The sequence below is a fragment of the Pempheris klunzingeri genome, chromosome 9, assembly GCF_042242105.1.
Source record: "Pempheris klunzingeri isolate RE-2024b chromosome 9, fPemKlu1.hap1, whole genome shotgun sequence".
Lineage (NCBI taxonomy): Eukaryota > Metazoa > Chordata > Actinopteri > Acropomatiformes > Pempheridae > Pempheris > Pempheris klunzingeri.
Window position 1 is genome coordinate 8,457,084 of NC_092020.1, and position 139,623 is coordinate 8,596,706.

At 44.2% G+C, this 139,623-nt stretch overlaps 11 protein-coding genes across 13 annotated transcripts in view; 3 read left to right on the forward strand and 8 right to left on the reverse strand.

Moving 5' to 3' along the window:
- Positions 1–5,352: 5,352 nt before the first annotated feature.
- Positions 5,353–11,580, reverse strand: LOC139207376 (fibroblast growth factor 4-like). Its single transcript, XM_070837078.1, has 3 exons — positions 11,289–11,580; positions 6,315–6,418; positions 5,353–5,529 (listed from the first exon to the last, which is right to left on the reverse strand). The coding sequence occupies exons 1-3, from the start codon at positions 11,578–11,580 to the stop codon at positions 5,353–5,355; spliced, it is 573 nt and encodes a 190-aa protein (XP_070693179.1).
- A 5,909-nt stretch (positions 11,581–17,489) lies between these two features.
- immt (inner membrane protein, mitochondrial (mitofilin)) lies at positions 17,490–29,544 on the reverse strand. Its single transcript, XM_070836618.1, has 14 exons — positions 29,387–29,544; positions 27,842–27,909; positions 27,510–27,699; positions 26,709–26,853; positions 24,275–24,367; positions 23,792–23,956; positions 23,439–23,572; positions 23,117–23,220; positions 21,559–21,694; positions 21,198–21,327; positions 20,233–20,456; positions 19,945–20,076; positions 19,496–19,625; positions 17,490–18,590 (listed from the first exon to the last, which is right to left on the reverse strand). The coding sequence occupies exons 1-14, from the start codon at positions 29,426–29,428 to the stop codon at positions 17,983–17,985; spliced, it is 2,301 nt and encodes a 766-aa protein (XP_070692719.1). The 5' UTR covers positions 29,429–29,544; the 3' UTR covers positions 17,490–17,982.
- Positions 29,545–29,967: 423 nt separating this feature from the next.
- Positions 29,968–34,943, reverse strand: slbp (stem-loop histone mRNA binding protein). Of its 2 annotated transcripts, none has more exons than XM_070836801.1 (8): positions 34,765–34,943; positions 33,585–33,716; positions 32,818–32,931; positions 32,648–32,713; positions 32,305–32,427; positions 31,951–32,106; positions 31,747–31,858; positions 29,968–30,740 (listed from the first exon to the last, which is right to left on the reverse strand). In XM_070836801.1, the coding sequence occupies exons 1-8, from the start codon at positions 34,821–34,823 to the stop codon at positions 30,669–30,671; spliced, it is 834 nt and encodes a 277-aa protein (XP_070692902.1). In that variant the 5' UTR covers positions 34,824–34,943; the 3' UTR covers positions 29,968–30,668. The 2 variants fall into 2 exon arrangements, with proteins under 2 accessions (XP_070692902.1, XP_070692901.1); XM_070836800.1 differs by having other exon boundaries at positions 32,648–32,719.
- A 955-nt stretch (positions 34,944–35,898) lies between these two features.
- Positions 35,899–51,640, forward strand: ccdc142 (coiled-coil domain containing 142). Its single transcript, XM_070837334.1, has 18 exons — positions 35,899–35,970; positions 37,512–37,591; positions 38,246–38,286; positions 39,065–39,110; positions 39,402–39,655; positions 41,043–41,267; positions 43,213–44,504; positions 44,759–45,060; positions 45,693–45,779; positions 46,567–46,758; positions 47,218–47,384; positions 47,789–47,941; positions 48,238–48,352; positions 48,850–49,027; positions 49,211–49,321; positions 49,596–49,696; positions 50,720–50,882; positions 51,393–51,640. The coding sequence occupies exons 2-18, from the start codon at positions 37,531–37,533 to the stop codon at positions 51,499–51,501; spliced, it is 3,597 nt and encodes a 1,198-aa protein (XP_070693435.1). The 5' UTR covers positions 35,899–35,970; positions 37,512–37,530; the 3' UTR covers positions 51,502–51,640.
- A 3,851-nt stretch (positions 51,641–55,491) lies between these two features.
- Positions 55,492–59,358, forward strand: tmem129 (transmembrane protein 129, E3 ubiquitin protein ligase). Of its 2 annotated transcripts, XM_070837034.1 has the most exons (7): positions 55,492–55,708; positions 56,048–56,106; positions 56,753–57,010; positions 58,264–58,424; positions 58,599–58,758; positions 58,851–58,923; positions 58,995–59,358. In XM_070837034.1, the coding sequence occupies exons 1-7, from the start codon at positions 55,504–55,506 to the stop codon at positions 59,177–59,179; spliced, it is 1,101 nt and encodes a 366-aa protein (XP_070693135.1). In that variant the 5' UTR covers positions 55,492–55,503; the 3' UTR covers positions 59,180–59,358. The 2 variants fall into 2 exon arrangements, with proteins under 2 accessions (XP_070693135.1, XP_070693136.1); XM_070837035.1 differs by lacking the exon at positions 56,753–57,010.
- Positions 59,359–63,099: 3,741 nt separating this feature from the next.
- Positions 63,100–71,269, reverse strand: atoh8 (atonal bHLH transcription factor 8). The gene is made up of 4 exons (XM_070836981.1): positions 70,172–71,269; positions 69,672–69,824; positions 68,747–68,938; positions 63,100–63,703 (listed from the first exon to the last, which is right to left on the reverse strand). Exons 1-4 carry the CDS (start codon positions 70,823–70,825, stop codon positions 63,698–63,700), a joined length of 1,005 nt encoding a protein of 334 aa, XP_070693082.1. The 5' UTR covers positions 70,826–71,269; the 3' UTR covers positions 63,100–63,697.
- A 7,518-nt stretch (positions 71,270–78,787) lies between these two features.
- Positions 78,788–86,867, reverse strand: rnf103 (ring finger protein 103). Its single transcript, XM_070836636.1, has 7 exons — positions 86,466–86,867; positions 84,057–84,205; positions 83,459–83,574; positions 82,622–83,044; positions 82,313–82,445; positions 80,828–80,914; positions 78,788–80,306 (listed from the first exon to the last, which is right to left on the reverse strand). Exons 1-7 carry the CDS (start codon positions 86,689–86,691, stop codon positions 79,329–79,331), a joined length of 2,112 nt encoding a protein of 703 aa, XP_070692737.1. The 5' UTR covers positions 86,692–86,867; the 3' UTR covers positions 78,788–79,328.
- Positions 86,868–89,875: 3,008 nt separating this feature from the next.
- On the reverse strand, positions 89,876–103,222 carry LOC139207475 (protein ABHD18-like). The gene is made up of 14 exons (XM_070837201.1): positions 103,085–103,222; positions 100,266–100,374; positions 99,105–99,189; positions 98,899–98,999; positions 98,492–98,567; positions 98,288–98,374; positions 97,782–97,807; positions 97,426–97,564; positions 97,202–97,291; positions 96,371–96,472; positions 95,249–95,490; positions 93,461–93,597; positions 92,203–92,365; positions 89,876–91,833 (listed from the first exon to the last, which is right to left on the reverse strand). The coding sequence occupies exons 2-14, from the start codon at positions 100,355–100,357 to the stop codon at positions 91,776–91,778; spliced, it is 1,398 nt and encodes a 465-aa protein (XP_070693302.1). The 5' UTR covers positions 100,358–100,374; positions 103,085–103,222; the 3' UTR covers positions 89,876–91,775.
- Positions 103,223–104,214: 992 nt separating this feature from the next.
- On the reverse strand, positions 104,215–107,600 carry LOC139207244 (immunoglobulin-binding protein 1-like). The gene is made up of 3 exons (XM_070836906.1): positions 107,113–107,600; positions 105,675–106,007; positions 104,215–104,843 (listed from the first exon to the last, which is right to left on the reverse strand). Exons 1-3 carry the CDS (start codon positions 107,587–107,589, stop codon positions 104,571–104,573), a joined length of 1,083 nt encoding a protein of 360 aa, XP_070693007.1. The 5' UTR covers positions 107,590–107,600; the 3' UTR covers positions 104,215–104,570.
- Positions 107,601–111,448: 3,848 nt separating this feature from the next.
- LOC139207007 (dolichyl-diphosphooligosaccharide--protein glycosyltransferase subunit MAGT1-like) lies at positions 111,449–118,067 on the reverse strand. The gene is made up of 10 exons (XM_070836630.1): positions 117,949–118,067; positions 116,347–116,516; positions 116,153–116,270; positions 115,455–115,595; positions 115,230–115,370; positions 114,702–114,791; positions 114,529–114,592; positions 113,365–113,439; positions 111,745–111,835; positions 111,449–111,641 (listed from the first exon to the last, which is right to left on the reverse strand). The coding sequence occupies exons 1-10, from the start codon at positions 118,027–118,029 to the stop codon at positions 111,626–111,628; spliced, it is 987 nt and encodes a 328-aa protein (XP_070692731.1). The 5' UTR covers positions 118,030–118,067; the 3' UTR covers positions 111,449–111,625.
- A 2,077-nt stretch (positions 118,068–120,144) lies between these two features.
- fbxo38 (F-box protein 38) overlaps positions 120,145–139,623 on the forward strand; it is a 19,797-nt gene continuing 318 nt past the window's right edge. The window contains exons 1-22 of the mRNA XM_070837081.1: positions 120,145–120,234; positions 122,848–123,070; positions 123,524–123,657; positions 124,590–124,753; positions 125,171–125,336; positions 125,595–125,870; positions 126,057–126,150; positions 126,601–126,731; positions 127,199–127,369; positions 127,583–127,725; positions 128,012–128,197; positions 128,270–128,318; positions 128,765–128,965; positions 129,081–129,236; positions 129,566–130,285; positions 131,676–131,776; positions 132,161–132,263; positions 132,764–132,930; positions 133,766–133,911; positions 134,211–134,314; positions 139,136–139,249; positions 139,380–139,623. The exon at positions 139,380–139,623 is cut by the window's right edge and continues 318 nt beyond it. Coding sequence (XP_070693182.1) covers positions 122,937–123,070; positions 123,524–123,657; positions 124,590–124,753; positions 125,171–125,336; positions 125,595–125,870; positions 126,057–126,150; positions 126,601–126,731; positions 127,199–127,369; positions 127,583–127,725; positions 128,012–128,197; positions 128,270–128,318; positions 128,765–128,965; positions 129,081–129,236; positions 129,566–130,285; positions 131,676–131,776; positions 132,161–132,263; positions 132,764–132,930; positions 133,766–133,911; positions 134,211–134,314; positions 139,136–139,249; positions 139,380–139,558 — 3,639 coding nt within the window. The 5' untranslated portion in view covers positions 120,145–120,234; positions 122,848–122,936 and the 3' untranslated portion in view covers positions 139,559–139,623. The remainder of the gene's footprint in view (positions 120,235–122,847; positions 123,071–123,523; positions 123,658–124,589; positions 124,754–125,170; positions 125,337–125,594; positions 125,871–126,056; positions 126,151–126,600; positions 126,732–127,198; positions 127,370–127,582; positions 127,726–128,011; positions 128,198–128,269; positions 128,319–128,764; positions 128,966–129,080; positions 129,237–129,565; positions 130,286–131,675; positions 131,777–132,160; positions 132,264–132,763; positions 132,931–133,765; positions 133,912–134,210; positions 134,315–139,135; positions 139,250–139,379) is intronic.

Consider the following 139,623-nt stretch of genomic DNA (forward strand, 5'->3'; position numbering starts at 1 on the left):
TATAAATTTATGTTGACTTATATGTACAGTACCGTGCAAACATCGTAGGCAGGTGCGAAGAAATACTGTAAAGTAAAACTGCTTTCAAAAATAGGAAATTGAATTGTTTGCATTTTGTCGAATCGATACAAATAAAGTGGGCGAACAGAAGAAAAATCTAAATCACATCAAAACAGCACCAATTCTTCTAGGTACACACAGTCAAAGGTTCTGTAGGATCAGGTCATGTGTATGATTAAAACACAGTGATTAACTGAAACAGAAACTGTAGGAGGCTTCAAACTGGGTGAGGAACAGTCAAACTCTGCTACCAAGGAGAGGATAGAAGACAGTTTCATGTCTCAGGTCATCATGATCAGACTGAGCACAGCAACAAGACACCAGGTGGTTCTACTGCATCAGCAAGGTCTCCCCCAGGCAGAGACTTCAAAGCAGGCTGGAGTTTCAAGAGGTGCTGTACACAGCGGTCTCCCCAGGACACTTAGTGCAGCAGATGAAAGACACACTATGTTTACTTCCCTTCAAAATCGGAGAATGTCCAGCAGAGCCAGTAGAAGCCACTGAGAGCCAGTTACACCATCTACTGTCTGGAGAAGTCTGGCCAGAAATGGTCTTCATGGAAGAACTGTGGCCAAAAAGCCAAACCTCTGAGGTGGAAACATGACCAAGAGACTCAACTCTGTATGAAAACATAGGAACTGGGGTGCAGCAGATGCAGGTGGTGAAATATTTGCCTGCAGCAGAACAGTTTGTTCACTGAAGGGCTGGAGAGCGGCACAATAATGAGTGTCTGCAGGCAACTGGAGTTGAAATGGAGTTTGCAATAATTAGGATTTGGTCAGGATTAATGGTCCTCAATGCTGAGAGATACAGGTGGATACTTACCCATCATGCAATATCATCAGGGAGGCGTCTGACTGGCCCCAAATGTATTCTGCAGCAGGACAACGACCTCAAACATACAGCCAATGTCATTAGGATCTATCTTTAGCGTAAAGAAGAACAAGGAGTCCTGGAAGTGATGGTGCGGCCCCCCCAGAGCCCTGATCTCACCATGATTGAGTCTGTCTGAGATCACATACAATCAATACGGAACATTTTAAAAGTTCTAAATGAAATGGCAGCTATGTCATTTACAGTATGCTTTTTAAAAGACAGAATTCCTTATTGTTTGTGTTCCATTGGTTGGTTTGTTTGCTAGTTTAAATGGTATGTAGTGTTTGTTATAGTGTTCTTCACTTCTCTGTAATACTTCCCAATGGTGGACCCCAAAAGTTATTAGCAGTTTTACAGTTATTAACATAGGATAGGTTTAATGATAGAATTTATTTACATTAACAAATAACGATCTGTGAATTTGGAGAAGAGTGGATGAGGATGTACTACATTTGAAGTCCACAGAGTGGCATGAAAGAGCCACATCAAATCCAGCTTTAAATGGTCTGCAATAGAAACATAACGATTCAGAAGGGTAATGGGTAGGTGATGGATAGTGTGCTGAAGAGATGACTGCTAAAGCCTAATGTCGTTTACAGCCAGAGAAGAGAAACTGGTATGGAGGAGCCCCACCAAGAATGGGGACAGTATTTATTAATGTGATAATGGTGATAATGTAACATCATTCCCAGTGATGACCACTGCGTCCTCAGGAGGAACTGCAGTCAGCAAGCCCCAGAAAGGAGCAGTAAGGTTGGCCTCTGTGGTCGTTTCCATGACTTACCCAGACAGGCGAGGACATTTGCCCTCCTGGGATGCTGCACGGGAGCTGGCAGAGTACTGAGCACTGAGTACAGTACAAAATGCTTAAAATCCTGTGTAAAAACAATGAGTTATCCTAACTGTCAAGCTAAAAACAAAAGTATTATAAGACGAGTATCAGTAGTTGAGTCTTACAGTTACAAGATCAAAAATCTCTGCTGAAATATTGGACTATTTTATCTGTTTGTGTATGACATAGTTATTGAAATGAAACAATGTGAGAAGTTTAATGAGGAAATATCTCTTTGGTGGAGTTGTTAACAGTTCCTAGACTGTAATTTAACAGGGGAACCAAGTAAGCATTGCTTTTTTGTACGGGTCGGACGAATGTGGGGAGCCATTGTGTTGTTTTATTTTTAAAGTAAAATATAAATCTGTAAAGTATATAATAACTTCAAATGTATAAGAAAAGTATAAAGTAGTAGTACAGTGAAGTACAGTACTGGGAACTGTACTTAGTTCCACCACTGATCGTCTATCACCTTATTTGACCACAGAGTGGCAGTAAAGTTTTATTGGTGTCTTCTGAGCAGCAGGTACACACATAATTCCACAATATTCCATAATAACCTATCAGCATGTTGTAATTCAAGTGGACAGACTTCTGCACCTCCTGTTTTGGCTGGTGTTTTGGCTCTTTTTTCAGGCTTTAAAAAATCTAGCCTTCGGTTAATCACAAGTCTTCTCAGAGAGAGAGAGCACTCCTATTGGCTCCTCTTCTAATGCAGATACACGTACATGTCCGAGTGCACGTACAGTCTGCATGAAGGCAAAGATGACTATTGCATTCGTCTTGGAACCAGTTGCTTGTGAAATTTGAAAGAATATTTTGTTCTTTATTGGCAAGGACACACTTGCTATTATAACTGCAAGTGGCCACAAAATTGGGCCAAAATACGTTTCTTGAACAGTGAGCCATTTACACTGGAGTGGAACTGAGTAATACTATGTTACAAGTGGACGGGTGATTGATCGGACAAGATCATAGCACGTTTTATGAATTTCCCTGAACAGCAGGCTACGGTCTCCTCGTTGGGTTCTCATGCGCATGTGCACCTTGAACATAGAGGAATATTGTGGGTTAGCAATGTATAGATAGAATAGGCCCAGGCCTAAGACAATGTTTAAAGAGTACAATTTGTTATTTCCTATTACATTGTTTCTGCAAGGTGGCGCAGGTTACCAGGCTGCATTCTCCTCGACTCATGCATCATCTTTCAATGCAGCAGGGAGCATTTGTTTCTCATGGCAGCTATTTCAGACGATATGAGAGTTCTGTAGAATCGGAATACTCTGCATGTTGACAAATGATGCTCAAGGGGTTACCCCATGTGTCAAAAAGTGACGCCAAGGGGTCCTGACCATGCATCTATACGTGACGAGTTGGGAGCGAGAATGTGTTATTGCCTGCAGGTATTCTGGGAACTCTCTGCATGTTTTTGTTTTTACAACTTCCCTAACTTGCAGATAGTGGGAAAAAATTGAGATGAAGGTATCTTAAAATGTGCAATTAATGGTGCAACATGGAAACTATTCCCAGGTGTCATGGTGGTCCTGTCACTTTTCTCCTGTTCTGTGTTTCATATTAATCATCTTTATGCTATTTCGGGTAGTTCACAGTCTGATGGTAGGGGTGAACATGAGGAGAGCAAGGATCAAGATAGCCTTTGGGCCTACAGCTCTGCTCTCAGCTATTTTGAGTAATTACAACAATGTTGGTGACTATCTGTAACATGCCTCTGGGAAATCTGGTGGTGCTGGATAAAATAAGAGGAGTGTAGCCAACATTGCAGATTACGATGCCCCATTCCCATGAACCCCCAACACCTGCAGATATGCAATGTCATCTTGACCTGGGATTGGTTCTAGCCCCTGTGTGACCCCTGAAGATATGCAGTGTAAATAATGGATGAATGGAAATTTGCTCATTCAGATGTGTGAGATGGAAATGCAAGTAACATGTAAGCGTTTCTTAAGGTGTTGCTAAATATATAAAAGTGTATCGAGTCTCATCAAGTGTCTCATTATTAGCTCTGAAAGACTTGAATACGATTATTCTAGGCTACCTGAGACAGGTCATTTTGGTCTTAAAAGCAAGGCAAGTTTATTTATACAGCACATTTTATTCACAAAGGCATTTCAAAGTGTTTTACATTTAAGCAGAAACAAAAGAAAGTGAAAAAAGACAAATTTACAAAGGAAAGAATAAATAAGATAAAGCAGAAAATACAGTAGATTTAAAATATTTAAGAAGTGCAAAAGTATAAAAATGCAACATATTTAAATGACCTCAGGAAAGGCAATGAAAAACTAAATTTTGTAAAGTTTTAAACCTTGACTTAAAAGAGGACAGGGTTGGGGCAGACCGTAAGTGTTCAGGAAGTTTGTTCCAGATCTGTGGTGCATAGAAACTGAAAGCTCCCATTACATGTTGGGTTCTGACCAGTGTTGCCAGGTGTGCGATAATTATCGTATTTGTACGATAATTTTGCCCTCTGTACGATGTACGATCAATAATCCAAAAAAAGGCCAAAAGTACGATAATTTGACAGTTTTCGTGAACGTGTGGTTCCAATCAGCCTTGCTCAAATCTGCCATACAGTTTTTGTGAACTCTGAAGGCATCTCTTATCATGTGACATTTCCAACCAATCGTAATTGGTTTAGTGTGAGATACGAGTACCTGGATAAAAGTGACATTGGTCTCGGAATAACGAGCATGACTGGCTCAAAAAAGTTAACCTGCTGTGTCAATTCCTTAACAGTGGGTGGCCTCATGGTTTAGCTCATTAATCCCCACCTGTCATTTGTTCATGGGGGATACATTAGTGTAACACAACTAAGTTGGAGCTGCTGCGGTGCCATGAATGATCCATTCCGTACTGAAGTCACACAGCAGTGGATGAGGACGCTTTTAAACACATATAGAACGACTATATTTGACTATCGCGCAACAGTAAGCTTGTTATTTTGGTTATGACGGGTGTACGATAATTTACCTCAAAATACGATAATTTCGAGTCTGTGGTACGATAATTCTACATTTCCCACCTGGCAACACTGGTTCTGACCTGGGGCAGTTAGCAGACCTCTATCAGATACTCTAAGAGGTCTGAGTAGCTCATAGCAATATGTCAGATGTCAGGTCAGGAACTGTGTTTTCAAATCAATTCTTTAGTACATGGGAAGTCTTACTAAAAACAGTTTTAAAGCGTTTCTCTAGTTGAAAAATCAGTCCCGTAAGTCTTGCTGCATTTTAAGGTAGAAGGTTCATTTTGTTAATCTGTTGATGTGGGTTTTAAAATTTAGGTCTAAGTCCAGAATTACAAGATCTCTGAAACGGTTTGAGGTCTTAAACATTGGGGCTTCAAGATGAGCGCTGATGTTTGATCATTCTTTAGCGGCACCAAACAGAATTGTTTCAGTTTTATCCTGTTTCAGTTTAATTGGAGAAAATTCTGGCTGGATTGTACTGGTCCATAATCATCTGGATGTATTACCACATAATTGTGGTAGGATATTTTGTTGTTTTCCAAAGTGCAAGCCAGAGGGAGAAGATGTTAAATGGAACTGACCCAGAATGTATCTTAAATCTTCATATCCTAGGAAGGAAGTGTGTCATGGTCATCGTGGGCGTGACCCGGTTGCCTCTCTTGGTTTTGCCAGTCTTACTGAGCCCAATGTACATGCCAGAGTAGGCAGCTGATTCATAGGCATTATAGTTGTTGGGCAGGAGGTTCTCTTTGAACTTGCATTCATCGTTGTAGTTACCCTGAGAAAGGAAATAAAGAGAGGGCAACAGAACAGTCATTTCTTAAGTCATTACTAATCATCGTAAAGGATGGCATCCCATGACAGTGCCATATTTTAAGTCAGTGACCTTGTGCGACCCACTCTAAATTCTAAATGTTTGTGTATGGACATTTCATGTTGATGTAATGGACTGTACCTGTGAGCAGTGGGTGTGGCCTGAAACACCTAAACTCAGTTACTAGTAAGGGCATCCACTGACTTTTAGCCGCATAGTGTATATTCTGTGTAAGTATTTATTTAAACATTTAACCCAATTATGACATTTTGCCTAAATTCTCATAACATGCAAATGGCTTCAAATTCTTAATATTACATGTTTTCTATCATGATAATACTTGAGTTACAAAATGTAATGCCACAGACAGCATAGTTAAGATGAACATTGAAATATTTTATCTTGTAAAACAGTAGACATGTATTTACTTTAAACAAATCGAGAAATACATTCCTATTACGTAGTATGTAAGTGTGGTTGATTATGGCCTCTTTACACGCATTTACGTGTATGAGATGAAGTGGGATCAGGAGGAAGTCTGTGTTGAGTTAGTGTACATCATAATCTATAATCTGTATCCTCACCCGGGATGTTCCAGCATGAGGACGATGCAGTACATCTCTTACACTCTTACAATAGCATCATTATTATAAATAGTAAATGCTATAAAATGCAAAAATGCTTGTTTTAAACGTTAGCTCAGCTCACACGACTTGTCATCAAATTAGAAAGCTGTGGTCAGTTCTTACCGAACCATAGAGTTTCCCCTTGTCGCTCATGGCGATGAAGAGACCGCTTTTCACCCCAAACAGAGTCACCACTCCTCTCTCCACTGGGGAAATTTCTAGAAGGCCTAGAATGAAACATGAAAATGATCAGGAGCATAAAGAATACAACGAAAAGAGAAAGCTAAACAAAAGGGGACACTTATTCCCAGTAACAGAGAAAGCGGGGCTGTTTGACTCAGTCACAGTTGGCGGATGACCCTCCGAACAGACGAGGGTAGTCCGTGTGAATGCATAAGTTATCCAGTCTTAAAACACTAGTCTGAAATGACACTGGCTTTGTGGAAAAAAATAACAAACCTATTCTTTTCTGTTCTCCTTACGCAGTCTGGATTGTAGTTTTGTGTAGTGTCGCTAATCGTAGCTTCTTTACATCAAATGTCACCAACGTCAGTGTGCTTTTCCAGATAGAGGGCAGGCAACTGGAGGCAGGTTCTGAGGCAAGTTGGCAACAACCACCGACGCTGCAGCAACGTCTATGGGTTTGTGCTTTTTACAGCTTTTCCAATTGATCACAGACAATAGTAGTCAAGACCAGAAGTTAAATAAACTCAGACAAACGGCGGCAGACGTGTAAGGAAAAACCTCCATCTGTCTGGAGGAGTGTGGCAAAGCTCTTGAATGTGTGTAGGAAATAGTAGCTAAATAAACAGTAGCGAGAGGAATTATTTGCCTCAACGAGGTGGAAAGTTCCTAAACACCAGCCACATGATCAGATGTCCCTTCTGAATGCAGTGAATGAATGCAGTTAGAATAGAATAGAGTTTATTGCCATTTGTACAAGCTTAAAACCAGGTTAAAAACAGGGACATTGAAATTCTTGTGCATGTCCCAGAGTCAGAAATAATAAATAAGCAATGCTGGATGTCTGGATCTCAGAGCGTGAGAATTTCCGCTCCTCACACAATCAATATTTCACCCCGCTCGAGAAAAAAAAAATCAGCTTTGTATTGTTTTTATTGTAGCTTAATCAGTTGCCTGACATCTCCAGACTAATTCACAATTCCCTAGCAAGGACCACACCACAACATCATGTCATCTGAATTTAATGAAGTTCAGAATATTCAAAATAATATATGTTCAGGACAGATGAACGGATATGGATGAAAGGGGTGAATGTGGAGGGGAGATATCATCTGGTAGGTGGTCCAGGATGTATTGGAGACCGAGCAGAGGGATACTCAGTTTGAGGGTTCTGTCACTGATGTGTTCTCCATCTAAACTCGTTTCAGGCCCCCAAAAAGATTTAAAAGCCAAAAAGTAGAACAATAATTCTCTGCTCGAAATTACATTTTATTCATTAAATACCAACTCTACATTTCAAAATGCAAAACATCACACACTAACACAGCAAACACAGCTCAATATCAAATAATTCTTTCAAAAACACAAGCACAAGGATGAAAGCCACTCAGGGTCGAACCTGTACATTTTTAGCAGCATACTATCTAAAAGTGAATGAGTCATCTTGACTTCAACAAATGCACAATAGAAAATAGTAAAAGAAAAAAAAACAGCAAACGGTAATTAAGTAGCAGGATCGCTAAAGAAGTAAAAGCTTTATTTGCAACATGAAATTGCTGCCGGCGATTTGGCCACATGTTCTCATCCACATCACATCGGCTCTCTCCTCTCCTGTTGTTCTGTATCCCCACTGAACAAAACCAAAGCAAATGTTCCCCTTATTACAGGATACGTCCACGTAATTGAAAGAACTTGTAACATGTCTGATTGAGACAGCTGTGGTTGGTCGATTTTACACAACGAGAAAGATGCAACGTTTTTGTATTGGATGGGCCTCTATGTGAAGAAAAAGGAAGCATTTTAAAAACATGTTAATTGTCTGTATATTGTGTTAAAAAATGACTTTTTAACTGTATGGGCCACAGCAGGTGGATGCTGTGCTAATAGTGTTTAGTGTTTTGAAAATGTGACTAGAGATTGGACAAAAGTGTGTCACTCTCTTGTCTCGTAGGTCATTTCAGACTCCTTTCGGTCTCAGACCCGAGCAATCAGTCAATCATTAAAATAACACCCTACTCGGGCATGCTTCCGACTCGAGGTGTGTGTCGAGTGAGTGGTGCCAGAGCCAAATTGGAGTGGCATAGATCAAGAGATAAGGTTTTTTTAAAAAACCACTCTTCACTCCATCCAAAGTCCTCACACTTTATGCTCTGCTCACATGCTCTGCTGGACATGTCTGCAGAAGACTGCCTGAGATGGATCCAGCATCACAAAGTTTCTTCCCCAGGTGTATTATAGAGGACAGAAGGTGTGATGTGGATGAGAGCTTGTAGCCAAAGGCAGTGGACAGGGATGACTCGCACTGTATTTCTATATTTGTAGCTCTCCAAACACGTATTTATAGCAAATATGTGGAGTTTTGTATTGCAATACTTGAATTACCTTTACTTTCTACTAATAAAGGAATATTTTAGGAATATGTTATCTTCGTGATTCATTTTGTTCACTTGGAATTACTCTATGCAATGGCAAAAAGGGCTATTGAAGCATATTGCAAACATTTCTGATTAATCTCTATGACATAAAGTGTAAGGAAACACAACCCATGCAGAAAGGGGTGACCTTATTTTTGTTGTTTTGGGATCTTGGTCTAGCTGTAACGCTAACCTGTTGTTATATAATGAATTCTAATAATGAATGACAAAGTGTTACTATTGGCAGACAGTGTTCAGATGCACAAGTCGATCCTGAGACGTGCACGGAGTGTTTGGGTTGCATTGCTTGCACGTCGGATGTGAGATTAACTGATGTGCTGAGCCCCATGTCGGTAGAGAACTGTCCGACGAGTTAAGACAAAGTAAACTGTAAAAAAAAAAAAAAAAAAAGTTATCAAGTATTCTTGCTGGGTTTAAGCTGCTTGCTTCACAGCACTTTCACACCCAGACTGTGGCGGTCAAACAGAAGCAGTACGTGCATGTTCATTTTCCCAGACCGTGTGTCATTTTAATTCCCCACTGACATTTGCCTTCATCTGTTGCGAGGAGCAACTGCTAGCTGTGAACAACCCAAGCATCTCTACTTTCACTGCAGGTGAAATTATTTCAGTTTAACTTGATCTGCTACCTCGGCCAGGTCTCCCTTGTGAAAGAGATTTCTGATCTCAATGGGACTTCCCGGTTAAATAAAGGTAAAATAAAATAAAAATCAAACTCCAAGACCACCTACAGTTGTAGGTCATCAAAATATTGTATTACGTGTCATTGAGTGTAATATTATAGTGGATAAGAACAATGAAGCATAAGTCATCAACATTTCTACTACTCTCGACCTACTAGGCAAATATGAGACAACTACATAGTATAGTAAGTAAAACAGACAACAGATGAAAACTATGTTAAACTGTCAATGGGGGAGGGGGGGGGGGGGTAAATCTCTGCTTATCGTGACAGTATCTACATGTTATCCTTCATCTTACCAAAATATCTTAAAAAGTGAGGCGGAGGCAGTCACAGGTGTTTGTCGACAGCAGAATTGACCGATGGAATTGCTTGCTAGGCCTGTCCACCTCAATCACATTCACATCACAAGATACTGGAAACATCAGGCAATAATCAAAATATCATTAGAATAAGGCTTCATACACGGTGAGAGGAAAAGCAGCTCAAAGTCGCATCCTTCATTTCCTTTGAACGGCCCGTCAGCTGCAGTAACTGGAGTGACGTGGACCTAACGTTACACAGTGTGATTTTAAGAATCCTCGTGTTACCCTACGTCATCGTCAGTTAACTCTCCGAGTTCATAAAAGTGGTCATCAAGCATGGAATATACATTGTGTTGACACAGTAAAGCTTCGCCGTACAAAACAGGACTTTTCAAATCAAAATCTTTACAAGCTTTTCTATTAAACGTCCCCGAGCTAACGAGCTATCGGCTGGACTTTTCCCATCATGCTCAGGTCAGGCTGCAGTCCGGGAGAGCCATTGTGGGACCTGGCTCTAATAACTGCATCAACATGCACTGTGCAGTGATCACTGTTTAATTACAGTGTGTGGCACTGTGTGTGTGTGTGTGTGTGTGTGTGTATATATAAGTATTTATTATATTCATATATATATTTACACTACTCACAAAAAGTTAGGGATATTCTGCTTTCAGGTGAAATTTCAGGATGAACCTAAAATGCATTCTAACCTTTCCAGGTGAACTTAATGTGACCTTCTCTAAACTTTTGAATGCACATGTCCAACTGTTCAGTGTTTCAGTACTTTTTGCACAAGTTGCTGTTCTCTAACAAGAAGCTTAACAGCAACATTCACAACAGGTTTGATCCATGAATCCACCAATACATTTCGTGCTTCAGTTAGAATTGGTATTTAAACAGTCCTCCTCATCATGCTGTTCACATTCTGACATCATGAGACCAAGACGACACCTAACAATCGATCAGCAGCACCTCAACACTGGAGGCTTCAAACAGGAAGTCCTCAGACGGAGGTGTTCACTGAGCTTAGAGGGTCACAGAGTGTCATCAGGAGGTTGGAACAGTGATACAGAGACTGGAAGAGTCACAGAAAGGAGAGGAGTGGACGTCCTTTGGCCACATCCCAATTTATTGAGACACTGAAAATGTTTTGTTGTGGTATACCTACCACTGTTGTTAGATTTTCTTTCAATAAATTGTTTAAGATGAATAAAATTACCATTGCATGCTTCTACTTAAATGCCCTACTTTCATGATATAATATCACTGTAGCATTCACTTTTTACATTTTCCATAAATTTCACCTGAAAGTCGAATATCCCTAACTTTTTGTAAGTAGTGTATATATACATATATATATATATATATATATACACATTCAAGTCTTGAACAACATAATTTGGCATGGCTACACTTGCACACTAGCTGATCATAACCATTGCCACAGTCATTGGCTTGCTATGGATTTTAACAAGGACTGGTAGAATACTTACTGTATCTGTTTTCATTATGCACGCCTGTGATCTTTCCATTTGGTAAGACCTGTATGTGGAAGCCGATGCCCACATTACAGTAAAGCCTTCTTAGTCTTTTTATCCCCAGCAGGTATTCACCATCTTTAGCTGTCACCTCCCTCTTGTCCCAGGAGCTGCCGCTGGCCCAAAGCAATGACCCGGCACTGCGCATGGTCTGTCTCTTACTGTTGATGACTGGCAGACGAGCAAAGGAGCTGCACAGGAAAATCCCATACAGGAGAAGAGGGAGCTTGGACCTCGACGATGACATCCTCTACTCACCAGTCCTGGGAATTATCTAGGTGTACAACTATTGTGTTCCTTTACACCCGATTAAATGTGAACAAAAATTGTCATAAAATCTTTATAGCTTCAGTCTCTCAGAGAAACACCATGAAGGAAATGCCTCAACTTCTGCACTCTTTAAAGCCCAGAGAAAACATTCAGTACACATATTTGGACATCTCTAAACCCATTAGGGGTCCCATTTGCCAGTGATTTGTCTGTTGTTTCCCAGTTGTGCTTCGTCCTCAGGTAGATCCAGCAGACAGCAGACTTATATGCGCCCCATATTACATCACACACCACCTGCTGTCTTGTTTGTCTGTGAGTCACAGATGCTGTAAAAGCACTCAAACTGAGAAATGCATAAAACGCATAGTGACAGAAAACAAAGAGGAACACGCAAGTACACAGAACCATAGAGTAGTAAAGAAATGAATAAACTCATTTGAGGGGTTGATGGATAAAAATCTATCCGTCAGTTATTTAATTGCTCTTGTTTTGAGTTGTGCATTGAACGCAGCTAAAAGTTTGGACATTTTGCCGATACACCTAATTTGCAACGGGGTTGAATGAATAATTTTGAGTGCAACTGCATGTATCTTTCCAAATTTGCTTCCCCTCTGTATCCCGCGGTCGCGTGGATACAGAGGCTTCCTCATCTGCCTTCAGGGTCGTGGCTTGATTGAGGCATGAGCTATTGAGACAGGTCGCTACGGCTCTACGGTACGAGCAAAGTGGTTGCTGGGTGCTAATCGAAGTTGCGCCACATTGCCGAGCAAATTATTTCTGCACTTTGACCGATTCTCTCTACTTTCTCGGCATGTTTATCACTTACATAATAGATTCTGAATCAACGAAGAGTCAGCTGTCAAGTCTGCCCCACCTCCAGGGGACCAGCCACTGTTGGTATCCACAGCAGATGTAAGAAAATCGCTGTTGACAGTATATATGAGTAAAGCTGCTGGGCCCGGTTACATCCCTGAACAGAACATGTGCCAAACAGCTAGTAAAAGTCATCACTGACATCTTTAACATATCACCGTCACAGGAGAGCATTCCCACCTGTTTCAACATAGCCTCCACCGTCCCTGCACCTAAAAGGTTCTGCATTTTCTAATCTAAAGTGACACTCACAGCTATTCTGGTGAAGTGCTTTTAGAAACTGGTTCATCAGAATGCTAAGAACAACATCCCAGCTGGCTGGATCCTCACTAGTTTGCATTGAGAGCCAACAGACTAGCAGACGATGCCATTTCCACTTCCCTCCACACAGTCTTCACCCACTGTGAAAATACCAACACCTACATCAGAATGCCGATGGTTGATATCAGTTCAGCATTCAGTACGATCTTCCCCATGGAACTGACTTCTCAGGGGTCTGTTTATGGCAAAGTGCAGTAATACTAAAGCCCAGACAGTCCGGATGGGCTGTCTCACCTCTACCTCTCTGGCGTTGAACACTGGAGCCCTTCAGGGTTGTGTGCTCAGCCCCCTCTCATTCCCGCTGTACTCCCACAACTGCAAACCCAAAGATAGAGAGAACTTTGTTGTGAGGTTTGCTGACAACATCACCATCATCAGTCAGATTACAGTCAACAATGAAAATTAGGGGGTGCACAGAGAACCAGCAAAACCGCTGGGCTCTGGTCTCTCATCTGGACTGGGGAGAGTCCAGCTCTCCTCCCAGAGCTCTCTCAATCCTCCTCTGGACCTCTGAGGGTCCAGCTCTGTTTCACCTTGGGCTTTGCTGGAGACCAGTTAAGCGCTGCACCTCATCTCACCGGGACTCCTGAGAGTCCAGTTACAGGCCTGCAGCTTTCTCCTCCAGCTCCAGCCTCGGGGTGGCCTGACCACCTTTTTCATGGCAGCGACACGAAGCCCTGCCTGAACCAAGTTTCTCAGCACCAGCAGATATGAGCTGAAGTCTGCCAGCTGATCTTCAGAGCAACAGGAGCACATCAGCAAGCTAGAACCAAGCTGCTAACCAGCAAGGAACAAAGGAGCGACCGGATTCCTGCAGCCTGCAACCAGGACAGGTTGTTTTAATAAATGCTTTAATCCACATGCTGTCTTCTTTAATATTGTACAAGAGTGAATACTGCCAACCTCTACTCTGTCAAGAACTCTGAAATCCTTCAACTAGCTGTCAATGTGGTAACTTTGGTTTTAGTTATTAAGTTCATTATTAATCATTGTACCAAATTGATAGTTTAGCATTTTAAGAGACTGTATCATCTAAATTGGTTATCTTTTTCCTCGTCTATCGAGGTGGTGCACAAATCGAGGTGGTCCCACTTATCAATATAATTATTGATTATCTTCAATAGCCAAATTACCACAGTAACGGTGCAAACCCCAACATTTACTGGTGCCCCAGAGTACTGAGCAGACATGTTAGATAAAGAGGTATTTCACTGGGGCACAGTGTTTGTCACTTCTATTATATATTTGATACAGTTTACTTGCTACTTTTACTACTTTACTCGACTTAACCATTGGAAGGCTTTCACTCCTCTGCGGTAGTCCTGCTGCTGCCTGGCAGCAAACAAATAGCTCAAGCATAAAGACACATTGTAAACAACAATGTGATTCATACCAACAAATGCTGGCCTACCTAGTCCGAACATAATAAAGCAGCAGTGGAAGGTTGATATCATGTGGCATGTGGTGCGTCAGAGCACCGCTCATGTAGTGCTCCTTGCAGGGCTCAGAAAGAGAGAGAGCAACAGAGGCAATGATAGATCATGTGTGCACACATGTGAAAGAAGAGTCCCCCCCCCCCACTGGGAGAAAACCCCAAAGTCATGGTGACGTGGGTAACCATTTATCAACACTTGCTCTGACATCAAACCTTGTCAACAGAGTTTCCCCCAAGCCATGTGGGGGAAATTGTGACAATGGCATGCCTAGAAAATCCTGATAATCCGGGTTCACAGATTAATAGATTCTCACATACTCTCCCTCTGTGTTTTCTCCTCAAAACAAATCTGCACCTCAGTAGCCCTAATCACATTAGACAGGTGGGCCCCTATGGCTCACCACTACTCCAGCAAGGCAGCCACCCACACATATAGCTCAGATGGTAGCACATACATTTAAATTTCATTCATGTTTACCACAATTGAGACTGATTTAGACAAGACAACTGCTCCGCCTTCTCTGTTTTAGCCAGGCTGCAATGTCATCAAATATCATAATATAAAAAAAAATAGCAACAGAAATGGTAAAATGTTCATGTTTCTTGTTTTTTTTTTTATCTTAAAAAAAATCCTGCAGCAAGTGAGATAAGTTGTCAGCGCCTCCAGCCCAGCATCCCTCCGAGAGCAGAGAGGGCAAAGTGGTACCCTTTACTGAAGAGTAAACCAACAGGAGGCCATCTTAAGCCATCTTTTAATCTGTTTTTCAATGAGTATACATGCTCCTCTTTACCGAGAGACACGCTAGACTAGTCAATCTTTGCATCACATGTGGGGCCCTACTTTTCCGTATCTTCCTAACCTTGAAATTGACTTTGCTCGTCCGTGTGCAGTTTTAGTGCCAAAGGCAAACGTGCGATGCGCAGGTAGGAAGGAGAGGAACAAACAGAGGGGTTCATAACTGCTGTGCTGGGCTGTGTGGTTGATATCTTTTCCGGAAAGTGTGTCTTTACTGTGTTAAATTCACATTTATTTAATTACCCCTTTTCAATGGATAGGGAATATTATTCTGTGGCAATTATTCACTTACAACCAAAACTGTTACTCAGTCACTTGAGGCAAGTACGGCGGTCCTCTCCGTCGGCTCATCTGCTTATGGGTCTTCCGTTATCTGCAGTGTTTGGTGCAGTGTGGGCAGGAGGGAGTGGCGCTGGCCGGTGGTGTCCGAGCCTTTGTCTCTCCTTGCGGCGCCGTCACTTTGTCTCTGCAGCACAGCAGAGTTTCATTTTACAGATGTGCAGTTCCATCCAGGAGCACCTATCCAGTGCAATGTGCTCCCAGTTGCTCGATGTGACGTGACATTTCATCAGGCTGGTCTTCATATTGTCCTTGAGATGTTTCGTTTGTCCGCCTAAGAGCTAAACCGGTCGACACAACCCTGTCCGTCGGACTTGGTGCTGCATTATTGTGGTCATGATGCTGCTCATGGTGACTGATACTGGTGCATCCATCCTCTGATCCTCAGCTGATTCTCAGAATCTTTCACAAGTATCTTTGGAGGTGTTGTTCCAGGGCTCTTAGGTGCCTGCTGTAGGCGGTCCATGACTCGGCTCCACACACAGCAGGGTGCGGAGGATAAGATCCTTGTAGACCAGGAGTTCTGTTTGGGCCTTTAGGTCTCAGTCTCTTTTCTTGAGTCTGGCAATAAGCTCCACTGGCACAACTAGTGATGGTTGACTTCAGTCAGTGTCGGCTGTACAGGGAAAAAAAAAGCTGGGGAAGTGGTTGTAGTCTTAGAGTTTTTTGGGGGAAGACGATGGGAACCATTCACAATCACAAAAATCGGTTTAGAGTTTCTCCCCCCACAACTGTCCAGGCGAGTAACAGCTTTCCTGCGCTCAGCTTACATCCAAAAGAAAACCACGTGCTACCTTTTTATTTTTGAGTTCATTAGTCTGTATTTGTATCATTAAATAGATTTGAAGTGCTGCTATCGTTTATAACTAAATGCCAGAAGCTGTCTGAGTCTGTATGTTATGCCAATAGCCACGAACATGTGATATTTGATCACTTTCTAGTCGTTTGGACAGTAGGAATGGATGTGAATCTGTGCTGTGGTTACTTTGTACTGAGATACAGTTATCACGGAAGTTTTCTGAAGTTTAAAATCCCCAAAATCGGTAGCCTCTCACCAATATGAGAGTGAACAGTGGCGCCAATGCAAGGGACGAGCACATTCCCTAATTGTTGCTTCTCTGAACTTCACTCCAATGTCACATTAGACTTCTTCAATTCACGCATTTGAAATCCTTTTCTGGGTTTTTGTCTGAGTTGTCCCATGCTGTTTTTCAGCTGATCACCAAGAGAAAGTGGTATAAAGATTACTGAGAATATATCGGTGGATAAATAGTTGAGGCAGGTTTACAGAAGTTTGACTAATGCTGTACTTTTGTCAAATGTGAGGCCATTTTCTCTACAACATACTGAGTAGTTGCAAGTAATCCCTCATAACTTATCTGACGTACGTTAAGTCGGACTTGCCTTAAGGGGGCACAAAAAGTAATGTAAGGTAATGAAGGATGACTTAGTAACTGCTCAGTACAATGTGCCACTTCACTTGTGGGAGCACAAAATAGTTTAAGTAATTAATGAGTCGTTACTACTTTATGCCATTCAGTGGACGATTCATAATGAATCATTAGGTAATGAAGTATTAGTGAGCTGGAATAAAACCTGATTAACTAATATAGTATCTCCCAGTCTACTCACTAGGATCTCATCATCACTGTCCAGTCCTCCATTCAGACTCATCTAGGAACTACCCACTAATGATCAGGTCTTTTTGTGTACCTGTACCTGCTGTAATGTTATGAAAGTTTCTACACTTGCTGCAACATTGAGCAAAACCTTAAATAATAAATAAAAATCAAGCACAGAATCGGAAGCCTGTTTCACCTGATCACATCCAGCAGTAACGTCTTGGGGTCCTCGAGTTCTGAACTGTACATCACTTCAACAAGGGGAGAAGTCAAACATTGTCAGAGGGTGTTCCACCACGTTTTAATAAAATGTGATGCAGAGTGATGTCAGAATTGAAGCAGTTCTCCAAACCACGTATTCTAAATATCCAGTAGTCTGTGGAGTATTAACTAACTGCACAGTGATGAGGGACAGTACTGTAGGGGGGAGCTCACACTGATGCCTTTTAACCAAAACAGCGGTGAGTGAATGAACGAACATTTCATAGACGGCTTTTTTGTTCATGATTTATTGGAACAAGTGCAGTATTGACAAAAATAAAATACAGCATGACAAATTGTTTAATCAATGTTAGGATTCATTTTCTGTAATACCTGGGCTAAACAAAGAAATTAGCCTGAAATAAATATCTGAACCAAACCTGTGGATCTGAATTAACAAGTCTAGACCGAGAGGGTGCATCAGTTATATTTTACAAATAATAGTCCACAGTGACTTAGTGCTTTTAAAAGAAATGAACTTACGTTGCAGCTTAACATCCATCACTTCTTAAACTCAAAGAAATACATCACTGAAACTCTCTTATGGGTATCAAACACTTCTCCTTTGCTGTCGCCAATCAAAGCCAACTACAGCTGCCTCCTCCACAAATTAGTAAGCAACGCCCTCTACCGAGCTGCCTTTCAAGTGTACAGAGGGGGACTACTTGATTCTCAAGAGATTTTCAGTGAAGCGTTCCTTTAACGTCTGCCTAGTTAAATGCGAGTAGCGGTCTATGGAGCCTGGGTGGTTCCTAACCCCACAGCATTTGCATAAGCAGACAACAAACTGACAACCTGCTTGGTTTCCAGTGTGAGTCTGGCTTCAGTCAGCCAGTCCTCCACCACTCTCCTGGACTCTCCTCTTAACTGGTTCACCAGTTTGGCTGCCAACTCCAGATCCCCGTGCTCTAAGCAGTAGCTAGCGTATGACAGGAGCCTGAAGGGGTCTAAATCCTCACTGCACAGCTGGGCGGGTGGGGCCTGCTGTTTATCCTCAAACAGCAGCACCGCTTGAATGTAGGACAAGAAATACTGGTACAAGGAGTTGTGAGATTCATCGATGAGGGCGACTCGGCGCGCCAGCGATCGCAGGGAGTTGAAGCGGGCGCGGAGGGAGGCCTCGCTGTAGACGCCGCGGTGCAGGGATTCCTCTGGAAGAGCCGACGACAGTGCCAGGGCAAAGTCGTTGTCGCGGCAGCTGTCTCGCACCGCCTGCGCGGCGCTCTCTAGAGGCTTGGTTGGGACGTCAACATCTGCAGCCTTTAAAGTGTAGTTGAGAGCCTCCACAGAGAGCCAGAGTTGGTGAGCTTTACGGGCCTCTTCCTCTGCTACCACATGGCCTGCGATGGAAAGACAGGGAGGGGTATAAAAGAGTAAGAGTTGTCATCCCTGAGGACACATAACGTTAAGGTGTACTTTCCAAAGGCCCTTTTCTGCTCCTACGCCATACCTTCACATTCTTAAAGCAGATCCAAGCGACTCATTAAACCTCTTAACACAGTGTACATGCTGTCTATAGCTGCGTTTTGCTCTGATCTCTGCTGAGCCTCTCACCACGCCACATTTAAGTGTAGTGCCTTTTTATTTGTGACAAGCGTTACTTCCATGTTTAACTAGACGACCAGACAAAACAGGGCTTGGCTGTTAACTAGCAAGGATCCACTATACTCGGCCCAAGACTGTGAGGGAAGAGTTGTTTTAATCTTTGAGCATCTCACGACTTTTCAGTGCCGTTTCTTAGGTGTCCGATTCAAATCTGGTTCTTGACTGAATAACATAACTTGAGGTGTGTGTCCTAATGGTTCTGCATCAGGACCCCGCAATAGCATAACTTTTTTTTTTTTTATTTAAAAAAATTTAACTCCACCTTTTAGGTACTTCTTCTTGATCTGAGTATTTATGACTCCATACTTCCACTCCACAACATCTCAGAGGAAAACATTGTACTTTTTACTGTGCTACATTTATCTGACAGCTGGAATTAGCCGTTACATTACAGGTTACGATTTTCTATACAAAACATGTGATGCTTATACAAGTATGATGAACGTTACAGATGAAACTACATATATATATAAAATAGTTTAGAGACAGGGAGAGCATGTTGTCACAGATGACACACTGGCTTGCTGCAGTGACGCTTTTTCCACACAGTATGGGTCTGACAGCATCACATGGTCCCAGACTATGTTGTTCAGTCCAATGGTATGTGGTAGGTGTGTGTGTGTGTGTGTGCGTATCTCACTGTCTATGGCCTCCTCCATTCCCTTCAGTCTTGAGTAGGCAGTGTTCATATCCAGAGTGAAGTTATCCAGCTGTTCCTGGCTCAGCTGACGGTAGCGGGTCTCCTGCTCCAGCATCGTACTGTTCAGGACCTGAACACAACCCACAGCAGAGCTTTGAGGAAATGCTTGCAGCTGGACGGACGTGTACCACTGTGGAGTGGGCGACAGCTGACTGAATGTGGATCTCTTCACTCGTCCTGGCCATGCAGCTCACACGATCCTGACTTGGAGTGTTGTTGATTTAATGAGGTAGTAGGTGATCAGAGATATGGTGGAGCATTTCCTATCACCCTCCAGTACACATCAAAGTCTGTGATACTTACAAATCAGCCATACACACAATTCACTCAACTGTATGCTCTGATACTGGAAGTGAATGTGTGTGTAGAATCTAGGCCTGTGTGTATACCTGCTCAGCATCGGCTTTCAGCTCCTGCTCCTGGACTTTGAGGACTTCTTGGACGTGATCTGTGTGAGCAGCAGCCTGACGCCGGAGCTGAGTCCTCATCTCTGCCTCCATCACTTCTCTTAGCTCAGCCAGCTAGAAAGACAGACAGACACACATCCACAGTGCTGTACAGATACAGTTCCATCGGTGAGAATTTGGTGACCGATTCCAGCCCTCGCCATCTCCTGGCCTCGGTGGCCAATGAAGATCTCAGCAAACCCCCGAAGCCCCTTCCCGTCCCCTCTGTACCTTCCTCTCCTGCTCCAGCCGGGCGTCCTCCTTGATGTGCTGCAGGGCAGTGTTAACAGCTTTCTCCTGGGCTTTCTGGTCCTCCAGCTTCTGCTGTTCCAGCGCTGTGTCGATGTGGATCTGCTCTCTGACTCTCTGCTCTGCCAGCTCTCGATTCAACTGGTCAATGCGACGGTGTGCGTGGGCGATCAGGGCGTTCAGGTCATCTGCTGACAGCTCACCAGCTGTTGCACACAGAAAATTATTTTGCAAATAGGTCTCAATTGCAGGCGACGTCATGATCAGGGTGATCTGTGTGAACTCATTCCGTCCCATACACTAACAGTACATGGGATGCTCAGCTGTATGTACTGATATTAATATACAGGACACGATGGTCTGCCAAGGGCGGGGTGGCTGGAAGGCCGAAACTCCTTTCTTTGTAATTACATGTAAATAAATGAAACATTTTATGCTTTTAGTAGATCGTGTAGACGTGGGAGGAGAAGGACGTGAGGACAGAGATGGAGGGACGACAAGCAACACTGTGTGACAAGTCCCCAGCCAGATATGAACCACGATATCATAGTTCATAGTTGTCACCTCTACCCCAGGGCCCCCCCAGACGGCCCCCGCCATGTTTCTTTTTACACGATATTTCATTCCATTCGACATGATAGCTTCATGTGTATTCATGTTGAATACAGACATGATAAAAAGTTCATTCTGGATTGTTCTTAGTCCCTTATACTTGCTAAAATATGAATGAAATCAAGCGCCCAGGGTCCAGGACACGTACTGTATGATATAACTCCACCGTCCCCTTAACATGTTGGACTGGAACATTTTGCCAAATGAGTCTTTTATTTTATCAAATATTGCCAACTATCTAATAAAAAGGTATAAAGTGTTACATAGAATCACTGTACTCCCAGTGTGTGTGTGTGTGTGTGTGTGTGTGTGTGTGTGTGTGTGTGTGGTCTTACTGAGCCCCTTCCAGTTGGCCTGGATCTCCGGAGTAAGGCTGCTTACTTCCCTCTGGAACTGTTGTTTGGCTTCATTAACCAGTTCACTGTACTGGGAGATAATCCTGGATTCGGACTCTGCAGACTGCACCTACACCCACAACATCCACAGAGTTTAGGAACTTTAAGTGGCGACTAGCCATACAGCCAAACTCCTTACGAATAATAAAGGATTTCTGTTGAGTAATGAAGAAGCCAAGGTGATTGGTTTGAAATATATACACTTGTATGTTATGTAGAGCATGTGTGGTACGTAACGGAGAGTCAAATCCGTCAAATACCTGGCCAATAATTGATTCGCCTAATCATGCCATGTCCTCACCTTAGTAACCACTTTGTCCAAGTCCACTACCATGTTATGGAGATTCTCCTCTGCTGCTAAAACCAACGGGCGAATAGCAGCGACCTTCAGCCCTTTAGACTTGTCTATCAGTGACTTGAGACTGTCCAAGGCTTCGCTACAAAGAGAGACACGGGGGAGATTTTGAGGTGAGAAAGCGTGAGAAAGAAAAGAAGTGGTGCAATTACAGTGAATCAGGATAATGTTGGTAACAGGAAGATGGGCTTATTAACCCTTCTCTGGATGTGTACATGTTCACATGAAATCAGACTTATCAGTCAGCAATATACTTCACTGGAGTTGCAGTGAACATGGTGGAAGTTAAGATTTAACACACTGATGATGCTGCATGTGTGTCTGTCTTAAGATTGGGCCACAGAACTATATAAAACCCTCTATTAATAAACCAATATTATTATATATGGTGACAGAATTTCTGATTTAACCCTTCAGAGTCTGGGGTAAAACGGCGTTTTTTTACTACTTTTCATTTTACCTTTGTGTTTCCCATTAAAACTGCTTAGCTTGCCTTTCTTTGTGTCTTTGTTTTCAGCACAACCTCACCTATGTGATTCTACAAGTATTTATTTATTTTGACATAATATATGGACACACTGCATGTAAAAGTGCGAAAGAAACACAAAATCCGAGTAGGAACTAGTTGGATCTTTGGAGGAGCGGGGGTCTACGTGGACACCTCCTCTCGTTCGTCTTCACGCGCAGCATCCACTTCATCCTCTGAAAGGAGTCTTCCTCAGAATCAGAACGTTCTTCCCCAGATTCAGCATCTTCTAACTCGTAGAAGAGCTGTAGTGCGCGACTTCGGCTCTTCATAACTTTAGTCTTAATAGGCCGATCGACAAAATTCAAACACTTGTAAAAAGTGTCCGCTTTCCAACAGTCTTTGAATTGAGCACCTGCGTGCTTGTGTCACAGCTTTACGTTTTCAAACGTGCGACATGTGACTTTGACGCCGTGTGGCGGTCCTAGACTCCGAAGGGTTAAAAAAAAAAAAAAAACTATTGACAAAGTGCTTATGGGTTACATAAGAAGACAAAATGTCTGTACTTGGCCAATCTGCAAATTAAAAAAAAAAAAAAAAAAAACACATGACAAATGGAAGCACTTCATCACATTGATGGACAGAAATCCAACAGTGCTTCAAAGCAGTCCTGCTCACCGATTTGAGACATTGCCATGTTGGTTTAATAACGATAGAGCAACCCCGTGCAGAAAAATTTATGTAATGCACGGTAAAAATTGTAATATCTTCAAACCCTTCATGTGAATCTCGCATCTTTAAAACTGACCTCATGGTGTGTGTGTGTGTGTGTTCGCAATAACACACTGAAAATGTGTTACGGTGAACGTGTCCTGAATTGTCTGAAATAATGGTCACCTCCACTAACACCAAAAGAAATTATCATCATTATTATTATGAAAGATCTGCCGAATTCAGGTCAGCAAGTGACCAGAAACAACCAAAGAACCCTTTTGACATTGTGTGTGTGCATGTGTGTTTGTGTTTAGTACGTCTTACTTGGCTTTCGAGAGGGCAGCTCCAGCATCATTCACAGAGCAAGTTCTGTCAGCAAGAGCAGTTTCTAGATCCTTCCACTGGGCTGACTTCTCCTGTGACGAAACCTGGATTTATGAGGACAGTTATCACTCTACTGCAGAAGAATTATTTTTTTAGAGAAACGTGTCATGGCAAAGGAAGCGCTGGTTTGGAGTCCCCGCTCACAGTACAGTGGCCACCCACTGGCTCTGGCACAAACACCCCAATTAACCTACATCTAAATCCCATTTTCACACCTGTGATCACAACACACCCTTATGGTCTATGGCACTGGTGTCTGTACCTCTGCCTCCATAGCTTCCTTCAGTTTGTGCGTGTGCTGTGCGATAGCCTGCAGGGCCGCCTCCTGAGCTCCAATGGCCTGCAGGGTAGCTTTAGCCGAGCTGCCCAGCGCCTCTTCAAGACCGGCCGATACGGCTGCAAAACAGCACACACACACACACACACACACGAAGCATGAGAGATGGACAAAGAGTGGAGAGCGGGGTGAAGAGCAGAAGAGGTGTTCAAGGAGAATTCAAAGCAAAGTACAATCACATCAGCCAAAACAGATGAGGGTGTAAACAGAGGTGCTTGACGTGTGACTGATGTGTGACTGATGTGTGTGTGTGTGTGTGTGTGTTGTTCCCAGCCTACATGCCAGGACGTCCTGTTCCTCCTGGTCTTGCTGAGCGAGTCTAGCTGTCACTTCTTCGACTGGACGTTCTTTCAGTGGTTCTGTTGCCGCAGGGGACTCTGTGTCGGGGTGAACTACTGCAGTCACCGGGGCATCCTCATGGCCGTGGCAGTCTTTGCACTCCACTAGAGAAATAATGCACATATATACACACACACACTTAATTTAACCTTACTTATACTAATTAAGTTCTATCACTTTTTGACATTTGACACAGTTACACAGTATAATCGCAGAGGTTTGGCACCAGGTTAGATTTTGCTGGAATTACAGCATTTTCAGATTTACATCAAGAGCAGCCACATTATCCATCCGAACGGAATATTTAAAGCTCACAGAGACCGCCACGATCTCAGTGTCATTCCATTCAAATGTCCAAAGAGTGAACTGGGACCACTGCTTTAAAAGGGATCAGAGTGTTCAGTGGTGGACAGCTGGCTTACCTTTGACTGTTGCTACCTCTGTGTCACACGGAGCAGGGACTGACGGGACCTCACTGATGGCGGAGATGATATGAGTTGCCTCTGCTGAAGCCTCTGGATGGGACACAAATACAGAGAGACGGGCAGTTAGTGCGGTTGCGTATACCGTATGTGAGCATGTGTGACACACACTTGAACAAAATGGGAGGAACAAAATGCTTGATGTTATGCTGCAATGCCCCTACGAGCTGTAAAGAACGTACTCTAGGCCTCGAACTACATTCTAACACTAAGGAAGTCTAACAGGACTGCAGCTAATGATAATGATTTCATTATCCATTGATCTGCTGATTCTTTGTTGATTTTATTGTTTGAAAAAAAAAATAAAAAAATCAATGAGCAGCGAATATTCACATTTGAGAAGCCAGTTTTACTTCCTGTTAATTGACTTGTCAATTCCGAAGGACTACAGGGCAACACATCTGTGGTGGACAACATGTTTCATGCCACAACCCAAAGCGTCAATCCAGCACATCAGAAGGAATTGCTGTCCTATTTCCCCTGATATACAACAACACTACTTTCCTCACATGCTCTCTCTGGATTGACACGTCCCAGCTACTGCCCCCGCCGACTGCCTGGGCACCCGTGTTGGCAGCAGTGATTTGGATGGCAATGCTTTCTTACAATAGAACTTTGTACTTTTTGTTATGCATGTTTGACGGACTGATAGCAGTCTAATCTTGTCCGTTCAAATTAAAAATTAATAAATACCTAAATATCACCTTAATAAATACTGGAATCACAGTTGCCACAATGATGCCACCAGTGTGTGTTGCCCTTAATTGCTTCAGCTCTAATCTAATGAAAGGCACAGGAGCACGAAACTCTACAGCAAAGCTGAAGTACGACAGAAGACAGCTTACCCTCAGAGATCTCTGTGGGGGCAGAAAAACAGCAGAGTGCACATCAAGCTAAACTGAAATAAATCACTTAAATCCTACATATCAAAATTGAACCTGAAGTGAATAAAACTACTGTTAGCAGTTTACAAAGCACACTTGTGTCCAATGAATGAAGACATTAGCTTCAAGTAGATGAGCAACATGAAAAGACCCGATGTGGGAAATGGACTACATCTATACTGCAATTTAATACTTTAAAAGTGCTTTACAATTGTTGCCTCTAGTTCATCCCCCCACACACACACACTCTGATGGCAGCAAGCTACCATGCAAGGTGCTGGTCAACAGGAGCAATTTGGGGTTCAGCTCCGGGGATCAAACTGTCAACCCTGTGATCTGTGGATGACCTGCTCAACCCAAGTACCCCTCACTGTGTGTGCGGGGGCAGTTTTCACCCAAGCGTTTACCCACCATTTTTTAAATTATTTCTCAAACCTTTTTAATGTTTTTTTTTTTAAATTTGATTGAATCTACACTAAAGTTCACACATCAAAAGTCTGGACGGAGTGGTTAGCTACATTGAAGTTAGAGCGGCCACCTGCAGGTCGGCAGTTCAGTCATTCAGTCAGGTTCAAGTCTAACCATTAAAGTGTCCTGAACCCCAACTTGATCCTGGAGCATAGCTTCACTTTGAGGAAACTCCAATTTAGATTCCTCCTGTATGAATGGCATGTGAATGGATGAGGATGCGATGTAAAAGCACACGGAGTGGTCAAAACGACTAGCGAGGCGCTGTACGAATACAGACCATTTACATTATATCACATTAAATGATACCCTCGAATCTGCACTTATCGGATTGGCTACCGATTCTCTGTTGAAATTGAGTTTGTGAATTGAGCCACAGCAGGGGAGTCTCAAACACACACACAAATGCAGTGAAGTTCACACATGACAAGCGGTCTTGCTCAAAGGCTTGAATGTAACGACGTCCAAACATGATGAAAATATCCAAACATGTTGATGAAAATTGTAAAAATAAATTGTAAATACTTGTAAATTGTAAATCCCATGTGAATCCATGTTCACTCATAAATGTGGACACTGGTGCTGTTTCATAGACTCTTCAGCCCTGGCAATTTTGATCGTGACACTGGAAAGCACACACAGTTACTTCTCTTTATTTCTGTATAAAACGTATTCCTTCTTTTGCCTTGGTGTGGTACACATTTTAAGATCGTTACTAGAGAGTCAAGAAGTAGAGTCTAAATGACTGATTGTATTAAATCCTCAAAGCAGAAGGTACAATCATTTGTCGTTTGACCACTTGGTTAAGGTTGAAACGTTGTCAAAACAGCAAACATACTGTAAACCAGTGACATGGGATGTGATATACGTGTACTGGAAATAAGGCCACACAGTGCACAATGACACGCTGCTGCCCACTAGTGTCCCCCATGGTACAAGGTGCCTCACGGCAGCAATGTGGCAAACTGAAATGAGTAGCTACTAAAAAAAAAAAATAAGTGTGAACCAGATCAGAGACTTACCCTCTAAGCTCTGTCCAGGCTGCGTTGGGGGGGGACTCGTCTCTTTGGCTGGGCTCTCCGGTGCTTCCTTCACCTTTTTCTCTGACTTGGCTTTGGGCATCTTAACCTGTTTTTCCATCATAGAGGCAGGCTGAGCCACCTCCAACTAAACAGCAGAAACAACAGCCATTTTAAGTGAGTCTCAAAATCTTAGGTGCTCTAGGAGTAGAACAGAGAACCGAACAAACATTTTAAGGAATCGCATTTCTTCGGCCCTGATGCCCATCAGCATCCTTTAATGTTGTGTCTGTCTGATACAGAGTTTGAGCTCATGCTTGTATTTGCCTAGATGTTGATTAAATATGTATCCGACACACTGAAATAGCAGCTGAAGCGATCTAAGAGATAAAAAATGTAGTACACCTTATTTTTCACAAGCTACTTGGTCCAAATGCTGACGGCCCCGCTTCAAAACTATGAAGCTGATTAACTTAAATTACTCATTTGATGTTAAGGAAGTTTGATTGGAAGAATGTGACTCCTGTAATCGACATGAGGCAATCACCTGGAAAAGAGGCATCAGTGTGCTGGAGTTGGCACTACAATAGATACTTGATCCATGAAAATATGATTCGATCAGCTAATTGAAGCGGATACTTAGGATCACCTAGGACATGTCTAATTCAAAGCAACTGGATTATTTCCCAACTCTGCTACAGAGTGGATCTTCTTTCGCACGCTGTTGTATTGTCAAACCAATCTAATCTAACTAGCTAGCTAGCCTTTGCACGTTGTCCGACTGTGCTGTGAATCCACGCTGACCTGTGTCTTCAAGGCAGGGCTGACATCTTGAAGAGACGGTCCCAAAGCCAAACCCAGCAGCCTGTCTGAGTAGGGAATATTCTTCTCCACAGACGCTCTGAACTTTTGGTCCCATTTGGCGTAGAGTATCGTACCACCAAGGCCACTGCCAAGTGTCACCAAGCCAGCAGCAACCACTTTTGTAGCACCACTGTGTTGGAAGAGGATGGCAAAGGATAGACAATCTGATGTCAATATGTGGTGTCACAACATACTGTACTGTTATCACCAAGTGGGCTGAAAGCACACGTTTTGCACAGCTCTTCTTTCTATTGTGTGTGGCGGCGTATTACCTGGTCTCTCCTGCTGTGTAGCGCCGGCAATGTTGCAGATTGGTTAGACGGGTTCTCCCAAAGTTCTTCTAAAGGGAGGACAGGAGGAAAAGACAGAGACAAGTGAGGTTGACACAAAGTCAATGTCGGACTGGTCTCTCTGCCACTCCTTACATCTGTGTTTAATGGCAGGATGAAAGGGGACTCTTTGGGAAGGTTCACATATTGTCCAGCTTTTAAAAATGACATGAAATCAAAAATTAACAAGTCTAAAATTCCAATCTTCCAAAAGAAGCCAATATCTTAAGAAACCAAATATCAATTCAAATTGTGTGTTCACTTGTCTAGAACACACCCTGTATTATGATCTCATGGGATAACTATGGTCTGGCAGTGAATGCACTGTATAAAAGGGCATGCAGACCATTTTATGTCATTTTAATGTCCCTTACATTCAATCGAATATAGTTGAAAAATCAAATAAAAAATACAGTGGTAAAATGAGTGCATCAGCTGGTATTGTGCAAGTGACTGAAATGAGGAGGGAGTTTAACAGAGCACCCGGCAGGTGGGGGTATACACTCCAGAAGGAAATCAAAGAGCCTTTACTGCATAACCTGGAGCTTTTGAAGCATGTTATCTTATTTTGAAGGACGGATGTAGGGTCCCGGATGTGTAGGCAACATTGATGTTATTTTGGTCCAATACCTCCGCAAACACTCACTCTTATCTCCTGGCTGTTAACAGATTTCACCTGTACACCATTAAATTAACTGAAAACATTATAGGATGACTTATAGCTGCAGTTAGGGTGACGTTTTAAACAGGAGTTTGGCTGCACATTAACACTGAGCGGGTTTGAGGGCGTGGCCAGACGTTAGTGACGCTGTGTGCGTTCTGACGCGTCGGGTCCTCCTGGAAAACGTCGCCGGTCACTTTTAAGAAATTTGACTCTGGATCTTGTTCAAACATGAAGCCGATATGCAAAACCACGTTAGTGAGAGTGAGGGGCAGGACTGCAGTGTATTTTTATCTGACATTAGGTTAAGAGTCACCGTCTCGAACTTACATAATATTAACCATTTTATTTAAAAAAAAAAAAGAAAAAAGCTTGCAATCAGCGGACATTTTGTCAGCGTCTGACGTATTTAAATGTTATCTAGGGAACATTTTTTATCTTCTACTGATAAGAACTAAAATTAAATATAAAAAAAATTGACAGGCTGACGTTAGCGAATTTTGAGCGCTCTAGATGGACGTTTGACCTCCGCAGCGAAACTTAGCGTTAGCTCAACTCGTTAGCCGCTATGGTTGACATGGCAGTAAGTTAGCCATCTGTCGCGAGAGGCTAAGCAGCTAGCAATGACATCATGCAGTGTTTGCGACGACTACTTCATTAAAACGGTCTAGTTAATTGTGCAATGTAATTTGGGGTCGCATTTGCGGGTTAATAACCCAACAATGACCAGAGTAAAATCCACTGTAGCACCTTGGGACAGGCTGTGGGTCACTGAATGACAGCACGCTACCGCCAACAAGCTGCCAGCAGTAAAGCAGCGGTCTTACCTGGGCTGTGGCATTAGCTCCTCTCAGACAAGCCCTCAGCATGGTCCACTATCAATTCTCTAATAACTCCTGATTAATTTAACCTTCAAGGTAACACTAACTCTTTTCCTCTCTACAGCTTTCTCTCGTTTTCTTTTCCTCCCCCCTCTTCTTCTCTGTATTGTGGGTAGCGATGTTTTAAACGCTGTGCTGCGCAATGCTGCCCCCTACAGTCAGAACTAGACATGAACGCAGGTCGCTCCCACTCGGGTTTTATCATTGGCAGCTTTTTTGGGGGACTCAGAAGCGATGATGGCCATCCCACCACACATGATCAGACAAAGCCACCCGCAACACTACAACAAATATTGCTCAAGTTAAACTCCATTAGAAGTGGAATTGCAGTTAAATTTACAGGGCTAGTTACATGAACACATGAACAAAGCTGAAGCGCTGATTTCAATGGAGCTGCTGCTTCTATTTCCAAAAACCTTAAATAGTTTTTCACTAATCACTCAATAGAATGAGTAAGAATCCAAAGTTTATAAAAGACATGTCATAAAAGACAATAGGGGAAAGTTTGTTTTTTTATTCTTCTTTTATTTCAAAGTCTTCACCGTGAAGGAAACAGTAATAAGAAACACAGAAACATTTGTATTTAAAAAAAACAACAAATCACAGCCCAATGTAAGTGAAGCGATGCTCTTCACTACTTAAAGTTGTACATACATGGAGGGAAAAAAAAAGTCAATTAGAATCATTAAAAGGAAAATACTTTGCCTTTGGTTTGCCCTTCTCTTTTAAACTACTATGGCTTCTTGCATTCTACTAAGTAATTTCAAAAAGGATGTGACTGAACATTTGCACATGATGGACATGTCCAAACCTCTACATCTGCTCTACCGGGCCATGGATGGGTGCTACACGTTCCTGTCATCACCAAAGCCCAAACCATTTAAACTGACTGAAGTTTGATTGAACGTGTAACTGTAACATTTTGCCATGAAAGAAGACTTCCCTGAGTAGATTAGTAATTTGTAAAATGGTCCAAACCTATGGATTAAGAAGCACTAGTATAGATGGAGAAAGAGCACTAACTATATGTTACAGTGTTGAACTAATAACCACCAGCTGAGACGCACACACACACACAGTGTTGTGAGGCTGTGCAGTGACCACATCTGAGCTTTGAGCAGATCGAGGCGCTGGTACCCGGAGCAGAGTCATTCTGTGGGGTGGAGGGCAGAACCATTTGAGATGTGTGTGAACGTGTTGTATGTTGCTGTAGAAGGCCAACGATGAGCTACGCCATGTCAGGCTCCGTTGTGGCTTCCGTCTTCTGTACTTTAACTGGAGTACCTGAGCAGTCTTCTCCCTGAGAAAGAGCAGAAGCGATCCAGTTCAAGAAAAGATTAAATAAAATTCTGATTTATCGAAATGACTTTATATTGTAATACTATTATGACTTTGTTGGTATTACATTTGGACTTTATTCCCAAAATAGTACAACTTTATTCTAGAAATCTCAAAAAGGTTCTCATAAATTACATGTTCATCTAAAGAAACAAATGAAACAAACATGAAAATGACAAAATGTTATATTACATGTCTGTAATCTCCTACTAACTCACAGATGACCTGGGAGGTTTCTTGGCTAGATCTATATAATCTAGACAAACTGGAGACAAAGCTCTGACACAACTAAGTAAGCTGTTGAATCTACAAGCAGTTGTTGTGTGGGTGTCCTGCCATAAGAGCGTAGCACAGATGCTGCGAAAGCATCTTTATATATGAAGTGGAGAAGAATCTTTTATTGAAAGAAGAGCTGGAGCCGAACTTCTCCTGGCTGGCTACAACTACATTATACAGTTTGTTAAGCTGGCTGGTTGCAGTTTGCCAGTGTTACATATTGATAGACAGGTGTTTCATCCAAGTATTCCTCTGCCAAGCATTCTTTTGAACATGCCTGCCCCTTTGCAAACAGTTTCTACAGGCAACTCCCAGACGGTTTCGTGTAAAAAACCATCTCCCAAGTTAGGTCAGCTGACCTGCTGTGCTGTGACGAAAAGACACTCGCTCTCTTTGAACTAATCAATTGTCGGCTGACCACTTTAACAGATAGTCGTTTTCCAGGAAACTCCCTAGGAGATTATTTTCATCACCAGGAAATCATGGACACATCAAATAAACCATAGCTACAGTTTTCTTTACACCGTTTAGCTGCTTATCATTTCTGCGACAAGAAAATGTGAAAAACCTAAATGTATTTCTAAGAGTTTTTAATGCTGTGAAACTCAAACGCTGTGTCCGATTCCCCCCTGAAGTCACAACCATGTCTGTTTGTTGTTGTTTGAGCTAAGCAGAAGTGACTCAAAACTCACCTCCAGGCTGGAGGGGTTGTGCGTGGGGAGAGACGCCGGGGCGGCCTGGGAGTCGGACAAAGTTGGGAAGTCCAGCTCGATGTCCATAACATCGTCGAGGCCCAGCTCTTCACTGGATGGAACACATGACAAACACAGCGCGTGAACATTAGCGCGGTTCGTGCGCCTCAGGTGACTTGTGTCTTGTCAAAAGGCTTTTCTTACATGTTATGGAGAACTTTGTCTTGGCCATCCTCTGTAGGGGGGTCCCAGGCGTGCAGTTTGACCTTCCACAGCTTGATCTGCTGGTCCCAGGAGCGACGGCTGTACTTCCTGAACTTATTGGGGGTCTTTGGATGAACGCCCGGTTGACGCATGTGTCTGGAAACACAAGGGGAAAGAAAAATTAAGATATTAAATGAGAGATGAATGTGTAACTGACTTACTATACGTCAATATTTTATCTGTTATTAATTACTATGCTACGACATGACTCTTTGGGGCATGTGATTTCTCCCACTGTAATCCTCTCTTCCTCTGCTGTATGGATTGAGGGTGTGCGCGTTTGTGTCGACTTACTTCGGGACCTCTTTGATGTATCGGTCATAGGCCAACGTGTTCTTTCCATAGTTGATCTGTTTTTGTCGTCGTAGCAACACAGCCTCGTCAGTCTCAATGTTTTCCCCCTCTCTGGAGTCACAGCTGTGGCAGATGGACACACTTATCACCCATTCAAACATATAGACAATATAGGCACGACAGGCTGCGACAGATTGTGAATGGAACCTCAAAACAGCAGCTGTAATGCAATCTACAGCATAGTAACCTGTGTTCAGAAGCCAGTGTCATCAACAAAATGGACGAAAATTAATAGTTTCAGTTTAATGGTCATAAAGGTAAGTTATGATGAAAGATGAAATACCTCCCAGAAGAGCCAGAGGAGGTCTTTCTCTCTCTCTGGGTGACCTCTGCACCCAGTATCCTCCTCCTGTAACTGAACACACAACGAAGATTGGCACTCAATCGACAACGCGCTTCGAAATGAATCAGAGAGGGGAAGAGAACACTGCAATCGAAGTAGAGTTTGGTTACCGCTGCATGTCTCTGTGTACATCCCTCCTCATCTCATCATCCTCCACCTGGCTGCCCCAGTCGGCCCGTCGACCGCAGCGGGACACTGGGCCGGCGCTCTCTGGAGTGGTGAAACTGCAGAAGAAACATACAAGGGGTGCGTTCCTGCATAAATACACTGTGGGAAATATAAGTGTCGGCAGATGTGGTTACACCCGTGCATTGTTCTCTGTTCACCAACTTATTAATAACCCAGGGATTCACACGGAGTGAGAATGCTGTCATGCAACCACATGACAGCATCTAATTCACAAGGACACACTCCTTTCTGTTGGGGATGATACATATTAGAGATTAAGGATTCATAAGGCGATCTATATCAGTAGAGACGGGCAGGAATCGCTTGTTCCTCTCCTGTTAAGTGCACCGTGTCATTTCATTGTGCTTGTATCAAATTTGGAGAAAAACCATGCCACGGGTGAACGTCACTGGTGCTTCAGAAGGCACGTCATTCAGTTTGACAGTTAACAGTCACATTAGTGGATAAGATCACAAGTAACAGTCTGATTGAATGAATGTCACTCTCCAATCAAACCGCACTGTGACTGATACAAAATGTTAATTAGATGCTTTGGGGACTTTTAAATGTTTCACTCTCATTTGTGCATTAAAATGGTTTCATGACATGGCTTTATCCCTGCAACACTCAATGTTAGAGCACTGCGAATAAGATTTATTTAGAAAGACTTTCTCCTCCACGTTGATCTACAGTAGGTGTACAACCTTACCTGGCATGTCTCTTTTCTGCTTGGGTGTTGCCGTCTTTTTCCCTGTCCCTGCCACCTGCGTCTTTGCCGGGCCGCAGGCTTCCATCGATCCCTCTCTTCCTGCAGTGGGACCACTGGGACGAGCCGTAGCTCCTGCGCAAACACCATCGTGTTACAACACACAAGCATATGTTCAACTGGCGTTTCTCGTGAGAACGTTTCTACCTGAGTGGAACAAACCACTTAAACAATACCAAACAATCTACCTAACCTGGCGCATCAGGCGCGGAGCTGGCTTGCGGACTGCATAGTTTGGAAACAGATAAAATAGCAACAGGAACTCACTAATGCTAATCACAACAAAGATGGCAGCCCGCTGCAACATGGGTACATAACAGCGTTGCAACTTGGGAAACCGGTTAAAATCTTGTTGTCGTGCAGCGGACAGAATGTTTTTTTTTCATCCAGACTGTTTCGAGTCTTTGATTATAGTGATATTACGGTCAATGTTAACATTAAATGTTGTTAAACGCGTTAAGACTGTGGACTTTCTTTCGTTTAATAGAATAGAAATCATTTTAAAACTATTTTCTCCCGCCATGCATCTCTTCCTTCCGATCGTTCGGTCCCGTCTGTTCATCTATCCGCTCCTGTTCAGGGCTTGTATGATTTCAGTCGATATTTCGATATCATTTCAGTTGTTTGCCGACTAACTGCAGTGGCCATAAGGCCTGTCACTTCATTTGCCACAGACTTTGCCGCTTCTTCCTCTGCTTCTCTTCCGCGCCACTAACAACTGAACTGGGAACACCACAGCGCTAACGTCAACAGTCTGTCCCAGTGTTGGAAGCAGAGCCCGAACAGGGGAAATTAGCCACCCGGTAACGTTACAGGGTAAAAACCAAAGCTAGTCATACAAGCTAGCACATGGAAGAAGATGTAAAGCAAACATTTAACGTTGATTGGAAGGTGAACAGTCGCAGTGTTCATTAAAGTTACAGAAACAGCCTCTCTCACACGTTACCACCAAACGAGTTAGGCGGCTAGCATCACATCCACAAACATATCTTTAGAAACAAGGATTTCAGCTAACCTTAACCGAACAGACCGCCTCCAGACGGGGCACAAAGACACAATGGGCACTCATACAGCCGGCATTTTCAGTAACGTTAGATCAAACTAGAAAAAAAGTTAGCGTTACCTGTTTTCATGTTCGCTGCTGTGAGCATCGCGCCGTCTGCCTCTGGTCCAGTCAGACATTTTCCTAATAAAGATTGTGCAGTGAGGTAAGGGAGGTTATTTCTCCGGTCAAACTAGAGGCTTCAACGTTACAGCGAGCTTGCAGCCCTCAGATACCCGCCAACACTGAAAGAGCGCGGCCCCAAACAATCCAGCAGGTCACATGACCGGAAAGGGCGGCTTTAACCTTAGGGTATTGGGCACGGGTGGCTGGCTGTGACACCGGGTGCTCTGGGATACCGACATGGACTGTATGGACACTGAGGACACGCTCTGCTCCGCTTCTTCCGCTGGTGGACGAGAGCAGGCGGCAAGGAAAGAACCACAGGCTGCATATAAAGATGGAGGACAAGACAGCTCCCCTAAAAGTAATAAAACATCTCGATCTCGTTCGGGCTGCAGTACGGATCATAAACTCCGCCCCTCCCTGTTAGCGGGTGGGACAGTGGAAATAAATCAGATGACACGAGATATTTTTTCCCAAAGATTTTTTTTTTTTTTTTAATGTCATTTAGGCAGTTCCTAGTTCACATTAATGTATGTTCAAGTATTAACTTTCTATTTTTCCGATAAGTTTGATTTAAAAGAAAGTTAAACAGATGTAGTCATTTGAAAATATATTTCATTATTGATTATAAATCTAATATGAGCATGGAAGGGCCCATATTAGATTAATTAACCTCCATCGCACACTTGCAGGTCCTAATCAGAAAAGTGACACGCGCTTGCGCGGGAGGCGCCGTTTCTCAGACGAGACTCCTCTGTTCTCCATAGCAACCGAGGGGACGCTTTCTCCTGATTGGCTGCCGGCGCTACATCCTGTGTTTTCAGGCCTCGCTAGCAGATGCTATTTTAAACCGCACTTCTTTCCTGAGCAATGGATTAACGAGTACATCTGAGAAAGGGCGTAAGTCGGTAACGGGAGACTCGGCTCGGGGCGGCCGTTTCACCTGAGGGAATGTGACGAAGATGAAGAGCAGACACGGCTAATAAAAGAAATAAGTGGACAGCTAACTCGAGTCTGCTGGTAGAGAGGACCATGTTAATACGTGGGCTCGTTGGAGGCGAAGCTACCGACGGGGACGACGAGTCGGCGGTGAAAACAGGTCCCGTGCCGTCCCGTCAGGATGGACTTGCAGGGATGGACGTCTGAGCGCCATTTCTAATGGTGAGTGAGAATATCGATAACGCTGAGTTAGCCCCACACTCGGTGTCTCTTCCTGTCGCCTGGTTTATGTTACAGAAAACTGGAGTCCGTCATGAGCGCCTGGTTCTTCATCACTGGGTGTCACAAGTGAAATCAGTGCTACAGAACAACACGTTATCTGCTAACCTGTCACTGAAGAAGTAGTCACATCCTTTACTTCTATAAAAAAAAAAAAAAATAGCGTTGCAAACATGTGAAAACAGACTGTAACTACATTCAGGCACGACAAAGTACTTGGCATCAAAGGAAAACCTTCAGGTCAAATGTTGGACCTGTGTTATGCACTTCTACCTCAATGTATAAGAAGCATTCAACTGTTGGTGAAGTTACTTTAAAGTGCTTTAATCTGCAACAATGCATCAGACTTTATAAATCCATTATATCCTGTGAAACAGAAATCTGTAAACTGTACCTGTCAATAAATGCAGTCAAATAAAAAGTACACAATTTTCCTCAGAAAGAAATCCACCAAACAAGGATCACTGTTGACTCTCATAACTGTTAAGGAGATACACTACTCACAAAAAGTTAGGGATATTCAACTGTCAGGTGAAATTTATGGAAAATGTAAAAAGTGAATGCTACAGTGATATTATATCATGAAAGTAGGGCATTTAAGTAGAAGCATGCAATGGTAGTTTCCTCATCTTAAACAATTTATTGAAAGAAAAGCTAACAACAGTAGTAGGTATACCACAACAAAACATTTTCAGTGTCTCAATAAATTGGGATGTGGCCAAAGGACGTCCACTCCTCTCCTTTCTGTGACTCTTCCAGTCACTCTGTATCACTGTTACAACCTCCTGATGACACTCTGTGACCCTCTAAGCTCAGTGAACACCTCCGTCTGAGGACTTCCTGTTTGAAGCCTCCAGTGTTGAGGTGCTGCTGATCAACTGTTAGGTGTCGTCTTGGTCTCATGGTGTCAGAATGTGAACAGCATGATGAGGAGGACTGTTTAAATACCAATTCTAACTGAAGCAGGAAATGTATTGGTGGATTCATGGATCAAACCTGTTGTGAATGTTGCTGTTAAGCTTCTTGTTAGAGAACAGCAACTTGTGCAAAAAGTACTGAAACACTGAACAGTTGGACATGTGCATTCAAAAGTTTAGAGAAGGTCACATTAAGTTCACCTGGAAAGGTTAGAATGCATTTTAGGTTCATCCTGAAATTTCACCTGAAAGCCAAATATCCCTAACTTTTTGTGAGTAGTGTATGATGGTATCAGCTGTCATTTGTTTGTCATGGAATTGAAGAAATTGATTAGAAACTCACATGTTTCACGTGGTCTGGCTGATATCTTAATTATGAAAATCCCTTTTGTAAAGCCGTTTCATCAAGACTGAAAATATTCAAAAAATACTTTAGTCAGAATATGCAGAGTTAGAAAATGAGACGACACTGTCGCAGACAACACGTCGCCCTTACAAACATCCTGGATGTCTCCTTTTTTAAGAAGCATGGAACACCTCAAATGTACGTATGCTGTCTGCTCATAGCTTTGCTGCATTGTCCGGGATGGATCATAACAACCCAGAGATACTAAAAGATCCTGGTGGAGAGCCTGGTCTGACTGCAGGTGATGTGTACACACACACACACACACACACACACACACACGATTCAGTTTGATGACCTAGAAACTGATTAGAGGAGCTTGTTGGGTGGGATTTGTATTTCACTTTGGCCCAAAGTCTTAATTGCTTAGATTTGTCTGGTAATTGGGAAAACATTCCAGTTTGCAGTGCACTCTTAAAATCCAGTTATTGTTGTATGTATCAAGACGCAGCAAATATCTTTATTGGGTGCCGTCCGAATGCTCCACAAGACATAAATTACATAGAAATACTCACCTTTACACACTGTATGCCACGCTCACCCATTTCACCTTGTATAACCTATAATATCATATATATAACTACATGTAATCTACAGACTAATTCATGAACTTCCATTTACTAGAATTCAGCGTCATCATCTTCGTTGTAGTAGTAGTAGATAAATATGCTACACTTTCAGAACAAAGATTACTGGACTGCGGATGAACATTTAATGTCCAGGAATTCACATAATAGAAAGCAAAGGCCATACATCATTTTGAGCATCAAGAACACCTCATAGGACAAGTAATGCCAATGCACAAACTGCTAATCCAGAGGTGGTAATGTGCTTTTTTTCTTTAGTTGTACATGCCAACTGATGATTGTGGCTTTTTTGTGTCTCTCTCTTTCAGACTGGGAAAATACTGAGTCATTCTGTCCAGAAAAGGAGCAGGTTAGCTGTTTTACATATTCAAACAAATACAAATGAATATTTTAATCTTTATTACCTCGACCAGTCAATTAGTTGCTCTGTCGGTCTAATATTGGTAATTATTGAAGTATGTGTAATCTAAAGGCATTCCATTTAGTGGGAACTCTGATCTCTGCAGAGCAGATTTGGTTGCAGGGTTGCACAGATCAGCTGGCTAGCAGCAAACAGAAGCCACAGAGACTAGCTGGTGTGGAAAATCTCCTTTTTCTCTATGCGACCAAACGTTTCCTTGTTATTTACAGACTACAGTGCTAGGCTCCATTTCTTCGCAAGTTACAAAATGCTCCACAATTTAAAAAAATAAATAAATAAGGCAACAGACATAAAATACAGCTTTAAAAATAGTAAAACGCTAAATAAAAATACATGAAAAAAACACTAGAAGTAGAAAGAAAACTGAAACCTTCCCTAGCGTTAGGGACAAGGGTGGCTGGAGCAAAAATAACAACTTCTATTCAGTAAAAATAAAGATTTTGTATACATATGGCTTAAACAAGATGTATAATTGAATATCATCTGCATGGTGGTGATATTTTTTTAATACATTTAAGAGCGTTCATAGACGTGCTTCTACAAAACACTCTTGGATCCTACAATTTATTGTTAAATGAAAACAGTGGCAATGATCATATTCATGCATGTTGTGCTTTTTGGAATAAGGAAACAGATAATTCACAAATGTCTCAACTCAACCACTGGTCCATAATACATCTTTGATTGTCCCCCTTTTGTCCTCCAGAGGAGATGCACTTCCTGCGTGGTGACAGAGGACCTGACCACTGATGGTACTGTATGTTCTGCCCTGCAGCGTGCTGCTGGAGCAGCTGTGTTCAAAAACTCTTATCAGCCGGCAGCACCGAGCACATATGTTCTGTCCCAAATCCAACGACGAGCTAGTTCTAATTCTATAGAGTATGTACTACATAGTAACTGTGATAGTAGTGATACCAAACATAACATAGCATAACATATCATGGTATTACCTTGTAAAGAATGTCACCCACATGTCCTGCAGGTTGCTTTTGTTTTAAGATACTGAAGATGCTTTCGATGAGCTCATGTTGTGACGTTTCCAGCTTCCTGGTCGCAGAGGTCCATCTCCCGTTCCTTGCAGCGAGCTGAGACTTTACTCAGAAGCACCTTTAATCCCAGCCTGAAGTGGCTGTTCCACAGCCGCAGTCACGATGAGGAAGAGGAGGAGGGAAATTTTGTTGTCGCTCACAACCTGGTGTCCCGGTCCTCTGCGCGTCTCCTGCGTGTGCAACAGGCTCTTCTCACTGTGGCCCCCCAGTGGCAGCCGGTCGGTGGGTCTCAGATGGGATCTCCCCAGGTGAGCTTGCAGGGCCTGCAGGGAAGCTGAGTTTCAGTCAGTGTAAGGTAAAACAACACTGAAGAACATTGTGCTTTGGTGGCACTGATGGGCAGTCTTCTCAAATGATTCCCTTTTAGCCTCAAGTACTCACTTTACAGGGATTTCTGTTAAAACAGTGTTCTGATAAAACAGATGCAAACGTTCTTTCTGTGACACTTACACTACTCACAAAAAGTTAGGGATATTCGACTTTCAGGTGAAATATATGGAAAATGGAAAATGTGAATGCTACAGCGATATTATATCATGAAAGTAGGGCATTTAAGTAGAAGCATGCAATGGTAGTTTTATTCATCTTAAACAATTTATAGAAAGAAAATCTAACAACAGTGGTAGGTATACCACAACAAAACATTTTCAGTGTCTCAATAAATTGGGATGTGGCCAAAGGACGTCCACTCCTCTCCTTTCTGTGACTCTTCCAGTCTCTCTGTATCACTGTTACAACCTCCTGATGACACTCTGTGACTCTCTAAGCTCAGTGAACACCTCCGTCTGAGGACTTCCTGTTTGAAGCCTCCAGTGTTGAGGTGCTGCTGATCAACTGTTAGGTGTCGTCTTGGTCTCATGATGTCAGAATGTGAACAGCATGATGAGGAGGACTGTTTAAATACCAATTCTAACTGAAGCAGGAAATGTATTGGTGGATTCATGGATCAAACCTGTTGTGAATGTTGCTGTTAAGCTTCTTGTTAGAGAACAGCAACTGGTGCAAAAAGTACTGAAACACTGAACAGTTGGACATGTGCATTCAAAGGTTTAGAGAAGGTCACATTAAGTTCACCTGGAAAGGTTAGAATGCATTTTAGGTTCATCCTGAAATTTCACCTGAAAGCCGAATATCCCTAACTTTTTGTGAGTAGTGTATGTATTTAATGTTGAATATATATATATTATAATATAATATATAAAGTGATAATCAGTGTTTGTTCTTTTTTAGCATTTCTGCCGTATCTCTTAGCATATGCAGTTATAATTAGTACAACGTGACATGAATGGGTGAAAGAGACAAGCACAGACTTTCCTGTGTGACTCCGTGTGTGGGGGCGTGAACGTGTATGTATATGTAGAGGATGTTTTCAGTAGTGGAGTCGTTAGCAGAACACATTTTAGAAGTAATTGTTAGAAACGGGGAGATGAAAAAATATGGGGAAAAGAAGAAAATCTAATGATCCTAAGAATAGTGTAGTTCTATGAGGAAGTAAAAACTGTTAATGGTTAATCTTTAGAAAAAACCAATTAGGAGTAAAAGCAGTGTGAGCTATCAAGACCGCTGGAACATGATTTTTTTAATTGTACATAGTTGTTTCACAGAGTTGACTGAGTCTCTCTCCCTCCCCATCAGGTCTGTGTTAAAGGCCTCCCGGCACAGGGCGGTGTCCTCCTCCTGCCCTCCTCCTCCTTCCTGCAGGGGAACTACAGAACTTTGTGGAGGCTCCTGGAGCAGCGATCCCTGCTGCTCTTCACACACGAGTACACCAGGAGGGCTCGTCTGTCAGCGGCATACATATCCAGAGTGAGCCAGCTGCTGGAGGATCAGCTGAAGAAATCCAACCAGACCCTTGACCAGGTCGGGCTACACCGCAGGAATGTCTCAAACTATTCCCACGTTTCTGTGAGCTACCGTTGTGAGATGAACATTACAGTATACAGTATAATATAATATAGGATATAAAATACAGTATGGGGTGAAAATATTTACTATAACTTAATATAATGTATATAATGAGTCCCGCAGAGAGACAGGGGGCCTCCTGTTCTTCTAGTAGCCCACCAGCAGCTCTTTGGTCTTGCTGATATTGGGCTTTAGGAGATTGTTATCGCACCATGTGATGAAGCTCTTTGTCAGTCTTTTGGTTGCATCCAACACTGGATGGTGTTACAATGGTCGGTGTAAAGAGTGAAGAGGAATGGCACCAGCACAGTTCCTCGAGGGCCAGTATAGGAGCCTTTTATGTTTACTGTTGGCATGGTACAGTATTTTCCTTTCCATACGTGTTGCATTATTATTATTTTGGACACCGGGCGGTGGTAATTAGATGCACTTGGCTGTATATGTAGGGGCAAGGGTTACAGGAGGGGGAGGGCACAGGTGGACAGGACACACAGTTCTCACCTGGCTGACTGACAGGAACAAAGAATCACTGAAACAACAGAATTGGAAACCTGGTATGTTTATCATTGTTCAATCTATTCAATAAACCACAAACTAGCCCTAACCCTCAGGTGTGAGAGGGTCCTGTGTGTGAGGAAGGTGATGGCATCCTAAGATTTCTGATGATTTGATAGATGGTCAGTGACCAATTTCATGCTAAGACCAGTCAGTCCTTTGCAAAGTTTTTTGATTAATGGCAACATATTTTTGGACCAATCTTGCCCCGTTATGTGAGTTATGTATTTGTGTATCTCAGTCCCACGAGGTGTGTGACAAATGGATACCAAATTTGATGTTGATACAATCAAAATCCAAAAAGCAGATGTCATATTATTGTTTTCTAGACTATGCAAGTGAACTAAAAACATCATAGTGGTCCAAGAGGCGTTTTTTGTAGGGCGGAATGGGATATGTATTTCCAATTTTAAGTCAGTTGGGCTCATGGTATGGCTGCTGCTATTTTGGCGCCAAACGCATAGTGTGCGGTGCACAAGCGGGGGGAGAGGCCAACCAGATGAGAAGCTATGTCAAATGACATAGTGTAAAGCGAAATGTCCGAATTTTGGTGGAAAATCGGTTAAAAAATCATCCATCCATTGTCTGTACTGCTGATCCAACCAATCCCAGCTGACTTTGAACAAGAGGCGGGGTTCACCCTGGACTGTTTGCCAGTCAATCACAGGGCCAACACATAGAAACAGACAGCCATTCACATCTACGGGCAATATAGAGTAACCTCACCTGCATGTCTTTAGACTGCTCCATACTCCACCCCCTCTCTCTGTCCCCCATTCCCTGTCTGCCTCATCACTGTCACTGTCTAATAAAGCTATAAAATGACCAAAAAAGCATAATCTTTAAAAAAAAAAAAAAGTGGATTTCATGGCAGCGCTAGAGGAAAAGTCAGTAGAATACATACTTTAGGACCATGGAGGTCTGGAGAACACTTCAATTTGCCATCCATCCAGTGGTTGTTGAGCTATTTCAGCCTTGTTGTGACAGACAGACAGACACTGCCAATCGCAGGGCCATGCTCAAAGAATGGCAAAACATTTTATCAACCATAAACAGCAGCATTATATTCTTTTTAACCTTCTAATCAAATAGTTCTTGATAGTTCGTAAACCATAATTTTGACAGTTTTAGGCTGCTTTTTATTTTACACAAGTTGTTGCATGAATGCTTTTGTTTAGACGGCATTTAGCATCTGACACTTGGTTTTAGAAAGAGACATGCTTGTATTTCTCAAAGTAACATTCATAAGAATCATTTTGGTATTAGCACTGAAACTCCGGTACTGTATCTGCACTTAAAGGATACCTCTGGTGCTTATTCACAAGCCTTCTCCTCTCTCCTCCAGACCCCGTCCAGCTGGTCTTCATTCAGGGTTGATCTTAGCTCACTGAGCCAGGAGCTCCGGGTCCATCTCAACCACTGGTCTTGTCTGTTCTCCAAAGTCCAGTCTGACCACTATCTGAGACCTGCACTGTTCCAGCAGACCAGGCTATTGGTGGAAATCAAACACACTCTGGACTCACTTGGTCTGCAGGCCATGGTTTTGATGGAACAGTACGTGTATGTCATCCTGTCTGCTATAGCCCAGACTGAGTTAGACTCTATTCCAAGAGAAGTCCTGGAGGATATTTTAGCTGGAACAGAACTGTATAACCAGGCTGTTGGGGAGCAGAGAGTGCAGCACAGCACCACTCAGCTGAGGACTGCAGTGTTACAACAAGCACATTTTCCCACACTGGATTTTAGTCTTCCTAACTGCAAAGGGCATCACCCTGATGCCTTCTCAGTCAAAGAACTGATAAGGATTTTAGCAGTGCATCATGCAGACATGGCGGCCAAGCAGCTGCAGCATTGGGCGTCTGAGCAGAGCCATCACGTCTGTCAGGTTCACAGCAACCATGAGGCCAGTGCATGTTCTACACTGAGACCTGAGTGGACCTGGGAGCAGCTGCAGCACACCTACCTTATTTCCTCTCCTCCCTTCCCTATCAATCATTGCGCCTCTCTGCCGTCATCTTCTCATCACACCTGCCATAAGTCTTCTCCTGTTTACACCCCTGACCTTCATCTGGACTGTCCTATCTTGGAAACCCACCATCCTGTATTAGCCAAACCCATCGTTGTCCAAAACAGAACAAAAGGTTTAACTAAAGACCAAAGCAGCCAGTGCCAAACATACATGTCCCAGAGTGGTTTAGCCCGGACCAGTGTGGAAGCTTTGGACTCAGTCCAACCAAAACTAATCCAAAATGGTAAACTGGTGCAGACCATTTTATGTCCTTCAACCCCCTTCCACAGTTTCTCTGCCCTGCCAGGGGTTTGCCAACAGAGCCAGTCCTCAGTAGAGCTGCTTTTTCAGCTTCTAGTTTCCTCCAATGACCTCCTGGCTCCGCTGGTATCACATACGCCTACTCCAGAGGCACCAACCGAACAACCGCCCTCAGATACAATAACAGACGTGGCATCCCCAAATGGAAAGACCGGCCAGATGATTTTAAGTGATCCAATCATTTGTACAGCTCATTCAGTGGATCTGAATAGACTGAGCACAAGACTTACCAAGGACCAAAATGTGGAAGAAGCTCAACGAGAATTGGCTGGATTGGACATAACATCCAGGCCAGACGTCACTGCCAGGTAATGTTGAGACTAACTAGCCACTGTCTGCCATGGTGATAGTTGAGCTACTGTTGTTAGACATCCAAGGCTCCAGTGTGCTTTCAACAAATTGCTTGTTGGATGGATCTGAAGTCGGATGTCTGTCACAAACTACTGTTCAGATTTACTGCACATCTGCCTGAACGCCCAGCTTGTGTTTTGTCGCTCTTTAGGTGACGACACTGACAGTTGCAGGTACCCAGTCCTTGTGTGACACTGTTTTTGTCATTCAGCTCAGGTTTTCGGAGGGATGGAGATCCAGAGAAGGAGGACGGCGTGGGAGCAGAGGGGACAACAGCTAAGCCAGACTTTCTTCGGTGGCCTCATTCGGTACAGTGGCTGGACCTCGGTCAGTCGCTGGTGTTCACTGATCTCTTCGAACAGTACCACACCTTGCTGTGGACTCTCTGCGGCAAAGCCCTGTGGCTGCAGCTGCAGACGCCACAGGCAGGACACAGCGTAGAGAGCATCAACCTCCTAGACAACCGCAAGAGGTTCCAAATCCTGCACAGGATCAGTCAAGCTTCAAAGATGGGTAAGACGATAATGTCCAGTCAGGTTACTAGTGTGTGTCTCAGAACGCTTTGCATCTTTCCTGTATTTGAAGTACGTTTGCTGTACATATTTTCTTTGGTTGTCTGCAGCACATTTTTTCATTTCTAATCTGTTCTATTCTATTTTTGTACAGGGTTTTGAACTGACATTGTTTCTGTGTCTGAAGCTGCAGCATATTTCTCCTAATAGAAAAGTGTCGGGCCACTGTAGAGCATTTGCCCTTGCCCTTCCATCCTCTCAGTGTTCTATTATATTTTTACGTTACGTTACATTTCTATATTTTAGCTGCCGTGCTAGCTCGTGTCTCAGGTTCTAAGCAGATTCTGCTCCACTTACGTGACAGGTGGGTTATCTGTGAGAGCACTGTAGGAGAGAGTCTGAGCTCTAAGAATGTCGCTAACAGCGACTACTTCAGCGTTGCTGCTATGTAAATGACAATAATGAACTTGAAGGTGAAAAAGAATGTCGGTAACCGTTTTGCATGTTGTTACCAATTATTACGGCTTTGTATCTGTTTCAGATCTTTAAGCTTAAAATACGTTGTCTCTCATTAAGAGGAGAAATCAAGCTGACATGATACGACATCTCCGGGTCTTGTGCCGTTTGTTGTAGATCTGGTTCCAGTGGAGTGCAGAACTATGCTGGAGGACCTCAGTATGTATCTGTTAGCCCTTACAGCACATGCTCAGTGGGACTATGGTGAGTACACACACGCACACACTCTTGGCAGAGCTATTGTTGAAATGATTGCAGAAATAATCTTAGTGGTTGATTTAAACGGCACCGGGCAGAACTACCAATCAGTTGGACTGGATTTACTTATTTAAATGTTTGCCTATTTTCAGTCTTTGTTGTGTAGCAATTTTGTATGTTGATGTCATGTTGGATAAGTAGTACATACTCAGCACTGAAATATTATATGGTGACGTAGTCAGGAAATAGAGTGAGTGTGCACTCTTCGGGCTGTCAGAACTGCTCAGTAACACAGTTGACTTGGTTACTCATAATTCACCTCAGGACAGCACCCTTAGAAAAGGGATCACGATAGCCAATTCATGAAGTGGCAGATCAGTGCCACCTCTTGGTCTGAGCCTCTCTCTCTCTCTCTCTCTCTCTCTCTCTCTCTAGTCCTAGCTGTGGAGAGCACAGCAACGGCCTAGCAAGTTTTGTTAGAAGCCATCCTTCAGCATGTTCAGGTCAGGCAGGAGTAGATGAAGAAGAAGAAGAAGAAGAAGAAGTAGCAGCAAGTGGAGTCAGAGGGAAAGGTTGTCAGAAGTGTCAGCTGCAGAAAAACAACAAGTGAAGATTAGAGTGGTCTGTGGAGACCTTAGTGGTCCTCTGTGAGTCCTGCAGGGCCGCTAGGTTAGGGGGAGTTCTTACCCAGGCTATTATATTTCTATTCACTCAATCACACTATTAACTTTAGTCTTTCTGTTGCATTACTTTGTCGTGCTGTCTCTCTCTCTCTCTGTCTGTCTTTTTCCAGAGCTGTGCAGGAGCTTAGGTTCGGCTCTGAAAGATAAGTGTCTCGCGGATTTAAAACAACACAGCAGCTCTATGATGTCGTCTGAGCAAGATGGAGGTGCCATGATGTCAGTGACCATGGGGCACTTCTTACTGCTGTTCCCTCCTCTCCTATCGTCTCTGTGCTGCCGTCACTCCACCAGCAGAGCCGCAGGTTTACAAAAAAAAAATTAAAAATCCTTCGGTCATTCATCAGCAGCATCCCTTTGTGCACAATATCACCCCATTCATCAATGTGTGGAACAGTACTTAGTTTTTGTAGTTCTTTCTACCTGTTAACCTTAACTGACCACAATTTCACCACCAGCTGTCAGTCAATTTTTGGTCTTTTCTATTGCCTCTCACGGCATTTTGTAATTGTTTTAAATGTTCAGTGGGTAACTTTATAAAAACAGCATGAGACGGGTCATCTGTGGGGGGGGAAAAGATTCCTTTGGCTCCTTCTAATGCTCCTAATGACATGAACAAAAACAAACAAATTCTCCTCTGTAATCTCAGATTTCAAAGATCTTAATGAGCTCCTTAATGAGATACTCCTGCTCTGATTGGTTAAGTGAAGCCTCTCTCTCTCTCTCTCTCTCTCTCTCTCTCTCTCTCTCTCTCTCTCTCTCAGGTTCTTTTAAGCTTTCCCCCTCAAAGCTCACTCTCCAGAGACAGACAGTTAGCTTGGCATTAGCCACAGTGCAACTGTCTACAGTGTGGGTCAAGTCCAAGGCATACCAGTTCCTCTCCTCATGGAGCCTCAACAAGTTCCTGCTTATTACACAAGGAGACCTCAAAGTAGGTTACTCATTTACATCAACCGCTTTTTACCTGAGTCAGTGTAGGATTAAAGAATTACATTACAAAACGCCTGTTTGTGCTGATGCAGGGATGAAAAGATGTGCACCGCATTGAACTTGGACACGTTTATCTCTCACACGTACACACGGATAAGGCTTGTGTGAATTGATATTTTGGTATTATCAGTAAGACCAAAACCTACAATGAATTGATTCTAATAACAAGTGCTGCGTGTGTATCAAGGCCTGACAGACTACAGACAAATAAAGTGCTAACGGCTGTCACTGGAGTCATATTTCTGGCCACCAGCGCATTGCTTTTCAGCTCAGTTTTTGTCTTTGAGCCCTCAAATCAAATAAGTATCCGTGTGTTTATGGTGTGTTCTTTCTTTGCGTCTGCAGGTGCTCAAAGAGTCATTGGAGAGGATGGTGCATCACACCAAGCCTCTGATGATGACCTCCGACAGTGACCATCATTCTACTCTTCAGAGCTACAACCAGCTTCTCCTGAGACAGCAACTTGAAACGCTCGACGGGGGTGTATCCAAGCTGCAGGTGAGCAAGCGCGTTAGAAAAGCTTCTTCTACACTTTCTTCTACAATGTTTTTCTTGCAGAGCAGTGAAAGCCATGCTTAGTGTTGCTGATCAGAGGCACAGATGATGGACCCACCCTGAATGGAAAGCAGCAAATTTGATTTAAAAAAAAAAAAAAAGATAGGAGCAAGAAAATAGGAGCATGTAAGAGGAAGAACAGTCCCTGTCAGCCTCCTGCAATTGTAATTTAGAGCAGGAGAGAAGAACATTGATGTAAAAAGATCCAATATCAAACGCTCTGTGTCACTGTCCATCAGATGCTCTCTTCTCTGGTGCTGAGGAACTTCTCCAGTGACTGCAAGAGGATGTCCGGGGAGATCTTTGCACAGAGTATGCCTTCTGCCGTGCACTGGAGACCCGGTCTTGGCACAGGTACTGACATCTGACTGTTATTGATGGATAGCAGCGTATGACATAAACTGTGTGCTCAACTTGTGTTTAAATACGGAGAGACTACAGAGGGGCTGTTATGAACACCAGTCCATGTTAGATGGTTTATACTGTGGAGAAGATTCATTTTCAAATATCAGCGATACATAAAAGGATGGAGAATGAATGAATTAATGGAATCCATTATTTGGGTCATTTAAGATAATATTACTTTTAGAAAAAGCAGATAGAATTCAGATGGCAGTGCAGGTTAGGTCACCAGGTATTTCTTCTGTCTTCAGGTGAGAGTAAGAGTTAAATGCAGCTTAAAGTTGAATTAGATCAGGGCTAGAGAGTGATGTCACCTGACATGGGATAGCCTGATGCCCTCCGCAGCGCCAAAACAACATGAACACTGGGCTTCAAGAAAAAATGCTAACCCAACTATTGCCACACTTTAATGTGTACTAAGAATTGTGTATCTCCGCGTTGGTGCACAGGTTTTCCCAGCAGTCCCAGTGAGTACGCCTCTCTGGCAGCTCAGACGGTGATTGGTCAGGTTTTAGAGGGCGTGGCACCGTTATCTGATGACGCCCGCGTCGAAACACTGAGCATAACAATGACAGCTTTCATGGAGGCGTGGATGGAGCACATCCTGAAACAGAAGATCAAGTTCAGGTATGGTTTTGGTCATCGCATCATACACTGATGTCTACCGCGGCGTTATCCTCCGCTGTCCTACAGAATGAGCTGTCCCCGCAGCCTAGTGGTTGAGGCACGTACCACAACACTGCAGCATCCGTGGTCTGACCCCCCAGCCAGGGGGCCTCAGAGCTGTGATGTTTTGTCGTTCCTCCACAGTGTGCAGGGAGCTCTCCAGCTGAAGCAGGACTTTGATTCTATCAGAGAGCTGATCCAGTCAGACACATACGGCCTGCCAGCTGAACTCCACCAACGCCTGCTCAGCCTCCGGTATGTTACATCCTGCCCCTCAGCGTAATGTAGTTTGTTCAAATGAAGTTATCAAAGCAATCCAGCAATCCTGAAGTACAAAGATATTTTTTTTTAAAAAAGAAGAAATGACCTGTTATTACTGGTGACCTGCTGAAACATACTGGTATTATTCAGCATTCAAAAGTCAAGTCTAAAGGGCATGTTCCTAATATGTAAAAGCCGAGGTGGAGAGAAGCTACACCTGTGCTGATGATTTTCTTTCAGCTTTGGTAATCCTTCCCTCTGTCTGCAGGGTTTTTCAGCAGGTGGACTCAGCGGTGATGTGCCTGCTCCAGCAGCCGCAGGCCAAACCACAGCTGCAGTCCAGAGCCTGGGAGCCGTTCTCACGCTGCTGTGAGTGTCAGGTCAAAGAATGACATGTTTGTTCACCATCTGAATAACACTATCTGGCCCACTGTTAAATGACTCGTCACCCGATGAAAACCCTCTTTTGTACCTTCGTCGTGGGTAATTAGGACTGTTAATTCTACAACAAAGTAGTTCTGTGAAAACCATTGACAGTATGTGGATTAGCAGTGTGTGTGGATGCTGAAACTCCTCTAGTCACAACAGATTATCCTAAGTAATGAAATGAAGCTATGTTGCAGTAGACATTTCCAGGTTTCGTCACACACTCTCCGCCGGACTGACTGCAGGTCATGCCAGGTGCTGTTTTGAAGCCACTCCAGTGTACTTTTCCCCATGTCTGGGTTGGTTTCCTCAGTGGAATAAAGACTTCTCCCAAGTCTCTGTCAGACTGCGACAGGATTTCTGTGTGACTTTAACTTCATGAGGCTCACAGCAGCATGACACCCCCCCCTCCCCAAAGTCAGCTCATGGCCCCATGTTCTGCTCCTGTCAGAGCAGCTTGGATCTCTCAAGCATGAACTTAAAATCGCTAGACTTTAAATCAGCAGCTAATGATGCCTTTCATTTGTTACCGAGTTAATCTTGCGTACCTCAGCAAAACTTTTTCACTGTTTGTTTCGGTCACTTTGCCTCTGAGGTCTGTGAAACAGGGAAATGTATGCCATCATTTTCCTTCTGGTAATATTCATTATTTAGTGAGTGCTACGTAGCGGGTACATTTTGTACATCGTTAACACAACCTGTCCACTCGTGCGTTATATGGTCTTTCTGTTTTTTTGTAGAGGTGGATCATTTCCTTTGAATTAAGTGTATGGAATTAAACAACGTGGGCAGTGTGCTTCAAGGTGGACCACAACATTATTCTACTCATGGACAAAAAAACGTTGAGACAACCTCCCCCTTAAATCTACAGTGTTGCCTTTATTTGAACAGGAAAAACGTGCCGATGATAGAACGTCACTGGATGCAGTCCAGTGGCAGACGGTAAACATCTGTGTGACTCTTCAGGTCCGGCCAGCGGCAGACACAGCATTGACGCAGTGGTGGGGAGCAGCATAACCAACCTGAGGTGTATGGAGGGTGAGGACTTGACTCAGTCTGATCCCTCGGTGACCACTGAGCTCCCTTCAGTGAATCCATCCACCACCGGGCAGCCCTACCTCGCTCCGAGGTACTTGTGCGACTTCTTTTTCTTCTTCTTCTTCTCAGTGATTCCTCAGTGGTGTGGTTTGGAACAGGTATCACACTTCATGCCCGTCCTCAGAGCACCTCAGAACGTCCTGTGTTATTAGTGGGCCAGAAGTAAAGGGTTTCATATCAAGTGTGATGATTTAAAAAAAAAAAAGACAAAGATTGTCACAGCCAGCAAACACACCAGTATGTACATCACAGTCTCTTTAATTATACCAAAGCTCACCGCTCACTTCTGTAGTCACAGTATGACCGATGTCAAGGCCCTCCCCTTATCCTTCTACTGTAATATCCTGCAGATCTGAACAAGGGGCTCCTCTGGTAGTACATATAAGAGTGCTACAGCAGGGTGAGGGTACAAAAGGAGGCTCCTGTAGGAACTGTGAGGATGCCAAGTTAGCAATAATGGTACATTGCCACTAATACATGCATCAGTGTTGCGGGTGAATTCACTGATAAGAACTGTGCCGCCTTGGTTTTGTGCTCCCAGTGCAGCTCTGGGTGCTGCTCAGCAGGAATGGTTGGACCTGAGGATCCACAGCAGCGCTCGTCGTTGGAGGCTACCAGGACTGCAGTGCCTGTCTAAGTCTGAGCCCTGAGCACACACGGACCCTGCAGAGATCTCACACACGAGCACGCTCTTGTCTTCGCTGTCAAGGACACAGCTGTAAAGGACGTGTTTTACTCTCCTTGTATAGATATTGTATATTTTTGCAAATAAAAATGCGATACCTCTGAAGATAACTCACGACCTGTTTATTCAGTAATCTCATATTTGTATTGTCAGCAAACGTGTTTTTATATTCCTGAAAAGTTTTTATTAGAATATTTTATCATCACATTCTATTTTATTCATTGTCTACTTTAAATGCACAGCTGGCCGAGCTCCCAAAAGTGTAACGAGGCTACATTTTGACCTGCTCCTGGGGCAAAAGGAGGAAGATGGAAAAATAAAATAGGTTGTATACGCACACCAAAATAATACTTTACCTACAATCAGTTATAAAACACTCCATATTCTAAAAGTGATTGTTGGGCATTTACTTAGCAGCATAGCAGCATAAGAGATGTGTTGGTTTATGTGAGATATTTGAGCAGGTATTCTAGAAAATGAGGTTTTGGGAAGTCTGTTCTTATGGTTTACAAAATAGGGTTGTAAAAAGAAATCTATCAAATATATCTAATACCTTTGTCGAGCCAAATTAGTAATAACGCTGTTTATAGATGATCTGTGATTTCATTCAGTAATTCAGTAAATGATAAAATGGTATCAAGTTTTGTAACATAATGCAAAGTGAATGTGTTTGCCTCAATGAGGCTCACTGATTATGAGGCTGCTTATGCTCCTGTGTGTTATTTTGCTGCCAGCTGCTGGAAAAGTGACAGGCCCACGTGCACACACACACACACACACACACAATGCAGACTGCATCCAAGCCTCTCCTTGGAGTAAGTAAGACAAACATTCATGCCTGTTAACAGCTCATATTTTGTCATTTGTCTGGTTCTGGATTCTTTGACGACAAACTTCACATTTGTAAGTAACCCAGCTGTTGAGGATGTGTTTCTACAGACCTACATAGATGCAAGAAACTGCATCTAATGAAGTAACTCGCTACCTGAGATTTGTTTTTCCAGATTTCCAGACTTTTTCTCTCTTACTCTGGAAGTTATTTTCGGGAACTTCTGTCTGAGTCAATCGAATTAGAAAGTAAACCACTGATGTTTCTTCTACACACCACAGACCACTTTGTGTAACTGACATCATCCTCCCATCACAGATTGAACAGATTGAACAGATTCCCCAGGACGTCGACAGGCTACGTGGAAACACATTCAGGGTCTCCAGGGCTCTTCTCTGTCACCAAGTCTGGCAGTAACTATCTCTGCTATTATAACCCTGGTACACAAACACACTACTCATACTAAGTATGGCGTCAAATTGAGTGTGGAGGGTGTTTCGGTTGCATAGTATGTGGATTTTGTGCAGGCAGGAAATCCCCTGATGCTTGTTAGATTTCCATACATTTTTAAGTGTGAGCCGTGAGCTCACTTGTCTCACTCAGCCGCCCCAAAATGCACTGCGTCTCTGCAGATTGTACAGTTGGGGGTGGGGGGGTTCTAGCACCACAGTGCGGCTGCTGAGGGGCAGTGCTGGATAACATAATCAGGAATGATGCGTGGGCTGAATTATTTTCTTTAGAAGATTTAGAAAAGGAATCATTCTATCCTTCTAAATTAGGTTGAGCAGCCTGAGCTTTACAGACGACTTCTTAATTGTTTCGTGCATGTCTGAGTGTTTTCTGACGATTTAACGTCAGAGATCAGAGAAGCTGCTGCCTTAATGTCACTGCAGGAAATATTGTGGGACGTCTAAGCAGTGAAACTGTGCACTGTAGCTATGAACTTGAGGACAGAGGAAACGTTCAAGGAGAAACATAAATAAATGTTTACCGTCTGAAATAAATGTTTCAGACAGCTTTATCCAGAGGACGGAGCGTTAATCCAAACAGTCTCACTGTGTGAACCTGAGCTGTGTGTGTGTGTGTGTGTGTGTGTGTGTGTGTGTGTGAACTTTTGGATGTGCAGAACAACACAGAACATAAATCAGCATTAGATCCTGATCGATCCTTCGATAATCGATCAAGTAAAGTAAGCTGCTGTGCTTCGTGGGTAAATGCGCTCAGCAGCTCTCTTAGGGTGGGTTATCATCTGGGTCAGTATCACCATGAAGTCCCTTTGAGACGTCACGACTTCCAAACAAAGGAAGGGATTTTCCACACAACTTCATATTCACTGTGTTAAGGATACCTTAGGCCGTTAGAAATGCAAGTTGGTCAAGCATTTTTTTCTAAATCAAATGCAAGCAGGCAAAATACGAGTCAAGTGAATACGAGTAATTGCATTGTGACTTTAAAACGTACATATTCAGACAGACGTTTGGTCCCTTTCTCAGCAGGATAGTTTAGTTCATGGCTAAAGTGTTTGCACATTAAAGACATCTATTCAAACTTTCCCACAATGCTGAAGTCCGCTGTTAGTCCACTGTTCTTATGACCTTTGACTTTTTCACTTACCGTAAAAGTGAAACATCACACGGATGTGGACACAAACATCAGCTTACAAGGCGCTACACGTGGAAATGCGCACTATGAAGTGAATTCTGTTCTTTGTTGCTGAATCCTCTCACAGCTTCGGGCAGGGGGAGAAGAGGAGCTGCACCAGCACAGCAGAACAGTTTGTCTCTTTTCACCAGACTGAATGAAGAAGTTTGCTCCTTTGAGTTTTGTAGGGATGCTTTTCTGTGGTTTGTAGTAATGAAGAGAGGATTCCAAGATTCATTCAAGAAGTTTATGTAGGTTTACGAGCTCGGAGTCTAACATCACAGGCATAGATGAGACTAAAGAATACAGAGCAAAGCTTTCACACATATACACTACTCACAAAAAGTTAGGGATATTCGGCTTTCAGGTGAAATTTCAGGATGAACCTAAAATGCATTCTAACCTTTCCAGGTGAACTTAATGTGACCTTCTCTAAACTTTTGAATGCACATGTCCAACTGTTCAGTGTTTCAGTACTTTTTGCACAAGTTGCTGTTCTCTAACAAGAAGCTTAACAGCAACATTCACAACAGGTTTGATCCATGAATCCACCAATACATTTCCTGCTTCAGTTAGAATTGGTATTTAAACAGTCCTCCTCATCATGCTGTTCACATTCTGACATCATGAGACCAAGACGACACCTAACAGTTGATCAGCAGCACCTCAACACTGGAGGCTTCAAACAGGAAGTCCTCAGACGGAGGTGTTCACTGAGCTTAGAGGGTCACAGAGTGTCATCAGGAGGTTGTAACAGTGATACAGAGTGACTGGAAGAGTCACAGAAAGGAGAGGAGTGGACGTCCTTTGGCCACATCCCAATTTATTGAGACACCGAAAATGTTTTGTTGTGGTATACCTACCACTGTTGGTAGATTTTCTTTCAATAAATTGTTTAAAATGAAGAAATGACCATTGCATGCTTCTACTTAAATGCCCTACTTTCATGATATAATATCACTGTAGCATTCACTTTTTACATTTTCCATATATTTCACCTGAAAGTCGAATATCCCTAACTTTTTGTGAGTAGTGTATATATATATATATGCATATATAAGATTCTACAAGCAAGACCTGGTTTCAGGTATGTGAGTGGGTGCCCCAAAGATGGACTCAACCTTTACATGAACTGACCATCGTCCAGACAACGTGGAGTCAGGAAGATAGAATGCTGACTTGAGGGGAACATGCATGCTATCTAGGACACATGTGCCTGCAGCATGTTACATGAAAAAGACATTCTAACAAGTTTGTTTAAAGATTTCAAGGGTTTCTTTTGTGGCTCTTCCAGACTGACCATGATGGTGGATGAACTGATGACCCCCCCCCACACACACACACACACACACACACACACACACACACACCGTCCGCAGTGCCTCAGCAGCAGCAGCAGAGGGCAGCACGCGCCTTCATTAGTCTTCCGGCAGAGACCGTAGAAGAAGAAGGCCAACAGGAAGCGGAGTAGCACCGTGACGTCAGCAGGCTCCCAGTATGGAGAGCCCGGAGCTGAGCTTCACTCTGGCCTACATAGCCTTCTCTGTCTGCTTCGTGTTTACGCCCAACGAGTTCCGCTCAGCCGGTCTGACGGTGCAGCATCTGTTCTCGTCCTGGCTCGGCAGTGAGGATGTGGGCTTCGTCCAGTACCACGTGAGGAGGACCAGCGTGACGGTGCTGGTCCACTGCTCCCTGCCTCTAGGTACAGTCACACTCAGAGGACCGTCCGGCCCGCTGGCCTCCTTCTGCTGGAAGGTTCATAAGGTTCATAAGGGCACTGACAGGGCTGGACACACACAGCAGTGTAGTGTGAGAGATCATCCCCACTGTGCTGAAGTACACACACACACACACACACACACACACACACACACACACACACACACACACACACACAGACACACACACACACAGACAGAGTACACGTAGAGATCCGTGTGTGTGTGTTTGTTTCCGTGTTTCCAGGGAGGCTGAGACCTGTAGTGGACTCTGATGGTTCACATGCTCGTCATGTTGCTCATGTACATGTTCATCTCTCCAGGTTACTACATAGGGATGTGTATTGCTGCCCCAGAGAAGAACCTGGGATACTTATACGAGGTCAGTCTACTGCCTGTCTGTCTGCCTGTCTGCCTGTCTGCCTGTCTGCCTGTCTGCCTGTCTGCCTGTCTGTCTGTCTGTCTGCACAGTTATGGATGCACTTGGTGCCACTCTGCGTGCACGCATTCGACTCTTCACGATGCTAACTGAGTAATGTCCTATAAATCATGGTGGATGCATGTTGTAATGATGCAGTCTGCACAAAGATGGAGCGCCTTCCGTCTTACCCTGAGGCGGGTGCAGGATGCCGGACTCTGTAAAAGTGCCCCCACACCAGAGCTGGGGGCGTAGCAGTGAATAAACCCCTGTCCAGTATGTGTCAATATGCCGGAAGCATTTTCTCAGTGATAACGTGGTTCTGCAGAAGCATGATTGATAATAATTGAAGATTGTGTACATGTGAACTCTTACACTCCAGTAGTAGGTTAAATAATTATTAAAATATATTTGCTTTATTGATATTAATCTGTCCCCATATATTGATTTGTCAAAGTTCTCTGTCACAGCCATACAGATAACGTGTGGGTCAATGCTTCATGAGCTATAACTCTTTGACGTCCGCATGTCGTGCAGCAGCCCAGATGTTCCCAAATGTTGGTTCAGGCCTCCATGTCTCAGCTGTGTGCGCCGTGCTGTGCTTCTCCAGGTGAGCGACGGCTGGAGAGCGTTCCTCCTCCTCTCTCTCTGCCTCCAGTTGGTCAGCTGGATGTTCATCATTTACTGGTCCCGCCATCGCTGGCACAACCATCCAATCAGCCGGGTCCTGCAGGCCCACGTGCAGCCTCCTCACTCCAGCTGGGGCTCCGTGGCAACCAGCATCAACACAGAGTTCAGACGCATAGATAAATTTGCTACGGGGGCGCCGGGAGCCAGAGTTATTGTCACTGACAGCTGGGTGTTAAAGGTTAGTGCGTATCGTATCAGTTCACATTGTCTTGGAGTAAAATAGGGCTGTAAACTATGGCCTTGTGCTGCCGGACACAGAAATGTCACTGATGACACGTCATTGTTGGGTGCAATAGTGCATTTGGGGTAAAGGGGTAGATAGCCGCATTATATTACACACAGTTAGTCAGTGAGTTCCATTTTTGTATTGGCCTTATGATGACCCATCCCTCCTGACCCGTGTCCATAGAAACATGACATCGCTCCCACTCTTGCAGTTCCACCTTATTGAGTAACCTGGTTTTGAATTCTAGATGTGTTTGTGCAGCTCGGTCACCGCGCCTCAGAGACGCTTTCCAAATCATCCCAGTGAGCTTCCGTCCCAGCAGCAGGGCGGTTTGGACCCCGTCTGCGTCCGAGGGAGTTAAATCATCGGTGGGGTCTCCCAGAATGTACGACCCTGGAGTGAAAGAAACGTAAACATGTAGTTAACCTGAACTAGTCTTTACTAAGCCTGGTCCTAACTGCTAATAGATACATTGCTGGGATACATTGTTGTTAATCTCCCTCTGTCTTGCTAATTTTGTCGCTGCTAATTTTGCATTTGCGGCAACGAGATGGAGAATCAGAGGAACAGAAAAGGAATTTTCATGGACATGGAAATACGACAAGTAATAGAGCTGAAGGCTACAGCCAGCACGAGGCCACACTGACATTATGACAAGAAAAACATTACCGTGGATTAATATTAATATTAAGGAGGAAAGTGCTTACGTGCAGATCTTGGTCAGCTCTGCTTTGTGTGGCGACCTGTCCTGATCAGTGTGCCAGCACAACATGAAGCCGCTTGCTGAAGTCTCAGTGGGGGTGGGGAGGTGCCTTGAGCCACCCCCACCCTGTGGATGGCCAGACTCGTGGACGCAGGGGTTAGCGCTGCATTGTGGTCCGACACACGCTGCAAGTCCGGTGACGGCTCAAGTTGGAATGGATCTCTCATACAGAATTGAGATCAGCTCCTCGTCGTTGTTAATCTGTGCTGGGCTGCGTCTGTCCCTAGTTACTCTGCACGGACTAAATGCCCACATGTTGTAAGGTCTATATAAGAGATGCGCCAGATTTACTCCCAGTCTTAGTGAGAAGAGAGTTTAAGCCTAGATGGTGCAAAAACGTTACTATTAAGTTACTTATTCTTTAAAACATTTTCATGTGGAAGATCAGCAGAACACCTATTTACGTCCATCCATATGCCTGACCCAGTTTGTCCCTCTCTAGGTGACCACCTATCACGTCTACATGGCCTCCCAGAGTGAATGTCATGTGACAGTGACGGAGTCCAGACAGCATCAGCTGAGTCCAGACTCAGCCTCTCCTACACAGATCCTGACCTTGAGAGTGGCCAGCATCAACCCTGCTGTCAGGCCCTTTGATATCAGGTGTGTGTGTGTGTGTGTGTGTGTGTGTGAGAGTGAGAGTGTGAGTGTGAGTGAGTGAGCAGTTTTCCACTGGTGCCACCAACTTTCTCAGGTGTGTGTGTGTATTTAGACCCATTCTGGTTTCTATCATTCTGTCATTATAAAACAGCCAAATCTCTCTTTCACTGTTTCCAGTCTCAACTCCACAGAATATGCGGAGCTCAGGGAGAAGCTTCACGCTCCCATTAGAAACTCTGCCAACGTAGTGATCCACCAAACCATCAGTGAACTGTTCCTGGAGACGTTCAAAGCTCAGGTGGAGCTCAACCAACCGTACACACTCCCCAACGGACAGGTACACCGGTGTGTGTGTGTGTGTGTTAGTGCGTGTTAATCCTTAGTTAGCTAGTGTTCTCGATGAAATGACTGTTCCTTCTCCGCGCACAGGAGGTGGAGCCCTGCATCGGCTGCATGCAGGTTCCAGCAAACACCAAGCTGGTCCGACAGTGCCACGCAGAAGGTGAGTGAGAGTCGGTGAAAGCGAATGAGCGAGAGACCCTGACCGATCCCTGACCGCCGTGTTTCTTCCAGGAGCCGACAACGAGTCCGAGTGCCAGCGGTGTTTCTGCAGACCCATGTGGTGTCTGTCCTGTCTGGGCCGGTGGTTCGCCAGTCGCCAAGACCAGCAAAGACCCGAGACCTGGTTGTCCAGCAGAGTCCCCTGTCCCACGTGCAGAGCCAAGTTTTGCATCCTTGACATCTGTGTAGTCCGCTGAAGTCCACGTTCACATCCGAAGCAACTTTTTCCTCTGGGAATAACGTTAAGGAGTGTTTTTACGCAACACTGAGGAACAGACCTCTGGAGGGGGAGGAGGAGGAGACAGGACAAGACTCCGTTATATACCTGCCTATCTGTTTTCAATAAAGAGTGGTCATTTAGAGCGGTTCTAAAACACTCCGCTAAACATTTGGTTTGAATCTCAACATAGTGTAGAGTGGCATCGTGGGCGAGGCATCCTGGGAGATATGTTTGTTTTGTGTTTTCCTCCCGATCAGGAGAGAGAGATGGTTGTGTCTGTGTAGTCAGCAAGGAAGTAAGGACGTGTCCACAATACGTTTAGGTAAGCATGCAGACTGGATGCAGGAGAGAATCACAGTGGAAGAACAGGAGCAGGACCTGCAGAGCTCTCAGGTTGAAGTGACTCTGCAGCAGGACTAGCCAGTCACATGCAAGGATCGAACTCTCATCTGTCCCATTGTTGTTGATTCTATCCAAGATTCTTGATTGATTTTATTTGTTAAGTTTGTCTCGGGGGGCAGCGTGCTGGTGCAGTGGTCAGCACAGCAAGAAGGGTGCAGGTTCCACTGGCCGGCGGGTTTGTGGTGCCTTCCCGTGGGGAGTTTGCCCTGTTCTCCCGTTGCTCGGGTACTTTGTGGGCACTCCGCCCCCCCCCCACCGTGCAAAGACATGCAGGTTCATTGGTGACTCTAAATTGCCCGTAGGCGTTAGTCTGTCTGTGCATGTTGGCCCTCTGATTGGCTAGCGACCAGTCCAGGGTGTACCCCGCCTGCAGCTGGGACTGACTACAGCTCCCCCCCCGTGACCCCGAAGGATAAGCACACAATGAATGGAAGGAAGTGAATTAAGTAATGGTTTAAATAATAATGAAATTTACTGGAATTGAAACAAAAAGAAAAGCCAAATGGTAGCACGGGGGGAACTCTTCTGCTGGTCGATGAGCACTTAGATCATACAGTAAAGGGGCAAATGCTGGATTGAAGGATGCACGGCAAGAGATTGCGAACAGAGTCAACACCAGCTTTTCCTTCTGTAATGTACATCCTGAGGAAAGTGGTGCGACACTGTATCAAAAGTGCAGCTCACAAGGAAGCCGCAGCTAAAACCAATTTTATGTTGTATAGTGATGCCAAAATATGCAAAGGTGCAAATGCAGAGGCACGTAGAGCCCTCTTAAACTGATGCACTTTTCTTAAATGTGTTCGGAGCAGCGACAGTGAAGGATTATCATGCACTTTTTTTCTTTTGAACTCCTAAACTGCCCACCGATGCGGATGAGTCTGTGGCTTCGGGCCCACTTCCACAGTTGTTGAAATGTGTATTTACTAAGCGTAGTCTGTCTGATTAGGCCTGCGCTCAGGTTGGAGGCGAACAGAGCTGTGCTTTTGCGTTACGTGAGGTAACTCCACACACAAATAACAGTCATGAATATTATTTGCCCTAACAGGTGCAGCAAAGCAGGCTCACACGGCCAGGCCTCATCGGCTAAAACAACTCAGACCACCTGTCTCGTTTTGAGTGTGCGGTGCCTTTAACTCATGTGTGGCACACAGATAACCGATCCTCTCACCTGGATCGATGTAAGACGGCGCGTTCCCCTGAGTGTCAGGGAGTTCCTTTTAAAACCCAGTGGAATGAGGACCAATGGCAGATGAAGCACCGTCTGCATGTCCTTGTAGAAACAGAGGTGCTTCAGAGCAGATGATGCTTTTCCATCTTCTGCTGTCCACCTCAGCTGAGCCTGAACCCAACTGTAGTTTTCTGCTCTCATTCGACTGGTGTGGAACCCGCTGTGGTCCAGGTCGGACGCGTCGTCCCCTCAGAGATGCTCTCCTGCAGAGCACCGTTGTATCGCTTTGATATGCGAGCGCCCCCCACAATTAGATCTTTGCATTAAGGTGTGCAGGTGTACCTTGTGACGTGGCCGCTGAGTGTAGTTCCTCCAGCGCGTGCTGAACTGAGATTTGCGGGCAGAGTGGGGAAAAGAACGGTCAGAAAACGTGTGGAAGTATGACTGTGATTTCTAGACTCAAGTTTGTATTTAAGAAACTTTTCTTTGATGCACGTGTTCATTTGATTTACACGTTCATTGACAAAACGGTGGAGAGGATTGCGCCCCGGATCTCAAACAGCTGAGTTTCTTCTTTTCGGAGAGGGTTTTCATCTTTAATCTGTGGATACACTGATAATCATTTAAAAAAAAAAAAAAAAAAAAAAAAAGCATGCTGAGTAACAATTTGTTCTGTGTTTCATCAGATGCAAAAGAGAGGACTTGTTGCAGCTGCTCCACATGCCATTCAGCCTCACACACTGCAGGCCCACAGGAGCAGGAGAAGAAGCAGCTGCTCGCTCACTGCTTTTTTTTTTTTTGTATGACACCTTGTCATGTTGCTTTCTGTGTGACTGATTAGCGTCTGCGCCTGTTTCTTCCTCCTCAGCACCGAACGAACACGTTTTTGCGCCGAGGGAGGAGGGTGCAGCTGAGGTTTGCGTCCCATCAGTGGGATTCTAGTGCTCATTTATCACTCGCCTCTCACGGAAAAAATACGGACGCAGGACAGGTTTCTTGGCCTTGAACCGCACGCACAGACTTAAATGGTAAATGGTCTGTATTTGTATAGATCCTTTCTAGTTCTTTCAACTACTCAAAGCGCTTTTACATCACATCCTCATTCACACATTCATTCAGGAGGAATGTAATATGGAGGAGACTATTCTTTCATACTCATTCACACACTGAAGCTGCTTCAGGAGCAAGTTGGGGTTCAGTGTCTTGCCCAAGGACACTTCAATTCAATTCAATTTTTCAATTCAATTTATTTGTATAGCCCAATATCACAACAGAGTTGTCTCACAGTGCTTTACAAAGTTCACTGAAATAAACAAGTGTAAGCGAGCAAACAATCTAATAAAGAGTCCAGCAGTCGATGAGGCCAATGGATCAGTCCGAGGCATCACCTGCCCTTTATGACCCTCCTTCTTCGGGAAGGAAAAACTCAAAAAACCCAGTGGGAAAAGAGAAACCTCTGGGAGCACCACAGTGACGCACATCCATTGGCTGATGGAGAACCATCCTGCACGACATGTTGACCCACAGGAGCTGGGGATTGAACCCCCAACCTTCTGATTGAGGGACGTTTAACACCTCTCATGTACGTTTAGTTTTTTTTTCTAATTTTTGCTACACGTTTTTCATCACATGCCTCAAACACACATCAGCACGTGGGCTGGACTGATGATGTGAGGAAGCAGCGGCCTGGAGTGCAGGATGATCAGATCACACTCAGATAAACCTGCTGTGTTTTCTCAGAGGACACGAAGACGGTTTCCTGCTGGATGAATGTGGACCGACACACTCCATTATGGTCTTTCTAATAAGTGCGTTTAAAATATGCAGAGCACAGGTTTAAATGTATTTATTAGCCTTTATAGATACAATGTAAGGCCGGTGTTCCTGCTGCTGAAGCCCAAACAGGCTTCAATATCGATAATATCAATAAATGGGGCCAGTTTCAACTTCTGGTGCTTCAGAGAGTCCAGCTTTGTTTCTGTCTCCTCTCCCTCCCTTAAGCTGCAGCTGTTTGTGTTTGCGTAGTTTCAGGAAAATAGACCTCCAACGTAGGAGCTTTGGGGAAAAATGTCCTTCTTCTTCTTTCCCTCTGTGACGTCTCTATACAACAAGGTTTTTGGAGTTTGACCCCCACAGTTTGGCCATTCTTTTTAAAAAAATCTTTCTCTCAGAAGTCCCCTAACTGCACAGAGGGGACGACACTAACTCACCGTAGTTTAATATTTTATTATCATAACTGTGTGCGTTAGTATTAATGCAAACAGAGAGAAGCACAATGCACAGCAGGTGTATTGTATATGAAAAATCACAGAGTGTGGGGGGGGGGGTAAGCATTTTTAAAATCAGTTTATTTGTACTGAATAAACAATATTGGTATATTTGGAAATATAACAGAGGTATTAACCTTAAAACAAATGTTTAATATTAGAAATCGACGAGCTGCTTGAACTGCAGGGACAGTTCAGAATATCTTTAACTTCAAATGTTCACGCTGACGTCTTCTGGAAAACCTTTCACACAGCTTCCACCACAGCAGCGTGGCGCTCATGATGATTCTGCCGGCTCAAGAGTGAGTGTTGCTGGGAAAATACATACTTACAAACGTTATAGACAAGTCAAGTGGAGAATACATACTGGAGCACAAGGCTGAGGGCTTCAGTCACAACCTCCAGCTCAGTTGCTCGTGGGCCTCTCGCACTACTCCCTCTCAGATAAGTACTGATATTAGTGGATCTGCTAATGTGTGGTGAGAGCAATTCATGACAAAAACACTCTAAACTCATCCCATCTCGCATTCATCCGTTTCCTCAACTTTTTTTTTTTTTTTCTCCGAGTCCCGGTCTCGTCATCCGTCCTCCCAATGTCCCGCATCCTCGGAGTTTGGTCGGAGGTTTGTGTGTTGAAACGTGTCCACTGCTGTCAGCTTCACTCCTGAAACACACAGAGGAAGGAGTCTATGACAGTAGTCCACACTGACTGCAGGCTGTTAGTTCAGGCCTGAACTAGGACTGTTACACACTTTATTATTTACAGTATACATGTTTGTACTGAGGGCAGCACGGTGGTGCAGGAGTGAACCCGACCAGTCCAGGGTGCGCGTTGTTGTCAATTACTGACACATCCAAGGATGTAATTGCCCCCCCCCCCACCCCAAAAAATTTTTTCCAGTTTGCAATTAATATATGAAAAATAGTTCATATTTTTTGTTTTTCTCATTTGAAATCTTTGGTTTTATATTCCCAAAATGGCACTAAAAAGTTAAAAATATGTAATAAATACATGAAAACTTCATAGTTATGATCAGGACTGACGTTGGTCAAAAGATTTAATGCATTGAAAGTGAAAAAAAAGATTCATGTATAATATTTTTATAGCACTTTTTAGGAACAGAACATTTTTTGCACTAAGGGTGACGAGTGGCACATTTTTACATAAACTCAAACTGCTCAAAAAATAATAATGCATTCAAATCAATGTTGTTGTCAATTATTGACATATCCAAGGCTGTAATACCCCCCCCCCCCCCAAAAAAAATAGTTTGCAATTAGTATATGAAAAATATTTCAAATTTTTTGTTTTTCTCACTTGAAATGTTTGGTTTAATATTCCCAAAATGACACTAAAAAGTTAAAAATATTTAATAAATACATGAAAACTTAATAGTTATGATCAGGACTGACGTTGGTCAAAAGATTTAATGCATTGAAAGTGAAAAAAAATATTAATGTATAATATCTTTATAGCACTTTTTAGGAACAGAACATTTTTTGCACGAAGGGTGACGAGTGGTTATTTTTTTAAGGGGTGCACAAGGGTTAAAGGAAAGACTGTAACACTGGGGAAATTAGCAAGAGTAGCTTGATATTGAAAGTATTCAACTGAAAATACCCCCAGCCCCCCCCCCTTCAGGCTGTCCTCCAAAGCCACTCCCCCTCAAGTCCACAACAGTGATGAGAAGACTGTGCATCTAATGTCATGACTGGAGTTTACAGGGAACACATAGAAAGCATTATACACTACTCACTAAAGTTAGGGATATTCGACTTTCAGGTGAAATATATGGAAAATGTAAAAAGTGAATGCTACAGTGATATTATATCATGAAAGTAGGGCATTTAATTAGAAGCATGCAATGGTCATTTCTTCATCTCAAACAATTTATTGAAAGAAAATCTACCAACAGTGGTAGGTATACCACAACAAAACATTTTCAGTGTCTCAATAAATTGGGATGTGGCCAAAGGACGTCCACTCCTCTCCTTTCTGTGACTCTTCCAGTCACTCTGTATCACTGTTACAACCTCCTGATGACACTCTGTGACCCTCTAAGCTCAGTGAACACCTCCGTCTGAGGACTTCCTGTTTGAAGCCTCCAGTGTTGAGGTGCTGCTGATCAACTGTTAGGTGTCGTCTTGGTCTCATGATGTCAGAATGTGAACAGCATGATGAGGAGGACTGTTTAAATACCAATTCTAACTGAAGCAGGAAATGTATTGGTGGATTCATGGATCAAACCTGTTGTGAATGTTGCTGTTAAGCTTCTTGTTAGAGAACAGCAACTTGTGCAGAAAGTACTGAAACACTGAACAGTTGGACATGTGCATTCAAAAGTTTAGAGAAGGTCACATTAAGTTCACCTGGAAAGGTTAGAATGCATTTTAGGTTCATCCTGAAATTTCACCTGAAAGCTGAATATCCCTAACTTTTTGTGAGTAGTGTGTGCTTCATGTGACGACAGATTTTGCACCTAACCCAAAGCTTTATTACTCCGTTTCATGGACGTATTCAGTGAAGAAAAACTTAGAAGCGTGTGCAGGAGGAGACCAGAAAGTTCCCGGCACCGCATCCACTCAAAGGCTCACAGTTCATTCTCCAACTCACCTCCATTACGTTACATTTCATAAACTCATTACATAACTTTGAACTTTCTATTTGAACTATATTTGAGCTTGTCGTGCACAAAACAGCAAAACCTGAACTTGAACCATCGACAAAGTATCGCTGGCACCACTCGTAGCTGCGCCTGCTCTCCACGCTGACCCCTTTCTAATGCGACTGCGACGTGATCGATGGAGGAAAGATCAACAGTCATTCGGGCTGTGTAGCAATGACTAACAAGCTAAGTTAGATAAAAACCAGAGGGTATCTCAGGGTAGCTCAGTGACAAAGCGTGTCCAAGAGAACCTAGAGAGGGAATTCTATAATAATTATTGTGATTAGACGGCCACTTTGTAATGATAATATTCACTTGATTTATTGAAGCTCATGCGATACTATCTTTTTTTTTTACAGAGAACAAAGGATTTTGTCCCGAACCACCTGCACTGGAAGTACAGAGGGGATCTCTTCATGACCAGTATGGGCAAGAGGATGGGCTACAGAGATCAGTAACTCTGAGGTGTACAAATGTGCATGTGGTATTTTACTGTGATAAAAAAAAAAATGATGACCTACTGTATCCTTTAAATCAACAACAAGAGTAGAGGGTGACCAAGTCTAGAGCTGGATTCAAGCAGAGGAAGCTCAATACGGCGTTCACCTGAGCTTAGCGTGCCGCCACAGGTCGCTTTAATCCCCCTCTCGTACTTCAGCAACAGAGAACTCAAAGCAGTTCAGTCAGAAGTTAGCTAATTAAATGTTTCTATATTAATCACTGGCCATTAATAGACGGATTCGTTGACGCTTTTTTGGTTGCCAGGTTGTAAAAGATCCATTTGGCTGGTGTGTCCTACCTTGTGAGCAGCCGTTCTGCATAGTTAGTTAGTACTTGGTTGTGTTAATGGCTTGTTGTTCTGTATTTATAGTCAGAGTCAGAGAGACATTTAGTCATTACGTGAACGGCACAAAATATAGTGTGTGAGCGAAACGTACACTTCTTCCAACCGCTCCGTTACAGCGTGAGGAGCTGCAACTGCAGGACACGTTTAGTAATTAATCTCACTCTGACATTTCATTTATCCGGTCCGTTTCCAGCTCTGATATTTCTGCTGCTGTGTGTGTGTGTGTGTGTGTGTGACCCTGGGCCTCTGCTGGTGCAAAATCACAATGAAGCAAAAAGTCTTTTTCCTACTAACTGTGCACACAGACTTAGTGGCTCTGAGAAAACAAAAAAAGCATTTCATTCTTGCCAGATCCCCCACCCCCAACACACACACACACACACACACACACACACACACACACATGCCCCCCCCACCCCTCCTCGCTCTCTGTCTCTTTCCACCAGCTGCTGCTGTGTGACAGGCCGATGATGACTGTGTTTTTTCCCCTCCTTGTTTCAAAGTATGTTGGAGCAGATGGCCTGGAGAGGCAGAGTGGGGGAATGTGTTGGAGAGACTGCTGGGGAATGTGCCAAGTGTGTGTGTGTGTGGAGTGTGTGTGGAGTGTGTGTGTGTGTGTGTGTGTGTGTGTGTGTGGTTTCAGTTCGCGTGCCTTCTCGCTGCCCTCTGCCCTTCATGGCGCCAGCTCCACTTCCCTTCCACTCTAAACATCTGGTGTCTGGGACTTTGAGAACACACACACACACACACACACACACACACACACACACACACAAACACCGGCATGCACACAGGGAGAAACAGCAAGCAAGCAGGGAAAAAAGCCCTCAGCTAGTTTACATCTAAGAGCAACATGACTGCATTAGTGTGAAGCTGAATGTGAGAGCTGTACACTGTCAGTGTGTGTCAAATGAAAACCTTTTAATAAATATATATATATATATATATATATATATATATGAGCCATGCTTTGAGGCCATATGCTCTCATCCAACAGACATCACACGCAGTTATGTCAACATGTTTTTAAATGTATTGTTTTCGACCGTTTATATCATTAAAAGCAGGGCAATATCAGAAATTCTTCTTTTCGTCTCAGCTGACCGAAGGGGCGTGTCGCTGCCTGTGTTTGATCGACAGCCTCGTGTTGTTAATAGAACGCAGCTCTGCGGCTTATTGGCCACCGAGCCTGCACACCGACTAAGCGTTAAGTGCTGAGCTACGGGACAAGAAGTAGATAAGAGGGACACTTCAGCAGGAAGGCTAGTGTGGGTGGTCATTCAGCAGGCTGCTGTCGAGCCTTTCAGGAGCTCCGGAACCTGCAGGAGGAGTGAAAACCTGCACGCTTTTCTTTTTTAAACTAAATCTGTGCTTTAATCACGAAACATCGTCGTCCGTTTCTCTCTCTCGATTCATCTGATCTCTGTACTTACAGGATCTGAACCCTTTCAGCCGCCAACGCGAGTTATAAAGGGAGCTGTGGACCGCTGACTGGACGACAAGCTTCATTTTCACACTGAACAGCGCTAACTTTAAAGTATTTAGGTCTTCGGCACCGTGGACAGTCAATGTTACGAAGCTCTCAACACTTGACACGAGGCCGTTCTCAAATGTGTTTCGAAATTGAAGAGCGTTTGTAGAAATGATGTCCATGTTAGTGGGGTTTTTTTTTTTTTTGTTGCATAATGTAAATTCTCAAAAGTTGGATTCAAATAATAGCTGGGGGCGTGTGTGGCACACATAAAGGCTGAGCAAAACACATGAAGGGAGTGACTTATCCCTACTGTAATGGCCCACACAATATGTAGCTACATGTACTACAAGTTGTTCATGCGGTCTCCTTTAAACACTGATGTTGTTCCGATTCACTGATGAATCCAATCGCTTTCTTTTTCTTCTTTTTAAGTGAAGCTATTCATCTATATCAGTGGGATGTTTCACATTAAAAGCCTCAGAGGGAAGGGGTAGATGAGATAGACTTTTAATGTAAAATACATGTAGAGGGAGTGATTAGTGAGTAAAAACAGCATTTAAAAAAAAAATGCTGGCTTCTTACTGGAGATGATCGAATCTAAATATAAAGTAGTGGCAATAAAGGAGATGTTCCATAGTTTATCCTGTAGTTTGTTTGTCCTCCTCGGCCTTGGCCACTATCTGAGAGCGCACGTTGTACCGAAACAGAATCCTGCCCTACCTTCCTCTTCTTGCTCCTGCCCTCAGCCTGCAGGGTCCTGGTGCACTGTTCCACACACTGGGAGAAGCTCAGACTGCTGTGATCGGGGCTGTAGTCCAGCTCAGCCAACTGAGCCAGAGACAGGATGTAGTTGCAGGCTATACGTAGTATCGCCAGCTTGGAGAGTTTCTGCCCGTAGGAGTAACATGGCACCTGGAGAGAGAGAGAGAGAGAGAGAGAGAGAGAGAAAGACATGGGTGGAGGTGGACTGCGGATGCTTCTGACATGTTTGCCACTGGAAGGCCTGAGAAAGCTGACGACGTCCTGGCAGCCTTTAAAGCAAAGTGAATCGACGTGGGAGTTTCAATGTGCCTCACATAAAAACACATGTACATACAGTGCAGTGCTTTTCAAGGAAATGAATAAACTCTCTATACTGTGCTCATCACAGCCATTGCAACAGCATGGCATGACAATTATAGAATGGCAAAAGATCTCTGAGGCCTTTAGCTCTCTCAATTAATTGATAATAAAGGGGACCAGAACTCAGAAGGGGACATGGCTGCCTCGTAACCTCTGAAACCCTGATCCTTACTGGCTGTAGCTCGTATTTTCTCACTCTATGAATCCAGTCCTGCCCGCCTTTGCTTCTGTAATTTAATGCCCTCAGTAAAGTGCTGCAATTGGCTGACAACACAGCAATCTGATTTTAGCAGGATCTCCGTGTAGCACCGCCCCAGTGTGCATCTGTTATGGCATATTTTAGACCGCCTGAAATCAGAAACTAAGCGAACTTGCGTTCCTCCGACATCTTCTGTGTTATCTGTATATATTTGTTTTTCACCCTGTAAGTGTTTCTTTGTACAGTATACGCACGTGTTTTGAGTTTGTACGCGCTAAACATTGGTCGTTTTCTGTGTTTTTCAGAGCGGACAGCGAGCCTGACCTGCTTCCTCAGGGCCTCGAACGCGGCGCTGATGGTGTGGACGCGGGTCCTCTCTCGGGCGTTAGCCAGAAGCCTCCTGGTCTGCTGGATGGCTTTGACCTCGGGACGCCCAGGTCCATCACAACTCACCCCGACCCGCTTCCTGGGAGACTCCTGACAGCAGGACAAGAGAGGCTCACATTATAGAAAAGTAGGTCATCTCCAAGTGGACGTTTGTTTCTCCGTTTAATTGAACTAAACATCAGCAGACTGTTTTTATTGTTCCTCTAAAACAGAGAGAGTGTCTGTTTCTCCCTGTGATATGTGAGACTGATCCACTGATAGCACAGAATATCTCCATATATCAGGTGTGTAGCACACCACAGCTAAAGCGGACCCACCCAGGCCCCTGTAAAAGGCCCATGTGGTCCTGAAGTAGCGGTTCATCCATCTGACCACACACATTTCATAGGTATATCTCATTACAGCTTTTTCTTTCTCTTAATACTCCACACATTCACCTTAGGCGACTGGACCTGGTGCTCCTGGTCGTAGCACTGGGAGGTCTGGGGCACCCTGGGGCCAGGCCGAGCCGCACTCTGTCCCGACAGGGAGGGCTCCTGGGGGAAGGCCTGGTGGCTGGGCGAGTGGCCGAGGCTGCCGCTGGTCGACGTTGACAGAGGGAACGTGGAGCGGAGGCCCAGCTTGAGCCTGTTGGACAGAGGCTGGGAGATGGCCGTGGGCCAGTGGGAGATCTCCGGGTTAGAGAATGAAGAAGCAGGTAACTGGGACAGTTTGGAGGTGATGGCAGGCACGTTGATGCCGATTCTCATGTCTATGGCGCCGCTCTGAGCCGGCACCACGCTGCCTTCTGGTAGTCCCGACAGAATCCCTGCGCTACTGGCCATCACCTCCTGTGACTTCATCAGCTGTCTCTGTAATGGAGCCAGCTTGCTGACGTTACATGCCTCGGTCAGGGTGTCATCTCCTGAGTCCACGTCTGACAAGTGCACCGGGTAGGCTTTCATCCTCTCAGGCTCGGGGCTGCTGAAAAGTCTTTTAGGCTCCCGGGACTTCCTCTTGAACTTCTTGTTAGTGCATGGCATAGAGATCAGTACTGGGTCTTTGTTCATAGACTCACTCAAGGTGTTATCCAGCGGATGGGGGTTCTTCATTTCCAACAATTAGTGTAACTAACAAGCTAAATTGACAAAAATCCAACAACAAATCTAGATAGATAGATAGATAGATGTCTAACTTAGACTGTACACACACTCAACCAGTAGAGATTTGTTCAATAACACACACTATCTAACCCCTGCTAACTGTGGAACACCAGCTCTCCAGCCCCGTGTGTTACTTTAACTCCACCAGCAGGTTTTCTGTGGCTCCGCTCTGTCTGCGGAGCGGCATCCTGAATAATCCACATTAGTACACAAAGCTGTGTAACATCTGCTGCTCTGCACGAGCCGTCCCTCCGGAGCGAGATTTTGCAGAGAGCTTTTCCTCAGCTGTGAGGGTCTGTGTCTGTGTCCAGGCCTCAGAGCGTTGGAGGGTTACAGCCGAGCTGTCTGAGCGTGGCTCCAGTCAGTCTGCATAGCAGCACTGTGAATAACCCACACTGAGCACACACACACACTGAGCACACACACACACACACACACACTGAACACACTGGGCAGGCTGCAGGGCTGCTCGCACTACAGAGCAGGAACATGGAGAAAGTGGCAGAATCACCATTCCACATGCAGCCCCGCCGCTGAGGCTGTCATGTTCCACAGAGCAGCTCGCAGAAGTTCTCCAAACAAGTAGGATGGAGAGGAGAGATGGGGGGGGAGAGGGGAGGGGGGGGCAGGAGGTCCTAGTCCTAGTCCTTAGTTAGAGGATGACTAGAAGATGACTGGCACTGATGGGTTTCTACATATTCATCCATAACCAGGACAGACTGCAGATCTCCCCCTCACAGTGGGATCAGAAGGTCTCGGCACTGACAGCACTGAAGCTGCCCCCCCCCCTCCTCTCCCTCTCCTCCTCCTCCTCCTCCTCCTCTTCCTCTACTTACTACCGTGGTACCGACACATCCCTCAGTGAAGCCCACGGTCCCTTCTGGATGAAAAGCTCCCGTATCCGCGCGTCCACTTCCACGTGAGCAGCGGGCTATGTGCTCAGTGTGAGCGGGCACCAGAGGTCCCTTTAATCCCCGGTGGTGGTGGTGGTGGTGGTGGTGGTGGGGGGGGGTGGTCCCGGTAAGTGTGAGGTCCGCTTCTGTGCCGCGGGGCCGACAGGAGAGGATCCGCTGCTCCGGGCTGGGAGGCAACACTGAGAGCTGGAGAGGACTGCGCTGGTACATGGGGGCTCCTCTAACTCTGCTGGCGTCTGTCTGGCTGGAGCTGTCTCAACACACACACACACACACACACACACACACACACACACACACACACACACACACACACACTCCAGTCCATGGTCCGGCTCAGCAGCGCCCCCTGCTGGCTACAACAGGAGCTGGGGCGCCTTTATTGCCCAATAAAAAAAATGACAGTGGAAGAAAGTCCAAGCTGATTTCTCTCCTGCTTCTAGAGACTTAAACCGGCTCCTCTGCAGCAACAAGAGCTCAGGAGCTGAGGTCGAAGCGGCCGCAGAGCGTTTTCAGCGAAGACACCACCGAAGCATTGGGGTTTGTGCGGAATAGACCGAGCGCAGCTGGTTCTAATCTCCGAGGAGACGGTGCCAGGTGTTGAACTTCTTTCAGTTCCATGGACACATACAGACATACAGGGAAATGTTGGGGGGGGGGATTCAGAAGGACACAGAGGAGACATGGGACAGAAGAACAGAAGATGTGATGATCCTAAGTGATGGTATACGCTTGGATGCGATTGAAAACATTTCTCCCTAATGTTTTCGTATTTTTCGACGCTGTGTTTCAAAGTATAAATCTGTTTCCACAGCTCACAATGACAGCACAGCCTGTCCTCTCCGGGCACTCAGCTCTGTCTGGTTCTCATCAGCTACTGTGCTCAGGCTGTTTTTTTTGGGTTTTTTTTACATTTGGGATCGAATTTGTCCCCATTCCTGAAGATGGGTGTGATCGGCCCATCACTCCAGCTGTCAGGGACGTGACCTACGATTAGCACCAAGTTGAATATCTTCAGGACGGCCGATCTGCATCTTTTGGTGCTATATTTTAACACCTCATTCGAGACGGCATCAGGGCCTGCATGATTTTTAGGGCTGCAGTGATAGGGTATAGGGTAATCTGTGATAGGGTGATCTAGTGGGGTCTGATCATTCTTAATGTCTCTCTCTCTCTCCACACAGTCCTGATTCTCTGCCCAGTCCTGCATTAGTTAAGGTGATGCAGTTCTGATGACGTTGTAGTAAGCCAGGATCTAACATTTCTGTGACTTCCCTGTTCGTGCTGTGAAGTCCGTTGGTTGGAAATAGCCCATTTGGCTCCTTTCTTTTATTTCATCCTCACATTTTTTTTCAGGATTTCACGTGACTTTTGATTTTATTCAAACTTTACTCAAATGTAGCGAAGAGCATCACCTGAAATAAAAAGAACCGCCACTTACAGTGCAACTTCCTCAAGCGAATCAGTGCACATGCAATAAAAGACTTTCAGGTTCCTATTTAAATGCAGGTACGGCAGAAGAAAATGATCCTGCAGGTGCGCGGTAACAACGAGGCATGTGGACTGGAACAGTTTGAGTAATTACCAAAACAAAACTTTACATTAAATTGACAATTACCTCTATTGTCAGTGACTTATATTCATTGTTTTGTTGCTTTTCTTGCTCACCTTCCTCTGATGAAGATAGTAAAAACATAGTAAATTGAGAATGTTCTGAGTATCACATGCTGGAGACTTGCAAGGTTGCTGCATAGATGTTGCAGTTGCAGCAAACCTCCAGCGCTCTAACGGGACCTCACATGTCGACTCTTTGTCAGCTATACAAGTCAGGAGGATTCACCGAGGGAGCCTCATCTTCCGGTGTTCCACATTAGCCCGATAGGTTTAGCCACTCAGAAATGCTCTGGGGAAAAAACACGGCTATTTATAGACCCGTCCTCCTCACACAGCTCACACATCTTGAGCAACAGTGTCACTCCCGGTCCACGTTTCTCCAAGCAATATACAACAGTCAGCGATGCCGTCATCCTCATCTGTCTGGCAGAACCTGGAGCCTGGCTTTCTAGAGCAGGCATCATCAGCACATTCAGAGTTTGGCACCCCATCCAGACATCTAACGTTTGCAGGGCTTGTTGCAAAGGAGCCTGTTGTTTTTCTGTGCAGTCCCAAGAGCTTTGACTGTCTTTCAGAGGCCCCATGACGGAGCAACAACCACGGGCTCCCGTACATACTTATCTTCTCGACAATTTTCTTGCTCCACCTTCCTCGCCTCAGGTTTTCAACTCTCACAAAAGCTGTCTCAGAACTCGGCGTCCCTCTTTGTGAAGAGGGAAACCTCAGGGCCTGGCACCTCTGTTGAGTTCTTAGGCATAATCTCTGACTTGATTTCCTTCCAAGCATCCTCAGGGAAAATACAGCCCATCACTCTGCTTCTTTCTGACTATATCCTGGCAGACAGATGCACCAAACGCCAGGTACCAGACTTCTTTGACTGCCTCATAAACCATCTGGTTGAGCTGCAGCCATCCCCTCTTTCCATGATAGAGCACCTCTGGATTGATGCAATGGCAATTCCCTTTTCTACGACAATTTCATCACTCAACCTGTGGACATTCAACTCTAAACAGACACAGCTCCTTCCATGGGTTTATAGACGGAGGCGTCTCGCTTCTGCTTGGCTCAAATCTCTGCTCTCTTTTATCTGCTCTATTTCATGAGATATATAGCATTATCACGGATGCCATTCTTTAGGGGACTGAATAGTTGGGAAAAGCCAAACTAATCCACTCCGATAACATCACAGTCATGGAGATCCTAAATAAAGGTCAGCCTCGTTCTCCAGCAATCATGCAGTTCCTGTGCAGACTCCCATTAATCTCGGCTCAACATCAGTTTATCTTTAGTGCAGCCCACATTCCCTGTTAACAACAGCATCACTGATTCATTGTCTCACTTTCTTTCCACATTAGGCCTCAGAATTTGGATTTTCAGCCCAGTTCAAACCAGTCCTACCATTTTTAGCCACAACATTCAAGGAGCTTCCACAGCTGGAAGAAACGCTTCTCTCTCAGCCTACCTAACAGACTGGACTAGTTTAAGAGCATCGTCATGGTAGACTTCACCTCAGAATCCACATCCCAGCTGGCTTTTTTCAGCTCTGAAATTGTCTCAACTTCATCAGCCTACAAATTTGTCTCATCATTCCAGTCTGTCTGGAATCACCATCCACAATTCATATTTACGCTCCGGTCTGTCTCAAGAAACTCGACTCTGTTGTTCCAGAGGCATTTACACCAAGTCCTCTGTGTCTCAGGTATATCTTCCCTACACTATTCGAGTGGACAGCTCACACCAAACAAAACAGTCCTCGGCCAGTGGTCATCTCAGGCACAGCTCTGCTACATTCGCACCAATCTCAATGATCTCCATAAAACGTGCCCTTAACTCGGTTCAATTTAAATTTCTATTGGTGGCCTGAATTCAGCTCGCTTGGAAATGTACTGGAGACAGAACCCCCGCGCTAAGTCTCCTTCCCTCCCGTCTCCAAACATAGCAGATCACTTCCACCTTCCATCATCCCTCTCATCCAAATCCATTCATCTGTCCTCAACATGCAATATATTCTGAATTTCATTTGATGGTGACTCTGTACACAAACCAAACCTGGATTCAGATCTGGTACCCTCGTCCTGAAGAATCTTGGTCATATTGAACTGATATAGATGCAAATTGTCCTACGGGTTGTAGGTATGGCTTTCTTTATTTCTTTGTTTAATGGCAGTGTGTTATTTCTGAGCGATGCCTGATGTCTCAGTAGTGTGTCCCATACCTCCTTATACCACTTCGAGCCCTTGTGAACTCACATGCACAAGCTCTAGAGCTGCTGTTTAGGCCTCAGGGTGGACGTTAGGATTGGTCTTCCGTATCAACAACATGAATAAAGCAGGGCTGAGATTCAGGCTTTGTTGTGCTTTTGTACTACATATTCCCAAATAAAATGAGAATTGATCATATTACCACAAACTAACAGCCACACAGTGGACATGGGGCTTTTGGGGCACCTTGGGCTCCAGTTGGCAGTTGGCCACTTCTCCAAGTTGGTAACCTAGCCTTTGACCTGGTCCGATGAAAGCTCATCAAAAGGTTTCATAACCTTCTGCTAGGTCTAGACCAAACGATGTTTAACCCTTTATCGGGCAAGGGACCATATTTGGTCACTTAAGTGGGAGTTCAAAATGCGGCCCCTTGCCTCGCCATGAGGCAGTAGAACTACGAGATTTCTCCAAGCCAGTCAGCGACAATCAGGCTACATGACAGACCGGCAAGAAACCATATGGTTGATTTTCACCATAACATTACTTTTTTTTTTTTTGAAAAAAAGTCTTGTAATGTCCACCAGTAATGGTCTAGGGTTGAAAGTTTGAATTTCTAAGTATTTCAATGAGTGCCCTATAAAGGGTTAAAGCTTTCTCCATGCTGCCATTGAAGCTCCAGAACAGAAAAGATGTAATCACTACTGATTTACTGAATTTTGGTTGGCCTAATATTTGTCAGATGGAATGAATGAATGAATGAATGAATCTTGAAACAATCAGCTCATGAAATATCCTCTGCGCGTTACTTATTTTGATGGAGACTTTTGGTGAACGTCCTCGTGCTGCTCAAACCTCAAGAATCTACAAACATAACAATACTGAGCAGGACGTGGCCTCTTCAACTGTAGCCGCAAGCCTTGCTGCTCCGTGCATTTATACTTGAAGTGGCTGTATCCGTCTTCACACTTCACGGACCCCTACCCATCCAGAATGACGTAACAACTGCCAACATGCGTTTCTGAAACACTTCTTTTATTCTGCATAAGTGTTACTGCTCTACATATAATTTGTCTTTTTTGCCCTTCACACACAAAAGAAGACAGGCAGGTTATTTGATAAATAACAGTTCGTTTTGGACATTTTAAAATCAAGATTTTTTGGAAAACAATGCAGGGATATAGATAGGATTTTACGGTCTGTAAATGGTAACTTGTCTGTATTTGCATGGCGCCTTTCTAGTCATTTTGACTCAAAGCGCTATAACATTACATACGAAGAATCTAAGTCGGAGGAACCTTAACGAAATCATTAGCAAGGCATGTATGTTTCAAGGATAAACTGGGACCTAAACCTCAGGCAATACAAGACAGAGGATATGCTTCTTTAGCTTGCTGGAGTTTTCTGCATTTGCCATAAGGTGCAGGTCAACCCACTCATGTTCTAGCAAGTCATTTATACTGTACAGGTGCTGGAGGCCAACAGTAAGTTTCTTCCCCAAACTGTTGTGCTAGAAAACCTCCAGTTCCAAATGCCAAAATATCCCTTCATTATTTTTGATAAATTGAGACAATGTACACAGTTCAGTTAAAGGTCAGCACATAAATAGTAGTGAGGGCTACTCAATCTGATGTCAGTCAACCACAATTTAAACAAAAGTTATTGGTTTGAAAGTTCTTCAATATAACAAGAAATTCATATCATCATTTCGAATGAGCTCATTTATTTTATTTTGAAAAAATGAATTAAATCAAAAGTCAACGGTGGTTTCTCTCTATTCTAGCCGATGCTGCTGAGCGTCGGTGCGTCCCCTTCAGGACAATTACGCACGACGACGACGACGACCGACAGCCCACTAAGGCTCTGTTAACTGTAAGAAGCTGCCAGTGAGCAAGGCAATGAGACCTCCAGCAGCAGGAGCCCGCGTGTCAGCTCAGCTCCTGGCAGTCAGCGTGGAGATCCAGGGAGGAAAAACTAAAGCATGCACGCCGAGCAAAGTATCTATGACTGAGAAGGACTAAAGGCAAGGGTCAGGCAGCAGCAGCCGTTCCAGTACTTGCTCCCCACCTAGCTCCCTTTCTGATGGAAATATCTGGTTCTTTAGCTGCTCGATTTTCCACGACGTTCACCAGCTTGCGTCTGCTATTTGCTGCCGAGGAGATGGCGTACAGCGGTCTGACTGAAACCTGCTGGCTGCTGCTGCTGCTGCTGCTGCTGGAAACGAGGTTGATGAGAGCAGAGTTTAACGTAATTAAAGGACAAGCTAAAAGAGGCTGAAACCCTCTGTGGAGCCGCAGAGTCGGCGATAATTCTCTGTCGGTCGGTCACTACAGGCGACACCTTTCACACTACACACAGCTGTTCGATCCACAAATCTCTACAATGCATTACAGTATAACTTAAAAACGAACGTACATCATGTTTGTCAAAAACATTTCCGTGGGCCCCGTCTCTGATGCGTCAAAGAATGTGAGAAGAAACAATTGCGGCTGCCATTTTTCCCGTTGGCCGAAGCTCAACCGCACAGATCCCCCGCAAGCTGTAAGATTCTTTCACCCCGTGTTGTTCTCTCAGAATAAGAGCTAATGTGATGGCAGCAGATCAGAGTGCGCATGTGATGTTACTGTATGTATGTTTTCCAAGTGCTAAACATCATGGCATCAGAGTCAGTACCCTGATTAAAGCCTGGTTAGAGTTAGTGTTTAAAACCCCTGCAAGTCGTCAGAATGCAGCGACGGTGACCCCATACCCGTTTTGATTCCCCTCACATGGCTCAGTGATCAGGTACTCTATCCACATGACCACCGAGCCGTGCTGTGTCCTCATCTTTTACAACCCTGTGTGTTTGGGTTCTGACTGAAAAATCACCGCTCGAGCCCTGAGACGAGCAGAAGCAAGGAGAACTTATTGATAGCGGAGGGGGGAAGCGAATTCTCTGTGGATAATCAAAATAAATACACAAGCCACGTCAAAATGAACGTTGCGGTGAGTTACTGGTGGGCTCAATACCGTCAGAAGCAGGAGACTTTTTAAATCTGATTTTTCTGGTAAGAATGGGCAGTAAAGAAACAGCCTGAGTGGCTGAAGCCATCAGTTAGTCACTGTCATATTACACAACCTACTTTGTTCACGTGTTGTGCTGAGTTTCCAAAATTCTAGTTACAATAAAAACACATACAAACATGGCGGTTTTTGCCTTAGCCATCAGTCATGACACACGATGGAGCGGACTGTGTTTTAATGCAGCTAGCTTTACTATATCGAGCTCGGTCATTTCTTGGCCCGCCTCTAATCACATCAGCATCTCACTCCGACCGTGTCGGGAGAGAACAGCATCCTACTTTTCTATCCTGGAAACAGCAGAACGCTGGTGAATGAAAAAAAAAAAAACTAACTAAAAATACATTTTGTTGCTCTACAGAGTTTACTGTGACTGCACCTATGGTTACTGTGTGAGTCCTTCTCCTCCGGGCTTCCACGGTGTCGTCCGTCTGACGCGATGGCTGGCACGCTGCTGTCAACAGGAATGGAGACAAGTTGATTGATGGCTCGTGAAAACATCAGCCCTGGTGTTTTCTACTTCATTTCTCCCTCGTCCCAACTTCACCCAAAGCAAGCCGCGATGGTAACAGACACAGTCTCGGTGCCCGGTCAGCTCGGTGCCAATGAGCAGCGAGAGCAGAGAGGAGTCTTGGATGAACATAAGAAAGGGGTCGGGTGGATGTATCAGTCCAGAAGTGTGTTGTCGGCGGAGCTGCTCCGCGCGGCTCTCTGCGGTTTCTTTTTGTAGCTGGGCCAGCGACACACTGGGCAGCAGTGTCTGCCTGCTGCCAACCACACCACGATGCACTGCTGGTGGAAGGCGTGGCCACAGGGCAGCCCCATCAGCAGCTCCTCGCTCCCAAAGTTCTCCAGACACACCACGCACTCCGAGCACGGCAGCATGTCACCGGGCCACACCAAACAATCGCAGCTCTCCTCTTCAGGTGCGAGGCAGCAGTCCTCTTGTGCGCCGTCAGCTGACGGTGAGTGTCTGTTTCCGTGACGACAGCAGAGGGATGATGCAGGGTCCATGTTGTTGTACACAGGGTGCTGTGTGTCGCTGTCCTGATTGCACAATGGTCTCTTGGGCCTTCTGCTGCTGTGCGAAGGTCTCCGAGGACCTGCGGGAGGCGGATCTTTCTGCTCCTTGCTCTCCGTGTCCGAGTGGGAGCCGTCCGTCTCTTCGTCAAGCTTTCCGGTAGACCTCTCAGCGCTGGACTGACCGACGGCTCTGAACCTCCAGGTTGGCAGGGCTTTAATGTAGTCCATGTCTACTAACGGGCGAAGCCAGAGATCGGGGAAAGCCAAGCGCTCCAATAGGAAGTTGGGGTCATCTTCCCAGTCTGAGTGGTCAGATGGGACGTGCTGCAAAGACGCAATAGGGTGGAGCAGGTAGGAAGTGTACCAGTCCCACAGACTGGCAAGCCACTCCAGGTTGGTGGTGCTGTCCTCTTGGCTTCTGACGCCGCAGCGGCGTTTCTTCTCAAAGTAGTCGACCAGCAGGCCGTGGGCCAGGTAGGTGGACAGGAAGAGAGCTGGGTGGGAGGAGTAGAAGGTCCAGTCAGCTCTCACCAGGCTGGCCAGTGTAGTGGTGTCAGCATAACGAAGCAGCTTCAGACTGTAGCCATACAGAGTATCCAGATAGGACAGCTGGAGAAGAGCCTGCGGGGGGGGGGGAGTGATCAGTCAGTGATTAGTGATCAATTATTATCAATTCAACTCTCCACTCAGTTAAAATAGTAATAGTAAGGCCAGTTCTGGAAACATTTCTTTTCATTTCTTGGCTCCTTGTTGACCTGACAGGATTTAGTGGATTGAGGTGTGGCTACTGTGGGGGGCTACTGGAGTGCACTGAAGTCACTGTCATGTTGGTGAAACCAGCTTGAGATGACATGGTGCTTTATCCTGCTGGAAGTAGCCATTAAACGACGTACACGCAGGCTATAACGGGATACACCCGGTTAGCAGCAACACTCAGGCTGCAGTATTTAGAATGATGCTTCACAGTAGATGTGTTCACTGAATACAGCTGAATGTTGGCAAAAAAATTCCACGGGGAACCTTTAAATTAGCGGTCAGGTTTAGGTTCAGGTTCAGGGTTTGTTAAACCACCTTTCTGGAGCAGGCGCTGAGAGACAGATGTGGAAAATAAAGTGAAAAGTGCCGTATGAGTGATCTCCTACCAGAACAGGAAGCCACGACACCAGCAGCACGGAGTTGTAGGTTCCAAGTGTTCGGATCAGAACTACAAATCGTTTCACTGTCGCTCCCTGCACATGGAAATGAATACAGGGTTAAAATTGAGCGGACGATAAATACATATACAGCGTCGTGTCGAAGGTGTTGAATCACTTGTGTAAAAAGTACTCGGTCCTTTTTTCCTTCAATAAAAGTAGCAAGACCACCTTCTAACTGAAGTCCTGAATTCAAAATTTGACACACACTACTCACAAAAAGTTAGGGATATTCGGCTTTCAGGTGAAATTTCAGGATGAACCTAAAATGCATTCTAACCTTTCCAGGTGAACTTAATGTGACCTTCTCTAAACTTTTGAATGCACATGTCCAACTGTTCAGTGTTTCAGTACTTTTTGCACAAGTTGCTGTTCTCTAACAAGAAGCTTAACAGAAACATTCACAACAGGTTTGATCCATGAATCCACCAATACATTTCCTGCTTCAGGTAGAATTGGTATTTAAACAGTCCTCCTCATCATGCTGTTCACATTCTGACATCATGAGACCAAGACGACACCTAACAGTTGATCAGCAGCACCTCAACACTGGAGGCTTCAAACAGGAAGTCCTCAGACGGAGGTGTTCACTGAGCTTAGAGGGTCACAGAGTGTCATCAGGAGGTTGTAACAGTGATACAGAGAGACTGGAAGAGTCACAGAAAGGAGAGGAGTGGACGTCCTTTGGCCACATCCCAATTTATTGAGACACTGAAAATGTTTTGTTGTGGTATACCTACCACTGTTGTTAGATTTTCTTTCAATAAATTGTTTAAGATGAATAAAACGACCATTGCATGCTTCTACTTAAATGCCCTACTTTCATGATATAATATCACTGTAGCATTCACTTTTTACATTTTCCATATATTTCACCTGAAAGTCGAATATCCCTAACTTTTTGTGAGTAGTGTATATTATATTATATTATCACCAGAATGTAGTTTAAGTATCACTTAAAAGAACTTATTATGCAGAACTGCCCCTTTTAGAGTTTTTTACTATATATACTGTACATTTTAGTGTTGGATTATTATTGTCGATGCATTCATGAGGATTCTGCTTACAGTATTCTGTTGTACTTCTAATACTTAATCAACTGTTGGGAAGACAGACTAATGACTGTTCCTGCTTAAAACCTTTACAGTGGCTGTATGCTGCCACTGCACAGCACATGTGCTGACTTCAACTTGCTTCTATGTTTTTCTGCTCTTCATATACCAGTTAGTTATCTGGTTGTTGTTTCGGAAGGCGGTAAAGACAGACCAATGAGCCGGTCACGAATAAGACGCAGGCAAAGATCCCTGGATCATTTGCGTGCATGTGTGTTGGAAGAGCCTGCCGCAGGACGCACACAGCCACTTTTACTACAGCTGTCAAATGAATATAAATAAAGTATTTCCCTTTTGCGTCTGTGGAAAAACATGCAGTGACCTGTGTGATGAAGAGATCCATCCAGGCCAGCAAGTTGATCAGGACCAGACTGAGGACAAACAGATCATTGACCTCCGGCTGGACCGAACGTAGGAAAGTGTCCATGGCGGCCAGGGACAGGAACTCCCCGGTGCTACAGACAGGAGAGGAGGGGGAGAGCAGAGATAGAGAGGAGAGGCGGAAGAGTAGGAGAGAGGATGAGAGGTAAAGAGGAAGAGAGGAGAAGATGAGGAGAGAGGGAGTGGAATAACAGTCTTTTTTTTTTTGTTGAAACGGTTGCACATCATCATTCCTGTGTTCAATCATCACCTGTTGCCATAGCGATAAATGCCCTCCGGCATCTTGAGGATGTAGGCGGGACTCTGTGTCACGCCGATCTCTGACAGGCTGCTGTGGTTGTCCCAGCGACGCACGTCCACGAAGATGAACTCAATCCTGCCGGTGAACTTGACGGACAGCGAGGAGAAGAAGGCGGGCGGCTGAGACAGATGGGCGAACAGAAACATCTTCACTGGGTGGGCCGAATCGGAGCGCCACTCCTCCGCCAGCTGCTCCGACCGACGCAAGGTTTTAACGCGATGGGCCACATGTGAGGTCATCCAGCGGAAGATGTGCTCAGTTTCGATGCGGCGGCCGTTATATTCTTTTAGCATGACTTTGCCCTTCGACGCAGAGGTCTGAGGCACAGACATGATGAGCGTGGAGCGCTGCCAGCCACGCTTGATGCACAACCTGGTGGACAGAGCAGAGAGCCGACATGGCAGCATTACACTACAGCAGGCGGTATTCTGGATCATCGCCCTGCTTACACACAGGAAGACACCATGTGGCAACCACTGGATGTGCTTTATCGGTCCCACCGGACCATCCACACTTATTCTGATGACAGTCACCACATCAACAGTCCTGTTCCTCACAAAATGAACTCTGTTTTGGATATTTAAAGGACGTGTGTGCGTCAGCTTTGGTTACGCACTAGTACAATGTATGGAAAAATAAAGAGCAGAACATCCTCAGCAGAGCTAGAAGAAATCTAGGATAACTGATCCAAATGTTTATGCCACAGAAGCGTTATTTGTCACGTGTCAGTGTGCCTTTATATTAATGAGAAATGCCAGGGCATTAGAGGAAGGTCCTGTCTCCAACCTGTAGTCATTGGAGCAATTGAAGGTTCCAGTTCTGATCCCGAATTGAGACACTTTCTGCACCATCTTCCCCCAGTTGGACTGACTGAGCAGAGCCTCTCGGTCCTGAGCAATGACCTGTGGGGATACACAGGGACAGGTGATGGAAAAGTCATTTGTCAAGGGACAACGTCAGTGGAAGCCTAACCTCACTTAATTCCAAAAAACGGTTGAACGACAACAAACCATTCTGTGATGAGATCACAGAAGTAAAATAGGAGTAGGAGTAAAGTAGGAGTTTTTAAATATGAATCATAGGAGACTACTGAAATCACTCACTTTACTGTGCAGCTGTGTTCAGCCACTAATCGGTGCATTACGTCAGAGCCACAAAACCACAGCTCATGTAGAAAGTCTCATCAGAAACAGCCTCATCAGAAAACTGACTGCAGATGTGACTGCTGAACTGTTGACTGTCAGGTCAAGGACAGCAGAAACTCTACGCATCTTCTGCTGCAGACTGAAAACTCGCCTGTTCAGACTGCACCTTGGTCCGTTAAAAAAAAAAAAACATTTCTCTATTCACTACTCTGTGGAGTAGCTGTCAGGTCTGCCTTTACCTGAACCAGCCAGATCCCGTCTTTAGTGTCCTCCACTAATTCATAGAAGTGCATCTCTCCGCTGAAGTGCGTGGTGCTGGCATCTCCCGCCTCCGTCTGCTCCTTCTCCTTCTTGATGGCTGAGTACAGCTCCCCCTGCGTTAACTCTCCTGCGGAGGAATAAAAATCCAGTTGTTATTTGCCTACACGACTCAGCTGGCACGCGCGTAATCAAGCTATAACCTGCAAATGAGACAAGACAAAACCTAATTGTAGCAAAAAAAAAAAAGTATATTAGCCTATACATAGCAGTAAATGATATGCACGGTTTATTAAATATACATCTGGCACATTAAAATAACCAGCGAAGCCTGCTAACGTTGGTGCTCCTGATTCCAAACCACTAAACTGATCCGCTTAAATGATTGACAGCTCAAGAGAAGAGCTATTACTTTGCCAGATTTGCCAGAACTACAGAAACACTGGTTTTACCACGATGTTACTGAGTGGAGATTCTTCAGACCAGCTGATAACAGCCAAGTTTCACTTTGTGAAGTCAAACAGAAAGTTCCGCCCACAGTCATCAGTTAATCAGACTGTCGCTGTCCATGTCTGTCCTTTTGACTGATGTGACTGTCAGCGTAGGCTAAAAAACCTGAATGTTTTCGTACACTTAGCTTAGATAATATGATAGAAACCACTGAAGTGATCACGTCTCTCTGGGTCACAGCTTCAACCACAAGTGCTTTCATTTGGCCCATTTTGCGTCTCCATCACTAGCAGCCTGCTCCTCGTTGTTCCTCTATCTTCCGGGTGTCAGTAGATGACGCCGTCACTGTAACTGAATGTAGCGTTGTCGTGGTGAAACATGCAAATTGCCCACCTCGCCGCAGCAATGCCGTTCGACGAAAACGTTAAAAAGCTTCATAATTTGGCATTGTGAAGCTTTTGAGATTCTGCTGTCCACATCTGAGGTGAATCTGTTGAATCCTGAGCTCCACAAAGTTCCATACAAGTAAAACGCCTTAAATGGTGTGTTGTCACATGACCTATGACATCATCATTAGAGCCATCAACTATTCCTTTGCAATTTGGCGTCGCATTACTCAATTCTATACGATCTTGATGAACCCTCCAGGAGGAGGAGTGGGTTTTTTTTGTTTGGATGTTAAAGTCAAGAGGAAGTCAGGTAACATGGTTGAGTGCTTGTTCAGTTTTCCTGATTGTGGTGCCCCCACATTTGCATTTATGGGCTCTCGTGCTCTGCTCAGAAGCAGCTGAGTCAGATCGGACACATTTAGTATCACCATCCATTCCAGTATGAGGCTTAATATCAACCCGGTCAACACTGTCCCAAGCCTAAAGACAAGTTTGACAAAATTATACGAACGTGAAAACGTTCAATATTCAATCCAGTTGGGGCAGAGCTGATGAAAACCAAATGTGAGATGTCTTCCAAAATGCTAAGAGCAATGTGCAAGTTACAACTTCTGGTTTCAGATTTGGAGCAAAACAGATTGTGCAAACTCAATTTAGTATTGCAAAGGTCTTCAGATGTTCTCGGAGGAGGGCACTGAAGTAGCTTCACTTTGCAAAAACAAGCACATTAAATTTAAACTGACTGAAAGTTTTGGCTCCAAGACTCTTTTTAAAATATTCATGTTACACAAGACCATGAAATTTAGTACATCTATGTCAAATTTAAAGGCGAGGCATTCATTTTAAAATACTCTACACCTACCCTAGAACTAATTTTCCACACCCAAACCCAAACCCCCCCCTTGTCAAATATTAGATTTCACCACTTCTGGTGCAAATTTTGTGAGTTTTCAAGGAACCCTGAAACCTCAACTCAGCTCGAGGTTATTAGAGGACGCTCTGGGTGTGCCTGACTGACATATCTATCGAAATACTTCCAAGTTGGAACGTGGGTGCAAAGTTTTGTGAATTTTTGCACATCATAACGGTCCCAAATATGTGTTGAAAAACAGATGACTTCCTGTTGGGCAAAAACCCACTAAACCACTACATTTTGTGAACATCAGAGAAACGCCGCTCCAGTGCTGGCGATAGAGGCCCCTGGCTCTGAGAGCACCAGTATTGGTGATCCTCACTCTTACTTCCATTTGACACTTGACACTTTTGACATCATCCAAATGATGATGTGGTAGCGTCGGACCCTTTCACATGAACTAAGCCAGGTGGTGGCACGGCCTGTCGGTGTGATCTCTGACCAAGTGGGCGCCACCAGCAGACCTCCACCTGACATGATGGTGTCCAAGCAAATGAAGGCACCTCCTGATTCTGTTCACTGCCACTGTGCTTTCAGGCCACGTCCATGGGCTGTGTCTAACAACACATGACTGGTGATGTGCAAACTGATGTGACCTTTCACACAGACTCCCCCCATCACCCCGTCCCCCACCTCACCTGATTTCTCCACCAGCTCGCTCACATCCTTCTTCTCAGCCAGTCCGGAGTACCCCAGCCCCCGACACTCCAGGATGGTCTTCAGCTTCTTATAACTGAGAGTGACTGGATCCACCAGCTGGGTAGCGAACATACCGGTCTCATACCAAACCACCGCCTCAAAAATCCTCGCTAGCATAAACAGCACTATGAAATACAGAAGCAGGAAGAAGAGTTTGAGCCACATCTTGGAGCTGGACGAGAGAGCTGCTGGCACCAGAGGCTGTCAGGGGGGGGGGGCTGTCTGCTGCCCCCGGACGGGCTACACAGCTTTCCGACCGCTGTGTTTCATCCACAGTCGATTGTCTGCTCGATATTAGCTCCCTGTGCGGTCGTCACACCTTCACGTTAGAAGATATTCCCTCGCCGTTCATTTTTCTACCAGCGGGTGCTAGCGCGCTAATTAGCTTAGCATCGCAGCTAGGCCTTCGGGGGATGCAGCAACCAAAACAAACAGGACTCGTCACGCTCACGTGTCCGCCGCACGCGCGGCAGTTCCCCGAAGCGAAGGCCGGCGGCGCGTGGCCCAGCCAGCTGCTGCGGTCCCGGGTCCTCAGCACATCCCAGAACCACAAAGTGACAATAATGTCATCTGATCCGATTCTGCTCCGATCAGCTGGTGGACACGGACCAGCTGACGTCACGTCCGGCTCCACCTCGCGCATGTAAACAAGCTACAAAATAAGAGTCTCACGCGAAATGAAAGTGAGAGTCCCGTCACGACACAGACACGTATGCTGTATGCACAGATAGTTAAATCTAGAATAGAGCAGGGTCAAATATCAGTAATCGGTAATGTAATTGCAGAGTGTGCCCCCCCCCTCCGCGCTGACATGAAGCCAGGTCTGTGGGCTCAAACAGTCTTTGGTTTCTCATTGCTTGGCCAGTTTGACCTCCATGTCATCCTGTGGATCGTGGCCCTGCTGCTATTACTGTTGATATATTCATTTTTGTCACATTATTAATTACTGCAATATTACTCATGACTTGTCATGTTCCTATGATCATTAGTGTACTTATTATTGTCATTATGCTGAGCATCACTTATCTCCAGGGTTACAATCCTGGATCTACACCATTCAGCCTCCACATCTCCACCTGCTTTCACACAATTGGACCAGTTGTAACTAGTCAATTAGCAGCCATTTGGCTGTTGGCACCTGAGTGCAGATAGATGATTCCGTTTAAGACATGACTGGCCCTGCTTGCGTGGGTTTTCTCCGGGCACTCCGGCTCCCTCCCACAGTGCAAAGACATGCAGGCCCAAAGTTAGCAGAGACTGGCTCCAGCTCCCCCACGACCCTGAAGGATAAGCAGTATAGATAATGGATGGATGGATGGATGGATGGATGGATGGTCAGGAAGCTCTCTAGACTCTACATAACAGTGGTTATATGACGAGTAATGATTGTTTGTCAATCATCCCTTATGGCCACAAATAGAGACATGAATGTATATATCCAGTCTCAACAATATAATCCAGTTTTCCTCCAGCATATCACAACAGTCTTTCTGACCAGACAGTGTAGAACCACGTTGTCAAGCCTGGCAGAGCAGGTAAAAGGTCAGATAACCATGATAATGCCCAAATCATACATTTCCCAATATCCATGCATTTCTACCACAATGTGTCACTTGGATAGGAATTTTCCACACTTTGAGAAAAAGTCTACAATCAGTTGTTACTGTTTTAGGGTTTACGGTTCATGTAAAGCATCGCTCCAGTGTTTGTCGTTGTCCGTCTTCACGTCTTTACAGGAGCAGAGTTTTCCATGTCGTACGCACACAAGTGGGACAAACTGCTTCATCATAACTTTGCACAACATACATCCATAGCAGCTCCATTGCAGCAAATGAAGTTTGCCCGTTTTCTAAATAATAAAAACTCTTCAGAATTAGTTTTCATACCGTACATACAGTATCTATCAAACCAGTGACACACCTCCTCTTGTCCCATGTGTGCTAAAAAATGTTCATGTAAAATAAATGGATTAACAGCCCACCACTAGAAGGTCAGTCAATCCAGAACATTTGAAGAACTTTGAACGTTTCCTCAAGTGCAGTCACTAGCCCCCACCCCACCCACCCACCCAGGAAAGGAAGTCCAAGAGTCACTCTGCTGCAGAGAAGAAGTTCATTAGAGTTACAACAACCCACATTAGTGCTTCACAGAGTTCAAGTAGCAGACACAGCTCGACACCGACTGTTCAGAGGAGACCACATCAATCAGGCCTTCACGGTCAAATATCTGCCAAGAAGCCACTACTGAGGAAGAACAAGGGGAAGAAAACTGCTAGAGCCAAGCGACACAAAGAATGGAACTCAGACCAGTGGAAATCTGTACTTTGGTCTGATGGGTCCAAATTTGAGACTTTTGTTTCCACCCGTCATGTCTTTGTGGGACGCAGAGGTGAGCGGATGGTTCCCACCAGAAGCCTGGAGGAGGTGTGATGGGGTGGGGGGGCTTTGCTGGTAATACTGTTGCTGATTTATTCAAAATTCAAGGATGGATTTGGGCGTAATCGTTTGTTTTTCTACAGGACATTGACCCCAAACACACCTCCAGGCTGTGTGAGGGCTGTTTGACCAAGGAGGAGAAATGATGGAGTGCTGGGTCACATGACCTGGCCTCTAAAATCACCCCACCTAAACCCAGCTGAGATGGTTTGAGATGAGTTGGAGCGCAGAGTGAAGGAAAAGCAGCCATCGAGTGCTCAGCACCTCTGGGAGCTTCTTCAAGACCACCCAGGTGACAACCTCATGGAGCTGACAGAATGCAAAGAGCAAAGCTGTCATCAAAGCAAAAGGTGGCTAGTTTGAAGAATCTAAAATATAAAACATGTTCTGTTTAACACTTTTTTGTTTTCTACATAATTCCATGTGTTCCTTCATAGATATGATGTATTCAATATTAATCTACAATGTAGAAAATGATAAAAAAATTAACTTTTGTATGTAACTGGTTTCCTCCATTTGCACCTGATTAACATCACATGACTTGTATTGGCATTGAAAGCTGCTAGTGAACAGAAACCACCACTGCAAATTAGCTGCAGAAGACTGAAATTCAGGGCTGAATAACTCTGGAGTTGAGTTCCATTTGCACATTTGTTACATGACGACGTATCATCGCCTTCAGGTCCATAAAATCATTACAAATAACCCTGTAGTTTCCTCCCTTAAACAATAATTGTGTGGTCTTCTATATTTTTCACCAAAAGACCAAAACCAACTAAGTGTTAGTCCATCTCTCAATACTTGGAATCTTGTTGAGCTCTATTTTCAGCAGCAGATGAATCCACATCTGGCGCTCTGCTGTGTATTTGGGGCAGGTGTGTGCTCGTGGAAATGAATGATCATGTCAGCCAGTGGACAGTGTTGATCACTGATGTGTTTTTAATCATGTTCGGACAAGAGTGGAGCTCTATGGCACAAAGGAAGAAGACATCAGGCTGTGACAAACACACACGCACACACAGACACACACACGCACACAATACTTGTTTGTAGATACTGAAGAGTCAGCGTTGGCAGGTCTGAACATAGCATTTGTTGACAAGATGAAAAATACAGACTTTTACCAGAGTTTTCTTTTAATTCTGAACAAACTGTCATTTTGCAGATGTGAAATTCTGCACTTTTCTGGCTCGGTAGCACCACTTAATTAGTGTACAGGAAGTTTTAAAATCAGTGGAAACCTACAAAAATCTGAGCTCCCTGCTTAAGAAAACTTTTCTTTTTTAGCTCATACAAATAGATTTAATATCAAGCTGGAATAATATAATTTGGTGCTTCCTGACACAACTTGTACAACTATATAGATTTAAAAAAAAAAAAAAAATCAAGCTGCTGAATTTGCTGAAATGTCGACCCCAAATAGCCGGAATCAGAACGAAGGTCTTCAGTGTCAGTGGCAACATTACATGAACGTTATATAAATAGAAGGACAAGAACATGGCACAGTTAACCGAAGGATGAAACTTTACAGCAGTTTTTAAACAGTCAAAAGAAAGTGAAGAAAACAATGAAAAGCACTGGCTGACTGGTTTTCTGTCTGTGGGGGAGGTGGGGTGAGGGTGGGGTTATTTTCACCCTGTGTGGAGCGACATCCCTCTGTTATTAAGTGCGTCTCTGACTTTTCCTTTCTTACTGCATTTGACCAGCTCAGTGTGAAATGTTTTTACTCATCTGATAGATGGAGACACGCTAACCTAACTACGATATCTGGGAACCAACGTGAAGACTGAACAACATGTAAAGCCTTTAGCTGCACTTAGGTACTGCTGCTCTCTTTTTTTTAGGCAGTTTTCTTCCCAGTAATCCCGCGACATTTGTCCGTACATCCACGGGTACACTGCGGACATTTAAAAAAAAAAAAAAAAAAAAAAGACTACTGCAGCACCCTCCTTGCTAGTCTGCCTGCATGTGCCACCTGAGCTCTGCGGCCTGACTGTTCTTCGTTCTACCCAAGTTCTCCCACATTACACCGCTCCTCTGCAGCCCGCGCTGGCTACTGCTGGCTGCTCCGTGACCGTTTGCTGTCCTGGTTCCACAATGACGGGACAAGCTCCATACCGACATCAGCAGAAAACTGCTTGAGCCCATAAAAAAAAAAATACATTTATTGTTACTAAAAGTAGACATATATGAGCTCAGTATATATGAAGGAGTTGATGCACTTCATTCTTGCAATTGTGTTGTTCCCATTTGGGTGAATGCACTTACTGTAAGTCACTTTGGATAAATCTAATTCAATTCAACTTAATAACGTGATGATTCACAGACAAGCCTGCTATTATGCTGATACTGATATAATATCAGTATGATAAAACAGGGACTGTCTGTGCGTCCTATCCAGAGTTTCTCCAGGTTAGGGGAAGAAGCAGAAGATTCCTAGCCACAACAGGATGGACAGGTCTAGCCTGACAGAGCAAACCAATGAAGGAAGAACACACACTGCCACATGGCTACTGTCTGTTAAAACCAGTTTACCAAAGTCAAACTAGATGAATAAGTGCTGTGACAACCATATACTGACGGGATAATACAATTTTCACTTCTTTATATTTGCTCGGGTGCGCCAGGGCGTACACAGCTCCCTTTGTAGAAGTAGGAAATGTAAAGAATTACAAAGTGACTGTGCTTAGCAGACCTTTATCTAAGGAAGGCCTAGAACGCTCAGACAAATCCTATCTCGGTCGATGAGGTCTTCTGGTCTGTGGATAGGCTTTTTCCAGTGTCCGGCCACAGGTCCTGGTGCTGTTTCAGGGACTAGTGCAGGTTGGGATACTTCAAGCAGAATCTGTCAAATGCATCATATATGGCCCGTCTGCGAATGAAACGGACATGCAGTCAATTCTAAAACAGCGAGACGTAGCGTGACAAAGAAAGGATGGTGAACATAAAATCACTGTGGTTTGTGAAACTGTGAATTTGCTCTTTTTCCCCAGGCGAAAAGTCAAGTAAATGACAACAGACAGGAGATCTTAAATCAAAAGATGTCTCGCACAGTGTCAACAAAACGCAACATCATCATTTTCATATGGACTGGCTTTATTGGACAACCCAAGCAACGTGGATCTGCCTTGGATTGCACAAGTGTTCCTACTTTTCAGGAATTTCTATGTCTACTGTAAAACGTTTGGACATAAAGACAGGCTATGCAACTTATTTTAGAAACTCTGAGTCAGTGGTTTACCTGAAGACATTCTGTTTAAACAGGTATGCACTGATGTGTCCTCCATTCAGATATCTGACCTCACATCCTGGCCAGATCTCCTGCAGACTGAGGACCCCTGTACGAGGGATGTAGGCATCCTCTTTGGCCTGGACCACGATGATTAGACTGGTGTCTACAGGGACTAGGATAGGTGGAAGGACACATTCCATTTATTTGTCTATACATCATATATATCATACATCATCTGCAACATTTTCTCGAAATTTAGAGGGGAGACTTTACGCAAAATGCACTTTTTAAAGTCTTTTCAACATAAATGTGTCTCCAGTGTGTCTAGCAAACCCCAAACTATGAGAAAAGACCCTTCTCTCTCTTTTTCTCCTGCTTCGTCTTCCAGTAAATGTGTTTGAAACATGCTGTTTAGCTTTGGCTCCCCTTCTTACATAGAAATGAGGGATGTCCAACGTGCAACATCCTTCAGCCCTCCAGCAGGCTGACTGCAGGCCTGCTGAAAACCTGAATCACCCTCACTGTCCTCCATTGCTGTTACCTCGCCAGCACCAGCTCAGGTAAAATGAAGATGTTGAAGATTCGATTAAAGCAGACAAGTCGTTCTATTGTTGCCCCGGCTGTGCAAATCCCAATGAAGATGCTCTCTATTGCCCCTTGGTAACTTGGCACCTTTCCTTAAGAAATACAATCATTTATTAGCTTCCTCACCAGGGTGGAGATGTGAGGTGACCATGTTCTCTGTGTACTGCTCGTAGTAGTTAATGTTAATTTGCTGGCGATATGAAGTTTCACCATTGTATGAAATCCAGCCAGTGGCAACAGCCTAAGCAGGGCACTCCAAACGTTCTTTTCCCGAGCAACACTCCCAGCTCTTCCTGGGGGATTCCTTGGCCAGATGAGATATATAATCCCTCCAGCGAGTTCTGGGGTGTCCTCCCAGTTGGATGTACCAAGAAGACCTCCAAAGGGAGGCGCCTGGGAGGCATCCTGGAGCAGCGGCTCTACCCCGAGCTCCCTCTGGATGTCTGAGCTCCTCACTCTATCTCCATGTCCAGACACCCTGCTGAGGAACCTCATTTTGGTGGCTTGTGCCCACAATCATGTTCTTTCAGTCATTAAAGAAATGAAAGAAACAAAACTTATTCTAGTCTACATTTAATTATTTTATAGAAGATTTATGTGTGCTTTCCTCTGTCTTACTTGTGCCAGGCTATTAATGAGAAACATTGCCCGTAGACATGTGTGTTTGCCCCATGAAACTTACCTGAGAAGTTGGCCATGTGTGTACATTCATCCATTACTCCCTTCATGAAGCTCATAGACTCTCTGTGCAGTGATGGCCGGCAGCATTTGTCTGACTTTGTCCTCTTCCCATGCAGTGTGTTGTTTGCATGAAGGATTCTAAGAAAAGACAGAGAGGGATTCCAGATGAAAAAGTGTCACTGCAACCATGAGTAACAGTAGGATCCTGAACATTCAACAAAACAGACAAACGAATAAAACACACAAAAAAAAAATAATAATTGTCCTCCTTGTGAAGGGCTCATAGCATGGGTGGACTTTGGTCTCAATCAAGAGTCTCTTTCAAGAATGAACCAAGGCACACTGTGGAGTTTATGCAAAATGAAAATTCCTTTATCTCTCCAACTGCTGTTCACAGAATTACCTGTGTTCACATTCAGACGTGCACAACAGACCTTGAGAGGAAAGGTGGTACCCCAGCTATCTTCCTCCACACACACAAACACAACATGGAAGTTTAAACGCCGGGAATTAGAATCATTGTTAATGTCGTGAAAATCTATAAATTTCAAGATGGGGGCACATGTTGCACGTATCAAATAAGATGTTTTGCAACACCACACAATTTGTTTAGAGACTGGAGTGCCCCTGCAACCACCTACCAACAACAGTCAACGCGAGATCTTTTGGATTATAAAACTGAAAGGGGGAAATAGCCTGACATAACAAACAACAACCAAGATAGCTCATAGATAGATTACAGCAACTATAGCACTGACAATAGGAATATGACTAATAATTAGCAATATGGTAACAGTGAGAGAGAACCACAGCAGGAGAACCAGGACCAGGATCCACAGGAACCAGAGAGATGAGAAAGGCACAGAAAGGCTCCGGGGAAGATACCAAGTTAGTAACAGGCATTAAAGAGACATGAAGCATCAGGATGGAGAGGAAGAGGAGGAGAGGGTGCATCATGGGAGTCCGCTGGCAGTCTAGGCCTGTAGCAGCATAACTAGGGGCTGGTCCAAGACCTGATCCAGCCCTAAACTATAAGCTTCATCACAAAGGAAGGTTTTAACCTACTCTAATGTAGAGAGGGTGTCTGCCCCCCGAACCCAAACTGGAAGGAGCCTCCTGCACTAATTTTGAGGACTTTAGGAACCACTGGCATTCTGAGAGCTCAATGCAGCACTATGAGTTCTTTAAGATATGATGTAGCCTGACCATTAAGAGCCTTCTAGGTGAGGACAAGGATTATTTTCTGGATTTTACTGGAAGCCAGCGAAGGATTCATAGACAGAATGGTGCTTCCCATGATCTTTTAACCCCTGCTTGGTCGGCCAAAACTGCTCCATGCCCAAATGTGGTCATTCTATATGTACCAAAAATAGGTTTGAGTGGTCCATTGGCTCACTGAAATCTAAAAAAGGAACTATGACCGTTGATGTAAGGATCTCCAAGTCGCAGACAGTCACAGACAGTCTATCTTGCAATGTCTGGAGCACAGCACAGCAATCACCTGTCACCATGGTAACCCTGACATTGGAGTGTCATTCCTTATCCGAACGGCGCCAGACTACCCAAAACAACCACACAGTTAAACTGTGCTCCAAAGACAGAGATGTTTCCCAACATTAAGATTCACAGTCGGCCTTGACCAAAACTAACCTAGGGTAAATCCTGTGTGTAGAGGCTAAAGACGGATAATTCTCTCACAAATATGAACGTGATATTTAAAGCCTTGTCCTTAAAAAACTGCAAAGAACACACTCTTTAGCTTGTATTGACATTGGCTTAAATTGATTACCTTGGTCGAGTGTCCAAGCTTGTACCACTGTTGTTCACTGATGATAAGAACTCGTCTAATCTGTCTCCAGTCCTGCCCTCCTCAGTTCCAATCAATAGGCCACGTCCAGCTTCCCCTCCAGCTTTAGGCTTTTCACCCTGGCCATAGACTGCTTGGAGTCTGTCATCTCCAGAGAGGCCCAGCAGATGCTCTAAAGAATCTGCATTCTGCACAAGTTCTGGATCCATCTTAAGGGAATCAGCCTGTTAGATGTAGACACACAGACCAAAAGACAGATCAAATATAGTCAGTGATGCTCACGTGTGTTCATGCATGTTTTTGGTTAGGGGGAAACTGGCTCTCAAGCAGAGTCCTTGTTGTGCTTCTGATTCATGGAGAGATTCCTTAAGTTTCTATAGGACATTCAGAACACCAATAAAGCCTTAAACAACTACTTGTTATGGAAAGATACTGTAGAGTAATAGCAACTTAAGAAAGAACTCGCACTCCCTCTGTGTGTGTGTGGTAATCCAAGGCTTCTCCGTCCTTTGTTTCGGTTGTCAGGACAGCCGCACATGAGTGTTAGTGCATGTGAGTCTATGAATCGTGAACTTGAAACCAAAAAACTGGTGAAATGAATCCAAAAGCAAACCAGAGCTGCTGCTCAACAACAGACTCATCTGAGCTACTGATCTCGGTAGCACAAAAGCGAAGAGCGGTGAGCCAATGGGTGGATACAGAATGAGAGCGAACGAACAAGAGACCGGCTGCAGGGGAAGGAGGAGGTGCACATTTGGTTTGGTTGAGATGCTGAGATATCGTTTCAATTTCACAGTAGAACCATTGGTTCATGATTCCTTGATTAAGTTTCACCAGATGTAAGTATATATCACGTTACCAGAGTCCAACTGAGCTCAAGGACTTTCATTATGGTCTGATCGTTTGGCCAAAAAAGTCATTTGATTTTGAGATGACAGTAGAAAAATGTTCTGATGTGACATTGTGATATTTCAACTTATAACTCAGTTTCCATATGTAGACGAATGCATTAGCATTTTTAATATTCTTATTTTCATTTTCCATCACTATGTGAGTATGAGTGAGTGATGAAAAAAAAAAAAAAACATTAAAAAGATAACATACCCCACAGTACTCCAGCAGCTTAATGATTTCCTCTTCATACACAGAGTTAATGGCATACTGCTTCTCCAGCTCGGTCCAGTTTACTGCTTTACTCAGCACTCCCTACACACACACACACACACAGACACAGACACACAGACACACAGACACACAGACACACAGACACACAGACACACACAGACACACACAGACACAGAGCCATAAAAAGGAAAAAAAATACTAGTTCAAGTTCATTTCTTCAGAATGCATTGCTGTGGGGTTGCATTTCAATTCATTCATTCTAATATTAAAGGATAGCCTCACATTTTCTTAAAACAAAACTCAAATGTCTGTATGTACATTTAAATAGTTATTGATCTCTGTAATTGCTCCTCCCAATATTCCATACCATTCCATGATGGAGTTGGTAATGGTGTTCTGATGAAGCAGCAGAAATTCACCAGAACATGAGAGGACCATGTGCCACTTTTAGTTTGTCATAGTACGCACACCAACTTTACCCACACCACCTTGTAGCCAATCTGTAGTATAATATGAGTTATATCATTATAGCTAATAACTTTAGAACTGAGCATTTTTAGACAAAAGTCAATCAGGAAATGTATATTTGGAAAGGTTCAAGGTAAAACCACAATAAACATGTTCTTGTTATTTATAGTTCTTTATATGTGATCTTCATAATCCAACCAATCAGGCTGCTGCTTGTACAATGTATCTGATCAAGCCGCAGTATACACTTCCATCAACCAGCAAAGAGAAGAAAAACACTTAACAGATGATAGCCAAATGTGTCCTTATTGATCTATGTCAAGTAGAAAAAGAGTCTCTCACCGTGGTAAAAACACTAGAGGCAGTGGACCAGGACAAACAGGGAATCAGGGGGATGGGCTTCGGCCAGTTAGTCACTGCCAGGGATGCCATCTGGACACAAAGACACACGAGGGACTTCATGAAAAACATGATCTTTGGGGAGGATTAGGTATTACATTGGAACCACCTGAAACTAGAAACTGCTTAAAAAACTAAATGGCATAATGTGTGCTTTGGTGACTCACATATCCTCCCATGGAGATGCCAGTCATTCCTAGTGGCCAATAACCTTCTCTCTCAAGCCAACTGAGAAGCACCGATGACTCCAGGATCAAAGCCCCTCCCATTACAAACAGGTCCGACACGTTCTTTAGACTGGACCGCCTGAAATATAGAAAGGAAAGCCCCCATACAGTTTAACCAGAGATTCAACAGAATATGTGCTTGAACGACACAATGAAGAGGTGAAATGTCATTCTATCTCATGCTGTGATCAATGTACATTTTCTTATTTGATCCACTCATATCTGAAAATAAACACTCAGCTAACTGGTAATTAGTCAAACAAATCTCTAGTGTGTGTGAAGGGGCGTTCACTTACAGTTGGTCTTTGGGTTTACGATAGCCATGTAAAAGGTCCGTCAAGGAATAAAACAAATGTCAGCAGACAGCGACGTCACAGAAAGATTACAAGAAGACACAAACACATGACCAGAGGATGAAGTTCAGGTGTGAGTGTGAATGGTTGTGTCCTGATATGACTGAATAATGTAATGATCCTTCAAGCGGAAATAAACTAGAATGTAATCCCCAACCGATTTTACAGTATCTGTTGTTCACACCTGCTTTATACTTTACGGAAAGCCGTCTAAAAAAGGTACATAGCGGGACGTGTGTGTTGTTAAATGGGCAGCCTTTGATCTGAGATGTGCTGCTGATGTGTTACACACAGCCGTGGATGACGGCGGTGCATCAGTCCTGTCACGGCCTCCTTTCTGACTTTTTTTTTAGCTTTTCATATAGATTCTCTTTTCATGAGTGAAAGTGTGTTAACATAACGTTAAGAACAGTGGCATAAAGGCAGCTGTGAAAAGACAATAAAAGGATATAGTAAGGGTTCTCCAGAAGCAGTGAAGCCATTCCTGCCTCCTTGATCATGGGCCTGGCCATCAGGGTCCGCCGACGCCAGAAGAACTGCGCACACACACACACACACACACACACGCACACACGTCACTCTTATCCAGCATTTTCGGCCTTGGTGTACTTAAAGTTTAAGTTGAGGCAAGGTAAAAAGCTTAAGAGCCTTACATGGTCTCCAGTCCCAGCCAAGTGAATACATACTGGTCTGTTCTTCTGCCACCTCTTGGGAACTATGAACTGGAACCTGCAACAACACATACTGGATGAGGACTCACTTGGATGTGACAGCACACAAACACATCACGAGTGATCCCTTGTAACTTATTTGACAGCGTGAAACTCAGCTGACAAAGTGAAATATGGCTGCAGTTATCGATTGATGTTGTTATTGTCCATTTAACGAGAACAATGCACAATACATTTGCTGCACCAGATTTGGAATAACAACAACTGGAATGGAAACAAATTACCAGCGAACATTTCATTATAATGCGCTGTGTTTTAGAGAGCGTGTTTAAACCTGTTTTATCTGTTCGTTCAGTATTAGAGGTAGAGGACGACGTCATGGTCTGTACCTGGCTTTGACCGCCTCTGTTGGCAGGATGCCTGGAACAAAGTGCTCCAGAGGAGAGATGAAGAACCCATCGTGAATCTGACAGTCGGCGTGGTCCTCTGTCTGGACACAAAGACACAAGCATGTGCACGTGTGTGAGAATAAAATAAGACTAAACAGATACTTACAGCGTGTGAGAGAGCAGCGACAGGAGACCAGGCGGAGTACCTTGTTTATGTAAATTGGATAATCCTTAGGCACCAGAAACTTGCATTTCTCTCTGTCTCCAATGATTTTACGGAACTCAAAGATTCTGAAAAACACAACCAAGCGAAAACATAGCAGTTCAACATCTGCACAGATCCAGCTGTTTGATCACTGAGTGCCAACAGAAAATGATGTGATGAAAATATAGTGTGATGAAACTGAAATGACGTGCTCCAAATCATCCCCTCAGGAGCCAATGTATGATTTCTCATTTGGCATACCCATGTTTGCCATTCACCCACATTGCAAAATCGCCGATTACAGTATGTGTCTTGTATTCTGAACACTGGCACCTTTGAAACCACAGTATTGCTGATGCTCCAACTTAGAGCTACAGCTGGGTGCTTTGATACTTGAGAGTAGTGAAAAATGCCTCAAAAGCTGGTTTCTAGACTGCTGTTTTGAAGCCTTGGGTTTTGAAAGTTGGCTATTACCAACTTGGGATGTTGACTTTGCAGAGGCCCGCCCCTGATTGGTTAGGTCAAAAGGTAGCCCCGCCCTAAAGCACACCCTGCTTTCTAGTCAATTTCATTTTAAACGGGACATAATTCACAAAATGAACATCATGCTGTATTGAGGAAGATTTAACTCTAGCAGGACTTCCATACAATCAGAATACTTTTCCTACCAGTGAAGGTGTTGGCCACCTGCTGGCTGTTGGAAAGAATGCAGTTTAAGGCACTTGCACAGTCTATCTATGACACTACCCTGCTGTCGAGCAGACCATTTGTCGGTTACCACTGTTAATGTCCTTACAGGAGCAACCCAGTGAGTAAGCCACCATTACTTGATGAGGTGGTGTAACAGAGGCTCTGTCTAAGGAGGTGGAGCAGTTGTCTGAAGGTTCCCTTTTCGATTCTGGCATTTATACATTTCCATCTATTGATATCATCTTAAGCACAGCACAGAAGCACAGCTTGTATGTGGGCCTCGCTGGGTGAACACAGAAGTGAGCTCTGACCAAAGTCACTCAGCAGTCATCCATGCCAGTCTTCCCTAAGATCATAACCTTAGGTAGTGACAGACACTGTGGACAGAACAGCTGAGATGTGTTGAATGTGTGTGATCACGTGCTTCTCTATATCTCTAGCTGTATTTGGTTGTGTTCTCTGCTTTCCATACCTCTTGAGATCTTCAGGCTTCCCCCATCCCCCAATGAAGAGTTTGCTGAGAAGCAGCCTCCTGTAAAATATGTCCAATCTACTCACACCCATGGACCAGCACCTGGCATCTACACAGAGAGAAACACGCCTCCATCAGGTTGTGTAGAAAAGTAACGCTTACAGGTGATATCTTTACAGGTTTCCTGGCAATGGGCCTACTCAAACTGAGCGCTGAATGGACGTGCTTGTATACTTGATATTGCTCCGCTTATCAGTGGTGCCTCTCCTGCCTCACTTGTTTGGTAAGTCACAAGGTGAGTCCACAGATTTATAGTTGTTACAGAGTAAGACCGCTGCTTTGTACAGAGTGGACAACAGCCTGATCTTTTTAGTAACTTGGGATGGAACTGTAAAAAACAAAAAAAACAAAAACTAGGAGTCGAGTGCAGATCTCCACCAGGTGATCTCTAACATGCCTTACTATAACCTAACCTAACCTAAACCTATAACCACGGCAAGCTTTACAAGATATTGGTCCTCCTGCCATGTCTGTAATTGCAGACTCAATTTCTGCACAAGTGTCTTAAACTAGTTGTATCCTGTAACTGTTTCAATAAAGTTGTTAAAATGTTACAACAACTTACAGTGAAGACAGCAGTGTAGATGTCACAAATGGTCATATCATGCTTAACTATAGCGGATCATAACATTTTGGGTATGGAGTAAATCTGTAGCAGTTCAAAACAAGACCACATTTTTCAGCGTCATCTGTTAAGAGCTATTGAACAGCAGCTTGCGCTCATGCACAGGGCCGGCTCACTGCACCGACTGAAATGCACAGGTGAAGGCACTTTGCAGCAGAGCTCCAGCGTTTTCACCAGACGCTGAGAACCTGTCGTCTCGACAACCACTTTTCCAGTCCTAGTTATTACTTTGGCACAGTCTGAATGTGCAGTGAGAGGCCGCCTGAGCGCTGAGCTGGATTTTGTGTTGTAGTTAGCTGCACTAAAGATCTGTTTAAAAGTGTCAGCTGAGGCGGTGCTCCTTCTTCTTCTTATGTTGTATTAATGTTTCGCTGCTTGTGCTTATCACTTAAAATCTATCGTTATTAACTAGCAGGTTAGCGGTTAACATTTATGTTAACGTTACACATATATTTGCAGGAGTGAGAGAAATCCCCTGCTACTGTTGGTGCCCAGCGTGATGATGCAGATATTAGGAAACAGGAGTATAGTTGTTGTGTCACATGTCATTTTAAATGAGGAAAACTATAATACTATAATATTAGTCCTGTTATTATTCTTCATATATTAACTATTGTCAAGTTTTTCACTGTTACCATATTGCTAATTATAAGTCATATTCCTACTGTCAGTGCTATAGTTGCTGTTAGTCTCTCTCTCTCTCTCTCTCTCTCTCTCTCTCTGAAGTGAGTCAGAGTCTCCGTTCTCCTCCTGCAAGGTTGGCAGCTGTTGTTTGCCAACCCTATCAGTGGAAATCAGAGCCAAGTGCATGAGATGGGATTAAAACAGTAAAGCTTTCATATCTTTCTATTGTCTATAAGCAGCTGTCCTGTTAATGATGAACATTTTCTGCACTGTTCATCCCGAATACATTTTGTAGCACGTTAATATCAACTGCAATGACTGCATGTATGTAAGTTACACATTATAACTAGAACTATTTCAGAATACACCATAAAGAAAGCTGTTGAGATATAGTGGATGCAATTGAGCAACGGAATACATAGTTTATAAATCAACCTCATTAACTTTCACAAAATAGCTAATAAGGCCTATTGATGATGGTAAAGGAGTATTTTATCGTTGCTGAGGCATCCGTTGAGGATGTAAATGTGACAGTCGGACAAAAATTAATATTTCATCCATTTAGATGAAGGCGGCAGGCATGTGGAGTCACCTCACAGACACCAGCCCTCATCTTAATGTGAGAGCAGAATAGATAGAGCCATTTTTGGAAAAGTGCTTTGATATTAAATTATTAAAATGTGACTACAGTCTTGGACATTTTCAGTAGGAATCCATTTCAGCAAACCATTGAGAATAAATGCTGTGGAGCTGGACGTGAACACACTGTTTCGGCACAAGTGATTTAACATTTCCTTTGTTCCAATTGTGCATCTGGAATAAAGTTCACTTCTGTTTGAGGATAGGCAGGAACACAAGCAGATTTTGGAGCCCACTGCGAGCTTCAGCCTGCCAAAAGAAACAGTTGTATAACAGCAGTTGTGCCTGTGGATAAATGAGCCCACTGGAAACATGGCGCAGGTCACGTCACGCTGACCGCTCTGCTGTCACGTGAGGTCAAACTTCAGCCGTGCTTCTGGTGCCGAACATTCACCGTAACGACTAGAAGAGAGGCGCCCACTGAAATGTGACATTTCTCGCCCTTTCCACGGACACAGTCAGAGTGGGGCTTTAGTTTAGTGGAAACATTCAGAAGCAATGACATTATGAATGATGCACTGAGCTATATATACATATACACATATATATATTTATATATATATAGTGGCTGCTGAACTTACAGCAGCACATCGCTAGCTAGCTGATAACGGCAAAGATAAGATAGTGTAAAAGGGTAACGAGTAAACTCTTCTAACAGTCACTAACGGTATATTATGCATATATTATGTGGTGTGTGGGAAACTGAACGTCTATGACAGCAGAGCAGACACCAGACTGTACGAATATTTTCCTGCTGTCCAAAGTTCAACTTAGCTAAGTAAGCTAGCTAACTTAGCCTGGATCATTCATTGCCGACAGTTAACGCAACGGACGCCGTAGGTACAAACAGACAGGAAAACAATAACGTTACCTCAGACTGTCACGTTACATGGACGGCTGCTATCCTCGTGGACTTGTTGGCTAAGGTTAGCAGCTAACGTTATCCTCAGAGGTCCTCAGAGGGCGACTGGCTGACACCCGCTCATTATTCGTCAAGCTGCTGCTGATGCTGTTGCTGCTGGCACCGTGTGTCCTTCTGTGAAAAAGTGCGGAGGGACTTCCGGTCACAACATTCAAAAGAAACCTGTCCCGAACACACGTCTACTCGCTGGTGTAAGAGGTCTTATTATATTTATATATATTATATTAGGTCATAGTGTGGCTTTTATCAGTAGCTTCTGACAGCCCAGTGACCCTTTTAGATCACATTAATGTCCTCTTAGATCATATGTCTCAGCTCTCACATAATCAACTCAAACTCCACATCTTAATCACCGACACCACCCGGAAGCATTACCTGTACTGGAAAAGTCAGCAGGCGCCTGAGGACTGCCTGTTCTTTATGTCCTCTTGTTGTGTGTCTGAAGCAAACAGTGGTGCTGTTAGCTATGAGATGAATGACTTTGACCTGTCAGAAAGAGAAGTCATGTGACACAGCTCAGTGCTGTCAGGGACCAGGTCCCTCCACATCCTCTCCTTCAGGTCTGTTCCCTGGTTTAGGTCTGTATTTACTGGATATTTAGTTTCCTTATAGTGTTGCCAAGTGGGAGATGCAGAAATTTAAAAAAAAAAAGCAGTGATCCAAAGGTTCGATCTTGTACGGCACATACTAGATTTTCCCCAAAGACAGCTACGTAAATTGATCGTCACTGTATCTTGACAAATCAGATTGTGCTTTCACGCGATCTGAATGTAGGAACAGTGAAATAAAATCCATTTATCCGATCAAACGTGATTAGTGGTCACTAGCTAACCATGGGCTCACTTTGAAACCACACTTTACTGTTAGATGGCGGCTTGTTAGCAGAGCCATATGTTAGTGTGTGTGGGGGGGTATGTGTGTGTGTGTGTGTTAGGATTTCAGGTGATTGTTAAACCATTGTTTACATTTCCAAAGGTTGAGGTCATTCAGGTTGAGGTGTGTGGAGGCCAGCGGTTCTCTGTAGCGATCTGTGGATGTTCTTAGCATGTTCTGTACACACCGACTGTCTGGCTCCACGGTTTGATCGGCATCTTTATTTTCCATTGACAGTGTTGGGGTAATACATACTACAAAGCAGAAACATTGGCATCGTTGCTGGGCTCCAGCTAAATCATAGAGTTTTACAGACTCGCTCACAAACATTACACCGCAGAGGACTGTTGAATCCAACATAGAGTGATGACAGGAAATGTAAAATCAGTTGTAGTGACTATCTGCAGGTAAACCAGTGAGCCCGACTGGACTGTTAGTGATGCTGTGGCGTTGCTTGGTTTGGTGACCTTCTCGTACAAAGAGTTTTAAGGATCCGAATTGTGAAGAACGTCCATTTCCTGGACCGATGATGGAGCTGAAGACAGGTCTGCCTGGGGATCAGTTAGCCCATGTTTTGGCGGTTTCCATAACCTCTCCGATGAGTGTCTTTCCAGTCATCCCAGCCTCTGGCTTTCAGCAGAGATTCCTCGTCATCGTTTTCGATGTTCTCCTCTTTTTTTTCTTCTTCCATCTCCTTTGCGTCAGCGTCCTCCTCGACGACGACCTTCCCGGGTATCCCCTGGTCAGGCAGGCGTCCGTGTTTCCTGTGCTGTTCATACCAGTCGTCTACTGTCATGGTGGGAAGGCTGGGGTAACCAGCTCCAAACACCCGAGCCTGTCGATGAAGCAAACACAACCCATCTATCACACGCTGTTGACACCATATGAAAGAAACTACAACCTTGTTTTGCCTGTGAACTATCCTGTATGATCCTTGGGGCATCACTGTTAAGGTGGACTCTTTGTTGGACAGGTAGTTAACGTTAGGTTCTTGTGCTAGCATCATAGCAAACATGAGCTCACCACAGCTCATTTACAAAAAATCCCAGGGGGTGCTTACTGTTTCTTGTCTTGCTAAAGCTTTTTCACTTTACATGGGAACGAGGTATAGAGATAAATCTTAAAATGTGGGGTGTGCTAACCTTTGTTCTGTTTTGCCAGCCAAAATGGCATGCGACCATGTTGGCTTTTACTGAAGAACATCTACTCACAGTCACCGTCAGTGTTAGTAGGCCCTTGTTCTGTTAGGTATGGTGTTCTCCAGTGATGCTGATGAGGTTCACCATTTTACTGCATTATGAGCACTTTAAGTGAATTTTGCTATAAAACGTACATACCTTTACCTGCTAAGGTTTAAAATGCAGAACATTTACTTGTATTGGAGTATTTTCAAAGTGGGGTATTAGTACATGTACTGAAAAAATGATGTTTATCAATTGTTCTTTTTGATTGGGAGGTCAAAAACTCCAGATGTGGTGGTGTTGTAGTTATTGTTCGCATGATACAATCTCTACATTATATTTTTTCAGGCCTTTGAATTTCCAATTTCCCTTCGATTTTCTTTGTGTGACAAAGACACAAACTTAGCAGGACGTCCTACAGTTGACTTGTTAGCGCTCAGACGCACAAACTTCTTACTGATGACACCGTTTCCACACCGTCTCACCTGTACAGCGTCCTTGGTGAGGATGAAGGGCTTCATGGGGGGCCTGACTGGCTGAGCCGGCTGCTTGGCACCACCCTGCTTCAGACCATCCATCCTCTTTAGTATCTCTACCTCCTGGTCGATGCTCTCTATGTCCTCCAGACACAGAGTGATCCATCTCCGGACATTCAGAAGGTAAAAATCTCTTCTGACTTCATCGTCGGCCTGTCCGCTGTCCATGGCTTTGCGAACATCTGCCAGCCTGGCCTCCATCTCCTTCTTCTGACGGTACCGCTCGATCTTGGCTTGTCTCTGTGCTGCCATGGAAACCAGGTCTGACGAGGAGGAGGCGGGCTGGAACAGCAAGCACACGTCACTGTTTAAATCATTACCAACTTCACTTTCAAACTAGACTCTGAGTGACACTGATTGAGAACATGGGCCAAATAAAAGAAATACACATCTGACCATTTTTCCCCAAAGGTGGTTTCTGTGTTGACAGGTTCATGTTTCTGTTCAGTTATCTCGTTATTTGATGCTAAAAAAAAAAAAGGGGGTAGTGACATCATTACTGACAGCTAATCCTAACCCACGACTAAGTCTGGCAGGTTTATGTGTGGGGCATCAATTCTGGCTCTGGCTCAAAATGATGTCGCCACCACAATATGGCAGCGCCTGTGTGCAGGATATTTATATATCGGTGGGAGGAAATGGAGGCGCGTCATTCACATGCACATAAAGCAATGCTTGTGTGATCTGAAGACTTTCTGCGTGTCCTTCACAATAAAAGTTGAGATGAGGAATCAGTGGTCCAGGGGTCAGACTGGCTAATGTGGCCAGCTGGTCTGTTATGCTGGTGTGTGCCGGGGACGGGGCGGGAGGGCGAGAGACACTAAGCCGGTTAGAAGGCCAGCTGAGAGGTTGGAGGAGGTGTTAGGCTGCACTCCCTGGAGGTGGTGACAGGGAGGAGGATGCTGTCTGAGTTGGTAGGCATCCTGAACATCATCTCCCTCCTCTTCCGTGGCTGGTTAACAAACACTTATATTCCTACCAGTGGGCACCAAACTCATCCCCACTCTGTGTGTGTGTGTGTGTGTGTGTGTGTGTGTGTGTGTGCACATCAGTGGACTGAACCTGCTGAGGTAACTGTACTGTAACAGTGAGATATATCTTTGACCTTATGGCTACATTCATCTTATGTGCCTTTTTTATATGCACCTGCTTAGAAGGGCCTACTTTCTTTATTTGCATGAATACTACTTGTATCTATGTTTCATTTGTCCATCTGTTATTACAGTGCACATTGACGGTCGCTGTAGCATCTATGCTAACTGTGTAATGTATTTAATGCTACTGGTTACTGCGAAGGGTCTCTCATATTAACATATCTATGTACTTGCTAATGACCGAATGGTTTATTTGAACCTTCCCACACTTCCCACAGTCTCACTCAGCTCACCTTGGCTGTAGAGTATCCGTTAGCCGGCGCTTCGTCGGGACTCGTGTTTTCATCGCTGGACTTTGGCAGTTGAAACCGAGACACGTTGTACTCTTTACACCTCCTCAGGAAATCCATGAAGTAGACCCGGGCTGTTTGGACGATCTCCAGCCGCCTGTCTCGGCCGGTCTGCTTCATGCTCAGGGCTCCTAAGAGAGCGGGCAGCAGCAGGTATCTCAGGTCCGCCGTGGCGATTTCTTCCAGCTCTTCGTTGCGACTGAACAGGTCGAGCTGAGCCACCATAGCGGACGCTTCCTCCAGCAGGTTCATCCCGCGCTTCACCCTCACCTGGACACTGTTGGAGCCAAGCGCTTCGTTTGTACTGTCTACCTCCTCAAATATCTTCCACCCACGGTCTAGCATGTCGGATAATTTAGGAGGTTCTGCGTCAGAATTTGATGGCTGTCCACCATCGTTGATGTTTTCACACTCCGCCATCTTGTCTTGTTTTCCGGGTTGCGTCTTCTTCATTTGTTTATTTTTTATTTTTTGCTGCTTCACACTCTAAGGAACATGACTGCCCCCCAAAGGTCAAACATGGAAACGACACTTGGAGGCCCAAGGAGCTGCAGGTTTTGCCACTTGATGTGAACACACAGAACAATCCAGACTGAACGCAGCAACTATCTCCCCATAGAGCTCCATGTTAATATTCCCAAGTTTACAGCAGAAATAAACATCACAGACACCTAACTCACACATTTAAATTATATTCAGGCAGTGTGGAGGTGTGGGCTGGTTTTGAGCTCAGCTGCAACAGGGAGAGTTGCAGGAGAATAGTGCAGTGCAATAGTTGCAGCTCAGCTCAAGACCAGCCCACACCTCCACAGGCAGTTAGGAATAATTGAATGCATTGCTGCAAATGTAGACTAAAAGTGGGCCCTGACAGATGGAGGGGTGATAGCATGGCACTCAGAAAAATGTCTCAAAGGTCCCATTTGTGTTTGGAGGTGATATTAGAACAGGTTTACATGGTTTGATGTTCAGGAAACACATTTTTCTCACACATGGCTGCTGTAGCGGCTGTCAGCCTCCGTCTCAACAGTCAACAGTTAGAAGAACAGAACAATCTGCTGCCTTGCTCTTGCCATCAACATCTTGGTGAGCCTGGTGAGGGGCTGGAGGATTTAACACAACTGCTGATTTGATTTGAGCCAAATTTAAATGGCATTTACTGACAGGTGGAGCAGGAATAAGAGAGGAGATGGTCTTTTCTCAGAGTTTGGCGGTCTGTAGGCACACCAAGGACACAAAAAACAATAAAAAGTGCATTTTGCATAATATGGGACCTTTAAACTGTATCAGCTGTGACATCACCGACGACTGCATCAAAGCCAGCACAATACTTTACGTCTAGGATTGCCACGCTGTGTGGTTTTTATGATCCGATAACCATCTCAGGAAACATCACGGTTTCACTAAACACAGCACGGGCCGGAAGGGACTGTGTGACGGCCCGTTCAGCTGGATCAGGAGGTGGAGGAGCTAGCTTGAGCGTAAAGGATGAACTGAATTGTAAGTTAAAAGATAGCATGTAACCATAACATGTCATTACGGTGCATTTTATGATCAACCATGAAATGTTTCCAAGTTGTTTTTTTTTTGTAAGGAATGTAGTAAATCGGACGGATGGGAGAGCATGCTTGGCACTTCACGTGTGTGTGTGTAATGGAATGGAAAGAAAGCAGAAGAGACAAACACTGAGAGGCAGATAAGGCACTTCACTTTATTAGAAATAATCACTTCTGGTACAATTTGATAAGCAGCAACAAACATTTAAAGCATTTAGTTTAAGACAACAGGAAAAAAAAAAAAAAAAAGAAGCATACTTTTGATGAATGAGTTCATACACGTCATGGAGCGCGCTAACTCCAAAATCTCATCCTGCTCTGGGGTCAAAAGCGTTCTTTCTCCTGAATAAAGTGAGAATAATGACACTTTAACGACAGGGAGTGTAAATAGTTCACCTGCCATCTGCTCCTACACCATTTTAACGGACCGGCTCACTACAGACTTATTAGACATGGAAAGAACACAGCAAAGCGACTGACTTGATAAACCCAGACACAACTTAATTACATTAGAAGTATGAGTTGAAAAAAACAAAAATAATAACATCCATTTTTTTTTGTTGTTGTTGTTGTTGCAACAAATAGCATTTCTCATTTGGCAGTCTGACAGTGAATAAGTGGTGAGAAAAAAAAATTTGATGTTTTAAAACTGAAATCCCTCTGAACTTCTTGTATTTCACTCAATTCAATTCCAACTGTGCTTGCAGCGAACGCTGAGTATGAGGACGCGTTCGGTTTTTGATGTTTATGACAAAAGGAATTTCATCACTTGTGCGTACATCACATGGGCGCCACTCGTACCACTGCAAACTGCCTTCAGATTTATTTATTCATTATTAAAGTCTTATTTATTATATCTCTTGATGATGGATCACTTAAATCCACCTTCATAAGCATACAGACACCGCGGTGGCTCGGCAGCGAGAGGCACATAGCTTATAGAGCGGCAGACAGGAAAAGCTGAAAGCCCTCCAAGGATGTCACCCAGAGAAAACCTGCAACGGAAGCCTTTTTTCGTGAAGTAATAACTCAGCATTCATCATCACACAACAAAGGCTTCAATAGAACAGCGTGTATAGTGCAACGTTGTGGTTGATTCGAAGCGTTTCGGTTTTGTTTCTTTGAAAAATATTCGACATACCTTTAGTTTTTTTTTTTTTTTTTTTTGCTTAATTAGTCTAAATCCTAAAGTTCCCGTGAGTCTCGGTGGCCATTGCTAGTTGGAAGACGGAGCACGAGCACAAACTGTAGAAAATGAACACAAATGAATGTTGTTGTAAACAGGAACCGTGAGGCGCTTGTCCCTACTGGACGTTTGCGTGGCCGCTAATCCAGCCTGGCAAAGCAGCAACTGCCCCGAGGCCCTAGGATCGGTGCGTCTTCGCTCATTTGTGCCGACTTCACAGAAAACGTGTTTCGGAGTGTGCACTGGTGACATTAGCAGTGCACTTTTCCCTGGTGGATGAAAACTGGCTCGACAAGCTGCAGGACAGGACGGGACGTGCGTTTTGGTGCTTTAAGTTGGGTGAGAAGGAGACTTCAGCGGGACATTTGATTGGCTGTGCGGGAAACAGTTATTACTGATAAGTGTTCCAGTGAATCATGGGAAAAATGGATTTGCCCGACTGGTGATCAGATGTTTCTAACGGGCTCTTGGAAGTTCACTAGACCTGTGCTGCTTTAACTCATGCGAGGAGACCGTGCCCTGTTGTTTCAGCTGTGTTACATTTAAGTGACACAACTACCCAGGTCCTAGAGAGAAACATGTCATCTGGTACTAATTAGTGGGAAAACGGACACAGTGGGACAACTGGGAAGTCTGATCATGTCAGGGATGACCTGGACTAAACTAGTCGGGGCACAGCAGGCAAGCTGATGATACAACACAAGTGTTCAACTTGTCATCATACGCAAGCATTCTATTCAACGTAGATGGAGAATAAAGTTTTCCAGCAATAAATACATGTTTAACGGGTTTAAATGGAGTTCTAAATTCTCCCCCAACTCTCTCACTTCTACTTAGTTTACATGTTTAATTTGCTGTTCCTTTTTAAAAACTTACTGTGTGTGTGTGTATTATCCCCCATATCATTCATTCTCCACACATTTAGCACCAAACTGTACTGTTCTTTCCTGTACAAGGTAACACCAAGGTGAATTCTTCCCAGAATCCCCGGATGCCTGCATTAACTGCTTCTGCTTGACTACTCCATGAACACCGTATTCTGACTCAAGATCAGCCGCACCAGAACACACTACGACTAAAGAAACAGAACCAATGCAAAAAAGAAAGAAAATACAATTCAGTCCACGACCTGTTTGTTGGTCCCAAGAATTTAAAGCATAAAGATACAGACTGAGCTTTGTGTCCAGTAGGACTGGACAAAACATCTATTACCAATTCATCCATTTAAGAAGTATGGATTTGTTTGTTTCTTCAAAATTGTAATCTAGAAAACACCTTTTGGCACAAGACAGTTTAGAGTGCACGCTGATGAGGAGGAGGAAGAGGAGGAGGGCTCTGTTGTTGGCAAATTAATGATTTGCTGAGTTATCGGAAAGGCACAGTGTGTGTGTGTGTGTGTGTGTGTGTGTGTATCTATGTACGTATGTATGTGTGTGTATGTATGTATGTATGTATGTGTGTGTGTATCTATGTATGTATGTATGTGTGTGTGTATCTGTGTGTGTGTATCTGTGTGTGTGTGTGTGTGTGTGTGTGTGTGTGTGTGTGTGTGTGTGTGTGTGTGTGTGTGTGTGTGTGTGTACACACACGTTTGGCTCAACAGGTCAGAAGACAAACCATGGCTTAGTAAATAGAAATGTGGCATCGTTGCCATGGACAGCACCATTCTTGTTGACAGCACTTGGGGGAACGTCCTGACTGGCTGTGAGGTTGCTGCTCAGCTCATCAGGAAACTGCAACAGAGGGAAGAAGACATTATTTCAGCCAATCACAGCAAGTAAAACCAAATACATCAAAATAAGAAGGAAAGAAATTCCTCCGTCTGTCCGTCGCTACCTGTATGGGTATCCATGGTACTTTGCTCTGAAGATGGAGAGCAGCCAGCTGAAGAACAGAATCACCAGACCAATACCTGCTACACACATAACTGACACAAACACACTCGGTTAGTTTTGCTAGACAGGAGATTTGCGTGCATGAGCATTCATGCAAATGAATAGAACTACGTTTCATTTCAGCATCAGTGATGAACAGGGAGCTCAAACGTTTCCCCGTCAAGTAAATTGTTCTCGTCCTCAATGGCGAGAAAATTCCTCAAGATAAAATGAGAGGAAATTCGATGCTACTGTATATTCTAGACAGCACCGCATAGTGTATAGGATTAATTCGGTTCTAGCTCCAGAACAAGTCCAACAAATAAATAAAAGGTAAAAAAAAAGATGAGGGATTTTACTGTGAAACATCTGTACTGATGAACTGCGGGATTTGCATTAATAGAACATTAAAACTAGAGAGCTAAAATATCATTAAATACAATTCTAAAAGAAGAAGACATCAGTAATAGAGGTCTGCCAGTGATACAAGTCTGTTTTAAAAAGCCATTATCTATCTGGATGAAAAAGGGGACCCAGAGAACATACAATATTGTACAATTACTGAATTCAACACTTCATTGATGCTATTTGATGTGTTCACTGGCTGAAAATCATGTCATTCAAACCGAATGGAGGTTTTCAACAGGACGTTTAAATAAACAGCGTATGCAAAGCATGAGTTCGGACTGATGGAGCCACTCACAAAAAGTTAGGGATATTTGACTTTCAGGTGAAATTTATGGAAAATGTAAAAAGTTAATGCTACAGTGATATTATATCATGAAAGTAGGGCATTTAAGTAGAAGCATGTAATGGTAGTTTCTTCATTTTAAACAATTTATTGAAAGAAAATCTAACAACAGTGGTAGGTATACCACAACAAAACATTTTCAGTGTCTCAATAAATTGGGATGTGGCCAAAGGACGTCCACTCCTCTCCTTTCTGTGACTCTTCCAGTCACTCTGTATCACTGTTACAACCTCCTGATGACACTCTGTGACCCTCTAAGCTCAGTGAACACCTCCGTCTGAGGACTTCCTGTTTGAAGCCTCCAGTGTTGAGGTGCTGCTGATCAACTGTTAGGTGTCGTCTTGGTCTCATGATGTCAGAATGTGAACAGCATGATGAGGAGGACTGTTTAAATACCAATTCTAACTGAAGCAGGAAATGTATTGGTGGATTCATGGATCAAACCTGTTGTGAATGTTGCTGTTAAGCTTCTTGTTAGAGAACAGCAACTTGTGCAAAAAGTACTGAAACACTGAACAGTTGGACATGTGCATTCAAAAGTTTAGAGAAGGTCACAATAAGTTCACCTGGAAAGGTTAGAATGCATTTAAGGTTCATCCTGAAATTTCACCTGAAAGCTGAATATCCCTAAATTTTTGTGAGTAGTGTGTGACTGCTGAAACCTCATGGAATTATTCATGGACAGATCGGAAGAAAAGTCAACCTCTCCATTTTATCCCTGGGAGCACCTTGAGCGGACTCGCAAATAGAAAACTGTGATTACACTCTTGGTGAGCAGTAAACATCTAAGCAACTAAGTAAGTGTGTGTGTGTGTGTGTGTGTGCACATACTCTTCCTCTTCCCAATGTCCATGTCAGAGGTAGCAGCCTCACACAGCAGCACCATTCCCATGGTAACAGCAGCATCTGACAGTCGGGTCAAGGCTTAGATAACAAATGAATGTAATGAATGACGGTGGTGTATTCAGACCTCCTAAGAAACCACTACCGCTAGAATTTAACAGCTACATCCTGGTGTGTTGCAGTTCTTAAGTGAAGTCACGTAGCCCAAACCACAAATCAAAATTTTTGTTGTAATGAACAGAATGTGAATTAGGAGTGTTTCCAAGTCAAGCGTCTAACTGAACACAGGACAAAATACATGTAGAAGAAGAGCTTGGTGGTCTGGACCTTACTGCTACTAGACAGGTTCTTTACTTTCTGCTCAGGTGTGACCACACTTGTTGCTCTCTGAAGCACGATGACGACAGATGGGTGCCCAGAACAGGTCTCCTCACTTACAGCGTCTGATACAGAGTCTCCCCTACAGGAGCAGCGGTGTGTGTGTGTGTGTGTGTGTGTGTGTGTGTGTGTGATTGCTGGAGATCACTGACAGACAGTCTGCTGCTTCATTTCAGTCTGTTTAAACCCAGTTTAGAATTGCTGTGCAACATTATCAGACCAAACACCTCATCTGTCACGTAATATTCTCTATTATCTCATTGACCCACGTCTCCATCACCTATATAGTCACACATTTTTTATGGTCAAAAGAAAAAAAATATAACCCCTCAAGCCAGTGCAAAAGATTCTTTTCCTATAAATACTTGGGAGGGAAACATGGATGGCTTTGTGTGTTTCCCCATTTCATATTCAGAGCCCAGCTTCCCTCTAAAGCAAATTCAGTCTTGAAACACCTTTGCTTTTGTCAGAAACAATTTGAAGATGAATCGACACTCCTTTGCCAACGACCCCATCATTTCGATGAGCATCCATTGAAATCAACGACATAGTTTAAGCTTAGCTGCAAAGACGGACATAGAGGTGCTGCTGTGTCAAAATGAAATCAGCAGAGAGAGAGGGCAAAGCTGACGCTGCATCTGATTCACCTGCTTGGGCTTGTTTTTCTTTGTGCACTTAGCAAGAACTAATACAGATAAGAATATCTGGTTTAATCCTGAGTATTCAGGGGATGCCGGCTGTAGCAGTGTGAACATGCGCACAGCTAAAGGATACTGAAGAGCAGGACGATGTGTGTCTCAGCCACGAACTGGGCCTGACTGCTGCCATGGATGTAGCTCTGAAAACACACACACACACACACACACACACACACAGTTTGACACTATTCAAATTGTTTGTTCATATATATGTGGGAATATATAGTAAATAACGTGCTTTTGCCTTACAATTTGTCCCGTGCTAGGGTTCTTGTGCGCGTAAGGTGGTCCTCTGATGTGGTTCCACATCTGGCCTGAGGTCATGATCAGCACAAAGCACTGAAGCACAGAAAAAAAAAAAAAAAAAAAACACAGACAGCAGCACGGGGATTATAAAAGTTACAATATAGTCATTCAAAACTGGGGTAGAAGATGTCACCGTGTCCTCTAAACGAGTTCATTACGTGCGACAATAACGCGGGCGGCTGGGAGACGTTTTTAAGATCCGCATCTTGCATATTCCTGCTTGTGCTTGCTGGGTTAGGGTTAGTCTCACGAGATTGGAGCAGCCACATTTAGCAGCAGTCAAGTCCCAGTCAACCGGTTTGTCACATCAGAACCGGTAATCGACCGGTTCGTGGTGCATTTAGATCTATTTAGAAGTCTGCCAAAGTTAAAATCCATTTCCGCTTCACACCCCTACTCGGTAGAGGCCAACCTCCATGCATTAGTCTATGTACAGATGTGCGTCATTGGTGGTGTGTTAGCGGTCGTTACCAGTGCAGAGAAGGCCCAGACGTTCTTGTTAAAAAGAAACTCTAAATTGTGTCTTCGTAGATATGCAAGTCCTCCAATCACAGCCAGGAGGAAGCCCAGCAGGAGAGGCCCTGCATAGTTGGGGGGACGAATGACACGGATCTGAAAAACAGACAAGAGCGATAAATGATGGGTCACGTCGGACGGCCCTGGATACTCAGACTTAACGGTGTGCTCGGCGATTACCTGCACATCAGTCCTGTCTGCCACCCATCTGGCCAGCTGTTCGGCTGCGAAGCCGCGGACCTGGAGCTCGTAGGTGTCGGACCTGCGCGGCTTCCCTTTGAATGGGAAGTGGAGGAAGGTCGGAGCGGAGTTCATATTTAGCTGAAACACAAACGCAGTCAAAGCATTCAACGCGTGGAGCAGTGAGATTCATTAGAGGTCAAACCTGTTGAAAAGTATCAAAGCTTCTCCGTTTTCGTTTAGTGCGTCTTAGCTCAAGGCAGGGTGAGGACTAATCTCTCAGCTGCCTTGACTTCAGTCAGCATCACCAGAAGACATCTTGAAACACTTGGACTCTTTAGTTAAAGACAGATGCCCATTGTCTTACTGATGACTTCTTGCTCTTGTTCCCATGGAGCTTGAACGCACTTATTGCAGGTCTCTTTGGACGAGAACATTCAGGGCCATGTTTGGACATTTTGGAACACTGGTCTAAGAAATTTAACTTTTTCATTAATTCAATCTTAATTAAACTTCAGTCAACTTCTGGTCTGTGCCATGTATAGGCCACACAACACAGACTTAGCCTATCAATGAGTATGTTTGTCCCCGTTATGAGACTGATCATATTCAGGATATATTACGGATCAATGCACGGACAGCAGACTTAGAAAACAAGAGGCATAACCCCAGTTTAGGAAAACGAGAAGTTGTCTCACCATCTGAAAGACGTCTGATCCTTCGTCGAAATCAACGGATGCAAAGAAGACTTTGTTGGTAAAGGCAGAGGAATAACGCCAGGAGTTAGCCAACACCTGGAACTCCTCATCGGCTTGTCTGAAATGAAAAGATGCATTCAAAAAAAAAAAATCACAGATTACAGTAAAAGCAACCAGCTCACATTGCTCCTTACCTGCACACCCCGCACTGCCTCTGTGGCTGCAGCGCTGTAAACATGATTATCACCGAGTAGTTTCTGGGAGGGGCCTTGACAAAGCGGCGAAACTTGTCTCCGTTCATCCTGATGACTGAACGCTTGGAGGCCCACTCCATCATCTGAGTCACCTTCTCTGACAGCAGAGACTACAAGAGACACAGACACAAAGACAGCTGCTAGTGGTCGGTGCGAGAACAGTTGAACAGTGGACAGAAAGTAGGAGCCATCCTGATACTACTGGCTTCATACGCTATCTTGTTAAGGCTACACAAGACATCCAAGGTAGATAAATACTTGACTCGTGACCTCCTGATAGCGATTTGAGGCGAGTGTGCCGGTGTGGGTACCAGATGTCCTCTGCCTGCCAGAGCTGCTCGGTGTCATGCATTTACAGATGGTGTTACACGTCGCGCCACTATGTTCGGCTGCACGTTGGAGAGCGTACGGAAGCGGTTTAAAATTCTGTATTTTAATTGTGAGCTGTGCAGCATCATGACTCAAAGCTAATGCAGTTAAAGCGCTGTATGCTCATTTGAAAACGATAGCAATATGGATCTCTTTCTTTACAATCAACAACTTTGGACTTTTTCCATACAGAAGCTAAAAGAAGCTGTCGGAAAAGTAGAGGACATTAGTAGAGGTCATTTCTGTGGGGATTTAGATTGTCAGTGGATAAAACAAGGAAGTTGGTCTCGATTGGGAAAATAATTAGTACGGTATTAGAGTAAAACCAAACTCGTTACTTGGTTTTACATTCATGCAGGTGAAAACATATTCTGATGACATTAGCTTAAAAAGGAAGGCAATTGAGGACAAGCAGTCTGAGATGATCGTGTCTGGGGAAACTGCTGCATAAAACGCTGATCATCTTTTCAACGAGACATCTTCATCAACAGGTAGAAATGATGCTACCCTACTAAACGATAGCTTGGCAGTTCGTCTGCCAGGATGATGCGACGATCACTTTTGCTGATGAGAGCAACAATTCCTAAGTGCTGATGATGCTGAGTGGCCTGATGTTTACCCTGCTAGAGGCTGAGCATCTGACAGAGTGTCACTTTGTAACACACCACAGCTTCTCTGGTTCACTGCAGGAGAGCTGGTTTACTTATTTTGACTTTGGATAGTGAACAGAGAGTGTTTGGTTTTATAAAAGGGGGAAGAGCAGGTAAGTGGAGTGTGGCAGACCACAGTAAGTGATCTTCACTGAACCACCGCTTTTGGAGCTGCTGTCTTTGCTCAGGTTAACTGAATGGTGTCCTGAAAACACGCTGAAGTGGACCCACTCACTGGACTACTGAGCTACGCTTTAACACAGGTACCTAAACGCCAGATTTACAGCCCGCACAGTGGTTTAGCATCAGTGTCCAGGACTGAAAAACCATACAAATGCCACTTGTTGAACACCAGCGTTAGTTCCGAACTTACTACCTCGCGTTAGCTCACTTCTCATTGCTGCTAGCTTGTTAGCCTCTGTGACTGCCACAGGCGACAGCACAGGTTTTTGTTTTGTTTTTTTGCAACCGTCGCAAAACTGTCACCGAAAGTGTGTGAACTTTCTTCGCTTTGTGTTGTTACCTCTTTTTTCTTCTGTGCGTCTGCAGGGTCATGATAGAAAACAAAGAGGAGAAAGAGCGAAAAGGAAAGTCTTCCTAACATTCTGCTCCTCTGCTCGCACCGCTGTCGACCAACCGACCACACGGCTACACCTCCTGTCAGCTTCCTATTGGTCACCTCGTAGCCAATCACTTCGCTTCGTTTTCGTTTTCTTCTTCTACTACTATACTACCGCTTCTTCTTCTTCTTCTTCTTCCTCCTCCTCTGCTTCTTCTAGTTTTACGGCAGTTGGAATCCAGCTAACCGGTGCGTGGCCGCCACCTCCTGCTCCGGAAGGTGGATCGAAACCCCTTCAAAATAATAAAATGATCATAAAAAATATCTCTTATTTTCTCTAAAATCCTCTTATTGTAAATTGTAAACAGACACAAATATATATATATTTGTAGACTGATACTAATTTACATTTCCTCTCTAAAGCCCTCTTTGCTGTCATGTCATGTAGCTTCTGAGGTCTCCCTATTATTATTGTGACAATCCTTACAGCTGAAGACTGTTGGTTTTATCTACTGTTAGACCACAGCAGGTCCTGCTTGTTAAAGCAGACTGTAGCAGCACAGTGTCTCAGACAGAGCATGTTCCCCCTAAATACATATAATCAGTACGTCTGAGAGAGAATAGAGGTTTAACAGGCCGATACTCAGCAGTTTCACCATTCACCATTTTGAACTGGCAGCAGCAGCAGCAGCAGCAGGCTCCCTGCTACTCTGATCCTACCAGCCTGTATCACCACAGGCTGCTGCTATCCACCGTCCACCCAGGATCATTCAGTTCACTTCAAAAAACTTTATTTATCCCAATGAGACAGTTCATGAGGCTGTAAACTCCTCACTGAGGTGGAAAAAAAAGCAGGTTGTGACTTAAAATAGAAAATTACAACAAACAATAAAAGTCCAACACCACCTTTAAGCTCTCTCACCTCTTTGTTACCTGTTGTTGTTGTTGTTGTTGTAGGCTGACCGTAGGTTATATTAACACTGCTGTGCCGGTCGATGTTGTGTCTGTTACAGGGACTCTGTTCTCTGAGTGTAAACACGGATGCACACAGCTCTCAGGAGGCTGCACACAGAACTGTTAATTCAACTGGACTCATGTACAACATCTTCTCCTCATTCAAGCCTGTGCAATACTGTTTTTCTGACTGGTGCAATAATTCATCACTCATCACCCATTCTACTACAGCGCAATCTCTTTGTATATATTTGCATGCACTGCACGGCTTTTTTTTATTCTATTTATAGAACATTCTACTTATATAGGCACCTGTTGTTTAACTTATCTTTGCACGGTTGTTCTTGTTCTTTGCTGCTGCAAATTTGCACATTTCCCCAATGTGGGATGAATAAAGGTTTATCCTATCTCATCAGCTGTGCAGTATGAGGAAGAGGAGGCCACGCATTAACACACTACAACACAGTACATTAAGATGATGAACATGGTAAACATCAGCATGTTAGCTCCTTGTGGACACTATGCGTGTGTGTGTGTGTGTGTGTGTGTGTGTGTGAATATATACACACATTGTCTGGGATGTTGTATGTTATTTGTATTCATGCTTCGGATTTTCTGCGTGCGGCAATCTACCGTTTTAAAACAGATGTGTTACGGATGAGTGTTCATGGGTTCTTGGGGTGAAAAAAAAAAGTTGGATTGTGTTTTTAGAGGAAGATATTACCAAGAAACTATCAGTAAAACAGTTAACTGAATTTGTTCATCCTTCACTCCAGAGAGGGCTTCTGTCTGGTGTTTCTTCCCGTTAAAGGAGAAGTTTTTCCTCATGTGTAGATTCCAGATTCCTTCATTTTTTAATTCTTGAATCATTGGGTCTCTGTCTTGTGGCCTTGACCTGCTGCAGGTGTGAAGTGTCGTGAGATACAGTTTAAGAATTGGTGCAGTATAAATAAAAGAGGACTGGGATAAAAAAAAATAAAAAAAATTTAAATGAGAAGGAAGGGATGAAAGAAATCAGAGGCGACAGGAGCAGGAGTGGACCAGGCGGGACATGCTCGGCCGTCCCACAGAGAGAGAACGGGAGTGATGGGGAAAACACTGTAGGAGCTAACTGACTCCGGAAGGGGGCGGTAATGCGACACCGAGCGTGTGAGCTACCGTTAAACACAATGAGAAGAAGAAGAAGTGGTGGTTGTAGTAGTTGTAGTGAAATAGTGCATCTCTGTTTAGCAAATCTGCTGTGCACACAGGATGGCTGAGGAGAAACAACACAGCGGCTGTGATAGAGGGATAGCGGTAAGTTAGCACCACTGCTAAAGTCACTGCTAAAGGCCCCTTCAGTCAGCGTGTCCGCTGTGTTGTTTACTTGTGTGCTTCTGTCTTTGTGTACACTGTTAGCCGCGGCTATGCTACCTGGTAAGCTAGCTCCGACAAAGACCCGGTTGAAGTTTACAACATGATAACGCTGAACAAGTTAGAAACGTTGCACGTCTTCAATGTTACTGTTGAGCTACTTCTGACATTGTGAAGGGTCGCATGTTGACAGACACGCTGTCGAAAACCGACAGTGTGTCTTGTCTAGTTGGCTAACAAACAACGCTGCCTGTGTTTGTGGGACTGAGCTCTGAGCCTCCGAGCTACGTTCACATGCCTTTACTTTGCTGCGTTCAATGTCAACTTGGGAGACTTTGCCGTCACGTTGTGGCCTTGAGAACTAGTAAGAGTAGTCAGCAGGGGTCCACGTTAACATCACCTGAAGGCTCAACACTTCAGCCGACTGGTTTCGTGTCGTTCTGTTTAAAAAAAAAAAAAAAAAACATCTGCAAATGAATGTTAGTGATGATCAGTGTTCATCAGACTAACGCTGTAGACTCCCAGCCCCGAGGCTCCTTCTTAAAAGCTTGCCCTGCTTAATATGAAAGAAATAACATATATTTTGAAATCCATAAGATAAACTAGACATCTCACCCCCCCCCTCCCCATCACCACCACCCTCCCATATTTAATGATATAGCACTGGCACAGGAAACATGTCTAATAAATGTGTGCTCCAGTGATGTCTCTTAGTCTACTGTATGTGTCACAGTCCAAAGACACTTGGTCCTGCAAGTCCCCCCCCCACAAAGCAACTCCATAGCATTTTTCATCTTTTCATCTCTGCTTGTAAGTTGGGAGATGATGAACCGCATGGAGTTGCAAAGCTGCCCGGTGAACTGAGCAATCGTTTAAGACGCTATAGCAATGGCCCAGCGTGACATTTTATGTGTTTTGTCAGTTCATGGCTGAGGGTTTTTAATGTCTCCAAGAGCAATGAGGAGGATGTTCCCTAAAAGTGCTTGTTTTAGCCACTGACACGCTCAGATTGTTCTTCTAAGTGTCTGAAAACATTACAGAAAGGATCCCTACAGAGGTAGACCTGGAAGATCCTGTTGATGGCACTAGTCAAACCCTCCACACTCCATTGACAAATACAGCTATTTTACTTTGCAGAGCGCCCTAACCCTCGTAGTGGCTGGTCTACTCCTGCCTTGATTGGTTAGGTTGTTTGGTGTTTTACAGGGTTAGCTCAGATCCAACACAATTATATTAGAACTATTTGTACAACACAAAGTCACACAATTCTACAGACAAACTAAACTGACAGAGGCAGCGGGAGACCAGCAACTCACTTTTTGGTCAATGGAGTCTGGTGGCTTTGAACCAAGGCAACATGACAGCTCCTTCAGGTTAAACACAAAGGATCTCACAGGTCTGTTGCTGTAGGTGTCCGTTCTGTAACGTAGCCTACGTGAGCCTGCCGGAGGCAAAAACAGGTCCTTTTTGGAGACATACTTTGATCTGGTGGAATTGGCCGAAGGATTACATCATGTTGTAGCCTGTTTGCTGCCCATTCGTGACTGCTGGCAGTGCATTATACACTACTCACAAAAAGTTAGGGATATTCAGCTTTCAGGTGAAATTTCAGGATGAACCTAAAATGCATTCTAACCTTTCCAGGTGAACTTAATGTGACCTTCTCTAAACTTTTGAATGCACATGTCCAACTGTTCAGTGTTTCAGTACTTTTTGCACAAGTTGCTGTTCTCTAACAAGAAGCTTAACAGCAACATTCACAACAGGTTTGATCCATGAATCCACCAATACATTTCCTGCTTCAGTTAGAATTGGTATTTAAACAGTCCTCCTCATCGTGCTGTTCACATTCTGACATCATGAGACCAAGACGACACCTAACAATTGATCAGCAGCACCTCAACACTGGAGGCTTCAAACAGGAAGTCCTCAGACGGAGGTGTTCACTGAGCTTAGAGGGTCACAGAGTGTCATCAGGAGGTTGTAACAGTGATACAGAGAGACTGGAAGAGTCACAGAAAGGAGAGGAGTGGACGTCCTTTGGCCACATCCCAATTTATTGAGACACTGAAAATGTTTTGTTGTGGTATACCTACCACTGTTGTTAGATTTTCTTTCAATAAATTGTTTAAGATGAATAAAATGACCATTGCATGCTTCTACTTAAATGCCCTACTTTCATGATATAATATCACTGTAGCATTAACTTTTTACATTTTCCATATATTTCACCTGAAAGTCGAATATCCCTAACTTTTTGTGAGTAGTGTATGTAAAATAAGGCCCAGGTGTAAAAATACTGGAGTATAATCCAGGTTATGATGTGAATGTCCTGTGTAGAAATTATTCTACAACCTAAATGTTTTAGGGAAAGTAGAAGCAGAGTCCAGGCACTAACACATACAATAAATGCGTTGGCCTGATGAGCCTTCAGTGAAGGATGGTCTTGTTTATCCTCACTCGTGCCTCCTCCAAACAAAAACGAGCACCCAAAGGTCTCAGTATCCTCATCTCTCGCTCCCATTAACTCATCTTCTTCTGGTGTGTTGTGTACAGAACTGAGGTTCATGCTTGGAAAGTAAAGCCTCCAGGCTGCAGGAGGGGCGACGCGACGCAACGCGTGTGTGTGCAGTGACACAGGAGCGATGGGTCCGAGGAGGAAGGCTTCCAAACTCCAGCCTGTAGGGGGCAGCAGTGGAGAGGAAGTGGTCCCCAGACTCATTGAGCCCAAAGACTACATCAATGAGCTGTCCCATGAAGTCCTCTGTCATATATTCAGGTACGCTGCCCTCCTGCTACACTAGTCAGTCAGTTGTGTACTTTACAATATGTTCTGCACCGTATGTGTTTTTATTGTCACGTGTCTTGGATGAGACTGTGCATATAAGTAAGCATGCTGGGAACATGAATTGAAAAACTTAATTTAATTATGTATAAACACATTTGTCTAATATATCAGGAAAATCAAGGTACTCCATCACATTAATACAAAATCATCGAAAAATCCAATGCTGCGTTAAAGTAGTCCTACTCACTGATTTGTCACTCTGGTCTAGTACACCCAGAGATATTAGAGGGGCAACTTGCTAACGTGTATCATCCCATGGTGTTTATATAGCATTACGTGATCTGACCCTACCATAGTTAGCACGGTCGACTTTACAGAACTCAGTGTGACACCTTGACCAAAGCTTCAGGAGCAAATGTGGTGAAAATAGTTTTGTTTTTATAGGTACCTTCCCATGAAGGACATCATGTGTATGGAGTGTCTCTCCAGAAAGCTTCGAGAGGCTGTCACTCTGTACCTGCGAGTGGTCAAGGTAGTGGATCTATGTGCTGGTCGCTGGTGGGAGTATATGCCTTCAGGTAAGAGCTTTCCACACAATCACTGCATCCCTAATAACCACATAAGTGAGAACGTGCTCACTGTTACAGTACAACTGCTCAAAGGACTTTTAAAACATTTTTTTTAACAGAAATAGAACATACCGTATTTACCAGGCTATAGAGCGCATCGGAATATAAGCCGCACCCACTAAATTTTAAAAGAAAAAACTATTTTTACATACATTAGCCGCACCAGACTGTAAGCCGCAGATATATATGTTGTGAAATGAGATATTTACACAGAAAGATTTTGTAAATGTTTATCTACATACCTTAATTGTTTCCAAACGGTGCCTGTAACACGGCAGTAAAACGGCTGATCAAACAAAACAGAAAAGGCATTAATGTTTTTATTCATCCTCCTCCTGTGCGCTGAAACCGTCACTGAAACGTTAACAAAGTAAAATCTATAGATTAGCCGCATCGTTGTATAAGCCGCAGGGTTCAAAGCGTGGGAAAAAAGTAGCGGCTTATAGTCCGGTAAATACGGTAATAAGTTCTATAATGTGATGTGAATGTGCATCTTGAAAAGGTGGTTTTCAGAACAGAACAGAGCTCTGATGGTGATGAGTTCTCAGGGTACTGTGAGCACAGGATGGCCAATCGACCAGGGGCAGAAGAGCAGGATGGGCGTGTCGGATTGTAGGGTTTAGACAAAGGCTTGGAGGTAGCCCAGAGTCTTGAGGTGGTTTGGGAGAACCTGGTAGACACTAGGTGTGGAGCAGCTGCAGATTTTCAGGAGAGAGCTACATGTCGTGGTAATCTAACAAGAGAAACATACACTGGTGACCACATGTTTGTGCCGCACGAGAAACTGGTTCGGCAAATTGACAATAACCTTTTCTCAGCATGTTCTTTTTGCGCGTGTTGAGAAAAGGCTCTAAGTGTGTTTGTCGTGTTTTCTGGTTCAGGCTTCACAGACGGTAGCTTTCTGCTCCTCTTGAAGAAGATGCCAGATCTGGAGCAGCTGTATGGCCTCCACCCTCGATATCTGGAGAGGAGACGTGTCCGAGGCTACGAGGCCTTCAGTATACCCGGAGTCCTGGAGGCACTACAAGCCTGTCCCAATCTGCTGGTCAGTACGTAGTGCGAGAGCGATATCTTCTTTTTTTTTTTTTTTCAGTCTAACCTACAACCATTGGTATTCTGTGGCACACAGCAGCCTGTCCTTGCCCCACAGACTTGTGATAATTTTCCAGTCTGTAGAGAGTTACTCTTTGCTATAGAGCGTAGTAAGATACAGTAATAGTAGTTGTCCCATTCAGTTAATAACTTTGTTGCCTTTCAGCTCGTCCGCTTTTATGTTACAGCATTTGTTAACTAGGTTAACCCAAGTCAGGATAAAGCAACAATTCCAGCAAAACATCCGTCAAACTCTGCCCAAGATAATGCATTGTATTGTTAACTAACACATCACAATACACTTTGCACTTCAAGTTAAGATTTATTACCAAGGTTAAGAGTCGATTAAACTTATTTGACCTAATTTTAGGGTGTGGAGACGTCCCATCTGGAGCTGGTGGAAGCCATATGGAACTACATGCCTCAGGTTCACATTCTGGGAAAGTTCCGCAACCGTAACGGGGCTTTTCCCATTCCCGCTGAGAACAAATTGACCATCCCTATAACTGCAAAGATCCAGACCCTACATCTAGTGGGTAAGGAGGACATCACGACAAAGTAACGGTTCCGCTACTGCCTCCACATTACAGCTGCAAAACAATCAAGCGAACTCCTCAGAAATAGTGGATGTAAATCCGTTTTATCCCTGTTATTGCTCAGGTTTGTGACGAGTATGCAGCCCGGATGAGCGCTCCGTTTGGCTCGGAGGTCTCTTGGGGGCCATGCTGTGTCGTCTAGCTTTCAAAATAGCATCATCGTTTTGACGTGCTCTACATAGTGTTTGTTTGTTGTAGGTGTTAATGTTCCAGAGATCCCCTGTGTGTCCATGCTGCGCCACCTTTACCTGAAGTGGGTCCGTCTCACCAAACCACAGCCGTTTAAGGACTTTCTGTGTGTGAGCCTGAGAACCTTTGTGATGCGAAACTGTGCAGGGCCAACCAACTCCCTCAAGTATGTTCCCCTGGTTACTGGGTTAGCATCGGCCCGTAACCTGGAGCAGCTGGAGTTGGTGAGAGTTCCCTTCCTAGGCGGGCTAATCCAACATGTGGTGGAGGACAGCTGGAGGTCAGGTAAGGAGAGTGTACTTCTAACCAGCCATGCGTTGGTTTTACTAGAGTGACGTATATTTTATTCAAGTGATTCAGGCTGCTAAAAGGCTAAGTAAAGGCTAGCAAATACCCTCAAAGTCCTTACCTTTTTAATCCTCAATAAGTAGGGAGTGTAGTTCTTTGTAATACTGTGTATGTATCCCCCAGGAGGATTTCGGAACCTCCACACCATCGTGTTTGGAGCCTGTAAGAACGCTCTGGAAGTGGACCTGGGCTACCTCATCATCACTGCTGCTCGCAGGTGCTCGAACCGTTATCGCTTCCTTTTAGTGACTGAGAGGACACTTTTCCACATGCAGCTTATGTTATTAAAAGGTTTTGTCTGATTGTGAGCAAAATACCGAGCCACTGCTCAGACTTGTCATCAAGTCATTTGTTTTAAAGAAAACGAAGGAGATCCAAAGGGATCTTTAACACCGAAGGTCTTCATAGACAGCTGATGTGCGTCAATGTTGCCAATTTCACTTTTGCACTGATATTTAGTATTTTCAGTCCTGTAAATGATGTCTGAATCATCAGTACAGCATTGTCTTAATACCCATGTATCATAACCTTTACTTAAAGAGACATTGATATGATTTTGTTACCATTCAAGTAATAGAAACCTCAACATGCTTTAATGTAGTAGGCACCAAACAGACACCAACATAAATGCATACATCTAATGACATGGTTTCTATGTGTTTGACAGACTTCATGAGCTGCGCATCCAGCCTTCGCTGACGAAAGATGGAGTTTTCTCAGCTCTCAAAATGGCCGAACTAGAGTTTCCTCAGTTTGAGACGCTTCACCTGGGATATGTCGATGAGTTCCTGCTGCAATGTTAGTGTCTCTTAAGTACCCTCACAGGCACAGAGAGCTTCAGGCACTTGCCTTTCCCTGACACACACGACCAATTCGTCCGGCTTCTCTTGCACATCCTCCGCCGACCTTGTTTTTTTTCTTGATAATATTTATTTGCTGATGCTAAATATTTTCTCATTTTGCCGTACCGTATGCAGACAAGAAGTCATAAGGGGCAGAAAGGCACACCTAAGGTCCCCAGTAGTAATTGAATCAGCATCTTGAACTCGCGCTCTAACTGGCAGAGTTGCTCATCAGCCTCATTAGTCTCACCAGCCTCTCACACACATTATTTTATTCTAAATGACTGAACTCTCCTCAGCTTTTCTCACGTGTTTTCTATTTTGTTTTTCTCTGGCAGTTTTGTGTTTTCTGACAAGTTGCAAGTGCAACATTTCCAATTCTAGTGATGTGAATTTTCTAACTCTGTGTGTGTGTAAATGTAGGTAAGATGAGTCATTCAGAACTGGTGAAGTACGGTCTGGCTGACGTCATTGAGAACCCAGGCATCATCACAGATATTGGCATAAAGGTGGTGAACGAGGTGTTCACTAATATTAAATACCTCCTCATCTACAACTGTCCTCACCTGCACAACCCCCACCACTGGATCACAGGTAAAACACACTCACACGTGGCTCCTCATGTCTACTCACCAACATCAGTCACACGCATCCTGAACATTAATGGAAGCACTTTTGTGGTGGGCTCGGTTTCTCTTCGTGATAGAAAGTGCGCTGGATACCATGCAGAACCGGCTTTCATCTTTCACTCTTAAAGCAACGCGGTGCTGGGTGTAGTTCATATGTTCTGCCTGCTTCTGTCCTCAGATCAGTCCAGATGGAGCCGCCTTGTTGATCTCACTCTGGTTCGCTGTCATGCTATCAAACTGGAATCCTTCTCCCAGTTCATAGAGTTATTGCCCAGTCTGGAGTTTATCTGTCTGGACCAGATGTTTAGAGAGCCTCCCAAGGTATACAGTATGTTCCTACACACACACACCTTTCACATGTATTCATAGTATTTTGTGGAATATACACACTGTTGCACTGTTTCAAAACGATGGTTTAGCTATCAATGTCACAGTGCAGGCCCACGACTGCCTTTCTGTCAAGATGTATATTGTGAAGCTCATGCATGATAATTGATGAGTCGGTATCAGCATCACTTGCAGTGCTGACATAGTGTCACAGAACTGTTTTACCAAGTCGCCAGCCTGATGCATAGTGCGCATGTGTGTGTGCATGTGTGTGTGCCAGGGCTGTGCCAGGGTGGGCCTGAGCGCAGGAACTGGAATCGGCGTGTCCTCCGCACTGGTCAGCAACCAAAACTCCAACAACGACAACGACAACAACAACAACAACAACAATAACAACAACCACCATCACAATAATGACGCCAACCTGCCTCCTGCTCCTCCACCCATCAACAATAACCTCAACAACGTCCAAAGACGACAGCAGCAGCCGCCACAGCAGCAGCCACAGCAGCCACAGCAGCAGCAGCAGCCACAGCAGCAGCAGCCACAGCAGCAGCCGCAGCAGCCACAGCAGCAGCAGCATAATGGCAAGTCCCACCTGCATTTTTAGTCAGTGGAGCAGCAGCAACCATAACATATCATAACAGCTTATTAAACATCACAGATTGTCGCATTTTCATTTGTTAGAAACTTAACTTCTACTTCAGATTGAACTTATTGACATCAATCTTTAGAAAATATTCCATAGAAACATGATGTCTTTAAGCTCAGCTAAACCCTGTCTGGATTTTTCAGCACTCTGTATAAAGATGGAGTTACACTCATGAACACTGAGTTATGGCACTTTAAGTTTGACATGTTGCTGTCTTGTGCCACCTAAAAGCCAGATGCCCTCATTAAGAAAATGTGACCGTAGTATGTCGGGCAGATTTCTTATAAATCCATCAACAGACAACTAAACAAAAGAGTAGTGGAAAAACAGCCTTCTCTGTGACACTAAGTAAAGAAGTTTGGTTTGTTTCCACAGCACCAGTGGAGGTAAATGGGATGGAGGACGAGGAGGAGGAGGAGGACGAGGAGGAGGAGGTGATGGTGGAGGAGGAGAATTTGGAGGCTGAGTCTCAGATAGAGTTGAAAGAAGCAGAAAAGGAGGGAAGAGTGGATGAAGCTGATGAGTCTCCAGGGCCCAGTCATCCAGCTCGAACACCACAACTTCCTGATGAGGAGCAAGCAGGTTTGGAACTGCTTTCCCCCCCCCCATATGAGCGCACTCTTACTTCCTGTCTTATACATTAGAAAAGTTTCTTTTGAAGTTTTGATATCAACTTAAATGTCCTTCCCATCTCCAGGCCCCAGCGGTTTAGTCCAGCAGAGCAGACCGGCTGGAGCTCCTGTTCCCAAGCCCCCACTGGTCATCTCAGACTCAGACAGTGAGGAAGAGGAGGGTGTCGGTTCCAGGCTAACGCCAGCTTCTTGTTTGCAGCAGCCACCTTCCTGTTCAGAAGGTGTCAGCACAACACAGGACACACCCAGCAGTTACAACAGTGTGTTTGATGAGCTTACCGTTGCATCTCATATAGGGCTGTTGATGTAGAGTACGGGGTCTGTAACACAGCAGCTGCATTGTGCTACACGTGTGAGAGTACAGGTTCTTACCTTTCCTGTGTAATTAAAAGAAATGTAGTGATTTTTTTCAGCCGAAAACAGGAAACACACAAAGCACAAACGCATGGTTTACGGAGTCAAATTTTATTTTGTGGAGTTATTTCTGGAGTGAATGGAAGTGAATAGAGTGTCCCCATCAGTGTAAGATAAGATGTGTGTGTTTCTCCAGGTAAAGGAAAGACTCCTCTGCGGCGAAGCAACAACGTGGCTGTGTCAGTGGTGTCCTCAGTGGATCAGATAAATGCCCAGGTGTTGGAGAGCAGCTGTGAGAAGAGCTGTCAGGTGACCAGTGAACAGATTAAGGCAGACATGAAGGCTGCTGCTGAGAACAGCAGGAGGACTAACAATAAAGGAGTTACTACTGATGTTGCGCCGACCACTGCAAGGCCCAGGGCTGACAACGGGACAGTACGAGGCCCCGGCAGTGCTGGGGCAGCAGCTAGGACCGGGGTGAGGCCAGTGACTGGATCTATGGGCAGGACTGCGCCTGGGGCAGCCACATCCAGGCAGGTGGGTGGATGTGAGAGGGTGGTGGCGGGGACCGCCCACAGATCAACCACAACCACTGACAGAGCTACGGGAACTGGGAGAACGAACAATGGCACAGATAACCCCTGTGGAGCACAGACTGGGGGCGGTTGCACACAGGAGGCTGCCATGAGGCAGGGCTCTGGCCCTGCCGGTGTGGACAGTCTAGAGCCCAGACATGCTGCTGTAAACCATATACCCAGGAGACCAGCACTGCTGTCTGGACAGGGAGAGAGACCACCTGCACCTGCTGGTTCAGGTTCACTGCAGGTTCACGCCAGAGACGAGGACTTCGTTCCAAGACGGCCGCTGACCCGATCTTGCACTCGCCTGTCCTCTGTGTCCCTAGTACCTGAGACAGGTAAGACTGAAGATACAAACACAGAGCACATTTAATATGAGTACAGTAAAACTTCACTAGCACTTCTGAGGAGTACAACTCAAGCTTGGTTGTTATTGGGTTGCAAAGTCTGGTGCCTTTGGTTTCCTGTTAGTCCACATCAAGCTAAGTGAAATGGTAAGTATGCTGGATATCTGTGTGCACCTGAGTGAATGAAGACAGATGCGTCAGGCTGCAACTAAGTTATTGGCATTATCAATTATTCTGTTGATTATTCTTTTATGTATTGTACTTTTACTGAAAGAGAATTAATACCCCATAAACAAACTCAAACTCTAAAGTAAGCCACTTGAGACAAACCCAATGTAACTGAGGCATATCTAACCCACCCTTAAACGCAGCGTGCCATTGCTATGTTATGCAGTTAACGTGGCCACATGGCTGTTCTCACTAAGGTAGCGTTTCCACCGGCCCTAGTACCTGGTACCAGGTACTATTTTGGTACCTCCTTGGCCGGGGTTCCAAGCGAGCTGAGTCGAGCTGTGAAGGCGACGTCACCAGACTGCAGGCCACTGATTGGCCAGGGAATCGCGTCACTGGATGAGTCATGAGAGCGACTCGTTCACAAGAATCAAACCCGCCATTTTTAAAACACTTGCAACAGCGACCAGGCGTTTTTATCACTCAACGAGTAAACGTTAAACGTAAACACCATCGTCGGAGTTTCGCCCCGCCTTGCTATGACGACCCCGGCCATGTTTGAGGTGGTACCTGGTGTAATGGAAACATAACCGTACCGTGTCGAGTCGAGTCGAGTAGGTGGGCCAAGTTGAGCCGGTGGAAACGCGGCTTAAATGAGATTAGACGTTGCTTAGGGCCCTCTGGTCTCTGGTGGCCCCTTTTTACTCTTTACATATTTATTTGTACATTATATGTGAAATACACAAGACGCTGCAGTGCCACGTGAGGTGGCAACATGTTACAAAGAGTGGGGCCATCAAACCATATCCTGTTTAGGACCCCCAGAAGTCTGAGGTCTACTTGCTGCTTAAAGAGGAACTCCATTGAATGGGAAGTACTGCTGCATATGTTTTTGAAAGTAACAATGAAAGCCTTTAGTGTCTGCAGAGGGAGCTCTGTGAAGTCACTTGAGTCCGTGTTGGCTGGGACTGAAACTACAAGTGTGAAGCGAAGCAGACTACAGAGTTTACATCTTCATCGCCGCAACCATAAAACACTTGTGTGTGAGATGAAAATATCATCTCTGGTTCTGCTGCAACGGTTTTGATCCCCTTCTTTTTAAACTGTTGATCCTGAGTTTGACAATGGTGGGTTAAAAAAAAAAGAGTACTGTTAGAATAGTTGACCTCTGTTTGGCCTGTGTGATAAATTGGCTGTACATGTTGTGTAGATCTTTCGAGAGCCAGACCTCGAGTAGCTGTGAGGAGGAAACGAATGGCTGACAAATCAACCAGCACATCAGACCCGGTCACTGAGGACGACCACGTGCAGGTACACACAAACACAATCCCATTTGTGAACACGTTGTGGTGCTGTTGAAGTATAATCCGATAGCAGCTGTTAATCTGTGTTCAAGTGGAATTAATTCACTGTCATTCAAAGCCCGAGGGGAGAGGGGAATTAATTTTACACGCACGGTACTATTGTCCTGTACTATACTGTAAAAAGTAAAATACTGTGCGGAGCCAGAGTGTTTGCGGTGGGACTCAGTTTGTTGTCTGTACAGTGGGGGGAAAAAAAACGATGCCTCTGTAAAACCAATATGGTGCGAGCTCCACTGAGCTGTGCATAAACACTAACCTAGGCTTAAACAGTTGTTTACTGTGTGTCCTTTGTCAGTATCACTGTCACACTGAAATACTTTTGTCGATGCAGATATTGTCTCTGAAGAGTAAGAACCTTGTGGGCATCACGCTGACCAACTGTGGAATCACTGACCTGGTCCTCAAAGATTGCCCTAAGATGATGTTCATTCATGGTAACAGACGGACTGATATTTCATTACACTAATTCTTTTTTTCTTCTTCTCAGTTTTCCCACAAACCTTAGATTTTTTTAAACTGTCCAAAGTACAAATTTGGACTTTGCATGTTAGGTACTAGAGGACAAACACAAAGAATGGCCTACTACAACCTTAAGGGGGCAATTAAACATGTTGTTTACCCCAACAAGTTCTAAAAACATGTAAACCAACACATCCATGAGTCGTTCGGTTCATGTGTAAGTAATGCCACATCACATTCAGATGCTTTATATCCACACGGTTCTTACATAGAGCTGCACTCACTGGTGAAGGCCACACAACAAAGAACCTTATTGTCAAAAACCTTTTGCAGATGTTCTGTTTGCTAGCCACACGATCGCTGACCGTACAATGTCATTCTTTTTGGATTAAGACTTCAGGTATTTTTAATCTTTATGCCGAGTCAGAAAGCATTCAGTTACAAAGTGCTCCATCTCGTTGTGTCCCGTCTGTAGCCACCAGATGTCGGGTGTTGAAGGAGCTGCGAGTAGAAGGTGCCCCCATAGTGAACAGGTTTGATTATGCTCAGTGTAAGAAGCTGGACATGGAGCAGGTCCTTGATCAGATACTGAGAATGCCTCCTGAGAGGAACCGCATCATCTACATGCGTCCCATGCACCAGGTTGGTAATCTGTGATGTCAGTTTCCTTAGAAACTGAATCCAATGATGTATTAAGTGAGCTGCATACAGCAGCGGCATTCAATCTTGTTGCCAATTTGTTTCTGGCCACTCATGGTATCACAACAGGAAAATCCTCTCAAAAAAGGGATGTTTAACAGTTAAAAGGACATCTCAAACTGCAGACAATGCCAATCACAACTCTTTCTATTATCAATTTTCAATCAATTTGTAAAACTTGAAAAGCAACGTTAAACGGCATGACGTCATCCCATTGTGAAGTCTGTGGGCCGAGCGGGACCATGAGAGAAATCATGCGCCAGTGAAAAGCACAATGCAGAGGCAAACTTGAAAGTTAGGAAACTTTGTTTTATGCACTGGAAGAGCAAGTTTCATTCAACTGACTGTCCAGCGTCCTATTTCTGTTCTCCATCCACTCCATTACAATTACTACTACTGTTGTTACTGAGATATGGTATTTAACTTTCTGTGTTTAATTAACATCAATACGTTTAAGAACATTTCGAGACATTATATGTACGTTTGCTTAGAGAGATAGATTCGGTCGTAGTGCATTGAAGGATTGTAGTTAAAGTCGTCCACCAGAGACCATTTTCAAGGCTTTAATTTTGAAATAACACATCTTGAGCGACACTCAACAAATCAAAGCCGACAGTAGTTTTCAACCAATTGCACATGTTTAGTTGCTTTTAATTTGAAGCAGAAAATGAACCTAGAAAGGCTAGCATGTTGGAAAGGATCTACTTTTACCTGATTGTCTCTCTTCATCCCTTCCTTCCTTTACGGGACCACTCTCTCTCTCTTACTTACTCCTCAGATTGACTCAGTCGCACTGGAACGTCAGCTCTTCCAGGGGCCCTATCCCTATCACATTGCTATAGTGCACGAGTTCAGCAATCCCCCAAACATACGCAACAAAGTCCGCATTCGCAGCTGGATGGACACTATAGCCAACATCAGCCAGTGAGTAGCATCACCTGTTTGCCTCTCTTTCCTCTGTCTCATTGTAAAATGTAATCCCAGAAGCTACAATGCGTGTGCTACTTAGAGGAAACAGCTCTGAACAGAACGTCGATTGGTATTGTGTTGTTACCATAGCGACAGCAGCAGTGGTCGCGGCTAGCCAATCGCTAATCGGGGTGTGAATTGCATAGTCAAACTTTTCACATGGTCAATTAGAAAGTATGTGGCCAAATCTTTGAACATGACCCATCACCGGCGAGCCATAAACTGAGCTCTGTATGTGTTTGTCTCTCTCTCAGAGAGTTAATCAAGTATGAGTTCTTCCCAGAGGCCACCAGGACAGAAGAGGATGTGAAGAAGTATCCCAAATACCCCTGGGGCCGGGACATCTATACACTGGAGGGTAAAACAGTCACACTATTTCAAAGTGCCGTCACACAGATTCAATTTGAGGGTCCATATAAGATGAACATGAGCTCAATGCCCTTTTATGCTATACTGAATACTCGATTCTGATTGGCTGCTAGGGTGTCCGTTAAAAAGTGATAATGGACAGCTATTAAGTTGTTCCGGTGAAACTGTCTCTTCACAGTTCTGAATGAATGTGCTGGTCAGAGCCTCTGTTTACAATTTGTTGCAACACTTTACCAAGCCAGCTTATTTCCATCAGTGGTTGTAGCGCCGGTCCTTCAGTGTCTCGTCCTCTCAACTCCACAAGTCGGACACACAGTAGACTGATCCGCTCTGAACTCACTGAGACTTTGGATCACGTGATCACATCTTTGAACCGTGTACATCAACGAGTCCCGTTCACAGGGGAGAGCCTGTGATCTGGAGCTTTTGTCTGCTCTCCTGAAAAACAGTTGGTGTGGAAAATCAGGGCAATAATCCTGCAGGGTGAAGGCGGCACGAGTGGTAGCGTCACACACCGCCATTCATTTGTCTGTGAAGTTCTTGATATTGATTTGGGGACAGTGATGTGGCTGGTTGGCTAGCTGCTATTGTTGTTAAACATACTGTGACGTTATATCTACTGATTATCAACTGTACGCAGTGTTATTTACCTTGACTCTTTCTAGCACAGCGCTAGCTTTCCGGCCAACAGCTGAAATATCTTCCACTGCAACCTCATGGCACAGCAATGATTGATCTACGTATGAGCGAGACCCTCAGGTGTTACCGGGGAAACAGAGCTATGGCTTGTCAAAAACTTCAGATTTTGGTTGCAAAGTACATGAAAATATGTATGAATGGTTTTCTTTTTCTTTTTTTTCTTTGGAAAATGACCATGGTATAAGTGGGATAATTCATTTCACTGATTAGTGGAATACGTTGGCGTTGTATGATAGGCAGGGTTGAGACTTTTACTCACAGTAAAATAGAAAAGCCCTGACTCCTTAACGTTAAATTGGTCCCGGGCTCAGCCCAGTTGTTGGATCTGGCTGTTTGGCCGCATCCTCGTGCCTGCGTACCACATTCCTGCCTAGAGGTGTGTCATGGAAGAAATAGTGACATAGCCCGACACTTTAGGCCAAGATGATGAAAACAATGAAAACCAAGAATTGTGACTGACTGAAAGGTGTCAGTTTCACGATTATGTAATAGATTTGGCCAATGCATCAGTCAATTATCAGTTTTAAGTATTGTTGTCTATCAAAGCCCTTTTAATGAATGCAGTTTTAATATGCCAGGTATTAAGTTAAAAGGTGTGTTTTTACATTTTCAAAGGCAGCTGAGCCTTCATCGTGTGTGCGTGTATATGTATGCATGGTCTGAAGCAGTTCTAAATTGGTTTGCAGACTACGAACAAATTCAGGTAAGAAAACATTGATGAATCCTGGATTTGTGCATAAATTTGAAGTCTGAATGTTTTAAGCACAGATTTATGAGTACGCGCTGTTTTTTGAATGAGGTCCATTGTTTGGCTGTAAAACCAATGCAGCGGAGCTCAAACACAAGCGTTTGTCACTGCTCTGTCGAAGGGCTCCTAGTTATGGTTAAAAGTGTGGGTGCATGATTAGTGACGGCCAAGGGGAGGTGCAGCAGGAAAATTCTAATTTAATTAACACCTGGAAATTAGTATAAAGCTCAGTTTATTTTGCACCGTGAAATATCAGTGTGCTCTGTGCTAGTTTCAACAGTGAGTGACTTGGAACTTGGAAGGTAACCTATAAACCCTAAAACAGTAACTCCAAATCCTAAGAAAGCAGCCCTGAACCTTAAAAAAGTAAACCCCAAAGAGTACTAGCCAAATTCTAACCCCTCATACACACTGTGTGTGTGTGTGTGTAAAATAAAATAGTAATGCCTCTGTATATTAACGTGGGACTTGAACCAGGGTAAAAAGCTCATCTATTGAGCCATGCACCCATCAGCACTTCACCCTAAATTACCACCGGATTTCTGAAGACTTACTGAAGTCTTTCTCGCAGAAATCCCTCAAGGTAAACTTATTTATGCTCCGTAATTGAAAACCCTCATTGCAAATTAGATGTATTGGCAACATTCTTCCTCCTCCAGACATACCACTGATCCATAGTTTCCAGTTTTGTTTCACCGCTCCACAGAACAGAGTCCTAAAACTTATTCATGTGGTTTCAACCTTATTTGGAGCCGACTTGTCTTGTGCCTTTGGGTCAGTAGTGGTTACTTCTTGGAGCTCAGGCATGGAGGCCTTCAGCTTTTAGTATGCTCCTTACTGTAGGAACTGAAACCTCAGTGTCTGCTGCCACCAAGTCCTGCTGCAGGTCACTGGAGGGTTTTTGTCCTCCTGCCTCCTCAGAAATCTGGTTGGAGCCTGTTGAGAGCTTCCTCTTTCTGCCACATCAACGTAGTGTAGCCAGTGTTCCTTTAGCTTTGAACTTACAAACTATGCGTCCAGCAGTATCTCTAAGAACAGTCAGTGCCTTTGCTGTCTTTTTGTATCTTTTTCCTTGTTTGTGCAAAGCAATTCTCTTGACTTACCCATATTTCTAACATGCATCCAAATGTCACTGTGAAAACGAGTGCTCTTATGATGATATTATTCTATTCCGGGGGTTGAAGAATCATTAAAAGTGGCATTCTGTGTTGAATTTGGAGAAACCACCTGTAATAGTAGTTGTGTTGAGCTATTTAAATGGTTCTTGTTTGACTTGTTCATTGAACACAGCTGAAAGCTTGTACATTTTGTCAGGACACCTAATTTGCACTGGGTTTTAGGTAATTTCGAGTGCAACTGTTTTCAGGGCGCAGTACCATTCACACAGTTCTCTGGTGTTCTGCTTGGACCACAGTAGTGTAGCTGCTAGTTCTGACTGATCCCGAATACCCAGCTGCGAAGCTAGCGCTTATGGGGGAGAGGAGCTCCTGCGATTTCTTGTGAAATAAAAGTAATTTTTGTCTTTGGTAAAAACAACTGCAGCATACTTAAGCATCACGTCCAGTAGGTGGTAACAGTCTGACAGACGGTCTCCTGTTGTGTGCACAGACTGTGTGGTTGTGGCCACATGTGTTTAAAAGGGGACTTTGGGTGTCTGGACCTGATTCTCCGGAGCTTTTATGAGAAAACAGCTTACATTTTTAATTCATTTATTTAAGTACGTGAATTAAAAAAAATACTAGATAGAACTAATTTTGGTCCAGATTAGCTCAAATGTTGCAAAAAAAAATAAAAAAATTGCAAAGTTGTCTTGTTCAAAAAGGTGGTGTGCAAAAACACACGTTTGCTCCCCCAAGTCTAAAAGTGGGGGTGCAGCTGCTCCGCCTGCTCCATCGCTCAGATGCCTGCGGTTCTATTTATAGAATGCACTTACAAGAGGATCGGTGTCGTGTTAATTCTCATATCTTCAAATTTAAGCAAGTGTTGTTTGCTGGGATGCACAGCAATCAACAACCGTAGTAGTAGTAGTAGTAACTATACTACTGATACTGAGCAATATGGTAACATGACAATAATTAATATCTGAATAATACTAACATGATTAATAATAGCAAAAAGCGTCCACGGCACTGATCCGTGGAGAACCACGGCCATGCGTACTGCAACCACGATCCACAGGAACCTGAGAGACCGAGTTAGTAAGAGACATTAAAGCGACACGAAGCATAGAGATGGAGAGGAAGAGGAGGAGAGAGGAGCCCAGTGCCTCATGGGAAGTCTAAGCCTATAGCAGCACAACTAGGCTGATCCAAGGCCAGTCCTAACTAATAATCTTAATCAAAAAGGAAGGTCAGATGAAGAGAGGGTGTCGGCCTCTTGACGCAAAAACACCCCTAGCTAAGAGAAGAGAGAACCTTTTTTATTTTATTTATTTATCTAACCAGATAGGTCGGTTGAGAACCGGTTCTCATTTGCAATGACGACCTGGCTACTGCACTCTGTCCTTTTACTTGCAATTAACTTTATTAGAGCTACAGTGTTTCAGTTCTTAAGATCATCATCAGATTTAAAGCTGAGCAACAAAGAACATCCCAGATAAATAGTAAGCGATCAAGATATTTGAATTGCCATTTTGCAACACGGGGTTGTACAACCAAAAGGCGAGGGCAGTCAGCCTCCTCTGCTCGCATGTCAGGTAGGACTAATGGGCGATGGCTGTTACACAGATCTCTTGCTGAGCTTTTGGGGGCATTGATCAGTCGCAGTTAATAAGTTCAGAACAATCTGTCTGCGAGATGTGTTTGTTTCACTTTACCAGCATACTGGCCGAGTGGGCGGGGAAATAAAATCACTGATTCAACAGGCTGCACACAAACACTGATGACAGAAGACAGAAGTCAGTGTGGATTGGGCTGAACACTAACGCGCTGCTCGCGTCTCACTAGCGTCTCGCTCACATCTCATCGCCGATGTGGATTCCCGATGAGAAGCGAGGAGAAAAGGCACGGGAGGGATTCAATAATGTACAAATTAAGAAAGGAGAAGAGGGGAAGATGAGGTCAGAGGACCAGAACAGTGCACCTCTGATAAGTTTAGGAAAAGTAAAAAGTTCATTGCAAGTAAAAGGACAGTCATCTCTTCTTTTCAGGGATACCAAGCAGTACATCTTGCAGAAAGTGTATTCCATTACTGTGCAGTACTAGTAAATCCTTAGTAAATGACCTGGAAAACACTGTGTGGATGCATCACATGGAAGAAAAAGCACGAGTAGGAATTCATGGTTTATGGACCGGAGACACATGAGATGTGTTGACGAGTCACCGAACCTCCTCCTCTAATGTCCTCTGTGATGTCACTGTACAGGAGTGGTGGATGGTGCCCCCTACAGCATGATAACAGACTTCCCCTGGCTTAGGACTCTGAGAGCAGCCGATCCCAACAGCTACGCCCGTTACGACTTTGAGGACGATGAAAGCAGTGAGTGCAGTCGCTCCATGTGTTTTGTCCATCCCCTGAATGCACGCAGTTCTTTGTGTTTACCGGGTCGTCACACCGCTCCCGAAGCTAATCAGATAAGCACTTGAAATGTTTTCCTTTCTGTTGTTAGCCACCATCTACGCCCCGCGCCGTAAAGGCCAGCTGTCTGCTGACATCTGCATGGAGACCATTGGCGAGGAGATCTCAGAGCGCCGACAAAGCAAAAGAGGAGTGTTCCAGAGAGTGGTGGTCCTCTTCCTCCATCACTGTGATACACCCGGAGAACCCGTGGACGATGACTACATCTAGATCCCAACAGACGGCGGTCCTGCAGCGCCGCCTGACCTCCTGACTGGGCGTGGTGAAGGGGCTGT

What these genes read in the sequence shown, in the direction of transcription:
- atoh8 (XM_070836981.1), bottom strand. Translation starts at nt 70,825, where the DNA reads ATGAAGAACCCCCATCCGCTGGATAACACCTTGAGTGAGTCTATGAAC. An exon ending in ACCAGGTCCAGTCGCCTAAG is followed by an intron (nt 69,825 to 70,171) that starts GTGAATGTGTGG and finishes TCCTGCTGTCAG; the next exon opens with GAGTCTCCCAGGAAGCGGGT. An exon ending in TCGAGGCCCTGAGGAAGCAG is followed by an intron (nt 68,939 to 69,671) that starts GTCAGGCTCGCT and finishes CTCTCTCTCCAG; the next exon opens with GTGCCATGTTACTCCTACGG.
- slbp (XM_070836800.1), bottom strand. Translation starts at nt 34,823, where the DNA reads ATGTCTGACTGGACCAGAGGCAGACGGCGCGATGCTCACAGCAGCGAA. An exon ending in TACATCAAAGAGGTCCCGAA is followed by an intron (nt 32,107 to 32,304) that starts GTAAGTCGACAC and finishes TTGTGTTTCCAG; the next exon opens with ACACATGCGTCAACCGGGCG. An exon ending in GACAAAGTTCTCCATAACAT is followed by an intron (nt 31,859 to 31,950) that starts GTAAGAAAAGCC and finishes TGTTCCATCCAG; the next exon opens with TGAAGAGCTGGGCCTCGACG.
- LOC139207376 (XM_070837078.1), bottom strand. Translation starts at nt 11,580, where the DNA reads ATGTCATCGTCGAGGTCCAAGCTCCCTCTTCTCCTGTATGGGATTTTC. An exon ending in GCATAATGAAAACAGATACA is followed by an intron (nt 6,419 to 11,288) that starts GTAAGTATTCTA and finishes GTTTCATTCTAG; the next exon opens with GCCTTCTAGAAATTTCCCCA. An exon ending in AGGGGAAACTCTATGGTTCG is followed by an intron (nt 5,530 to 6,314) that starts GTAAGAACTGAC and finishes TTCCTTTCTCAG; the next exon opens with GGTAACTACAACGATGAATG.
- tmem129 (XM_070837034.1), top strand. Translation starts at nt 55,504, where the DNA reads ATGGAGAGCCCGGAGCTGAGCTTCACTCTGGCCTACATAGCCTTCTCT. An exon ending in GTCAGGCCCTTTGATATCAG is followed by an intron (nt 58,425 to 58,598) that starts GTGTGTGTGTGT and finishes CACTGTTTCCAG; the next exon opens with TCTCAACTCCACAGAATATG. An exon ending in ACACACTCCCCAACGGACAG is followed by an intron (nt 58,759 to 58,850) that starts GTACACCGGTGT and finishes CTCCGCGCACAG; the next exon opens with GAGGTGGAGCCCTGCATCGG.
- LOC139207475 (XM_070837201.1), bottom strand. Translation starts at nt 100,357, where the DNA reads ATGGGTGTGAGTAGATTGGACATATTTTACAGGAGGCTGCTTCTCAGC. An exon ending in TTCTGGAGAACCCTTACTAT is followed by an intron (nt 97,808 to 98,287) that starts ATCCTTTTATTG and finishes GACCTTTTACAT; the next exon opens with GGCTATCGTAAACCCAAAGA. An exon ending in AGCTTGGACACTCGACCAAG is followed by an intron (nt 93,598 to 95,248) that starts GTAATCAATTTA and finishes GTCTTTTCTTAG; the next exon opens with AATCCTTCATGCAAACAACA.
- ccdc142 (XM_070837334.1), top strand. Translation starts at nt 37,531, where the DNA reads ATGGATCATAACAACCCAGAGATACTAAAAGATCCTGGTGGAGAGCCT. An exon ending in CAGTCAAGCTTCAAAGATGG is followed by an intron (nt 45,061 to 45,692) that starts GTAAGACGATAA and finishes CGTTTGTTGTAG; the next exon opens with ATCTGGTTCCAGTGGAGTGC. An exon ending in GAGACCCGGTCTTGGCACAG is followed by an intron (nt 48,353 to 48,849) that starts GTACTGACATCT and finishes GTTGGTGCACAG; the next exon opens with GTTTTCCCAGCAGTCCCAGT.
- LOC139207007 (XM_070836630.1), bottom strand. Translation starts at nt 118,029, where the DNA reads ATGTTAGGAAGACTTTCCTTTTCGCTCTTTCTCCTCTTTGTTTTCTAT. An exon ending in CAGACAGGACTGATGTGCAG is followed by an intron (nt 115,371 to 115,454) that starts GTAATCGCCGAG and finishes TCTGTTTTTCAG; the next exon opens with ATCCGTGTCATTCGTCCCCC. An exon ending in ACACATCGTCCTGCTCTTCA is followed by an intron (nt 113,440 to 114,528) that starts GTATCCTTTAGC and finishes CCCGACTGTCAG; the next exon opens with ATGCTGCTGTTACCATGGGA.
- rnf103 (XM_070836636.1), bottom strand. Translation starts at nt 86,691, where the DNA reads ATGTGGCTCAAACTCTTCTTCCTGCTTCTGTATTTCATAGTGCTGTTT. An exon ending in ACGGGATCTGGCTGGTTCAG is followed by an intron (nt 83,575 to 84,056) that starts GTAAAGGCAGAC and finishes GTATCCCCACAG; the next exon opens with GTCATTGCTCAGGACCGAGA. An exon ending in AATTGCTCCAATGACTACAG is followed by an intron (nt 83,045 to 83,458) that starts GTTGGAGACAGG and finishes TCTGTCCACCAG; the next exon opens with GTTGTGCATCAAGCGTGGCT.
- LOC139207244 (XM_070836906.1), bottom strand. Translation starts at nt 107,589, where the DNA reads ATGGCGGAGTGTGAAAACATCAACGATGGTGGACAGCCATCAAATTCT. An exon ending in ACGGATACTCTACAGCCAAG is followed by an intron (nt 106,008 to 107,112) that starts GTGAGCTGAGTG and finishes TTGCTGTTCCAG; the next exon opens with CCCGCCTCCTCCTCGTCAGA. An exon ending in TCACCAAGGACGCTGTACAG is followed by an intron (nt 104,844 to 105,674) that starts GTGAGACGGTGT and finishes CTTCATCGACAG; the next exon opens with GCTCGGGTGTTTGGAGCTGG.
- immt (XM_070836618.1), bottom strand. Translation starts at nt 29,428, where the DNA reads ATGCTGAGGGCTTGTCTGAGAGGAGCTAATGCCACAGCCCAG. An exon ending in GAGCTAATGCCACAGCCCAG is followed by an intron (nt 27,910 to 29,386) that starts GTAAGACCGCTG and finishes TCCTCCCTTTAG; the next exon opens with AAGAACTTTGGGAGAACCCG. An exon ending in GGCCAACTGGAAGGGGCTCA is followed by an intron (nt 20,457 to 21,197) that starts GTAAGACCACAC and finishes TGTGTGCAACAG; the next exon opens with CTGGTGAGCTGTCAGCAGAT.